This window comes from Heterocephalus glaber, unplaced genomic scaffold (genome assembly GCF_053883595.1).
Source record: "Heterocephalus glaber isolate CG9 unplaced genomic scaffold, H.glaber_assembly_v1.0 deba00000474, whole genome shotgun sequence".
NCBI classification, from domain to species: Eukaryota; Metazoa; Chordata; class Mammalia; order Rodentia; family Bathyergidae; genus Heterocephalus; species Heterocephalus glaber.
Window position 1 is genome coordinate 37811 of NW_028258146.1, and position 131422 is coordinate 169232.

The 131422-nt window shown below is 45.3% G+C and overlaps 3 protein-coding genes and 3 non-coding genes across 14 annotated transcripts; 4 read left to right on the forward strand and 2 right to left on the reverse strand.

Annotated features, from left to right (window-relative positions):
• Nucleotides 1–4555: 4555 nt before the first annotated feature.
• Nucleotides 4556–4841, reverse strand: LOC101702202 (ATP synthase F(0) complex subunit f, mitochondrial). The gene has a single exon (XM_004870762.3). The coding sequence runs from the start codon at nucleotides 4820–4822 to the stop codon at nucleotides 4556–4558; it is 267 nt and encodes an 88-aa protein (XP_004870819.1). The 5' UTR covers nucleotides 4823–4841.
• A 3653-nt stretch (nucleotides 4842–8494) lies between these two features.
• LOC101704733 (transient receptor potential cation channel subfamily V member 2) lies at nucleotides 8495–30648 on the forward strand. Of its 9 annotated transcripts, none has more exons than XM_087204357.1 (16): nucleotides 8495–8804; nucleotides 10278–10576; nucleotides 13437–13570; nucleotides 16534–16824; nucleotides 17817–18115; nucleotides 20536–20709; nucleotides 21158–21313; nucleotides 21881–21976; nucleotides 22922–22992; nucleotides 23513–23678; nucleotides 25693–25759; nucleotides 25864–26192; nucleotides 27455–27582; nucleotides 28348–28427; nucleotides 29683–29779; nucleotides 30461–30648. In XM_087204357.1, exons 2-16 carry the CDS (start codon nucleotides 10389–10391, stop codon nucleotides 30594–30596), a joined length of 2412 nt encoding a protein of 803 aa, XP_087060483.1. In that variant the 5' UTR covers nucleotides 8495–8804; nucleotides 10278–10388; the 3' UTR covers nucleotides 30597–30648. The 9 variants fall into 9 exon arrangements, with proteins under 9 accessions (XP_087060483.1, XP_087060486.1, XP_087060491.1 ...); XM_087204360.1 differs by having other exon boundaries at nucleotides 29683–29764; XM_087204365.1 differs by having other exon boundaries at nucleotides 29688–29779.
• A 2755-nt stretch (nucleotides 30649–33403) lies between these two features.
• Lrrc75a (leucine rich repeat containing 75A) lies at nucleotides 33404–77911 on the reverse strand. Its single transcript, XM_087204380.1, has 4 exons — nucleotides 77474–77911; nucleotides 49706–49834; nucleotides 40390–40505; nucleotides 33404–38222 (listed from the first exon to the last, which is right to left on the reverse strand). The coding sequence occupies exons 1-4, from the start codon at nucleotides 77723–77725 to the stop codon at nucleotides 37694–37696; spliced, it is 1026 nt and encodes a 341-aa protein (XP_087060506.1). The 5' UTR covers nucleotides 77726–77911; the 3' UTR covers nucleotides 33404–37693.
• Nucleotides 33813–33881, forward strand: LOC147829716 (small nucleolar RNA SNORD49). The gene has a single exon (XR_015448603.1). It is a non-coding gene; the product is annotated as a small nucleolar RNA SNORD49 (small nucleolar RNA).
• LOC147829717 (small nucleolar RNA SNORD49) lies at nucleotides 34546–34614 on the forward strand. The gene has a single exon (XR_015448601.1). It is a non-coding gene; the product is annotated as a small nucleolar RNA SNORD49 (small nucleolar RNA).
• On the forward strand, nucleotides 35583–35654 carry LOC147829718 (small nucleolar RNA SNORD65). Its single transcript, XR_015448599.1, has one exon. It is a non-coding gene; the product is annotated as a small nucleolar RNA SNORD65 (small nucleolar RNA).
• Nucleotides 77912–131422: the final 53511 nt, after the last annotated feature.

Here is a 131422-nt window from a genome sequence, read left to right on the forward strand (position 1 = left end):
TCTTCCTCTTCTCATAGTGAAATCCTAAGCTTGGATGAGCCAAACAGTTGCTGTCTCCCTGCCCAGAGACCCAGTGAAAGGCACTTGCGCTGGGGTGCACTTGTTTTAAAAATCCAAAAGCCTATTTTATCTGTGTGCAGTGCTTTTTACTTCCCCGTTGCTCTGGCACCACTTTTCGGTTGATGCCACCCTTTTTGTTTCTGCTGGCATGCACCTTCCCTGCATACATCTTCCCATGATCTTCAGTAAATGGTGCTGCTCTTCATTTACCATTGGATGTATGCTTTGCAGTTCTCTGCTTGTCTACACAAGAGTCTGGAATCTACCTGTGGGATCCACCACGAGGTAACACTTTCTATTTATTTTCTGATAGTGAGAATTGAACACAGGGCCTAGAGCATGCCAAACAAGCATGCTATCACTGAAGCACAGCCCTAGCCGCCTTCAAATTTTATTTAGAGACAGGATCTTGCAAAGTTGCCCAGGCTTTGCCCCTGGTTCCTTAGCCAATGCTCCATTCCCTTCAAACATGAGCCCTGCCCATTCTCCTCTTCCCAAGCCCTCACTACCCTCAGGTGATGGCAAGAATTTTCCTCACAGTCTGTGGGGGTAGGGGAGGCAAACCAGACATTGCCAAGGGGAATTCAGCAAGAACAACAAATATGGAACCCATGAGCCAGTAGTGGTGGCTCACACTTGTATCCTCAGCTACCTGGGACCGAGGCAAGAGGACTGAAGTTCCAGCCAGCCTGGGCAACTTAGCAAGGTCCTATCTCCCCTTCAGTGTTCAATCCCCAGTAGAGGGCAGGGAGAGGGATGGAGGAAGGGGCAGAGGATGAAAGAAGTCAGATACACAAGCTACCTGCTGTATGATTTTACTCACCTGCAAATGACCAAGTAGCAGGGACAGAAATCAGATCAGGAGGTACCAGGGATCAGTGGTGAGAGAGGGGAGAGGAGGGGACCAAACATTTCAGGGTGATGGCAATGCTTTATACTACCTATACTACCTTTATGGTACCTATATACCTTTATACTTCCTGACCGGTGGTGGTCACACAGTTATACACATTTGTGAAATATTTTTGAACTGTACACTTAAAATGGGAGTAAACTTTAAAATTAAAGAGTGTAATATTTAAAAATCCGATAGTATAATGGTGAAAAAAACAAGAGCCAAGATACATCATGTAAAGGTACAAGATCCCAATAAGAAATGTAACTGTTGTTACATTGTATACCTAAAATGTACCAATAAACTAAATGGAAAAAAAATCCAATAGTATAAATCACAGCACAATAAACCTATCTTTCAAAAAAAAAGGGAAGGGCTGAGTGTGTAGTTCAGTGCGTGGTAAAGTGCTTGGCTAGGTTGTTTAAGGTCCCGGATTCAACCCACATCACCGCAAAAATACAATAGAGATGGGAAAGTACAGGGAGAGAAAACAGAGTTTAGTCATAAGAACCAGATTGCCAGGGTTCAAATTTCACCTCCAGCAGTTGGGAGCGGTGCAAGTATCTAGAGTAAATGGGTCACTTTGTTTCTCTGGTCTCTCCCTTGCACCGAGGCAACAAACAGGATTTTGAAAGACCCTGTCCATAAAGCGCTTGGCTCCCTGCTCAAGCGCGCGCTCCCAGGCTTGCCCAGCGCCCTGCGAGGCCACGCACTCTTCCTCCTTTGGATCGGAGGCGGAGGCCACAGTACTGACACCCTCACTGTCGCGCCGCGTGACTCTGGGAGCCCAGTCGGGCAGGCGGAGCGCCGTCCTCCTACACTTCCCCAGGCTGGGGATTCACAGAGCCAACCAGGAAGGGGGAGCCAGGGACGGGGGGCGGGGCGGGACTAAGGCCCAAAGCGAGGAAGGGGAGGGGCTTAGCCGTGGCGGGGGGGGGGGGGCGCGGGAAACCAGGTGGGGGGCGTGTCCGGAGCCGGGTGGGGGTCTGGAGCCTGAGGGTGGGGGTCCGGAGCCTGAGAGTGGGGGCTGGTAGAGGCTCCTAAAACACTTATGGGGAAGTTGGAGGGGGGCAGCTGTGTGTGCGCGCGCGCGTGTGCGTGTGTGTGTGTGTTTGTGTGTGTGTGTGTGTGTGTGTGTGTAGTTGCTGGAATGGGGTGGGAGTTGCAGTGGTGTAGGGGGCACTGGGACCGGCCTTCTGCATGCCCAGCTCGGTCTTCCCTGGGCTCTGGCCTCCAACACAGCCTGCATCATCCTCTGCCTCAGTCCAGGCTCTGATCGATGGATTCCTAGCCTATACTGACCCCGTGTGCCCCTGGTCACTCGCCTTGTCTCTGTGGTTGGTTCTGCCTGCCCAAGGGGTCTCTGGGTCTTTGTCCTCAGTCTGAGTCTTTCTCCTCTGCGCTGTGACTAGAGCCTCCTCTCTCTATTTCCTTCTTTGTCTGACTCAGCTCTCTGATCCTTTCTCTGTTCTGCGTTCCCAAATACTGAACATCTCCTCTTGGTCTTTGGTAAATTTGGGAACCAAAATTCCCCATAGGGTTTGGCCTGTGGCCTGGCTGCAGCTATTCTGGGTCCTGGGAGAGAGGCCGGCCATCAAGCTGGCAAGCAGTGGTCTCTGGGGCCCTGTGGGAAGGGGCAGTCTCCTTTCAGTGAGAGCAGGAATTCTCCCAGGCCCAGCAGACTGTGCTCAGCCACTTGGACTCTGGTCCCTTTCTCTGGTAGGGTCTCTTGGGCCCAGTGACCCTTTAAGGGCCCTTTGACCTCTCTGAGGATGTTAGCATTCCCCTTGCTCCCTCCAGAGCCCCAGATTCCCTTGTTCTTGGAAGCCTGCAAGGCCTGATTACACTTTTCCTCTCTGTCAGGCTCATACACAGGCTGCTCAGGGAAACGCCATCTGGCCAGTAGAGGGGGCCTCAGCCCCAGATTTTTCAAATTTTGGGATTGGTGCAAAGCCAATCACAGCGTGCCGTACAGTGTTAGACTCCAGGACCCCCAGATGTCTCACCATTCCTACCTAAGGCCAGAGCAGTTTCCACCTGGAGATTCTGAAATCCTCTCTCTCCACTATTTTAAGAATTTGTATGAATTCTGTACACGCTTTAGATGACTCTTGTAAATGTGAGTTGGATTGTTTCTATACACCTAGAAGAGATTTGTGGTGTTTGGTTTCTTTGTTTTTGCCTTTTGGCCATAGTGGTGATTGAACCCAAGCCTGTCACCAGACGGGGTCTGAGGAGGTTCCTGAGGCTGAGATAAAGAAGCTAAACTGCCCTTCTTGTTGAATAAGTGTGTAGCTTCGCTGACTCCTGTTACAGAAAAAGAATTTTCAGGACAGGTCAGTAAGAACCTCAGGAAGAGTTGGGCATGGTGGTGTACGCCTGTAATCCCAGCACTTGGGAGGCTGAGGCAGGAGGATCATCACAAGTTCAAGGCCAGCCTGGACTACATAGTGAATCCAGAGCTAGCCTGAACTGCAAGGTGAGACCCTGCCTTAAAGCAAAAGAAAACGCAACAAAAGAAAGAAGCTCAAGGGCCGGGAATTTAGCTCAGTGGTTCTGCTGCCTGCCTCACAAGCACAAGGTCCATGGTTCCATCCCCGGTACCAAAAGGAAGGAAGGAAAGAAAGAAAGAAAGAAAGAAAGAAAGAAAGAAAGAAAGAAAGAAAGAAAGAAAGAAAGAAGGAGGGAGGGAGAGAGGGAGGGAAGAAAGAAAGGAGGGAGGGAGGGAAGAAAGAAAGAAAGAAAAAGAAAAGTTCAGGAAGGCTTTGTTAGGCAGAGATTCTAGTACACACTGTAATAAATACAGAGGAGAGTGTGTGTGTGTGTGTGTGTGTGGTAGTGGTGGTGGTGGTGGTGGTGGTGGTGATGTGATAGAGACCGGACAGGGAGGGACACCACCAGTTGGAACGAGCCCACCTGATATCTTAGAGAAACGTAGGTTTCTTTCTGCTTACGTCACAGGACATATCAGCAGGCCAGAATCGGTTCCCGAAGCACATGTCAACAGGTTACTGTGGGTTCCCTGAGGACATGTCAGCAGGATGTAAAGGACACAGAGGACACATCAGCTGGCTGTTTCCCCTGACCCACCCCCTCAGAAGCCCGCCAGAAAATGCTATTTAAAAAGCCTCTTAGCCTGTAAGGGACACCTGCTCTGTTCTGCTCGCACAGAGTGGTCCTTCTCAGGTTTAGCCACAAACCTGCTTGGGCTGTTGAGTTCGCGTTTCCCACCCCCCTTTCTGCCCAGGAGATACACCTTATTTCTTGGAAATGAAAAATTGTATGCTTCCCTTGGGGGGGGCCCTGGCTCAATCCTCAGTACTGCCAAATAAATAAGGCCAATGGCAGTAATTTTGTTTTTATGCATCTATGAACAGAAATGCAATTACTCCATTTTTTACCTTGTCCCACAGGAATCAGATGACTTCAGCATTATTATTATTATTATTATTATTTTTTTGTACCAGTCACCTTTTATTGAGCATTAATTCTCACTTAGGCTGTGAACAGATTCAGCCATGAGTAAGCTTTTCACAGATGGGAGTAGGATGAGGCAGTCACAGTCTAGAGTGCAGAGTGTGCCCTCCACACTGGCCCTTTTCAGTGGTACTTTTGTCGTTGCTCTTGTTTGAGTTCCTTGTAAGAAAAGCAGTAGCTGAAAATCAGGTAGGCTGCCAGCACCACGTTAAGCCCGGCGATGCTCCCTTTCTTCACATTGATGTACTTGTTGTAATACTGATAGTAACCTCTCTGAAATGCTCCCACAATGCCTGAAGGGGTGAAATCCTGCATCAATATCCAGCTGGGCAGCTCCCCTAGTTTGACATCCATGAGTTTCTTCTCTTCCACTGGTACGACAGAGGCCATCTTGAAGACCTGGTGTCCGCTAAAGTGGGGATTATTATTATTATTATTTTTGCTACTGGGGTTTGAACTCAGGACCTTGTGCTTGTCAGGCAGGTATGGTGCCACTGAGCTAAATCCTCAACCCTTCACAACTATGTTTTGGTGGGTTATTTTTCACTTTTTGGTTTTCTTTTTCTCTTTATTTATTTATCAATTATTTTTGAGGCAGGATCTCGCTACATAGGTCAGGCTGGCCTTGAAGTCACTATGTAGCCCAGGCTGGTCTTGCACTTTTGGCAATCATCTTACCTCAGCTTTCCAAATGCTGGAATTGCAGGCCTGTGCCACCATGTCTAGGTAGTAATTTCAAATAATACAAAATATACATACTAAAAAGAAAGTAGCCCTCTCATCCCTGATCATGATTTTCCTCTCTAGAGGACAGATCTGGTGCACTTCTTGTGTGCTCTCCCTTATTGTTTATTAAAAATCTGTCCAGGGTTGGGGGTTTAGCTCAGTGGTGCCACCACCTGCCTTGCAAGCACAAGGTTCTGAGTTTGATCCCCAGTACCAAAAAAAAAAAAAAAAAAAAAAAATCTGTCTAACATAAATTCAGATAAAAGGAACATTTCCAAAAAGCTTCAAAATGTGAAATGAAACATAGGAAAGTTAGTGTAACTGGCTTCTCCTAGCTCTCTGGTTCTTGTTTTGGGACAAGGAAGATTGAAGCTGACAGAACAGCAAGCAGCAGGGAGTGGAGAATGGCCAAATGCATGTTTATTAGCAAGAATTAAAGAAAAGAGCTCCCTGCTTGTCAGGAAGGGGTTAAAAAAAACTGTAGATGTTTAAGTCCAGTGGCCTTTAATACAGTTTTTGGGACTGATATGTACGTCAGGCAGGGATGTTCCTCATGGCAGATAGGCCTTTGATGTCCTGAAAGCAAGCTGCTGCTTGTGTGTTTTGTTTCCTCCAAGGTCTCTCCCATTTGGTTAAGGACCTGTTTTTTATCCCTCCATTCCATTAGGCCCTGATGGCCTGTTTGGGCTGTCTGGTATGGTAACTTACTTAGGCCCCCACTTTTTAAATTTAATTATTCAGGGCCTTTGCCCTATTTGACTGTCTTCTCTTTTTTTGTTGGTTTTTTTTCTGGTGGGGGGAGGAGTGAAACTCAGGACCTTTCCCTTGTAAGGCAGGCACCGCACCACTGAGCTAAATCCCTGGCCCTAACTTCTCTATTCTGGCTTCAATAGGGCATAAAATTTATTTTTTTCTGTGATTTTTTTGTGTTTCTCTCCCCCCCCCCCCATGTCTCTGTGTGTGTGTGTGTTGTTGGGAATCAAACCAGGGCCTTCAAAATGCCAGGCCAGTACTTTCTGGTACCACTGAGCTATACCTCCAGCCTGAGGAGAATTTCTTTGAATGGAGACTGGACTAAGTGAAGCTTCTTGAAATGTGAGTCCAATAGCAATGGATTCATGAAGTTTTACTTCTCTGCTTGATTATTTTTCTGCTAAAAACACTGGTATTCAGCAGACTGGGTCTCACACGCCTGTAATCCCAGTACTCTGAGAAGCCGAGGTAGGAGGATTGCAAATTTGAGCCCAGAATGGCAATTAATGACTTACTGAGATCCTGCCTCAAAATAAAATATAATATAGGGAGAAAGGAAGAGACAAGAAAAAAAGTGAAAATAGAAGGAAAAAAATGGAAGCAAAGCTTTTGTACATAGGGAGGGGAGGGGACATGAGGGAAGAAATGGGATAAAATAAAATAAAATTTATTAGTAAAAATATATAGATAAAATAAAAGGTTTGGCATGTACTACAGTGAAGGCTCTGGATTCAATCCCAGTACTGCAAATCAAAACAAAAGAAGACAAACCTCAACAGCCAGGGATTTTCTCCTTGCAGTACTGGTTATTGAACTTTGGGAGTATTTTGCTACATCCCCACCCCTTGTGTTTTGTGTTTCTTTTTTGCAATACTGGGGATTGAATCCTGGCCTTTTTCACTGAACTTTATCCCCAGCCTTTTTAATATGTTTGTTTGTTGGTGCAGGGGATAGAACTTATAGCCTCACAGGTTAGGCAGGTGTTCTGCTTCTGCCTTAACCCCCGCCTCCTCCTCCCTTTTAAGACAGGGTCTCATTACTATAGATAGCTAAGTTGGATGGAAATTAATAGGAGCCAAAGAGGGATTGGGCCCTTAAGGGGGTCATTGTAGAAGAGGGGACACACCAAGACAGTGGCCGGAGGGGAATTTGAAGAGTTTTGGTCCTCAAGATGGAAATGCAGTAGGCAGGGTGCAAGCCTGTCCTAAAACAAAAAACCAAAACCTAGAGAGAGCTGGTAATAACATCACTATGTAGTCTAGACTGGCCTAGAACTTGAGATCCTCCTGCCTTGGGCTTTCCAGTACTATATATAGGGATCACTAGTGTGTGCCACCGTGCCCAGTTTTGTATGTATTTATTTGTGTATACATTTATATATTTATTTTTTAATTTTAATTTTTTATTTTTTGGTACTGGGGATCGAACTCAGGACCTTGCGTTTGTGAGGCAGGGGGCAGCACCATTGAGCTAAATCTCCAGCCCTATATATTTATTTTTTGAGACAGGGTCTACCTATGTAGTTCAGACTGGCCTTGAACTTGTGGTGATCCTCTTGCTTCAGCCTCCCAAGTGCTGAGATTACAGGCATGTGCCACCAAGCCCAGCAGGTTTTGTTTTTTGTTTTTTGGTACTGGGGATTGAACCTGGGTCCCTGTGCTTGCACAGCAGGTGGTGAAACCACTGACCTAAATCCCTGGCTCAGCAGGTTTTGTTTTTAATAGAACATTTACAGTCACCATGGAGAGAATGGAGTGTAAGACTGGGGGTGGAGCCAGGCATGGTGATGCACACCTGTAATCCCAAGCAGGAGGATTGTCATGGGTCAGCCTGAAGTACAGTGAGACCTTGTCTCAAAAAAAAAAAAAAAAAAAAGCAAAATAAGACTGAGGATGCACTGAGTGAAACGGGGAGACGAGTTTGAAGGTGGATGCACTTTTTCAGGGGAGAGAAAATAGTGACTTGGAGCAGACAGAAAGACAAAATTTGGAGATACCTGCAACACGAAATGAGTGTGAGGGAGAAAAAGGCCTAGGGCTGCTTGGATGTTGCCTGTGTCCCCACGTCCCAAGACAAGGCTTATACCAGGGCAGTGCAATAAATGTCAGAGGTATATGTTGGCCTCCCGGTCACCACCCTTGGCTGTTGCTGGAAGCGCCTGTACCTAGGGGAACTCTGGCCCTTCAGGATCCCTGGGGTCCGTGGAAGGCACTTGACAGCTGGGAAAGTTCCCCTCTGCTGCTGGGTGGGTGAGGCTGCATCGCCAGGGACAACTGTTGGGCTGAGCCTGTCCTCTCCCTGGAACGGTCCACAAGAGCTTTCTCTCCCTGGACTGGGTTTGGGCCACCTAGGCTGCTGGAAGGCACTGGTGGTGGGCACGGGGAGATGGTAGATGTCAGCTTAGTGAGGCAAGAATTCCCCGCCCCCGGGCCAGCTCCCACCAGAGGCAAGGACCCAGCACCCAAGCGCTGCCTTTAATCTTCCCCAGCCCACCTGGTGCCTGGCAGAAGGGGGTTGGGGGCTCGGAGGTGAGGGCGGGGCGTGCCCCGAGGGTGGGGCGTGCCTGGGGCGGGGCGTGTCTCCCGGAGGGCTGGGTGTGGCCAGTGGTCCAGATGGTCAGTATCTGATGGCCAAAGTGTCTTTGCGGGGAAGAGTTAAAGGCCCACTCTTCTCTGTGCCGGCCAGCCCAGAGGGCTGAGGGTGGAGAACGCCGGGAGACCACAACACAGTCGCCTGAGCTCTGAGCTGGGAGGGAAGGTTCCGGCGGTTCCTCAGCTGTCAGCGCCACCAAGCTCCCAGCTTCACTTCCTCCTGCAGCCCCCTCCGCCCAGAGTCTGGGGATCCCAGCAGCTGGCCTGCCACCGGCCGCCCCGCCTTGCCCTCTGCCTGCAGGGTAAGTCGATAGACGATTCGGAGGGACTCAGCCTCAGGCCTGACAGTGCACAACCCAGGCAGGGAGGCCTGAGTGGGCTTCTTACTTCTCCAGCTTGGAACTAGAGCCTGCGTGGGGCCCCTCTCCCTGGACCTCCAGACTTCTTCCTCCACTGCCAGGGCGGGTGGGTGTTCAGGAGGTGGGACAGGGGCTGGAGAGAAAGCTGTTGCTGCTGGGGCTTGGGAGTGGTGGGGCTTGGGAGTGGTGGGGTTTGGGCTGCCAGGGAGGCAGAATGGGCCAGGGTTTGTTTGGGGACAAAAGCTAGGCTAACAGGGTTCCTTGCAGGGGAAGGGTCTCCACACTCTGGTGTGGGCAGAAAGGTGGTAGGTTGCAACTGCAAATCAAGGCAGCCTGACAGGTGGTGTGGTCCCTCAGCTACTGTGGAGACAAGTTCTCTCCAGGTCCCCAAGACACTGGGAACCCAAAGCAGCTTGGGAGTGGGCCCAGACCCAGCAGACAGCCCGCTGCATCTCACTGCCCTGCTCTTCTTTTCTCCCTACCCTCTGTCCCCGCCATGGCTCCCTCACACGCTGCTGCTGTCTGTTAGCGCAGCTGTGGCTCTTTTGCCTTCTTTGTGCTCCTGCCCACTGGGGATACAAGGGTTCCCGGACCCTGACTAGCACTGAACCCCTCGCCATGTGATGGAGGCTGTGGTTTCAGTTTTCCTGTGAGGGTCAGGTGATGCCATCAGGTGACCTCCCTGAGCCCAGCCTGGGCCTTGAGGGGGCAGCAGAGGAAGCTTGTCAGCCTGCAAGGGCCCTCCCTCCCCACTCTGAAGGCCCCAGAGAGATGGTGTTTGATGCCCTCAGACATGAGTCAGATTGAAAATATACATGGGCCCTGGAAGAATCTGAGAATTGAAGAGAAATGTCATGGTATAGAGCCAGATGGTTTTAGCCCCGACTCTGCCAGCAACTAACGACCTTGAGAAAATCACTTCCCCTTTCTGAGCCTCAGTTGTCCTGGCAGCAGAAGGAAGGGTTGGATGGACCGGGGCTTTCCCAATAGTTTCCCCAGAGATGGCCCATTCCATGGTGAGGGCGTGAGCAGCCTGCCTGCCTGAGCCCAGCAACTGCACTTGGTTGTGAATACTGGCTACTGGGCAAGATGTGAAAGGGTTGCGCTATGAACATAAATGTTTACTGTCCTCGAGCAAGGGCTGTGGTCACTCAGATGTCAGGAAATTGGGGACAGCCATGGCTCTTTGTGTGGGAAAACATCAGAGGCAGCCCCAGTGAGTCCTGCCACTCTCCCTTCCAGCACGCAGGGCAGGGCTGTCCCCATACCACAGACCTCCTCCCTCCCTGCATTCCTCTTCCCTCTGCCCTTCTTCCCCATGGCTCGCTTCCCTTCCTGTGTGGCCCCAAGAGCTCCTGCATGGTGGTGGATGGGTGGATTTATTTGCTCTCCACTTCTAAACATGTCCTCCTGCAGGCCCTAATCAGAACTTTGTGGACGTGGGGCCCGGAGAAAGAGCAGACCCCTGACATCGCCATCTCCACAGAGGTCCCAGGTGGACCGGGCAGCCTCTCTCCTCCCCTTAGGATGACCTCGCCTTCCAGCCCCCCAGCTTTCAGGCTGGAGACATCAGATGGAGGCCAAGAAGGTGGCACTGAGGGGGTCAAAGGAAAGCATGGCCTGCCCCCCATGGAGTCACCATTCCAGGGTGAGGACCGGAACTCCTCCCCTCAGATCAGAGTGAACCTCAACTACTGGAAGAGAGCTGATGCCAGGTGAGGCAGGTGGGGAGAGGATCAAGGGAGCCACCCTACCAACCTCCCACCAAGCAGCAGTGTTCGTTTCCACAGCTTGGCTCCAGCGGCTCCTGCTGTGCTCTCTGGGGTTGCTCCTTCCAGAACCTTCTCCATTCTTGGTCTTCTCCCTTCTGAGGTTGTGTTCTGTATGGGGACACATTCTTCATGCTCCAAAGCACTCAATCTAGCCACAAAATCCCGCTTGCTTGGGCCCTAGCACCTACCCTGTCATTGTCCCTGTAGGGGATGGTAGTAAGATCTAAAATCCATCTGGGACAGAGGAAAGGACATCCCAAGGAGTCTTTGGTTCTGCTCCAAGGCTGACACAGTCACGCAGGGGTGTGGATCCTGGGGATTGAGGACAATGGGCCTCTGGTTGGAGTCATCTGTGCTTGATTTTCCTGTGGTCTCTACCAGTTCAGGCTGTGACTGGGGATCCTGCTTCCAGTGCTGCTGGGGGAAAAGAAGTTATACCTGACATCTCCCTTAGTGTGAGGCTTGCTCCACAAGACTAGAGATTCCTCGCCTGGGATTTAGCTCAGTGGTTCGCCACTGCCTTGAAAGTGCAAGGTCCTGAGTTCAATCCCCGGTACCAAAACGAAAAGATTAACCAGCCTACCCTATGTATGAAGATAAGGAGATAGCAATATCATGGTGTGACCTGTGTATAATGGGTTACATTTAATATGGTGTATTTATAATTTATACTACACACGATCTTAGCCAAAAGGCCAAGATATCATTCTACTTAGGGGCCGGGGATTTAGCTCAGTGATTCCGCTGCCTGCCCTGTAAGTGCAAGGACCCAAGTTCCATCCCCGGTACCAAAGAAAACAAAACAACAAAAACAGACCAGAGATTCCTCATGGGCCAGGATGGCTGTCTGGGCAGCCCCTTCCTCATTCCTCATGCTGAGATGTGGCCCCCACTCTTGGCCTCCCAGGCTAGAATCCCTTGTACTGTTTGTGCCTGAGGACCAAGATCAGCTCTGATGCAGAAGATGATGCATAGGAGCCCTCTGGGAGTAATGTAACTGGGCTGATGGAGCCAGAATGGGGCCTGGTGACAGGAAGTACTTTGTCTCAGTGGCCATGTTTCCCAGCCCAACTGCCTACGGGGCTCCCTAGTCAGCAGTGGAGCCCTCGTGGTCATGTTGTGGCCATGTGGTCTGCTGGGTGGGTGACAGTACCTGTGGCCTGAGAGGTAGACATGAAGCTTCCTGGTATTGAGAATGCAGAGACTGCCTGTAATCACATTATGGCTGTATGTCTTCACATGTGAGTGATTGCATGAGGTGGGTGTGGTGGTGCATGCCTGTAATCCCAGCATTGGGAGGCTGAGACAGGAGGAGTGCCATGAGTGCAAGGCCAACCTGGCCTCACAGTGAGTTCGAGGCCAGTCTGCACTGCAAAGGGAGATCCTGCCTCAAACCCCCACCTCCCAAAGTGACTAATTCCAACAGTCACCCATGCACCAGAGAGTCACAAACCTTACTGGGCCAGCTTATTTCACAGGAGATGTTAAGCTGTGACTTGAGAGTCCCCCAAACCTCAAGTCTCCCCCATCCCTCTTTGTTGCTGCATATCTCTTAGTCATAGTTCCAGGGGCTCCCGAGGGAGCTGGCCCTGTCTGTCAATAGTGGCACAGCCCAGTAGGGAATGGCCCACTCCCGCCCCCTTCCCCATCCCCAGACACTGCTAGACTCTGATAAGCCAAGAGCCCCCTTCTGGGGTCTGTAGGAGAGATTTCCCAGAAGGATGGTTTCTCAGTAAAATTCTGGTCAGCGTCTTATACTTTCTCAGCACTAGGCCCACTTGATACTGTGTCTCTGGGAAACCTTTTCTGCCCAGCCTCAAAGCTCCCTGGGGGTTGAGAGTCAGGGCCTAGCATTAGACAACCCCAGTTCTGCACTGTATGACATGGGCAAGTTACTGTACCTCCTTGTTTGTCTAAAGGAGAAAAGAGTGATTCCTGACCATAGGCCTAGAGTGAGGATTAAAGGTTCAGAATACTCTGTAGTTAGTGAGTAGGTGTTTCTGAGAGAAGGGAGTTTTCTCTATTGTTTCTTCTCCTCCTTCTCCTGTTCCTCTTTCTCCTACTGTGTGTGTGTGTGTGTGTGTGTGTGAGTGTGTGGGTATGTGTTGGGGATTGAACCAGGGCCTTTCACATTTAGGCAAGGTCTACACACTGAGTTACATCCCAACCCCTTCCTGTTTTTTTCTGTGAGCTCAGTGGTACCTGGAGCCTCCTTTAGTTTGCAGCCCCCTCCCACAACCTCATCCAGAGCCATACAAACGTTCAAGGGCATCCAAGTGTAGTGGCATGTGTAATTTTAGCTATCTGGGAGGCTGGGCAGAAGGATTGAAAGTCTGAGGCCAGTCTGGTTAACTTAGCAAGACCCTGTCTCAGAAAATAAAAAGCCCTTTAGGTTTAGCTGAGTGGAAGAACACCTCTGGGTTCAAGCTCCACAAAACCAAAACCAAAACAAAATTCAAGGTCCACCACAGCACATGTGTGTGACATAGACCCTGTGGGGTAAAGAAGCTGAAGGATCAGGACACCTGGTGAATGAAAAGCCCTGGATGTTGAAAATCACCTGGGATGACTGAAGTTGTGAGGCACACAGCAGATTGAATGTCCTGACAAGACCCTCTTCCTCCTCCTGGGGCTCAGAGCACTTGGGGTTTCTTTGATGTGCCTTGGGGGGCAGAAGCCTCAGCTCCTCTGTCATGGGCAGTGTTTACTGGGCTCCCTGGAAGGACTCCTGGGATGGGAGGCTTCTTGGTGAGGGTGGCTGTGGTCCTTGTCCAACGTGAGTCACACACCATATCCCCTACAGCCAGCCGGACCCAGACCGCTTTGACCGTGACCGCCTCTTCAGTGCAGTCTCCCGGGGAGTTCCTGAGGATCTGGCTGGGCTGCCAGAGTATCTGCGCCGGACCAGCAAGTACCTCACCGACTCAGAGTACACAGGTAGCCCCTGCCCTGTGGCATCCTTTGTGCTCTGGCATCCTGCAGTATGAGACCTGGCTGACTGGGTTGGCCAGACCTATGGACAGAACACAGGGTCCAGTGTTCTTGGCAGCCCTCCTGCTGGAATGGCTGCAGGGGCCGGGTGGGGTAGGGTGGTGCCAATGGAATTGATCCAGGATAGCCCCCTGACATTTTGGCTGTGCCTCCTGCTTCCACGTACCCTACGTCTGCCACCCCAGCCCATTTCCTTTGCTACATTGGTACTGAAAGCGCTCTCTCTCTCTCTCTCTTTCTCTCTACGAGTAGCATTATTGAGATATTTAATAGACATGTAGTACACTTCACTGATCTCAGAGTATCTTTGCCCAAAATCTCATTCAGGATTGTTTGTACTAATGAGAAAAATAACATATGCAGACCCTAGCAGATTTGAATAGCAAGGAAATGGATAAAACTGAGGGTGAAACCTGCCCCTGTCTGCTGTTAATGTTTGGGGATACAACTTTTCAGAATTTCTTAGTACATTAGATATATGTTTATACAAATGGTATGTGGTTGACATAAATGAATGTGACATGATGGTTACACAAATTAGTATATTACATAAATTAGTAATGTACTTCCCTTTAGCATCTTATTTTTTTTGTTTGTTTATTTTTGAGACAGGTCTTCCTATGTAGTTCACAGTGGCCTTTGACTCACTGTGGAGCCCAGGCTGGCCTCGAATTTGAGGCAATCCTCCTGCCTCAGCCTTCAGAGTGCAGGAATCACAGGCATGTGCCACCTTGTCCGGCAACATCTCATACATCTTGTAGCACTTCTCATTTCAGTACAGTACAATTCTCTGACTTCAGAGTGAATTTTCCGTTGTGTGGATTTACCGTAAGAGTTAATCAATTCTTTCTCAATAGCCCTATACATTGTTTGTAGTCTTTGACCTCCACTTGCTGTGCCACACCTTCTGTGTGCTAAGCACTTTGTTTCCATTGTTCCCTTGGATCCTTCCAATAAACTTGGAATATTCCCAGTTTTTTTTTTTTGTTTGTTTTTGGTACCAGGGATTGAACTTGGAACCTTCCACTTGCAAGGCAGGCAGCAGCACCACTGAGCTAAATCCCTGGCCCTCCCTTTTTTTTGTAGACAGTCTCACTGTGTAGTCTAGGCTGGCCTTGAACTCACTAAGTCACTATGTAGCCCAGATACATAGACCAGGTTGGGCTGGAACTCATGATGATACTCTTGCCTCAGCCTCCTGAGTGCTGGGATTACAGGCACCACCACACCTGACTAATCTCACTTTTCAAAGAAGAAGATTGAGGTTAAGAGAGGCAAAGTGATACAAATTATATGAATGGTAGATTTCCTGAATTTTGTAATTATATTGTAGAAATATGTAAGAGGATATTCTTGTTCACAGTAATTCCACTCTGAACTAGTAAGAGGTAAAACAGACACGTATACAAAAATGCACGTGAGAGAAAATTAGAGTAAATGGTAAAAATTGGATATTTAGGTAAATGATATACAAGAGTCTTTGTATTATTATTTACTGGAGACCTCTGCAGTGGATTCCAGTTTCCTGCCCAGTGTATGACACAGGGTTGAAGAAAGACTCAAAGACTGAATTAAAGAAAAAAGTGGGAAGCCAGGATGCCAAGTGCTGAGCAACCAGCAAAGGCTCTGGCCAGTCCAAGCCACTGCTATTTATTGATGACATCATGGTCAGATGGTGGTAAAGGGGCTACATGTGAGACATGCAGTTGCTATGGATACGTTACTGATGCAGGTAAGGCTTGTAAAGGAAAAGACAAAGCATTCTTGAGTTAGGAACAGAAAAAATACAGGGCTATAGTTAGCTAATAATCTTGTCATTCTAGTTAAGAATGGTTTTAGGGCAGAATATTTACTTCAGTGGTTGTGCTGTCTGCCTCGAAAGTGCAAGGTCCCAAGTTTGATCCCCGATACCAAAAAAAAAAAAAATGAATGGTTTTAATCGCGGGAATGGAATTTGGGTAAGAGTTACTCTGACTTCGGCATGTAGGCTTTGGCCAGACTCCCTTCTCAAAACAAGCCAATTGAGGGGTTAAGTCCTTAGAGCCTGCACTGCTTACAGCCTGCTTTGGGCATAATCAATAAGGCGGTCCCCCATAAGTATTGTTATTAGTCTTTGTATATGTTTGAAATTATCTACCTCATTTTTTGTTTTTGGGGGTCGGTTTTGAGACAGGAACTCACTATGTAGTTCAGATCAGACTTAAACTCATTATCCCCCCCCCCCGTTGGCCTTGAATTTGCAGTGATCTTCCTGCCTCAGCCTCCTGAGTGAGCCACCACACCCACCCCAATCTCCCCAATTTCTTTCCCCAATTTATAAAATGTTTTGTCAACTGTGTATACAGTATGGTATGAATCTCTGTTTTGATGTGAACTCTATCTACGTTTAGATTATTCTCCAGTGAGACAGAGATAGAGATAGAGACAGAAAGAGACAGAGATGGTAGCGATAGAGAGAGAATGAGAGAAAGAGAGAGAAACCAAGGGACTTACTGAAAGAGACAGAGGTAGTGACTGGATAAGTCCCTTATACATTTTTTCTCAAATGGTCTTTTTTGGAACCGGGGATCGAACTCTGGACCTTGCCCTTTCAAGGCAGATGGCAGAACCACTGAGCTAAATCCCTGGCCCTCAAATGCTCAAGTATAATGAAGTTGCATGTGTGATGATTTATGTCTCAGAAAGTTGGTTTTTAGGAACTGTAGTTGTACCCGTTGGTATTTGAATAGTGTTGCCTAGAGCTTTCATACCTGGATGGTGGCTGTGGTCCCACCAGTTGCATGAAGCAGAAATCTTTTTTTGTACTCCCAAGGGGTACTGGGGCCTGGGCTTGCTGTACAAGCTGACGGGTAGCCCAGCTGCTCCAGGTCTGAGCACTGCAGTGTCCCTTCCCCTCCCTCTTCCCACAGAGGGCTCCACGGGCAAAACGTGCCTGATGAAGGCTGTGCTGAACCTTCAGAACGGGGTCAACACCTGCATCCTGCCACTGCTGCAGATCGACCGAGACTCTGGCAATCCCCAGCCACTGGTCAACGCCCAGTGTACAGATGAGTACTACCGAGGTCACAGCGCCCTGCACATTGCCATTGAGAAGAGGAGCCTGCAATGTGTGAAGCTTCTGGTGGAGAATGGGGCCAACGTGCATGCCCGGGCTTGTGGCCACTTCTTCCAGAAGAGGCAAGGAACTTGCTTCTATTTTGGTGAGTGAGTTCTTCTTGGACACACAGAGGTACAGGTAGGTAAGACTGTCTCAGTTACTTTCTCCTTGCTGAGACACAATACCTGACGCCCACAATTTAAAGGAGGAAAAGTTAATTTTGGCTCAGTCTGTAGAGGTTTCAGTCCATAGTTGGCATGGCAGAGGAGAAACAGCTCATGACATGGCAGTGGGAGCAGAGAGAGAGTGACGTGAAGGGAGGATGGAGAAGGGACAAAGCCAGGCCACACCCCCAGGGACCTGGCTCTTTCGACCAGATCCCACCTGCCAACAGCAAGTCAGCTATAAAAACCCCCTCAATCCAGTCACATTCCAAAAGCCCCACCTCTGAGCCCATGAGGCTTTTTGAGGAGATCTAGGTATAAACCATAATAAAAACCTTGTCCAAAGTCACATGGTTAATGTGTGGCAGGGTTGGCACTTAAAGCCAGGTTAGCTTGACCCTGCCACCCATCTTCTAACTACTAGGCTACCTAAAAAATCAATTTGTTTGACTGTGATTTTTTTTTTTTCGGTAGCAGGGATTGAACTCGGGTCCTTGTGCTTGCGAGGCAGGCGGCGGAACCACTGAGCTAAATCCCCGGCAGAAAAAAAATCAATTTGTCTTAACAGATGTTTCTGCCCTCCTTTGATCAAGAAGGCTTAGCATGACTGGGGGTTGGTGGAACTGACCTATGTGAATAGGGGGGCTGGGGTGCAGCTCAGTGGTAGAGCAGGTGCTTAGTGTAACGAACTGAAGGCCCTGGGTTGCATCGTTGGCAGTGGATAAAGAAAGGTATTCAGTCAGGTAGAGCTTGACTTCAGGGGCAATGTGGCTGAGTTCTGGCAAAGAACAAGAGGCAGGGACTGGTTTTGTACTCCCAGATGGTAAAGAGGCCTGAGTCCTTCACGGAGGCCTGGCTGTCAGGGAAGCAGGCAGAGTAGGCAGATGGAAGCTGGGAAGCCCAAGGCCCAAGCTGCCCCCTTGGCCCATAGGCGAGCTGCCCCTCTCTCTGGCTGCATGCACCAAGCAGTGGGATGTGGTGAGCTACCTCCTGGAGAACCCGTACCAGCCCGCCAGCCTGCAGGCTGCTGACTCCTTGGGCAACACTGTTCTGCATGCCCTGGTGATGATCGCAGACAACTCTGAAGAGAACAGCAAACTGGTGATCCGCATGTACGATGCGGTCCTCAAGGCAGGAGCCCGCCTCTGCCCCACTGTGCAGCTTGAGAACATTCAAAACCTGCAGGGTCTCACGCCCTTGAAGCTGGCTGCCAAGGAGGGCAAAATTGAGGTGAGCCACCGTTCCCCTTCCCTTCCTCACCTCTCCAGACAGCAGTAAGCCTCAGCTCAAAACTTCCACAGACTCTGGGAGGAGGGCAGGTGGCTGGTCCCTCCATTTTTTGAGGTAACACTCGTACTAGCAAGAAAATTTTCAATTTGCGTCTCTGTGTCAGCTTTCTGTTGATGTGACATCATACTCCTGCATACTCTTTTTTTGGTATAAATTTTATTTTGTTCTATCTTTTCTTTGAGGGATTTGCTTTTATTTTGTTTTGTTTTTTGTGGTACCAGGGATCGAACTCAGGACCTTGTGGTTGAGAGGCAGGCACCGGCACCACTGGGCTAAATCATCTGTCCCTGCATACTCTTGCATATTCCTGTAATCCTAGCCATTGGGCCCAAAAATCAACTTAAAAAGAGAGGAGGAAAGATTTATTTTGGCTCTTGGTTTCAGGGGTTTCAGGCCATGGTCACTGCACACTGTGGCTTTGGGCTTGTGGTGAGTCAGAATATCATGGCAGAAAGTTCATGGTGGAGTGGCGCACGCCTGAAATCTCAGCACTGTAATGTCGGGCTGAAGCAGGAGGACCATTGCAAGTTGGAGGCCAGCCTGGGCTACCTAGTGAGTTCAAGGCCAGCCTGAATGACATAGTGAAACCCTGTCTCAAAAAAATGAAAAAAAGGGCCAGAGATTTAGCTCAGTGGTTCCCGCGCCTGCCTTGCAAGTGCAAGGTCCCGAGTTCGATCCCTGGTACCAAAAGAAAAAAAAAAAAAAAAGAGAGAGAGAAAAGAAAGAAGAAAAACAAAGAAAGTTCATGGTGGAGTAAATGGGTTATTTTATGTTTACTGGGAATTACAGAGGGAGAGACAGGCAGAGTTAAGAGTCCCAGTATCTTCTCAAGGGCATGTCCTAGTTACCGAAGTGTTTGTACTACGTCCCTATAGCATGATACCGGTTACTAACCCTTTAACAGTGAGACTTTATGGAATATTTAAGTTCCAACACCATAACAACTCTAACATACCTGCTTATTTATAAGGTGTATATGGCCCACTGAGCCATTATATTGTATTATAAAACACCAGGACTATTTTTAAAGTCATTTGGATTTCTTCATTAGGAGACACTTTGTCTGATTGTGTCTGTGTTTTTCCAGACAGGATCTTGCTATGTAGTTTAAACTGGCTTGAACTCACTATGTAGCCCAGGCTGGTCTCGAACTTGTGGTGGTCATCCTACTTCATCCTCCCAAGTGCTGGAGTTACAGGCATCCACCGCCCAGCCCAGCAAGGCAGTATTTTCATATCCATAAAATAGGCATATTTTGGGCCAGGGATTTAGCTCAGTGGTTTTGCCACCTGCTACACAAGCGCAAGGACTTGAGTTCAATCCCCGGTACCAAAAAAAAAAAAAAAGGCATATTTTGTTATGAGATTTGCTATTAGTTTTTCTTCATATTGATTGGTAACTGTTCTTTACAATGGATTTAATAGTTTGCCTGTTTTGCAAATTTTTTTCCAAGTTTGGTGGTTGGTTTTGAATCTTAAGGTATTTTTTTGCCTAAAAAATTAAAAGTTTTATGTGTGCAGCTGGGCATGTGCCTGTAGTCCCACCTGCCAGGCAACTTGGGGTGGAATGGTCATTGGAGCCCATGAGTTTGAGACCAACCTGAGTAACATAGTAAGATCTTCTCAAAAAACAAATCATAAACAACAAATTTATAATTATCTTTTTTTTATAGGTTTCTTGGTTTTGCTGTGGTTTAATTCTTTGTATAAGATTTTTAAAAAGTGAAGCAGGAGGAGAACTGTGTGTTCAAGGTCAGCCTGAATTTCATACCAAGAGTCTATCTCAAAAAAAAAAAGTTGAAAAAAAAGGAAATTTTATATAGGCTGTAGGTGTAGCTCAGTGGTTGAGCACTTGCCTAGTATGTGAGAGATCCTTGGTTTGATCTTGCAATATATACATTATATATTATGTATGGAATTGTATTATATATTATTTACGTATTGTTATATAATTTTACGTAATGTAATTATATATAATATATATATATATCCATATCTATATTTTTCTCCAGATTCCTCTCCAGAAAGGTTCATTTTAATGTCTAAAAGTTCGATTTATGTGGAAGTTTTTTGGTAGAAAGAGTGGTGTAAATTTGTAATCCTAGCTACTTGGGAGGTTGAGGCAGGAGGATCACCTATGTGGGAGGGTGGGCCAAAGATTCTGCCCTGTGTGTGTGACTGAGCATGTGTGGATGGATGTGTGAATTGAGACTTACAAGGACCCCTATATGGGGCTCAGCACACACGTGCTGCAGCTCTGCAGATGGGTAGCTCTGCAGGGTGCTGGCTGTTTCCCAGGCTTGGCCCAGCATCAGGGCTGGGAGAGGGCCCAGCCAGTAAACTCATGTGGTCACCCTGCAGATTTTCAAGCACATCCTGCAGCGGGAGTTCTCAGGGCCATGCCAGGCCCTTTCCCGAAAGTTTACCGAGTGGTGTTATGGACCTGTCCGGGTATCACTATATGACCTGGCCTCTGTGGACAGCTGGGAGGAGAACTCAGTGCTGGAGATCATCGCCTTTCACTGCAAGAGCCCAGTGAGTCCAAGAGAGCACAGCCATGCCCAGAGGGTCTAGCGGAGCTCCTGGCAAGGTCCACAAGTCATGGCCACTTGCTGGAACACATCTGCTCTGTCCCATTAGGGGTGTGGCTGCATGTCCCTGACCCTGGCCATCAGACCCTTACTTAAGATTCTACACTTTGGCCTGTGCAACATAGGGCTCATGCCACATTCCTGTGGCAATCACTGGGTTCTCTCTGTTGACCATCCTCTGCTGTGGGATGGAGGGGGAGGCCCTTGTAATCTATATAGCTGGGATATGAAGAGCTGGGGTGGAGGCAGGTGAGGAGGGACCATTTGAGGGTCATTTCCCCTTTATTTCCCTTCAACCTTGCACGGAGCCTAGCATGAAGTAGGTGCTCTATCCATACCTGCTGTCTTTATGCTGTCAATGTGTATATTGAAGGCTCTCCTCTTTCCCCCAGCACCGACATCGAATGGTAGTTTTGGAGCCACTGAACAAACTGCTGCAGGCGAAATGGGATCAGTTTATCTCCAAGTTCTTCTTCAACTTCCTGTGTTATCTGATCTACATGCTCATTTTCACTGCTGTTGCCTACCACCAGCCAGCCCTGGACCAGGCAAGGGCAGGGAGAGAAGTCACTAGGGAAACCTGGTTGAAGTAACACTGGAGGGAGCTTGGACAGGGACCACCATCCCCATCCTACAAAGGCAGCCTGAGTGAAGCATCCAGGGTGGGAGTATCAATTATAGAAGCCAGCCCCCTAGTAGTAATGACAGTTTTCATAGTGAATACTTACTGAGTGCTCACCATACATGATTGATATGTGTTAACTCATGAATGCTCACAATAACCCTCTGGAATAACAAACTATTGTCATCCTCAGTTATATACTTGAGAGAAGGGAGGCACCTCTAGAGAGGTTAAGTAACTTACCCAAGGTCACACACCCTGTAAGTGGTGGAGTCAGGATCTGAACCCAGACAGTCTGGCTCCAAAGCGTATGTTTTTAATTGCTACACAATGTGCCTCTCAAGGCACTTGAGTCCAGGGGTTCTTCCCCAGAGACCATGTTCCCTCTGGTGCTCCATAGTGTAGGCTCAGAATGGCCCCTGAGCTACGCTGCGAGCTGATGGGGAGAGGACTTCCGGCACCAGGACTTATCTGAGTCTGTATGTGTCCTCAGCAGGCCTTCTCATGGCTGGATTCATCACCCGGAATGTGGCTTCTGCTGGGCCACATCTTCATCCTTCTTGGGGGGATCTACCTCCTCCTTGTCCAGGTGAGAGCTTCTCTCCTTTCCCTACCTCATGTGGCTCTATTTGACTAAGGGGCAAACCTAAAATTCTGCTACAGGGCAATGAGTTTAGAAACAATCCCTTCATTGATGGGGGAAGGGACTCCCATACCCAGTTCCACCCAGACCAGCCTGCAGGCAATGGAGGGCCACAGGTTCTAGCCATGCCTTCTGTGGGGCTCTGATACTGTCCCTTCTGTGCCTTTTGGGATACCCATAGGGTAGCAGATGACTTCTCTGACTCCTTGCCAGTTTAGTCTCTGCTTCCCTGAAGATCAAGCCGGGAAGCCTCTTGCCCTGAATCCCTCAGCTGACCTTCATCACTTGGGGAGCACAGAAGGCTGATGGCAGGTGGGACTCAGCCCAACTCTTGCAGCAGAGCATTCCCAGGTGGAAAAGTCGCAAGATTGCAAGAGTCAGGCTGCACACCAAAATGTTGGGACCTTCTTAGAGTTGGCAGAATTAGGTACCACACTCAGGTTGTCTGGAGTACAGAGTGCTCCCCAGGAGGCAATGGAGAGGAGGAGGAAAGGAGCACTCTTCTGCACATGCAGTATGTGGGCCCTTCATCTGATTCCATGGGGGCCAGGAGGCCCCTGGCACTGTCTGAGTGCCTGTGTGAGGCTGTTCTCCCCCTCCTCAGAACTGGGGATGGTGCTCAGGGCCTCTTGCACGCTCAGCGCAGCCTCAGCTCACGTGTTCCTTTTCAAAAGAGGATTCGTGGACATCTCAGTTATTAAAAGGATTCATGAGATCCCTAAAGTCAAAGCTGCTGTGTTAACTCCAAAATGGTGCTCACCAGGCCCTGATGCAGGCAGGCCAGCAGGCAGGGAGCATGTGGGTGAGCAGGGGTCCTGGCAATCCCGAGGGACAGCTGGCTTCTTGTGCCTGAAGAACAAATTTCACACCTTCTGTTCTCCTTTTCCACAGCTGTGGTGCTTCTGGCGGCGCCGCCTGTTCATCTGGATCTCATTCATGGACAGCTACTTTGAAATCCTCTTGTATGTGTGCTGTCACTCCTACTGCACGCTGTCTGTGAGGCCTGGGGGAGGTGGGTATGGAAGAGGGCACCAGGCTGGATTTAGAGGCAATCATGCTGGGGCAGCCCAGGGAGTTCCAGAGGGTCGGGACCTGAGCACAGGCCAGACGTGGGAGTCCTGGCTACTGTCCAGCTGGGAGTCCTTCCCACTCCTGTCCTTGTGGATCATGCTTGTGATGGTTAACCTTACTAAGCCCTCATGGCACACCTGTGGTGCCTTGACACTTTCCGTGTAGTGTCTCACTTAGTCCTTGAAAGCACTCTCAGTCAGTGTCAATTATTATGCCTATTTGATAGGAGAGGGAACCGAGGCCCACAAAGGCTAAGTTGTCCAGCCCTGATTTGGTTCAGTCCCAAAGGAAGAATATTTCAAAACACCAGACTACGTTGGGAGCCGCAGTTATGGTCTGGGCTGGCCAGTAGGAATCGGGGGACATTGCCAAGTGTGGCCTGGGAGCTGACTGGAACCCTGCCCCCTACAGCCTGGCCCAGGCCCTGCTCACAGTGCTATCCCAGGTCTTGCGTTTCTCGTCCATTGAGTGGTACCTGCCCCTGCTTGTGTCCTCACTGGTGCTGGGCTGGCTGAACCTGCTTTACTACACACGAGGCTTCCAGTACACGGGCATCTACAGTGTCATGATCCAGAAGGTGAGCGATGGGGCAGGGGTGGACACCACAGCCCAGAGGGACTCCCTTTGGCCTCAAGAAACAGCAGTCTTCCTCCACAGCGAACCTGGGCAGAGGAGGGCATGAGCCTGCCCACCTGAGTGTCATTCACCCAGATGTTCGCCCAATGTTCGTGCAAGTACTTTATGGGCACTCACGGACACACAGACACACGCACATGAGTGTTTGGACACAATCACACCAGAGCACGTGCACCCTTCTTCACAAAGAAGTAGAGGATACGCTCATATGTATGTCTGTGCCCTGGGACAGGAGGGCATGTGCATCCATCCATTTATTCCATAAATGTTTAAGGAGCGCCCACTATAGTCCAGGCGTTGTTGTAAGTGTTGGTAATAACAACAGTGAGCAAAAGAGACAAGTCCTGCTGAGGCTGACGGTTCAGCGGGGGAAAACACTAAGAAAACACCTGACAACACTGCCAACTTCTAAACTGTATAAAGGAACATCATAGGACAATATGATGGAAGACAAATGAGGTGGAGGGTGCTTTAGAGAGCTGATGTCTAAGTGGAGATCTGATAGAATGATTGAGCCACAGTAGAGTCAAGGTCAAGGAAGACGCATCCTCCACAGAGGGAATAACAAAGGTGAAGACAGTGAGTCAGGACAAGCTGAGTGCATGAGACAGAGCCAAGAGGCCAGGTAGATGGGGAGAGTGAGGCAGAGTGGAGAGGAAGTTTGCAGGCAGGTAGGGGTCAGGGGCTTTGCCCTTGGGGAGGAATCCAGAACCTAGCCCAAGGGAGGCTGAGGTGGAAGGATTGCCATGAATTTTAGGCCAGCCTGGGCTCCATTGTGAGTTCAAGGGTAGATTGAACTACATAGACCATGTCTGAAATTTTTTTTTTTTTTACCATATTAAGTGTATGTTTAAGTGGTGTTAAATACATTCCCATTGTTATGCAGCCATCATCATCGTCTATAGAATTGTTTCATCTTCATAAAGAAACTTGATGCCCACTAAGCAACTCCTCATTTTCTCCTTCTCTCAGCCTGGCAATCACCATTTATTTTCTGTCTATATGATTTACTGGTTCTAGAAACTTCATGTAAGTGGAATCACATAGTATTTGTCCAATGACTGGCTTATTTCACTTACCATAATGTCTTCAAGGTTCATCCATCTTGCAGTATGTGACAGATTTACTTCCTTTTAAAGACTGAATGGCATCTTATTGTATGGTACATATTTTGTGTGTCCATTCACCTGTTGATGGACACTTATTTCTTCCATTACTTGGCTATTATGAATAGAATAGTGCTGCTATGAATATGGTGTTCAAATATCTATTTGAAGTTCTGTTTCTTTTTCTTTTTTTGTCTTGCTTTGTAGTTTAGGCTGGAGTTGAACTCCTATTGTAGACCAGGCTGGCCTCAAAATAGTAGCAATCCTCCTGCCCCTCAGCTTTTCGAGTGCTGTGATTAGAGGTGTGCACCACCATGCTTGGCTTCAGTTCTGTTTTCAATGCCCTGCATCAATTTAAAATGTTTACCTTTCATGGTCATTTTGACTTTAGGTAATAGCCAGAAGTGATACAGTGCCAGATCTGGTGAAAAAGGTGGTTGAGGACCCACTGCAATATTTTTACAAGTCTGGATTTCTGTTGGGTGTACTTTAGCAGTAGCATTCACCATATATTTTTTTAATCATACCTTACAAAGACACTCACGAAAGAGGACTTCCAGAACTATTTCAGGAAGTGGCAAGAACAATGTGATAGCATGTTTGAAAAAAGGAGAAGGATTTCAAGGGGATTAAAGGCAATGTGTCATTTACTGTAATAATTTTTTAAAAAGTTTTAAAAAATGTTTTAAAAAATGGAAACATTCACCATGTACACCTTCTATACATACTTGTGTGCATGTGCATGACTGTGTGTAGCAGTACAATGGGAACTATGCTCAGTTCTGGGTCTGGGGAGTCATGTGTGGTGGCCCAGCCACCCAGACCAGCTTATGTGCTTGTGTCTTCCAGGTTATCCTGCGGGACCTACTCCGCTTCCTGCTGGTCTACTTAGTCTTCCTTTTTGGCTTCGCTATTGGTAAAGACCCTCTCTGGCCTCTGCTTATCCCCTCCATGCCATGTACACCCTCAAGGTTGCTTGTTGGTCTCCCCATCTGAGGAGCCCCTCTGTCCTTCCCACAGCCCTGGTGAGCCTGAGCCGGGAGTCCCGGGGCCCCAAAGTCCCTGCAAGCGTCAATGCCACAGAGGTTGCTCAGGCTGGGATAGGACAGGAGGACGAGGTGGCCCCGTACAGGACCATCCTAGATGCCTCATTGGAGCTCTTCAAATTCACCATCGGCATGGGCGAGCTGGCCTTCCAGGACCAGCTGCGCTTCCGCGGGGTGGTGTTGTTGCTGCTGCTGGCCTACGTTATGCTCACCTACGTCCTGCTGCTCAACATGCTTATCGCCCTCATGAGTGAGACAGTCAACAGTGTTGCCACCGACAGCTGGAGCATTTGGAAGCTACAGGTGCCAGAGCAAGCCTTCCCTCCCCTCCTCTACCCTCCTCTGTGTTCTCGGTCTGCTGAGGCATTCTCAGGACTCTACTGAGCTCAGCACACCCCAGGTCTCGGGGCTGGGCCCCGTGTCAGGTCAACTCAGCTCAGGAGAACCCCTCAGACTCCTCAATCTATTCCTTCTTTCATAGGGAGGCTGTGAAAATTGGATGTGCTCCTGGGTGTAATCTGCCTACACAGTGACTATCACATAATAGGTGTGCACTGTGTTAGTTATTTTTATCATTAGCATCACTAATGTCAAGTATTTCTTCTTCTCCTTCTCCTTCTTCTGTTTTTTCTTTCCTTTTTTTGACAGTACTGGGGATTGAACCCAGGGAGTGCTGAGCTGCATCTCAGGTCTTTTTGCTTTTCATTTTGAGACAGGGTCTCACTACATTGCCATAGCTGGCCTTGAACTTGCAATCCTCCTGCCTCAGCCCCTGGAGAAGCTAGGATTACAGGCACCTGTCACCGTGCTTGGCATCACGTTTCTTGAGTGCTTTTTGTGGTTCATCCAGCAACAGTGTTTGGGGCTGCACAAGATAAAGCCTGTCTGTGTCCTCAAGGAGCGCCAAGTCTATCCTCCTCATATTTAACATAGGTCCCATTTGGTGAGGAAGGTAGTCAGGGTGTAAAATCATAGGGCTGGCCCAGCCTGGGGCACCTGGGACACTGATCTGACACCCACCTACAGTGCATGCAATAGCTTGGTCTTGCCCAAAGAAGGATCAGGTGGTTCCTGGGCAGTTGGAGCAGGGGCTGGACTCTGCGGCCAACTCCTTGGTGCCTACAGCCATCCTCTTGTCTTCTTTGAGCCTTGGTTCCCTCATCTGGAAACAGTGTGCTTCCTGTGACTTGTCTGTCTGCGAGTGGCAGGCATATGTGCAGGGTAGAGCCGACGGAGTTCTATACCAGATAGTATGGAATGTGGGGGCCTGAAATGCTGTAAGAGCAAGTCACTGTCCAGCTTCTGTTGCACGCTGACTTGCCAACAACCATTTGAGTTGTAATATCCTAGGTCTACAAAGAGGGAAACTGGAATTTGGAGAGAGTTAGGGCCCCACACCACACAGATAATCAGATGTTGGTGCGGGACTTGAATCCACATCCTTAGCTGACTTTGGATTACACTGTGGACTACTGTTGGGTATTTTCTTGTTGCCCTTGTCCCATGTGCCTCTTCCTTCAGGCAGGGTCCTGGGCTGCTCTGTCTGATGCATCCTTTATCCTCAGAAAGCCATCTGTGTCTTGGAGATGGAAAATGGCTACTGGTGGTGCAGGAGGAAGAAGCAACGGTCAGGGGTTCTCCTGACAGTGGGCACTAGGCCAGACGGAAGGCCTGACGAGCGCTGGTGCTTCAGGTGAGCGAGAGGGCAGGAGAGGGCAGGGGCCTTGCTGACTCAGGAATCCCTGCAGCCTGTCCACAGTGCAGGCCAGCTTTGGTCTCCAGAAAGCTAGGGGATGGCTGCCTGGAGCCAGGTCTGTGGGAGAGGCAAGGTTGAGGAGTGCCAGGGAAATCCACCCAGGCAAGTGAGGGTAGGGATGCTGATTTGCACAGCCCATGGCCGAACTGCCTGTGGGTCTGGCCATCTGCCCATCTGAGTGGCTTGAAGTGAAGGCTCCTCCCTGGTGATCTCTGCCTCCTCCTAGTGGCCTGGCCCTGGATGCACTCCCACTGCCAATTCTCCCAGCCTGATTTTAAAGGTATAACCCCTTCCATGGTCAGGAAAAGCTGGGTGCTAGGAGAGGGATCCTGGTGAGAAACACAGCCAGCAGCAGTGTTATGGGGATGCAGTCGAGCAGGGAGAGAGAATGAGGGTTCTGTGCATGATGAACAGGCACTAAAGGTCCCCCATACCCAGAGCACCAGGGTGGGTCTGATCTCAATCCTTCTCTGGTTGCTCTGGGCAACCCAGGCTACTGTGAAGAGCCCAGAGGCAAGGGGTTCCCGGTAGGAGGCCCAGTGCCCACAGGGCAGGGCAGAGAAATCCCATCTCCCCCGTCCCTGTGTCCACTAGAGCATCTGCATCGTTCACTGACTTGGGAAGAGGCCTGGTCTCTCTCTGGGGCAAGGTAGGCTGGGCTGCTGGCTTCCCAGGGCTTCAGAGCTGCTTCCTTATCCACAGGGTGGAGGAAGTAAACTGGGCTGCATGGGAGCAGATGCTGCCCACAGTGTGTGAGGACCCCACAGGGGAAGGCATTCCTGGTGAGTAGCTGCTGGGTGTCTGCTGGGTCACATGGTCTTGGTCAGTCTGGGGGAGGAGGAGGCCTCTCTTCTGGCCTCTTCATCTCAGTTTCTCCTGTCTGGGCTGAAGTCAACCAACCCAAATGGCCTACTCAGGACCCACCCACTGTCTGATTTGGGCTGAGCCTGGGGACCCAGCAGAGGAGCAAGTTAGGAAAGGCTTCTTACCTGGCCCTCAAACAGGTGGCCGCTCTTTGGGCCCTGAGGGCACTGCCTTATAGGCCAGCCTGGTTGATCCTAAGCTTTCCCCATCACACCAGGCCACAGCCCCTTCACATCCTGCAGAAGCCCCTTCTTATTGGCTCTCCTCCTCTCTGTGTCTTGTGTCTTCTCCATTTTAGCACAGGATGCCCTTCCTGTTCCCAACCAGTGGCCTCCATCAAGACCTACTGCTTCCTTCCACCTCCTGTACCTATTCCAAGGATTAGCCCCCTCTCTGCAGCCTATCCCCTCACCCTTTTTTTTCTTTTTGAGACAGGGTCTCACTCTGCAGTTTAGTCTGGTCTTGAACTCACTATATAGCCCAGGCTGGTCTTGAACTTGCAGCGCTCCTCCTGCCTCAGGCTCCAGAGTGATGGCATCACAGGCGTGTGCCAAAACTCCTGGCAGCCTACACTTTATTTCTGAAACCTCAAGAGCTCTCACTTTGTGTTCCATTGGCTGTCTTCCTCTCCATTCTCCTACTATTTCCTCAGGAATGTCACCTGCTTGTGCCTGTGTCCCCTAAATTTCCCAGCCCAAAAGGGCCTCTTGAGTGGCCTGTGAGCCTTGTGGGAAAGAGGCTCCACTGGCCCACTCCTGCTCACAGCCTGTTGGTTTCCCAGCCCTGGACCCCGCACAATGAAAAGGTCCCTTTGTACCCGCTTTGTATCTCCCTCCCTTCACTTCAACTTCAATACCAAGGCTCTGAAAGTCACCTTGTCCTTCATCCTGCCCAAGGCATTCCATGCCTCAACCCCACACTTCGCTGCCTGCTGTCCATGCCTGGGCTGCCCTCCCAGGTAACCTGTAGTAACCCCACCCCCTGCACTTAATTGGGAGGGCTGGAGGCTCTCTGTAGACCCCTCCATTGGCTTTCTCACCTGGTGTTGTATAGCCTGGATTTAGGAGGCAGCAGCCACTCACCCCTGTGCCACTGACTTTCATTTCTTTTGCTTTTCAATGCAGGGTGCTTGCACCCTGACCTTCAGGTTTTCTTTGCTTTTTTGTTTTTGAGGCAAGGTCTTCTATGTAGTCCAGGCTGGCCTCCAACTTGCAACAATCCTCCTGCTTCAGCCTCCCAAGTGCTGGGATGACAGGTGTGTGCCACCGTGGTGAGCATTTTTTTTTTGTTGTTTGTTTCAGACAGGGTTTTTTGTTATATAGTTCAGGCTGGCCTTGAACTCACTATATAGTCCAGGCTGGCCTCCAATTCCTGGCAATCCTCCTGCCTCAGCCTCCCCAGTGCTGGGATTACAGGCATGTGACACCATGCCAGGCTTTTTTGTGGTGGAGATAGGGTCCATTCTGTAGGTTAGGCTGCCCTTGAAGTCACTATGGAACCAAAGTAGGCCTCAAACTCACAAGGATCCTCTTGCCTCAGCTTCTGGAGGGCTAGAATCACAGGCATGTGCCACCATACACAGCTCCCCCTGACCTTCAGACAAATCTTTCTGCTTTAGGCTTATCCCACTCCATTTCTACTAGTGTAGACAAAAGCTCTTCAAGGCCCAGAGCTCCTGCTGCCTGGAGTTCCACACTCTCAGTACCGAGATAAAGGCCCATGTGCTGTCCTACACCTTCTCTACCTCAGTCCACATGGCTGTAGTGCTTATTTTTCTGCTTCCCTTGGCTCTTGTCTCTGCTGGCATTGCCTGCTCCTCCCTCTGGATGTCCAAGTCTGCCACTTTCCCTACAGGATAGGTCCTTTATCACCTCTGCATTCTCTGAGCATCTAACCCTTGTCTACTGCTTTTCAGCATTCTCAGATTTTCTGTTTCCCATCCCATTTACAGGCACCATGAAGAATCCTGGACTGACCACTCAACCCGAGGAAGAGCCTTTCTCACAGGAAGCCCACCTGCCCCTCCAGGTGCTCCAGTCCCATTGATGGTCAGACACAGCAGGAATCTTTCCAGCCACACCTGCTAGTTCTGAGGCGCTTGTATTTTGGTGGAAATATAAATATTTGTTTCACAACTAATTCTTTTGGAAATTTTATTTCAGCAAACACTATTCGTCGAGACCCATGGTCTAGTAACATCTGTATTCTGTATGTGTACATATCTGGGTTATGGGACTAGGCTATTCTCAATTTCATGTGGACACAAAAACCTCCAGGTAGGGCCAGCGATTTAGCTCAGCGCTGCTGTGCCTGTTTCAGAAGTGCAAGGTCCTGAGTTCATTCCCTGGTACGAAAAACCAAAACAAAACCTCCAGCTGCTGTTCCTCAGTCCTAGGACTATTCTCATCTGGGGGCAGGCTGCTGCCTGAGGTGCTGTGCCTGCTCTCATGGCAGACTTGGCAGTAAACATGGGCAAACACAGCCACTTCTCCTGTTTCTTTTTCTACCATCAGATATCAGGTAAATTTACTTCCAAGCTGGGCAGCTACCTGAGGCAGGAGGATTTAAGTCTGAGAACAGCTTGGGCAATTTAGCAAGACTTTACCTCAAAATCAAATGAAGCCATATGATGTTATTATTGTGTATATCTAAACTGTACCAATAAAATTAATTAATTAGAAAAGAAAAACAAAACCCAAAAACTCAGAAAGGGGGAGGAAGAAGAGCAAATAGAGCAGAAGACAGTGTGCCCCAAGATGCCCGGTAGTCTAGTTTCCTTTGAGGTCTGGTTTTATTCAGGCTCTGGGGGCTGGGGATTTAGCTCAGTGGTTTTGCCGCCTGTTGGACAAGCGCAAGGACCTGAGTTCGATACCCGGTACCAAAAAAAAAAAAATATATATATATATATAAATGGTAACAGACACATATAACAATATTCAACATCAATAAATACAAGCTAAAAATTACAGCAAGATACCATTTGGCTGGGGATTTAGCTCAGTGGTTCCATTGCCTGCCTTGCAAGGAGAAGGACCTGATTTTGATTCCGGTACCAAAAAAAAAAAAAAAATAATTCAGGCTCTGGATTTTTGTAATCCCCCCCCCCCAAGGATTTTATATTCAATTCCTCACTCCTCCATGGTATTCTCTGTAGGAGAGTCAGAGGGGTCTTCCTAAGACACAAGACATGTCACTCCCATGCTCTGAAGGCCTGAGATGTTCCCCAGGAATCTTCAGTAATACTCAACCCTCTAGTCTTCCCCTATATCCCTGCTGCCTGTAGGGTGGAATTTGGTGAAAGGTCCTTAGAACTTTGACCATCCATTCTCTGCTACCCGTTCTGGTCCTGGGGATTGAAAGCAGGCCTTGTATATGTTAGGCAAGTGCTCTATCACTGAGTCACTTCTCCAGTCCTCATCAAATTCATCATGGAAGCTGAGAGTCCCCGTGTTCGACACTTTGACTTGGCTCATTCTAGAAGAGCCATTAAAACCCCTCTTCTCTCTGAGATTAATCATTTTATATCTACTGTTTTATTTTTGGAACGACATATAACTGTGGAACATAATTAAGTTTTGTCTTCAAAATCTTGGTCCTTGAATTTTTTTATGTAACATGAATTTCATACAAAAAATTCAAAAAACTGTAACTTTCAGCATAAGTGTGTTGGCTCAAAGTTTGCTCTTTTCAGTTCTCTCAAGTCACAATGAATTGCTTTCCCTTGGTGTAAGATTTGCCTACAAAATGTGCACCCAGGGAGGATTTCTTCTCCCTCTTCCTCTCTCTGTCCCTTTCCCCACCCTCTTCTTTTTGTTTTGGGTGTTGGAGATGGAACCTAGGGTCTCGGGTGTCCTAGGCAAGTTCAAACTCTACATCAGTGAGGCCTCCTCCAGCACTGCTCTAGGATTGAACCCAGGGGCTCCCCACTTGGCTACATCCCCCAAACCTTTAGTTTCTGACACAGTCTTCCTCAGTTGCTCGATTTGGGCTCGGACTTGTGATTCTCCTGCCTCAGTCTCCCAGAATGCCGGGGTTACAGGCATCGGCCACCACGTCCGGCTAGGATTAAGTATTTTAAAAAATAACAGGAGAAACTCGAACATGTTCAGGTACTGAAAGGTAACAATCAGCACAGGTAGTTTTCAATTGTAAATAAGATAGGGCATGGAGGGAGGAGTCCGGAGAAATCAATTGAGAAAAGAGGGCAGATCGCCAGACCCGAGAGGAAGAGGGGTGGAAGTGGATCCAGAGTTCTGCTAGCTACTTAAAGAACGATGGGGCTGAGGACTTAGCTCAGTGGTTCCGGCGCCTGCCTCGAAAGCCCAAGGTCCTGAGTTCAATCCCCGGTACCAAAAAAAAAAAAAAAAAAAAAGAATGACGGATGTCAGTGTGCAGGGGTCTGAAAGGTTCCCTGGATAGCTTGAAATAGTTGTGGGGAGATAGAGGACTGTCCCCGCTTAGATTTAAGACCTGAAATTATTTCAGAAAGCTTGCTGTGTGCCCAGGCTCCGTATTTTACATGCGTTGTCTCATGTGACTCTCACAACCACTTTGTGGGGCACACGTGTCTACATTTTCCACATCAGCAATCGCAATCGGAACCTCAGAATGGATGAGCCAGAACGCACAATCAGGATCTCAAAATGCAGAACACCTCGCTCTAGCGCTGGTGCAGACGCTGCGGAATTTGCTGCGCGTTTCGTTACCCAGAATCCCCAGGGGCTTGGAAGAGACCACCAGCTCAGTAGGACGGGGGTAGTTTCCGGGCGGTGGGCGTTTTCTATCGTTAAATAGGTCAGAAGTTCCCGTGAGCCTTTGCCAGTCACACCCTCTCTTATGTGGGCTATGGGATATTCTGATTCCTTAAGAGCTCTGGTTAAGGCGGGGACTACCCTTTTACTACTGTGGCAGTGGAGGTAGTATTGTTTTATGTGTACTGCTGCAGACTGGTCGCGAGGGCAGATAAAGAGCAAGAGCTTTTTTGTTTTCTACAGAGTTGATTTTGGAAAAAGCTAAAAGGTCTACTGAGGGTCAGCGAGGCGGTCTGCTGTTGGACATTATGGGAGGGCCAGGTTGTGCAGAATGCTGTTAGCTGAGACTCATGGACCGCTCATTTTTTCGGCAGAGCCACTGGCGCAGGAGTCTAGTGTCTGCAGAAACCAGCATCCTGTTTCCGGAGCCTCCATGAGGAGTCCGCACACCTGAAAAATTGGGTAGGTAGGGATCTCCCTGCCCGTGGCTGGGAATAATTCAAGGGCGTTACACATAGATGGATTGTAATGGGACCACGAGGGAGACGTGACTGTACTGGTGATAACTAGTAATAGGAAGTGCCGTCAGAAGCAATAACTGACGATATACTTGATCTGACTACAGTCACTAGAATTTCTATAGATTAGTTGAACGTTAGTGCCAGACTCCACTCTGAGTTCTTGTTCTTAATCCATGCTTCAGATGGACTCAACGCAGAATATTGGAGACGGGAACTACATCCCAACGTGATGTCGGGTGCGTTTAATATGTGACTTTGACTGGACAGAGATGTAGCTTAGTGTTAAAGCTCGAGGCCTTGGGTTCGATTTCTAGCACTGTCAAAAAAAATGTGACGTAGTTGTAATTTAGTTCCCTGAGATGTAATGATGTTGGTGTTTTAGTGTGTCTTTGCAGTGATGTGGAAACTCAAATAGAAACTGAGATGGGTGCTTCAGCTACAGGCATAACGTAGAACTGCATTCAAAATTAGTCTCTTTGCCCAGATGTAGTTCAGTGGTACAGAGTCCCTGGGTTTCACCCCCAGTACAGCAAAAGTACATATACGTATTTGTATACACATGTTATACACATATTAAGTCATTTGCAGAAATAAGTATAAGTGGTGTCTGGTGGCTGCTTTTTTTTTTTTTCTACACGTGGTACTGAGGATTGAACCCTCCCAGGGTCTTTGCACTGAGCTACATTCTCCGTTTTTAATTTGGTTTCAGACACTGTCCATGTCTCCAGTTGGAAGAGTACTGGAGAAGGATGAGGTCTTTTGACTGCTCTGATGATATCTAATAGGAAGTGCCGTCAGAAGCGATAACTGACGATAACTACTCCTGGCTGACTGCAGTCAAAAGTGTGCACCAGTTGCTGTTGTTTCCCAGGGTTAAGTTGACCTGAACTGTGACAAAGTTTCTATATTCACTCAGGTTGCAAATTGGCAGAGGAAACCAGCAGCTTAGTATTGCAGCCTGGAGCATTGGCCTTGGAACAGGTAAGCTTTGGTCTCTGGCGAGATTGGTGGTTGAGAATGCCTAGCTATTTGGTCAGATATTGGCAGTTCCGTTTGATTAACAGTACGTGGAAGTGCAGCCCTTGACCTTTATTGACAGGATCCTGGAGGAACTGGCTAGTTCATAGGGGCAGTGGAACTAAGAATGTGTACTAGAAAGTGGTTCCCATTCTATTGGGTGTCTAATCTTGAGCAAATTATCTTTTCTGCTCTGAGGTAGTTTCCTCATTTATGAGAGGTAACAGTAGTAGGTTTGTGACTTTTAAAATGCACTACTAAGTACAGATCGTAACACTCAGGAAGTTATTTAGGATTTGTAGATTTAGTAATTTACAAAAATGCCCCTTGTGTAAAGTTATAAGGGCCAGTGTTAATAGGATGGACTTAACAAAGCTTGTGGTCTTGGAGTCTCTCATGCCTTTCCTGTTCTGTAGCCTTATGTTGCTGTGTCTTTGTTTCCCCAGGTTTGGGGAGCAGTGCTGGAGTGCAGTTTTAGAGCTGGCAGAGGTAAGCCTAGATCTGCACAGTGATTCATATTGGCTTTTCTTTTTTTTTGTACCGGGGATCGAACTTGGCTCTTTACGCTTGCACAGCAGGCGGCAAAACCACTGAGCTAAATCCCTGGCCCAATGTTTGAATGTCTAAGCAGCTAGTTGTAAAAATTGATTTTTGAAGGGGCCAGGGATTTAGCTCAGTGGTTCAGGTGCCTGCCTCACAAGCGCAAGGTCCTGAGTTTGATCCTTGGTACCAAAAAAAACCAAACCAAAACAAAACAAAAATTGATTTTGAAGAAAAGGATATCAAGTGATGAAATCACCAAGAGCAGGTGGAATTACCTGCAGATTGGTAGTGGTGAGCCTACGATTTTCTGATGATATCTTTGTTTTTTTTGGTACCGGGGATCAAACTCGGGTCCTTGCACTGCACAGCAGGCGGCGAAACCACTGAGCTAAATCCCTGGCCCCTCTGATGATATCTTTTATGTTTTGAATGACTGTTGGTGAGAGCAGAAAATGAGATTGAAATTTAGTGTCTTCGCAGGCTAAGGACTCAAAGCTGCCATTCATTCAGTTTGAGAACCTAAATGACTTCAACATTTGGTACAGAAGAAACAAGTTGGGCATGGTGGCACACGATGCAATCTCAGCAAAAGTGGAAATCCCAGAAGAAACAAGCTTACCTCCAGCATCAGAGGCCTTCTCAGCAGAACTGATGTATCTGGCAACTTTTTGTAGGACAGGCACATTTAGTGTCATGCACTAACCTGAACAACAAACAGGAGCAGCTTCTATGTCTTTGGATAAATTTATGTTTATAAGTGTTGTTATTAAATAGTATTGTAATAACGGATGGTCTTTGGTATTGATTCTTAGAAATATGTATTTGGAGAAAAAGTTAAATTTGACTGCTGTGAGTGTTAGCATTCAAGTTTGTAAACTTCTGATCAGTCTGGTCATTTTAACTGTAGACCTCAGGGGCAAAAATTCAGAAGCATTTCAGGCATCCATCCTTGATAATAGTCCCTGCTGCCTTTGTCCCTTGAAGCGTGTGATGAATGAGTTGGCTGTACACGATATTTAGCCAGAACCATTAAAGGACATGTCCAGCCTCCATCTTGTTGTCTTCCTAATGGGAAATATTGTGGGGGCTACGGGCCAGTTCTTGATAGTATTACTGCACTCTGTTTTCCTCCATATTCTGTTGCCCATGAGGTTTTGGTTAACCCAGTACTAAATCTGGTTTAAGAATGGTTCCCAGTTGTGCTGGACTAGGGATTATATCTAGAAGGGCTTTAAAGAAGTTGGTAGGGCTTTTTCATCAGGAGGATTGGGTTAAGAATTGGTGTAGGAGTGCTGGGGATTTAATTCAGTGGTTCTGCCGCCTGCCTCGCAAGTGCAGTGTCCCAAGTTCCAAAAAGTAAGTTGTTGTAGGGGGAAAGGCTTTGCTGAGTTGGGCACCAAGGGCACCTCCAGTGAGGCTGCCCAGAGTTTGGGATCATCTTCATGGTTCTGGGCTTTTAAGAGCCTCCTGTAGTGGCTCTTGGGAATATGGTCAAAGTATGGATTATTTAAGGAACTAAATGGAAAAGGAATTTGAAAAACATCTGAAACCCAGCTAGTAGGTCAGTCCTGGCCTACAGAGTGAGGATGAGGATATGGGGCTGTTCCAAGACCCTGGGTTTCCAAGTTGCCTTTTTTCACAATGATGGAAGCTGGCCTGCCCCGGGCACAGCCATGTGGCATGCAGGGTCTTGTAAATAGAGTGGTGGTAACTGGTCTTCATAGGTAGGAGACCTTAAGTGGAGGTTGAGGCTCCACAAGGAGATGTAGGCCTTCCATGCTTAGCCTAGATACAGGACCCAGGCTCATTCAGTGAGAAAGGCCCAACCTCCTGTGAGTGGGAGGCAGAATGAATGTAATGCAAGATTGGAAAAATGTTGGGTGTCCCGAGGGTCACCGAGAGATTAAGGCCAGCCTGGCATACATTTGAGTTAAAGGTCAGCCTGATTATAGCGAGACCTGGTGTCAAAAGGGGAAAAATCCCTGTGGCCCATTAGACTTGTGGAAGAGAGCTCTACATTACCACTGGCCTAAGTTCCCAGCATCTCTAAGCATACAGCCCTCTGCTGTGCCCAAGTCTAGGGGAGGCCCAGGGCTGAGCTGAGAGGAGTTCCTGGAACCTCTTGAGCTGGGAAAGACTTCTTAGAGCCAAAGGCATATGTTGAGATTTACAGTGAGGAGAGGACTAAAGGGAAGTAGTTCACAAATCCTCGTCAGGTCCTGTGGTCTGCCTGTGGTTGGGACTGCCCAGGCTGATTTTTCACCATAGCCTGAGCTCTCCTGGCCGGAGCTCCTGAGCCTGGCTTAGCCATCCTACCTCACAAATTCTCTCCTGAGGTTCCCCACTTCGGTGTCACGTCTGAGTCCCAGCCTCTTTGCCCTTGTCTTTGGCAAGTGATACAGGGCTCCCTCCAGGGTCCTGGGCCACAGTCCCTTCCCAGGCCTCTTCTCCAGTGCCTGGGCCCTCACCAAGCTCCAGGATGGTGGGTAGGTGGCCCTGTTTTGGAGAACGCTTGCGCAGGCTGAGTAGAAAGGGCTGGGGCAAAGAGAAGATGTCCACGTTGTTGCCCAGATCTATCCACGTGACATTGGGGAACTTGCTGGGGTCCTTCAGGGTGTCAGTAAGATCACGCAGCAGGGCCCGGGTCAGCCTGTTGCCATTGAGGGCTAGTGTGGTGAGGCGGGGCAGGGTGCTGAGAGCCGGTAGGAGCTGCAGGACCATGTCGTCCGTGAGGCCTGTGAAGCCCAACTCCACGCTGTCCACCTGCTCCCCACAGCGCTGCAGGTAGCTGGTCACTCGCTCAAGGTCACGGGAAGTCAGTGGGATGCCTGAGAGGTCCACGGTGTTGTCTGGAGGGTTCCCAGTCAGTACAGCCTTGAGGCTGAAGAGGAGATGGGACAAGGACAAACAGGGTTCAGGAAAGTGAGGCAGGCAGCTACCACCATGGGGCCAACCACTGCTCAGCTGAGTGACTCTGGGGATCCTTTTCCTAAGTGTGCAGGGATAGGAGAACAGGACAGTGAACACCTTTCAGCCTGGGTGGATGGGGTGGTCAGGGCCTGAGGGCCAAAGCCGACAGACCTGTGAGACTACCAGGGAAGGCTCCAATGTTTCTTCGTGAGTCCTGTGTTTGCCTGCATCTTACGTCCTTTGCTTCGACTCTGACCTCTACTTAATATCCTCAAAAAAGGAGCTAATGGTGTGGTACAGTTCAGTAGAATAATAAATGCAAAACGTTTAGAGGAGTGTTTTCTATAGGTGAGAGATGGAGAAATAAATACAGGCTGAGCTTCTGCTTTCACTACCCTTGGGTGGCAGCTGAGCTGACCCCAGCAGTGGGACAAAAATCTGAGGCCTTTCCTGGAGCCTGTCTTCCCCACAGATGGGGGATCCTCAGTGCCTGCAAGGGAGGGTGCAGGGGTGGGTTTCGGAGCCTGGTGGGAGCCACTGCCTCCTGGAGGCTCAGCGCTCTCCACCCACTTCCACTCACTGCCATCTGCTGCTCCTGGCTCCTCTCTCTTCCTGTTCCTTTCTCTGGGGTCAGTGGCCCTGCCAGCAGCCCTTTGTTGGCACTGAGGCCCAGGGGCACTATTCATTCTTCACAATTTCAAGCATCCAGGCAAGCCCTGAGTCCAGCGTCCTTGGCAGGAGTGGGAGTAGAGGAGCCTACAGCCTGACCAAGTGCATACCTTAGAACCAGCAGTTCAAGGGGCACAGACTTCCAGAAGAACCAGGTAAGGCTCTATGTGTGGGGTCTCCTGAAGCTGGGAGGCTGTTCATAGTTTGCTGTGTTGCTTCTGACTGGGGTCCAGCCCCAGGAAGTTTAAGGTAAAGCTCTCAAGGCAGGAGATTTAACAGTTTGGAGCACTGCCTGGCATTTGTTCAGCATGACTTAATGTTGGTTTCTATCAGTGTCATTACCAAAGCAGAGGCGTCGCACAAGGGAAATCGTGTGGTGTGGTTAACAGCTTACACTTAGGAGTCACAGACCTTAGTTTGAGTCTAGCTCCAACCCTGGAGCTGACTCAAGAAAAAGTGTGGGCTATCAGAGGAGCTTGGTAGGAGTTCCAGCAGTGACAGTGTAGGTGCCAAGGCTGAAGCTGGAAAGAGCTTGGCATGTTCTTGAACCAGTAGTTAGGGCAGTTCGCCTGGGTGAGGGAGTGAGGGAGTGAGAGGTGAGACCAGAGAGGGAAGAAGGCGTGGTCACATAGCATCCTACTTGGATTTCATTCAAGTGTGATGAGAAGCCCCCTGTAGGGAATGAGGAAGCCTCCCTCACATGGCTCGTGAATGAAGAATGCACCGGACATGCACATGTGTGTGCTGGGGACAGAACAAGAGGCCAGCTGGGCTCCTACTCTGAGCTTTTCAACCCTGAACACTAGGTCCCAAGGCCTCCCTTCCTCTGTCCCTTTTTGGGCCCCTGGCCTCGGCCAGCTCTGTCTGCCTGGGAAGGCTTCCTCAGGGTCCATCTTCTCACATTCTTCCCTCCTCCAAAAGAAAACAGCTCTAGAGCTCATTCTGCACCATGAAGGAAGGGGATATCCTTTCCTGCCTGATCTTCCAGGACCTATAAGGATGACTTAGTAGTAGCACCAAGGCCTTGCCAATGAGTCTTAGAAGGCCTGCCACTCTGCCCCTCGGTCCCTGCAAAGAAGGCGGGGTGCTTCCTCCCCCCCGGGAAGCCTGCCTTCCAGGGTCCCCTCCACTTGCTTCCTATAGGGGTTGCAAAACCTGAGAGGGTTCTCACTGCAGCATGGGCCAGGGATGTGGGTAGGGTCTGGGACACCCTGGGAGGACACTGCAGAGACCTGGGGGTTCCACTGGGGCGCTCACGTTACACGTGGAATTCAAAACATATTCTCTCCTCACCACAATGTGCTCTTGGCTGCTTGTCCCACCCTTAAATTCTTGCTGATCTCACTTTGTTCAGGCAGCTGGCCCAGACCCCTCCTTAGACTCCAGGCCTTCCCTTCACCCCTGCCCTGGGAGGGGTCCAGTTAGTGGGGAGGGGGGCTGGGCAGGCTCCCCTAGGGACTGTCACTCACCAGGCCTGTGGCTTCCTCTTCACCAGCCCGCGGTGCCGCCTCCACTGGGAGTGGGGGCTGAGGTGGTAGGTCAGTTGCCGGCACAGCTTCTCCATGGCGCCCAGAGCATCACCCTCCTGCAGAGGAACCACAGGCCCCAGTGTCTGAGTCATCGGGAGCAACTGGAGGCACACAGTCCCCTAGGCCTCGCTGCCCCTCTCCCTGAAGATGCGCAGCAGCAGGGGTGAGCAGGTGTGCTGCGGTGCTGGCCCAGCGTGGGCGCCCTTGGCAGAGCAATAGGTACAGACTAGCCTGCAGGAGGGCCTTAAGCTTTGTGAACTAGTTGCCACCACTGAAAAGTTGAGATTTGAAAGTCTAGCTTCTAGGGATCTGGAAATAGGTGGCTGGAGCTGAATGCCTGCTATCCTCTTGGGCAGGATTCACCCTGCTCCTGCCACTCCCCACTGTCCAGGCCATTCTGCGGACTCACTTTGTCAACTGATATTTACTGAGCACTTGCTGGGTGCTAGGTGCTAGGCGCTGGTTCTGGGAAGCTGGACTGCAGCCTTGAACAAATGTCAGTGGTCTTGTATTCAACACGGTGAAGAGGAAAATGAAATATGTTTTACCTATGTTTCTCTCCAAAGTGAGAAAATAAAAGAATGAGAGGACCAACTCTTTCCCGGCCCAGTTCATTAGCTATATTACCCGTTTGGCCCATCAGCATTTGACTTGGAGAGCCTGAGTATTATGGGCTGTACTGTGTCCTCACACACACAAAAAAGGGCTGTATGTGTGTGCTGTGGAGACTGAACCTAGGACCTGGTGCATATCACACAAATGCTCTACCACTGAGCTCTCAGCCCTCAGTCCTGTCCAAAACTTACATGCTGACTTTTTTTTGTACCGGGGATCAAACTCGGGACCTTGCGCTTTCCAGGCAGGCCGGGGAACTACTGAGCTAAATCCCTGGCTTTTTTTTTTTTTTGAGACAGAGTCTCATGCTGTAATTAAGGCTTGTCTTGCACTCATGTAGCCCAGGCTGGCCTCAAATTCACAGGGATCCTCCTGTTTGAACCTCTTGAGCGCTGGGATTATAGGCATGCGCCACCATGCCTGGCTATACATTGACTTCTTAACCCCCAATATGTCAGGATGTGATTGATTACATTTGGACATAGGGTCTTTAAAGAGGTAATGTGAGTAATCCAAGATGGCTGCTGGTGTCCATACAAGGAAAGATTAGGATAAAACACATAGGGAGGAAAGACTATGTGAGGACACAGGGAGAGGAGGTTTTCTACCAGAGGCCTCAGAAGAACACAATCCCTCCAATCTTGTACTTGTGGTCTCCAGAATAGTGAGACAAATAAACTTTTGTTGTTTAAGCCATGGTCTGTGGTATTTTATTACGGCGGCTGAGCACATTCTTCCTTGTATTAGGTAAGTAATCTAGAGATGATTTAAAGGATGTGGGAGGATGTGCGTAGGTTTCAGATGCAAAGTAATATGCCATTTTATATAAAAGACTTGCACATCTATGGACTTCATTATGTGCTGGGGTCCTGGAACCAAGCTCCCTCGGATCCTGGGGAAGAATGTGCTGTGTCATCCTGGATTTACAGGTCTGGACACATCCTCAGCACCCAGTTGAACCCCTGGCCAGGGAATGAGCTGAGGGATGCACGGGAGATGGAGAAGGCACAGTCAGAGAAGCAGGAGTGAGGAGGGCTGTGGGCAGCAGGGAGGAGGGTGGCCAGTCAGATACCCACAGAGGCCCCTGGATCTCCAGAGAAAGGCCCTGGCCAGCCTGGGATTCAGGGTGAGGTCATGGCGGGGGCCAGTGCCAAGGCAGACTTGGGAAAAAGTAGAAGGGATGTGGGTATGGGATATGACGAGAGATGGCGCATCGAGAGCCATAGTTCTCACTTTGGAATGCTAGGGGAGCTATTTATTTATTTTTTCGGTACTGGGGATCAAACTCAGGACCTTGCACTTGTCAAGCAGTCAGGGTGCCACTCAGGTAAATCCCTGGCCCCTTCATTTATTTATTTATTTAGGTACCCAGGATCTAACTCGGGACCTTTTGCTTTCGAGGTAGGTGGTGGAACCACTGACCTAAATCCCTGGCCCATTCATTCATTTAGTTTTGAGATAGGGTGACTTTGAACTCTCTGTGAAGCCCATGCTGGCCTTGAACTTGTGGCAATCCTCTTGCCTCAGCCTCCTAAATGGTGGGGAGCACCACCTTGCCCATTTTTGTCAGGAGCTATAAAATACACAGATACTTGGGCTACCTCAGTGATGGGTGGGACACTTTGGCCAAGGATTTTTAACTGCTCTCCAGGTGATTCTCTTGTACAGTCAAAGTGGAGAAGCATCAGATATGATGCTTTAAAGATAATCAGGACCAGTGGGTGGGGTCAGTGGGCTCACTCAAAGGTCGCCCCAGGATAGATAGTTGCAGGCCATCCAAAGCTGAGAACTGAGGTCCTCAGCTCTGACATCTCCAAATCCGGGGGACTTTCCCTCCAAGGTCTAGGCAGGGCCATTGTGCCTGAAAGGAAGAGAACAAAGGAGGAAAAGAGGGCTTCACTACACCACTTGTGCCACAAGGGAGCAGCCGTGAGCGAGGGAAGGATTGATTGGGCTCTGTTACTACTATGGAGATGCAGGGAACCTCAGCCTTCTCAGTGGCTAAACAGGAACAATAGATGTAGTTACACAGGGTAATAGAGTTGAGTAGACTAAACGTGAGTTCATGATTTCACAGAAGTGTGCTCCGTTCTTTTGGTCTGAAGTAAATTAAACCAAAGCTTTTTTTTAGTGCTGTGGCTTGAACTCAGGGCTTCACACGGGCTAGGCCAGCAAGCTCTCTACCACTGAGCTACATGCCCAGCCCTATAGCTTATATTCCTTGGAGCATGTGCGACACATTAGGCGTTTCCTCTCTGCACTGCATGTATGAACTCTCTACAATCCTAGACCTCACAACAATCCTTGCATCCCACTTTACAAGTGAGGGAATTGAGGCATAAAGAAGTTCAAGACATAACTTGCAAGAAGGATTCAGGATCCACACATCATCAACTGGCTCAGAGCTGCCACTCCAAAGCACAAATTCATTCTGCTCTCTGCTCTTGCCTCCTTGTGAGAATCCTGTGTTTTGTAAAGGTTCATTCAAGGTGTTTCTATCATTTGTGTGCAGAAAATCTTCCAGCAAGAGCATCCAAGTTTCTCAACTCCTCTTTTCAGGCCCCCTTCTGGCCTCCTTATCCTGATAGGACAAATTCTCTTCCTCACTTAAGCTGCCTGAGCGGGCTTCTGTGAGTTGCAGCAGGGCCCTAACGCATGCAACTGGCTTAATGGAGGTTTGAAGAATCAACTCTACGGCTCTTCTCCACCCATGGGAAGGGAGGTGAGGAAGGAGGTGGGTATGGTGCAACTGGGGTGACTCTGGGCACCGCAGCCTCTCCAGACCTGCCTAGTGACACTGCCGAGAGGCCCAGGGAAGGATCTGTTTGAGGACTTCTCAGTGACCTGTTGGAAAGGTGCTCCAGGCAGACCTGTAGGCCCATCTGGGACCATACCCGTGATACTGCTCCATCTCTCAGCTGTAAGACAGTGACACCATCTCCTACTGTCACTTCCCTAGGCACCTTTGTAAAGGCACCCAGGATCCCAAGAAGCACAGCCCTTTATTTCCCCCCACTCACTCACTCCATCTTTCATAAATTCATTCAGTCATTTATCAGATACTGACTGCCGTGGATTGGATACTACATGCTGGATACCATCCAGGTACAGAGACTGCTGGGTTCATCAGAACCAGCAGGATGGCAGCAGTGATGGACGTGACTGCTGAGCCTGGGTCATGAAAGGTATCCTGGCTTTTGCCTCCTTCTTGGGCATGAGCTGGCTAGTATGATGTGAAGACACTCAAGCTGTCCTGTGAAGAGGCCCATGTGGCAAGGAACGGAGGCCTCTTGCCAACCCCCTAACATGCCGTCTTGAAAGTGGACCTGCCAGATTTCATCAAGCCTTCTGATCCTTGCAGCCCTGACCAATGTCTTTTTTTTTTTTCAATCTCAGTACAGTGATGGAACCCAGGGCCTCACATATGCTAAGCAAACACTACCACTGAGCTACATCCCTGGCCCCTGACCAATGTTTTGAGATACCCTAAGCTACAACTACCTAGCTAAATTGCCCCTGAATTAATTCCTCATCTGTAGAGACTCTATAATAGTAAATGTCTCTTTTGAGAGATAGAGAAAAGGGTAGGAAGGGAGGCAGAGAGAGGTTGCTATGCTTCTCAGGCTGGCCTCAAACTCCTGGCTACTACGGTCCTTCGGCCTCAGCCTCCTGAGTAGCTGGGACCACAGGTGCAGGCCACTGTGCCATACCTGCTGTTTTGAGCCATCAAGTTTGGGGTAATTTGTTACATAGCAACAGATGAGGGGGTATGGTGTGGAAGCAGCAATCTCATCCTGGCTCCAGCAACACAACTTCCTGCTGCTACCCCTCAGTGCTAACAATTTCCTGTTGCTGTGGTCTCTGGGAGTCTCAAAGTCCCCTGCTGATTTCCTTTATCTTGTTCACAGCCCTTTATTAATCTCTTAAAAATTCACAGTGGTATGTGCTTCCTGCTTCCTGCCCGGTACAGGATGTAACTGAAAAAGACCGACGACCCTTTAGAGCAGCCAACAAATAAATAAGCACTATCATTTGGACCTTAAATGTCCTCCAAAGGCCTATGTGTTAAAGGCTTCCTCTCCAGGTTAGTGCTACTGAGAAGTGGTGGAACCTTTTAAAGGTGGGGCCTAGTAGCAGGTCTTAAGTCATTAACGGAGGGCCCTCAAAGAGAGAAACAAGGCCCCAGTGCTTTCCTTTCCTTTCACACCTGGCCATGAGGTGAACAGGCCTCCTCTGCCCTGTGCTCCTGCCATGATGTGTTGCCTTCACTATGTGAAGCAATGGGGCCAGCCAATTGTTCATTGATTGAGACTTCCAAAACTGTGAGCCAAAGTAAACCTTTCTTCTGTTTAAATTAATTATCTCCAGTGTTTATTATAGCAATGGAAAGCTGACTAACACAATAAGCAAGATAATTTCAGAGAGCAGTAAGTGGGATGGAGACATACATGGGGAAATAAAGAGACAAGGCCTGGATGGGAGGCCTACATTAGGTAGGCTGGTTGAAAAAGGCCTCTGGAAGGACATTACACTCAGTCTGCAGCAGAAGGATGGGCAGCCAGAAGTGGCTGGTGCTGTCCCAGACAGAAGGCTCATTTGGTTTGCTGTTTGTTTGTTTGTTTTTTGTGGAGCTGGGGATGGAACCCAGGGCCTCACGCATGTGAGGCACTTCTCTATCACTGAGTAGAGCTGTACCACTGAGTGCACTATGCCCTCAGCCCTGGAGCTAGGGTTTTATTTAAATTATTATACCACACTGAAGGATTTTCAGTGAGCTATCTGAATAATCCAATTTACCCATGGCACAAATGAGCCCTCTGGAAGTACAGGAAGTAGGAAGGCCAAAGTGGAGGCCCGGAGCCCAGTTAGAGGCTATTTCAGTAGCTCTGGAGACAGGTTTTGGCAGAAGGAAAAGGCAGCAGAGACAGAGAGAAACAGCAGGTCAAAGACCAGGAACTATGGCTCATTTTTAGGGCCATCCTTAGGCCAGCAAGGCTGATTTTGTCTGTAAGCTCAGAGCCACAGACATGCCTGGGGATCTACCTCCCACCTGCAGCCCTTCACCCAGACAAGTGCAGAGGGCATAGATCCAGCCCCTGCCTCACCTGGTGGCTGGGACTTGCCAGGCTTCTTCCAAGGGGCTGCCACCTTAACAGTGGGAAGCATGTCAGTCCTGTGGTGCTTCCCCACGAGATTGGACAGGAAGAGCTATTTTCCTTTCTCCCATCTCACAGCTGGTGGACACCCACCTTGGAGATGATGCCTCTGTCTACAACTTCTAGTCCCACAACCTGAGCTGCTGGGAGCTTCTCAGATGCACAGAGGTAAGAAAGGAAGTCCCAGTCAGTTCTGGGCCAGCACTGGTGGCTGCAGTAGGGCTGCCCATGTCAGCGGTAGGTCTCTGCAGCTGGGACCTCCCACCCCAGCCTCACCCACCACTGGGAAAGTCCTTCAAGAGAGCCTCTCCTGCCACATGGCCTTGGGCAGGGCAGGGGATCTATGGGCCAGGTCCCTGGGCTTTCAGTGGGCACAGTGTACTCTGGCATCTTTGGAATCCCAGTCAGAGACTCACATGTTGTTCTTTAAGACTGAGCAGCAGGGACCATGCCTTACTTGCTGATAACCCCACACCTGACCCACCCACTGGGCCTGAGCACACAACTGTCATCCAGTAGATGTGCACGGGTCAGTCAGTCATCACTTGGCCTCTTAGCACAGGAGGCCATACGTGCCAGGCACATGCAAGTGTCTCTTGTGAGCTTTTCTCTCTCTCTCTGATACTGGGGCTTGAAGCTAGAATCCAGAGCCTTTGCATTGAGCTATATCCCCAATCCTTTTTATTTTTTTAGTTTGAGACAGGGTCTTGCTAAGCTGGGCTTGAACTTGTGATCCTCCTGCCTCAGTCTCCCAGAGTGCTGGGATTATAGGCATTCGTCACCTCACTTGGCTAATCATCTCATTTAACTCTCAAAATAGTTTGGTAGGAGAGATGATTTTTGTGCCCATTTTAGAGTTGAGGAAAACAAAGCTTAGGGAATCGAGTGATCTGAGAAAGGTCAAACTGTGCAATGGACTGAGGCTTTGTGTTCCTCCAAATCCACATGTTGAAATCCTTATCCCCAAGGAGGCAGTTAGGTTGTGAAGGTGGAGCCTGATGATGGCCTTGAAAACAGGAGGCCAGAGAGCTCTCCTGTCCTCTTTCTGGCATGTGAAGATACAAGAAGGTAGAAGTCTGCTACCAAGAAGAGGGCTCTCACCAGCTACCTTGATCTTGGACTTCAGCCTCCAGAATAATGAGAAAATTTTCTTCTTTTTCTATACTGAGGATTGAACCCAGGGCCTGGCACATGCTAGGCAAACACCGTAGCATCGAACTACATTTCCACCCTTTTAAATTATATTTTGAGACAGAGTCTTGCTAAATTGCTCAGGCTGGCCTTCAACTTGTCATCTTCCTGGCCCAGCCTCCCAGGTAGGAAAATTTCTGTTGTTTATAAGCCCCTCTGGTCTATGGCACTTTGCTATAGCAATGTTCCTGAGGCTCCCTTTTATATTTCTGGGGATCACCGGCAGTCAGGAGTCCAACATAGTCTGGCTACCCTTTGCTTTTCTAGCGCTTTCCCCCTCCTCTCCCTCCTGTCCCCAATCCCTCTGTGCAGCTTGGCTACCTCTGATTTCTCAGGGGCCTGCATTTCCAGCACCTCTGGTCTTGCTCAAGTTTGTTAATTAATAAATGTCTTCTTCTTGCATGCATTTTTCTCTTAGGTGAGATCTTATCCATCCTTTTCAAATAATTTTGTCCTCTGAAAAATTTCTCAGGTTGTATTATTCATTTTTCACCCTTCTACTCACCTCTCTCCTCTCTCATCCTGAGGCCCTATGTGTGTGCTCACGTGTGTGGGTGTGAACTGTGCAGGATGTTGTATGCACTACGTGCCATGAACAAAGGGCACTTTTCAGATCACATTATCACAGTTGGCTTACATCAGTTTCCTGGACTAGACTGTGACTTCTGAGAATGCTTAGTTTTTAAAAAAATTTCTGTAGCACTTTATCATGGTGCCTAGTATATAGTAAGCACTCAGTTCACCTATTCAATCCTCTATTAACATTTAGTAATGTTTATTATTCATGTGGCCTATACTAGGGAGACAGTGGTGAGCAAAACCAGACCTGTCTGTCTTTATGAGCTTAATAAAGTTTTTTTTTGTTGTTGTTGCTAAGAAAAAAAAAGCCCAGTTAGTGCCCCTCTTGCCCCAACTCAGACTAAAGGGAAGGATCAGAGGGCATGAGTTGCTTTACCTGCTCCTGTCTCATGGGGTCTGATGAGAGCAGTTAATTACTTCTTGTGTCTTTGCCAGCCCTGAGTTACTGTGTAGGCCCATGTCTCAGATTACTGCATTACCTGAATTTTATTTTCCTCAACTCTCAAATGGGGAAGAAAGAAATCTTGCCTATATATTTTTTTGAGAGCCATATTGCCTGTCATTCCTTTTAACTGTAGGCATTTCAATTCCTGTTCTGGAAAAGAAAGGGGTCTGACCCCTGCAAGGCCTCCTGACAGACCCATCTGTAGTACAGGACCTTTCTGCTTCCAGAGGCTGGACCAGGCGTGAGAGGCCGAGGGTGGCCCAGTATCAGCTGGGTGGCTCCTCATGGCTCTTGGGACCCACAGCTCCTCTTCCCCACACCTCCAGTGGCCCCCCCTGCCAACCTTCACTCTTGGCTTTACTTGAGCCCAGCATTCCTGCCTTCTGCTGACCCCAGCCCCTCATTGCTAGCCCCACCTCAGAGTTTTGGCACCAGCAGCCCCAGAAGCCAGTGAATAGGGCCCAGATGAAGCCACAGATAGGGTCAGCCCAGGAGGCTCCTTTCCTCCGAGCAAGTTGCAGCTCCCTGGGTGACTGTGGTCAGGTCTGCCCATGCAGAAGAGGGAAGGGCTTAGAGATCGTGTCTCCAACTCTTACCCCAGATCCAGCTCAGATGGGATGCTTCCCTCCTTTACCCCTTAGTCCTGCTCTGGCCTCCTGGTCCTAACAGAGAAGAAAGGCTTCTTTTGGAAGCTGCTGGAAATTGAGGGATGGAAGGAACCAAGCAATAGAGAAGAGCTCCTGGGTGGACACCCCTCACCCCCAGGTCCCTGCACAAGCCCTAGATGAGCCAGTCTGATGCCCTGAGGCCACAGCCAAGCCTGGATCCTGGAAGCCAGCAGGATCAGGGCCAGAATCTCTCAGCCAGAGGGGCTGAGTAGCGTCTTAGAGCCTGGAGAGCCCTGGAGTATTTCCTGTTGAGCTGTGGGGGATCAGGCAGGAAGAGTGAAGTGGTGGGGGCGATGTGACACTGTTCCCCAGAGCCCTGTTGGAATGAAGGCCACATGGTGCTGGAGTTTCCACTCTTTTTAAGGTCAGCAGAATATAGGGGTTATATAAAGTATTAATTTTTAAAATGTTGGCAATGAATTTATCCATAGGCCCGACAAAACCTTCCAGGGTTGATGGTACCAGTAGGAGGGTACCTCAAGCCCACCCTCTTGGTGCCTGAAGGAGGGGGCTCATTTTCCTTGGGCCCTGAATGACTTTGTCCAAACAGGCGCCCACCTCACACCCCAGGGCCAGGCTGGCTTAGGCCACAGCTGCCCTACCGGCTTAGGGCAGTGGATATAGCGTGCCAGGCTGATGATGAGGTCATGTGTGATGGGGTCCACCAGGTTCCGAAAGCTGGCATATCGATACAGGACATCGTCCAGGGAGGTCGACTCCATGCCCAGGTCCTGCAAGAGCAGAGGAAGTGCAGAGGTGAGGGGTGGGTGTCCAGGTCAAGTGCCACCCAACTTCTGTGTCCCCCAGAGCAGCTTGTACAGCTCCCTGGAGCCAGCTCAGCCTCCCCCAGATCCCTGGCAAGGAGGTGGCTACAGTACATCCCTCAGGGCACCAGGAAAACCCTGTCTCTTTATTTCCAGCTGAGGGAGAGGAGGGACCCACATCGGCATCTGAAGTCTCTTCGGTTCCTGCAGGTCCTGGTTGATGAACCTCTCCCAAGACAGCCCCCATGCTTCACCTCTCTGTTTTCCCAACCATGAAGCTAAGCATGGCCAGCCTCAGTCCTAGTGGCTGTGCCTCCATGGGGGCAGAATGTGGAAAACTCCCCTCCTGTGATGAGGTCGATTACTGGTTTTCACTTGTGTTTTTGCTGTAGATGACCCAACGTCAGGATCCTTTGCCCTGGAAGTTTTTGAGCTGTGGGATCTTAAGGAGAAGCTGCCAGGTACCCAGGAGGAAGCCCCACTGGGGGCCCATCCGGGTGTACAGTGGGGTCCTTGTAATGGAAGGGAGGCAGATGGAAGTGAGCAGTACCAAGTAAGGTGGTGTTAAGTACGGCTGGAACAGAGGTTCCCCTGGTCTGAGGAGGGACAAGGGTCTGGGGGCGATGAATTTCGGGACATGGTATCTAAAATATGGCACTGTGGTATCTGAGGAAACTACAGAAGCAGAAGGCCTCTCTGACTTTCCTCTTAGCAGGTCATAGCTCAGTTTTGGGAGCCAGCGGTAACCCCCTGTACACTGGAGGAAAAGAATGTCAAAAACACACAGACCTAGAAGGGTCTGAATGAACAAGCCTTGCTAGGTTTATACTGTTATCTCCCAATTAGACTTCTGTCCATAAAAAAATATACAGTTTTCTGTTTTTATTTTCTGTGTGCCTGTGCATGTGTTAGTGGGGATCGAACCCAAGGCCTTCTTACTGAACTTTATGCACAGCCCTTTTTTTGTTTTTTTTTTTACTTTTTATTTTGAGACAGGGTCTCACTAAGTGGCCCAGGCTAGGCTCAAGCTTGTGATCCTCCTGCCTCAGCCTCCCAGATTGCTGGGATTACAGGCCTGTGCTACCATCCCAGGCTTTAATTTTGACTCAGAGTCTTGATAAATTTCCTGGACTGGCCTTGAACTCATAATTCTCTGCCTCAGCCTCCTCACTAGCTGTGATTACAGGCATGTGCCACCATACCTGGAAGATTTCTGTTAATTTAGTCTTTCTTTTCCGTTTATGTGCTAGGCCCTAGGGATAAAACCCAGGATCTCCTGTATGCAGTCTGTTCCCCATCCCTTCATATGAACTTCAAGAAGCGGGGCCAGCTTCGGTCTTTATTTCCTACTTTGAAGAAATGAACCTCAGAGGCGACTGCGGTGGCCCTGCAAGGTTCTCTGGCTGCTGAAATAATGCTGGGGACCAGGAGCCAGGGACATAAGCTGAGGTGTGGGTGAGTGGAGGGGGCTTCTGAAACACCGGCTGCTGAGGGCTGGAGCTGGGTCCTTTGCAGAAGCAAGGACAACACCTGCCTTGACCTCTGTCCCACCTGGCTTGTTCAGCTGTGCTGCACCCTCAGGCGAGCTACCTAACACCACCGAGTCTGAGTTTTCTCATCTGTAAGATGGAAACAGTGACCCAGCATCACAAGTCAGTGAAACAAAACCAAATAACATGGGCAAAGCCTCTGGCAGGGTGACAATGCCCATGAGAGTGGCTCCTCTCCCCCTCCCCTCGCCCTTCTCCCAGGGCCTCGAGGCCGCTCCTCTCCTGCTGCAGCTGTTCTTAACCTCTTTTTACACCACAGACCCACCTGATGTGTCAAAAGCCATGAACTGTCCAGAAAAATGTTGGGAATTTGGGCAGCACAGGGATCTTGGCACAGGAAGTCCATGCTGGCCTCACAGTCCAGGCTGTGTGGTCACATGGGTTCCCAGGACACACACTATTACTCAGTAATGTGCACAAATATGGCCCGGCCTGTGGGCAGAGGGAAGTGGGGCTGGGGACACAAGAAAGCCACAAGGCAGAGGGCTTGTGTTCCAGGGTCTCAGAAGGCTGTGTGGTCAAAGGACTGTGGGCTAGTATCCAGCTTCTCACAGCTTATAGCTCCAGGCTTTCCTGCCTGGGGAAGGGAGGTGGTGATTCCCATGGCCAGAGGTCAGAGGTGTGGTCATTTTTCTTTCCTAGTCTGTTGTAAGCTGGGCTGTTCCTCCGTGGCTGTCAACCCAAAGTCAGCCTCCATCCCTCCTCTGCTTTGCCCCTGTGCACCCCTTCCTGTGTGTGTACCCCTGACATGTAGTGGTCTCAGGCCTTGGTTGGCCCCCAACTCTAAGTCTGTGGGCAAGAGATCACTTCCAATGAAGTGCTCCCCATCTGTGAAATGGGCAGGCAAATTGCAACAGGAGTTACCAAATAGTTCCCAGCTCCTGGGGCAGGAGGTGGGCAGTAGGGTGGACAGGGGGAGGGCAGAGGAGCCAGTGAGATTGTGGGCAGAGCAGCTCTTGGTTTCAAACAAACAAAAACAATCGAACAAATAAATGTAGCTCTGCTGCCAAAGAGAATTTGGGAGGCCCAAGACTAAAAAATGGTGGCTTGGGTTTCCTATGTTCTTACCAGCCTTACCCATCTTTCCAGACCCCTACATTTCTGGGTTGGTTGAGGCCACTCCATTCTGGAAGTTCCAAGAAAACCTCACTGGCTAACCCAGTTTGGCAGGTCTGAGAAGATGCAAAGTGGCCCTCCCCAAAGCCCACTCTCCTGAGTTCCTTCCTCCTGCCCTGGCCCTTCACCCTGGGTGCTCTGGTGCTGTCAGTGGTACCATTTCTCTCTGGAGTGCTGTCTGCTTCCCGTGCTTGTTGCTTGATGAGGGCAGCGGGAAGGAAAGAAGAGGTGGGAGAGAGGAGGAAGGGCATTTCCGGGGAACTGAGTAACAGCCAACGCCCTCCTTCTGAATTCCAGTTGTGGTGGGCAGAACGGCAACAGGTAACACCAGATAGGGACAGAGCAAAGGGTGCTGCATGCTTTATTGCTTTATTTCAACCCCGCCTAAGTCCACAGAATGTTCCTGCTGCTTTAGGGCACCTCACATCCTGAGGACCTGGTGTCCTCTTGTGCTCCTTCCCCTAAGCTAGCTTATTGGAGATGACTGTCATCCCTCACCAGTGGCTACCCCTGGGGCAGGGTAGGAGGGACAGGGGCCAGCCAAACCCTCAGGATCTGTAGCCCCAGAGGCCAGGCTCCTCTCTGACTGCACCCACGGCTGCACCAGTGCTGCCCTGAGGGGCCTCTAGAGTTCCAGCTCTGCTTTGGCTTGGTGCCTGCAGTGTGGATGAGGGAGGTGGAATAATCAAATCCAGATGTAGCCCCTACAGGTGCCAGCCTTGGTGTGGCTGGTTTGCCTTGAAAAGCATGGGAGCACTGAGGACAAGCCCATCTTCCTCATCCTGGGTCTAAACAGCATCATTTCTAGGGACTGTGCACATGGACAGTTCCTTATCAGAAATCTGGGAGCTTATTATTCATCAGAAGGTGCGCTGAGTCATCACTGGTGGGAGTCACTCTTGGAGGGTGTGACCAGACTGGCTCGAGTCACCAGCTGCTCCCTAACTGAGTTGCTGGACCCAGTGGCCACCATTACATATGCTATCTTAAGGAAGTGGGGCTTCCACATGACTGCGCTTGAATAAGCAGCTTTGAAGATTTGTTGCAATGGGATGAGAGATGATGGGCTTGAAGGTCAAGGGATATAGGTTTCAAAAAGTAATCAGAGGGCTGGGGTATAGCTCAAGGTAGAGCAGTTGCCTAGCACGTAGGAAGCCCTGTTTCTATCCCCAGCCCTGAAAAAAAATGAACAGAGCCAGGGATTAGCTCAGTGGTTCCACCACCTGCCTCATAAGCCCAAGGTCCCGAATTTGATCTCCAGTACAAAAAAAAAAAAAAAAGAGAAAAAAAATGAGCAGAGATTCATACAAGAGGTCAGAACAGTATGGTCTAAAGACCTCAGGGAACCTGGGTGTGGTAGCACAACCCTGAAATCCCAAGTACTCTGGGAGCTGGAGGCAGCAGGATTCCAAGTTTGAGCCTAGCCTAGGCCATGTGGTGAGACCTGCGTTAAAAAAAAAAAAGGACCCCCATTTATTTTCTTTTGGAAAATTTTGTTATTTTTGTAAAAATTTATTTCTCCTATATGTATTAATTTTATTTTCAATGAACAAAACAGTTTTATTGAGGTATAATTCACACACACATATCATACAAATCACCCATTAAAATATATAATCCTGGTTTAGCAGTGATAGAGCACATGCTTAGTGTATGTGAAGGACAAGACAAAACAAAAAGCATACAACTTAAAGTTTTTGGAGTATGTTCACAGATTTGTACATTCATCACCACAGTCAAATTTAGAGCATCTTCATCACCCAAGCAACTAATTCCCAATCCTACCCTACTATGGCCCCAGGTAATCACTTACTTATTTTTTGTCTTTATATTTGCCTATTCTGGACTTTTTCTACTTTTATCTCACTGTAATTATATATCCTTTGATCAACAGCTCCATCTTCTTCTTATTAATTTTTTAATTTTTATTTATTTATTTTTATTTTATTTATTTATTTTTTATTTTTTAATCTTCTTATTAATTTAAATAAGTAAATAAATCCTTAAAATCCTCTGGCCTTAATTTCCAATAGTGTAACTAGCATTAGATATGATCCACATTAAGGAAAACTCTTTGAAGTCTTTAATGATTTTCAAGACTATAAAGGGATCCTGATACCAAAAAAACCCAAAAAGTTTTGCAAGGCACTAGGTTAGAATAATGTGTTATTCTAGGAGAAAGGGGCTAACAGAGAGTTAGGGGCCAGGTTAGGACCTAGGGATCCCCCTGGGAAGGGTTTAGCTTCCAAGGTCTTCCCTTTGGACCTTGGAAAAACCCATAGGTCCCATAGACTTCATCCCTCCTATTGCCCATTACCCCAGGCCTCCAAGGAGGCTCCTGTCTATGCAGGCACAGCTTACATGGTGGTGCTAAAGGGACTCAGAAGCTGGTGTCTGGGAGGAGGAACACTGACCCAAGGGAGTAGGCCCTGGACTTTCTACCTGGTAAGCAATGGCAAGCAGCACCCTGAGAACAAGAATCCAGGAAACTGTCTTAGTCAGTTTTCTGCTGCTGTAACAGAATACCTGAGACTGGATAATTTATAAATAAAAGATGCTTACATTTAACTCACAGTTCAGAGACTGGGAAGGTGAAGACTGGGTGGCCACATCTGGCCAGGGCCTCACAGTGAGTCATAACACGGTGGACAATACCTCATGGCAGGAGCACATGTGAGAGCAGCCAGATGGAGCATGTGGGAGAGAGAAGGGGACAAAGGAGCTGACCCGCTTTATAACAGCCTGCACTGGGAAGAACTAATCTAGTCCTACAAGAACTAATTCAGACTCTCAAGAAGAATATTAGTCTCTTGTAAAGGCCTCACTTCTCAACACTGCTTCAGTGGCAACAAACTTCCACATGCGGTGTTTTTTTTTTGAGACAGGGTCTCGCTATGTAGTTCAGGTTGGCTTTGAACTCACTATATAGCACAAGCAGCAACCTTTCTCCCTTAGTCTCCAGAGTGCTGGGATTACAAGCATGTGCCACCACACCTGGCTTCCACATGAGTTTTGGTGGGGACAAACCACAACAATGACCTAGAAAATAGCCAGGGGAGAGGTCACCATAGAATTTCAACATTTGTCTGTGGACTAGGTCCCTTCTTTTCTTGGTCTTTGTTGGTAGTATGCAATTTTTAGACCCAGGTCACTACTACATTTTTTTTTTAATAAGAAAATGACCTACCAATGACCACATGTGGCATTTTACACTTAGGTTTGGACACATGTGTGCATCACTGGCCCTGAGCTTCCACACTCACTGTTGCCCTTGTTCTTTGATACCTGCTAATCGTTAGACCCACACCTCTACTTTGTGTTCCTGCCCTGCTGGGAGCATCAATCGCCAGTCCCTGCTTCCCCCCAGAAGGGACACAGGGATAGCTTCTTTTCTGAGCTCCAGACTATGTGAACAGTCCTTTATGTGGAAGTCACACCTGAAGACAATATGCTTGATACAAACTCTCTTCAAAATGCTGCATATGTTACTCAGCTGCCCTCCAGAATTTAGTATTGCAAATGGCTCTGAGGCTGTTGGATTTTTGTTTCTTTAGCTGCTTTTTCAAGCCCAGGCTCTTGTAGGGCTGTTTTTGCCACTAAAACCCAGCTGTGTCTACTGGAAGGTGCCAGCACACTGTTGGCTTCCTATAACATCAGTTCAACACACAGCCTAAAATGCAAGTGATAGCTTTACAACAGTCTCTGAAGGTCATCAAATGGACACCCCATTCATGATGTCTCCAGGTTGCTAAAACCCCTTCCCTATGTCTCTTCTGTAACCCAAACTGTACCTCAGTTCTTATTGCTACCTCATAAACCTTCTTAGCACTTGATTCTTCTCTTCCAGATACAAATCAACTTTTCAGTTGTTGCAGTTCTCAGATCAAAAAAGCACCTTTCCTCCCTGCTCCGCCAAATAACAAGTGTCGGCCAACAGGTAGAGAAACTGGAAACTTTCTTATCGCTGGGAGGAATGTGAAATGGCACAGCCACCATGGAAAACAGGCAGTTTCTCAAAATACTGAACATATACTTACTACAAGATCTAGTAATTTCACCTCTGGGCATACATCTCAAAGAACTGAAAGCAGTGTGTTATGGTTTAGATCTAAAATGCCCCCCTCCAAACCTCATTTGTTCAGAGGTGGTGCTTTTGGAAGTGATTGGGCTATGGGGCACTATATAGCCACTGATGTTTGTGGCAGATGTGCCATTAGGATGTGGGACACTGGGGGAGTACCTCTCTGCTTCTGGCTGCCCTGGGGTGAGTAACTTTCTTCTGTCATGAACCTTCAACATGATGTTTCTGCCTCAGAGCCTGTCAAGCATGGACTGAAACCTCCGAAGCTGAAGTCAAACCTCTCCTCCTTGAAGGATGTTGAGTATCTGGTCTCAGTGACAGGAAAACTGATCGAACATAGGGTCTCAAAAAGGGCTATCTTACCCTCCTGTTTATGGCAGCATTACTCTCAATAGCCAAGAGGTGGAAGCTACCTGAGTGTCTACGACAGATGACTGGATGAACAAAATGTGGTATAAACATACAATACAATTAGGAAGGAAGGAAATCCTGAAAAACCAACATGGATGAACTCTGAGGACATTATGCTGAGTAAAGCAAGCTAGTCAGAGTAGTCAAAAGGCAAAGTACAGTGGTGGTTTCTAGGTGCTGGAGAAGGAGCGTGGGGAGTTTGTGCTTAGCAGCTACTGAGTTTCAGCTTTGTAAGACAAAAAAAGTTCCAGAGACGGTTGTACAATGTGATGTACTTAACGCTACTGAACTGTACACTTAAAAATGGTTAAAATGGTAAAATTACGAAGAAAGGAAGGAAAGCTTGAGACCCAGGCAGGCAAATACAGATCCTTTTTTTTTTTTTGGTACTGGGGATCGAACTTGGGACCTTACACACGAGAGGCAGGTGGTGGAACCACTGAGCTAAATCCCCAGCCCAAACACAGACCCTTCTTGAGACAAGAGGGTACAGAGAAGGGTACATATACACCTGGCTATTTTTTTTTCATGCTCATCATGGTTGGTTCTTAAAAAATTTTTTCCCCTTAAGAACAGGGTCTCACAGGGCCAGGGATTTAGCTCAGTGGTTCCGCTGCCTGCCTTGCAAGTGCAAGGTCCTGAGTTCGATCTCTGGTACCCACCTCCCCAAAAAAAACCCCAACCAAACAAAAAAACAGGGTCTCAATATGTTTCCTAGGCTAGCCTAAGCTCCTGGGCTCATGCAATACTCTTGCCTTGGCCTCTTGATTAGCTGGGAATATAGGCGTGCATCACACTGCCAGGCTGGTTCTTAAACATTTTTGCTTCCCTGTCCCCAGAGGTAATGTTTTCTCTGGATTTACCTTCAGTCTTGGAGTCTTTCTATCTACACAGTCATTTTTCAGCTTGAGTCTTTTAGCCTTTTCAGCATGATTTGCCAGTGGAAAATCGGTATCAGCTCTCAGTATCTCTATCTTTTATCTTTTCTTGTGTTTTTTCAAGAACGAACTCTTGTTGGGGTCTCAAGTTCATCTTTCACACCATAGATTTGACATTCCATGGCATCATCACTACTTCCACTGCCAACAATAGGGCTGCAAGTCAGCTAGCATTTGTTTCCTTGCAGTTCTTATTTTGCTTATTAATCTCCTCTTTCATCTCATTCTGTTGGTTTTCTTCTCCATCTTGGCTTGGCCTGTTTTTTGTGGCCTTTTGTTCTTTTCCTACTAAGTTCATTTCTTCAGCATCTTGCTGTAGATCAATCTGAGGTGAGGGTTCAGTTCTATGGTACTTATACAACATCCAGGTTTTGTAGCTTACCCTCAAAGAAGGCGAGATCAAAGGAGACCCATGCCTATCAGCATGTCCTTGTTATTACTGTCTCTCTGGGTATGAGCTGAATTCAGCTCTATAGGCTCTGGCTTGCTGTGGAGCCCAGCCCCAGGCTGCATCTTGGGCATTAGTTAATGTGATTCTGAATCCCTTACATGTGCAACAGTGTAGTCTGTGGAAATCGACAATAGTGCCCCCAGGCACTATTTCCTGCCTTAGCAGACCCCACTAGCCATGAAGGACATGGGACATTTGTGGATAGTGTCACATCTCTTGGGTCACCCTTTCCCCACTTCCTATATGGTGGTTTCTGAAAGCTGCTCTCTGAATGGATGTAGATGTAGGCAGAGGTGTGAGAGAGGGTGCAGTGAGGGGAGGGTGAGCCGCAATCTTTCTATGCCCAAACCACCACTTGTATGGTACCTTCCAAAGGCCTGATATTCTTTTTTTGCAGTGCTGGAACTCAGGACTCCTACACATACTAGGCAAGTGCTCTACCACTGGGGCACACTCAGCACAATTGCTGACTTCCTGCTCAGGGAAGTCCTGAGACTGAAAGAGAACTTGGCTTCCTTCTTACTGTAGGTCTCGGATTCCTTAGGGGAATCCTGGGCCAGTTCTTTCTTGGATCAGTTCCCTGTCTAACAGCGAGAAGTTCCTCTCAGACTGTCCACCTGTCTCTGTTTTCAGTGTTCCCAGAAAGTTCATCTTTTTTGGGGGGGTGGTGGTGGTCTCCTGAGGTGTGTGAGGGGATGCTGGGAAAAGCCAGAGTGGGTTGCCAGGCATATTCTATTTTAAGCCTCAACTCCCTGCTTCCCTTTGAAAGGACAGGCTTCAAGCCCATTCCCCACCGGCCACAAGCAGGCATTAGTCTCTCTCCTCCAGGCATGACTCCACATTTTCTGCAACGACACAGCCGGGGGAGGGAGGCACCGAGCTCTGAATACTAACCGGGAAAGGTAGACAGATGCAATGTTGAAGCTACCATAGCTGAGTGTGCAGAGCTCCTTAATGAGGGTGTAATCAAACAGCCCACCAGAAGGAAACTAATTAGAGTCCAGAGGGCAAGCAGGAAATGGAATGGAGCGGGCTCCAGTATATCCTAGGCAGCTTTTCCCAAGGGAGAGGTCAAGCCTGGGGAGTACTGGTGGCAGCTGGATGTCTGAACTGCCATCCCTTCCTTGTGACATTCTGGCTTGCCTTCCAAGGGAATCCCAGGGGAAGGAAGGGAAATGTCAGGTGCTGTTAGGGAAACACAGCCTGAGGAACCCACCAGGGAGAAGTGAGGGCATCTCAGAATTAAAGAGGCTACAGCAGACAAGGCTCACTTCTCTAGGAAGACAATGGTGTCTTAGGAACAAGGGTAGAATCCTAAAAGTGTCCCTGGAAGGGGAAGAGGTGCCGGCAGTATATGTATATACCAAATGCAACAAACATCCAGGTGTGGTTGTGCACGCCTGTGATCCCAGCACTCAGGAGGCAGAGGCAGGATGATCACTGAGCATTCGAGGCCAGCCTGGGCTACATAGTGAGTTCAGGGCCAGCCTGAACTACAAAGTGAGACCCTGTCTCAAAAAACCAACCCCCTTAAAAACAAAATATTAACCCTCAATTTAACCCCAGTACAGGGGGTTAAATGGTGGTCCCCGAAAGATGCACCCATGTTCTCATTCCGGGAAACTGTGAAGGTGACCTCTTCTGGCAAAAGGGTCTTTACAGATGAGATTGATTTAACAACCTCTGCATGAACACATCCTTTGTTTATTCAGATGGCCCTCAACCCAGTACAGGTGTCTCAATCAGACACAGAGAAGGCAGCAGTGTGAGGGGACAGCCAGAGCCGAGGCTGCCAAAGCTGAAAGGGGGAATGAACAAAATCTCCCTAGCACCTCTAGATAGGGATCAGCCCTGCTGACTTCTAGACTTCTAGCCTCCAGAACTGTGAGAGAATATATTTCTGTTGTTCTAAGTCACCCACTTGGTGGCGATTCGCTACAGTAGCCACAGGGAATGAATATACCAGGTTAAGACTGAGGTGGCGCTTTTTCCAGGGTGCAGAGGAGGTGAAAAGGAGACAAGGCCACAGCAAGGGGGCCAAGAGCCCCACCTCTTCCACTGCTGCTGACCCCAGCCAGGAGCACAGTGTGAGCAACCAGGGACCACATGGCCAGACATCTGCTCTACATGGCCACCAGCCCTGGGCTTCTGTGGGCACATGTGTCCCTGACACACTCCCCTTGGCCGTCTGCTCCCACCGTAGAGCTGGGCTGGTCAGAAATGTTTCCTGAAGGACTTCTTGCCCCAAGGTGGTTCTCAGCTCAGTATAAGAATATTTAAAAACAAGTGGGGAAGGAAGTACTGATGCATGCTCCAATGTGGATGAACCTTGGGGATACTATGCTAAATAAAATAAACCAGCCACAGAAGGACAGCTACGGGATGATTCCTTCTATATGAGGTCCCTAGAGAGGTACATGGCATAGAGGCAGAAAGTAGAATGGTGGCTTCCAGGGGGTGGGGTATAGGAACGGGGGAATAGAGACTTATAGTTTAATGGATATGGAGTTTCACCCTGGGAAGACAAAAAAGGTCTGGAGATGACTACACAATAGTGTCAATGCATGTAATACCACTCAACTGTGCACTTAGAAATGGTTAAGATGGTAGATTTATGTGGTGTGCTGTGATGTGAGTAAGTATCCCCCACAGGCTCACATGCTGAAGGCTTGGTCTGCAGCCCATGGTGCCACTGGGGCCTAGTGAGAAGTCTTTCAGTCATCTGGGGTGAGTCCTTGGAGAGGACAGTGAGACCTCAGCCCCTTTCTCTTTCTCTCTTCCACTTCCTGGCTATGAGATAAGTGATTCTGCTTCACCCTACGCTTCCACCATGATGGGCTACCACAGGCCAACTGATCATGGACTGAAACCTTCAAGACTTTTTCTCCTTATAAGTTGGTAATCTCAGATGTCTGTTACAGTAATAGAAAGCGGACTAACATATTATTTGTATTTTACCACAATAAAAAAGGCGAGCTCCCATCTTTGGAAGTAATGTAAGCAGAGGTGAGATCATAAGGCAGCATGGCTTCCTGTGATTCCTGTCATTAGCATGGCCTAGGACACAAGAGGAAGCTGTGAAATGACTGCAGTAGGTGGGGCTGACAGATGGGAAGAATTGGGGAAGGGAGATGAAGGAATCAAGCAATAAACAGAATTTAATCCATCCATGAAGCCTTGTGGATGGGGAGGGGGGGAGAAGCTTGGGGGTGGTGGGGGGTGAAGATGAAAAGAGGAAACAAGCCTGGGTTCCAGAAGCTGTGGGATGAAACCACTCCCTGAAGGAAGGCACTTGGAGAATGAGGGACTTGTTTGCTCTGGAGTCCTCAGCATCAACATGTTCTCAACCCAGAAATGGTCAGAATTAGGCAGAGGGATATAGACAGACATCAAGGTCAAATAAGCTCAGGAATGTATAAATCTGGTATTTCACACACCTGTAAAGTTCATGCGAGGCATCTCAGTATCTAACAGATTGGTCTCCCAATTTCTATTTAGAACAGGTAATTGAGAAATTGATTATAGGCTTATGGTTTTAAGCAGAATACTGAAGGAGCATTTGGTCAAGGTTTTTTTTTTTTGTACCGGGGCTCGAACTGCGGTCCTTGGGCTTGTGAGGCAGGCAGTGGAACCACTGAGCTAAATCCCTGGCTCTTGGTTAAGTTTTTACCAGTTTTGAAATATGTAAGAGAACTTCATAGTCACAATATCTATAAGCTGAATTTATTAAATTTTAACAACTATTTAGAAACCTGGGAATGGCCTGCTTTTTAGCAAGAGTGCTTATAATCTTAAGAAAATTGGATATGTTAAATTTGGAAAATTATTTCAAATCTTTAAGGATGGCTAGGGTATAGCTCAGTCGTAGAATGTTTGCCTAGCATGCACAGGGACCTGGGTTCAATCCCCAGCACTGGAATTAAAAAAAAAATCTTTAAGGAAATCTAACTACCTAAGTTAAAAACCCCTTAGCAGACTCATTAACAGAATAATAAAATTGATGTTAAATGCTTAAGTGAAATAAACCGGACACACATGTTTAAATATTGCAGTTTCTCTTGTATGAGACACTCAAAGGGTAAATAAAGATCAAGATGGATACTGGATATTGGGAAGTAGGAAGAAAATGTCCAATGGGAAGGGGAACAAGGGAGGGAGAAGGGGGAAGAGAAGGGAAGGGAAGGGGAAAGGAAGGCTAAAAAAAGAAAAAAGAATGTAAGGAAAACAATAGAAACAAAGTTTTGTAGAGGGAGGGGGAAGGATTGAAGGGAAGGGAGGAGCATGGGGGCGCAAAAGAAGATATATTATGTAAAGGTACAAATTGCCTGTGATGAATGTGATCATTATGTATATCAAAAGTATACCAATAAAATTAATCAAAAAACCCCAAGTATAGTTCTAAATAAAGATGTTTCAGTCAACAACAGACCACATACCTGATGGTGGTCTTGTAGGATTATAATGGAGCTAAGAAATTCCTATTGCCTGGTGACATCACAGCTAATGTGACATCCTACTGCCCAATATTACTTTTTTTGAGAAAGGGTTTCACATGTAGTTCAGGATATCCTTGAACTCACTGTGTAGCCCAGGCTGACCCTGAACTCATGACGATCCTCCTGCCTCAGCCTCCTGGGTGCTGGGATTACAGGCAGGCACCACCACACCTGGCAATCCCATATTACTCATGTGTTGGGAAGCTAGTAGTGTAGACACATGCATACAGGACATGGAGTTATGTAAAGTACATAATGCTCTATGGCTTATCCATACTATGCTTTTTATCTTTACAGAGAACTCCTTCTATTTATAAAAACAAAACAGTTCACTGTAAGACAGTGTGCCATGTAATGCCAGCAGTAACCATTGTGTTTATGTGTGTCTATACTGCAATTGCCCATACTGAGTGATTGGTCTAGATCAGTGATGGCGAACCTTTTAGAGACTGAGTGCCCAAACTGCAAACTAAAACATACTTTTTTATCACAAAGTGCCAACACTGCAATTAAACCTGAATACTGAGGCTTTGGTTTAGAAAAAACAACTGATACATTAATATCTTTTGTCTTAAAAGAAAAACAAATAACACAAGGGGCATAGGTTCACTGACATTGGCTATACCATCCAGGTTTGTATAAGTGCACTTTGGGATATTTGTGCGACAAAAATCACCTCAGAATGTGTTTCTGAGAATGCAGAGTTGTAGGTGTCCTGGGTGTGTGTATGTATGTATGCACATGTACGTGTGTGCATGTTAAGCACAGACATGCCCCTAAGAACACCAACAGCAGGGTCATGAAGGGCCTGCCCCTCAGAGGTGGAAGGGGCAGCTCTTGGAAGGCAGGTAGGGAAGAATCAGAACTTCTGGAGACGGAGGAATGTTTAGGGAGGAGAGGCTCACTTCTCAGGCTTGGGAAACACCAAAGAGTAGCAAACCAGCAAAAGTAATAAAAGCAACCACCACATTGTTCTATCCCCCAAGCAACACCCAACTTGTGGGAACCCTTCCTTATGTCCAAAGAGGACATCCCCTGCCCATGGTTCCAGACTCAAAGGTCACCTTGTGAGGGCAGCCTGCCTCAGTGTCTGTTGGATGCCTACTAATGCCCAAATGACTGATGTCAGCCAGATGTGTAGGGGAGGGCTGCCCTGTGGGGGTACAAATTGCCAACACAGGCCACCTTGTCCCCTGCTGGACTTGGCCAGGGTGGCTGACTTGAGGCAAGACTGGGATTCTCTGGTCCCCCCTCAGGGGTGCTATTTTCCCAGGGGTGGGTCACAACTTTCCTTCTCCTCCAGGGTCAGGTCACCCCAGCCAGAGGGATGGAGCAGGGTGGGCAGCAAGGTTCAACAGCTTTGCTCAGAGGGGGCTTCACGATAAGTGTTGTGTTTTAACTTTGAAGTCTTTAAAATTAATGATACCCTCTGCATGAAACAGGGCTGCAGAACCAGATGCCTGGCCATTGCGAAGTATAATTGAATCAAAATTCAGGAAACGGCAGTAGTAACAAATAAATACAAAAGGATGCTTTCTCTTTAGTAGAATCTATGAAGCCACATAGAGGATTTGGTTTATTCTTCCATGATCATGGCTCCCCAACGTGTGGCTCAGGGTGGGGATAGGAGATGTGGTTCGTGCCCTGGGTTAGTCCCTAAGTCACCATGTAGACCCCCTCCCCTGTGGCTTCCCTACCTACAAATGAGTGTTGCAACAGCTCATGTGTCCCAAGAGTGGCAAAAAGCAGGAGGGAGAAGACATTTGTACCAAATTAGGCTGGAAAGCAAAACATGTAGCAGATAACCACTTTCTCCTGCTGGATATTCTGGCTCCTGTGCTTATATGTGTGTGTGTCCTGGGGATGGAATTCTGAATGTTAATGTGCTTTATTGCTCTGTGGAGTTACAAGAGCTATATCCCAGTACTCCTGTGCTTTCTGCTGGAAGGGTGGTAGCATTTGCAGTATTTCCCAAACTTACATAGCAAGCCCCCCCTTGCTTTCTCAGAGCCTCTTATAAGATTGGGATTCTGCAGAAAGTCTGGGGCCAGATGGTCCCTGAGGTCCACACACTCCTACATTCCATGGATTCTCAGGAGTTTGTCATCCAGCGCCCTTCTAACCTCTGCTTGGGAAATAATTAAATCAGTTGTTTATATCTTCTGGCAAATGCATTTAAGTCCATTTGTCCCTTTCCATGGTAAATTTTGTCCAATTTAAATGAAAGGTTTGGTCCATCATAAAAAAATTATTAGATAATGGTAAAGAGGCAGAGACATGACTTACAGGATCCTTCTGGCTCCCTTATAACCTGCTTTCCAAGCAGGAGACATTTCACAGGGGCAGAGTGAGAAACTGAGGGCTGGAGGGTTATCTCCCACAGTGAGATGGTGGGAAGGGACAGGAGGACCCGAGGGCCCCCAGCAGTCTTGAACTCTACCTCTCCTGGCCACGAGCCACTGGGAGTCAAGTATATTAACTGTTAAGTCAGGGTTCTCCAGAGAGATACATGTGTGTGAGTGAGTGCGTGTGTGTGTGTGTGTGTGTGTGTGTGTGTGTGTGAGAGAGAGAGAGAGAGAGAGAGAGAGAGAGAGAGAGAGAGAGAGAGAGAGAGTGTGTGCGCATGCACACAAGTGGGAGGAGAGAGAAATCGATTTTAAGGAACTGGCTCATGTGACTGTGGGGCCAGCAAGACAGACCTGCAGAGAAGGCCTGCAGGCTGGAGACCCAGGGGAGAGTTTACATCGAAGTCTTGTGTCTAAAGGATGTCTCAAGGCAGAGTCCCTTCTTTTTACCCCGTCCTTTCTCTTAGGACCTTTTGACTCACTAGACAAGGCCCACACGTATTATGGAAGATAATTTGTTTTTTTTCACTTTAAGTCTACTGATTTACATCTAAAAAATACCTTCACAGCAACATCTAGAAGAGTATTTGACCAAAAACTAGGCAACACAATCTTGCCAAATTGACACACAGAATAAGCCATCACAGTAAGCTAAGGGTCTTTATCACTTCAAGTCTCTAGGTCAGAGGCAAGGCTAAGGCCAAGGCTGAGGAGAAACCTCCAAGAATCTGGACTCAGATCTCTTGCTGTTCACTCTCTGGGTGAGCACATGAGTCACACTGGATGAGGAATCCAGCTCAAACCTAGCTCTCTCCCAACTCTGGGCATGAAGGGAGGGAGGGAGAGAGGAAGGCGCAGTGAGGCTCCAGGATGCAGGGCCAAGGGTGAGGCTGCCTGAACTGGGAAGCTCAGCAGTGAGTCACCTAGGAGCTGCCTATAGCTCTGGGCATGCGGAGAGCAGGACTGGCCCAGAGAAGGTGCAGGACTATGGGGATCCCAAAGGGTCAACTGGATCCTCAGCCTGTTGGAGTCCTCTCCACCAGCACCCTGCTGTTCAGCACCTGAGTCTCCTTGTTAGGTGAAGGTAATGGGCCAGCAGCACAGCAAGGTAGAATCAGCAAGCATTCAGGGCTGTGAAGGAGGGAACAGCTGATGACTCCACGGTAGCAAGGAGGTTTCTGCCTGGTTACTGGGAGGCCAGAGTGTGTCCCCAGCTCCCAAGGACACTGGGAGGGAGGGTGTGGAGGGAAGGGGGAGCTGAGGTGGGTGGGGTGAAAGGGCCATACCTCAGGGCCAGCAAAGGCTCACTGCTTTCCACCAGTGTTCCTGGATCCTGCCACAGCATTTCCCACAGTGCACATCTTCCTCAGAGCCTGGCCCGGGCAGAACATGCTAGAAGTGCACGGCTCAACAACAGTTCTCGAGCTCCCAGAGGGCTGCCCTAGCTCCTCTGGATTTCCTGACAACTTCTTGCCTGTTTTCTCTAACAATTTCTTGGAGCTGGGGATATAGCTCAATGATAGCCCAGCATGCATGAGGCCCTGGGTTCCATCCCCAGTGCTAAAATAAAAACACCCCAATTTTGAAATTTTTTCTAATTCCAAGTCTAATTCCCTGTCTCCTTTTCAAGCTGCTCATCCTCCTAATGCCCTGAGAGTACTCTATTCTGGGCCCCTGCCCACAGACCAGTTTCTTTTCACCTGCATGCCCTAAACAAAAGCCGTTTGTTTCTTTTTCCTTTTTATTTTTTTATTTTTGGTGGTCCTGGGGACTGAACCTAGGGCCTTTGCACTGAGCTATATCTCAGCTCCCTTTTTTCTTTTTTTTTCTTTCATTTTGAGACAGGGTTTTCCTAAGTTTCTAAATTGCCCAGGCTGGGCTCTAATGTGATCCTCCTGCCTCAGGCTCCCAGAATGCTGAAATTGCAGGTATGTGTCACCATGCCTGGTTTCACCAAGACCATTTCCATTATTCTCACCTTGCTTGATTTTCAAGCAGGCAGGGATTTTCAGAAGAGTGGGAATTCTTGGAACAGGTAGCCTGTCTGAGTTTCCAAAGCCAAAATCAACCCCTCTGTGTTCCCAGCAGTCGCTAGGCCTGTGACTGGAAACTCATGGGCCAGCATGCTGCCCATCACTTTTTACTCTGAAAACTTAAGTCTGTAGCTGAGAATAATAAAAGATGCAAAGACTGGCACGTCCTAGAAAAGCTAAAATGGCTGGATTAGTCTGGGTAGTGGAGATTACTGACAGGGATGGGGAGCATCCGACCTTATTACCTGGGAATCCGGTGCCCCCAACTGGGCTTGAATCTGGATGCACTCAGGGTATCTGTGATTGTGTCTGATGCTCTTTGAGAGGTGGGAATGCTGAGCTGGAAGCTTCTAAAAGATACCCAGTTGCTTCAGCTTCCTAACTCAAGAGGAAGACAGCAATGATTAGCTGAGAGGCAGAAGCCAAGTTCTGGCTGGCATTTCACTGTTCCCTGCCTTAGTGATCTGAGAAGGCTGTGTTCAAGGAGATCCATGTGAGAAGGGGCAGGGCTCCTACCAGGCCTCAGCTGATAAAGACCTTAGCTTTTTGGTCTCACCTGAGAAAGACTTTGAACTTCTATACTCTCACCAAGGCTGCCCAGTACAGCTGTGCAGGGTGTGAGCTGCACAAGGGCATCTGAGTGGGGTTGAACTCATCAAGCCTCAACTCTGGCTGCACCCAACCAGAACCTTCCGCTTCTTACAAACACACTGTACAAAGGAGCTGCCCTATATCTCACTGAAAGAAATCAAGGATGGGCCGGGGATGTAGCTCAGTGGCACCAAGCCTGCCTTGCAAGAGCAAGGTCCTGAGTTCAATCCCCAATACCAAAAAAAAAAAAAGAAAGAAATCAAGGAGATGGTATCCTTGTGTGACCTGGACTCACTCCCTGAATGGCCTCTACACCCCTAAGTTCTTAGTTTTCTGGGGCTGTCAGGGGAGAGGTATAGCTAAGCTCTAGTGTGGAGGCAGTGAAGTTGTGAAACTCTGCTTTTCCCAAAGTTAGTCACCATCTCAGCCAGGACCACACCTTAGCGTTATACTTCAAAATATAAACTGGTGGGCTGGGGATGCAGCTCAGTGCAAAGGTCCTGGGTCCAACTCCCAGTACTGAAAAAAAATCATTGAAGAAGCATCACTCAGAAAATGTACTCAGGGTAATGATGCATCCCATTTCCCTTCCCCCAAGGTCTGCCTCTGTCCCCTGTTTTTGCCAGCTCTTGCAACAGTAAAGAGGCAGCAAGGGTCCTGTGTGACCTGGAGCCCTTCCTCTGCCCAGGCTTCCAGCATGTCTTGGGCATCATTGGGTAGGACAGCATCTCAGGAGAATGCGCTCCAGCCATTCTGGGAGAGGACACCCTGTGGACCTCCCAAGGCAGCCTGTAGCTGTGTGTAGTGGCTCCATAGGGACAGGCTCAGAGAGCTAGCAGCTCCCTGCAGGACCCTGGTATACTCTGGGAGGGGCCTGGGCTGAAGGCAGTAGGAAGGCCCAGCAGGTAGGGAGGGATGAGCCTGAAAACCAGGGCAGCAGAGGGCCTGTGGAAGGCAGGTGAGGCGAAACCCCAACTAGGAAGTAGGTAGGGGCTTGACTCCCTGGAGCTCCTGGTCCTAGCACCAAAGTCCTCTTATGAGTCCCATGGAGGGGGTGTTGTGCGGCAGTCAGCGTGTGCCATGTGCCCTGCATCTACGTACACCCATGGCCACTCTGAAGCAGCAGCCAGAGTCAAGAGCTGGAATCTGATTGTCTGGCCAGCTTAATGAGCACTCGCCAACTGCTCTTCGGACCCCTTCTAGAATGAGCACCTTGGCCCATAACCATTGCTGGCAAAGGCAGCCAAGCCATGGAGCTCTCACTTCGGTGCTGGGATGAGCCAGCATGCTCAACCTGATCTCGTGGGTCTCTGCTATCCCTCCATAAAGGAAAGTCACAATTGTTGCTGACATCTTTCCCACTGGGTGACTTGCTCCATCTCCAGTACCTAGAACTGCACCTGGAAGAAAAGGCACTCAACTCCCGAATGCATGAATTAATTCATATTATTTTTTTTCCTTTTTTGCTCATTTGCATTCTCTCTCTCACCCCACCCGCATCCCCTGTGGTACTTGGGCAAGAACCCAGGGCCTTCTGTGTGCTAGGCAAGTGTCTACCACTGAGCTATATTACTACTTTTTTTTACATTTTTATTTTGAGGCAGGGTCTCACTAAGACTGGTGTTGAATTTGTGATCCTCTTGCCTCAGCCTCCTGAGTAGCTGGTTAAAGGTACACACTACCAATCTTGGCTTATTTTCTCATTTTCTACAATGCTTGTACACTGCCTTTGTAATATTTTTAAAATCCACTACTTGCTCTTTAAATAATATATCCACCTTACAATATTACTTAGAGAGCAGAATAAACATGAAAAAATGCTTTATGGCTAGAGAGTCATGCACAGATTCCTGCCCTCCTGCCCAGTGCACCCAGCCAACACCCAGACAACAGGAATGAGCTGGTAGCCTCTTTGATTGCCACATCCTTCCAGTTCTCCTAGGATCTGTTCCCTGTATTCCTGGTTGGGAGGTGGGGTGGAGGAGTACAGAGAGAAGCTGACCGAGCTATGGCAGACTACTGAGACATTTTAAAAAGTCTGCTTCTCGCCCAGGGGAGAGAGAGACACACAGCAGGGGAGAGATGCTGAGAGAAACACAAGAGAGAAAAAGAGAAGTCACAGGAGGTAGAGGGAGAGAGGCAGAAAGCTACACATGGGCACTGAGGACAAAGCAAGGCAAGGGATAGGTCCGGAGCTGGGTATAGTGTTTGTCTGTTTATTTACTGCTCTAACAAAATGTCTGGGACTGGTTTTTTTTTTTTTTTTGAGTCAGGGTCTCGCTCTGCAATTCAGGCTGGCCTTGAACTCAGCAGTCCTCCTGCCTCAGCCTCCAGAGTGCTGGGATTACAGGCATGTACCACCCTACCTTCCAGGTGTTTGTGATAAATAGGAGTTTATTTAGCTCATGCTTCTTGGAGCTGGGAAGTCTAAGAGCACAGTGCTGGCATCTGGTGAAGGCCTTACTATATCATAATATGGCAGAAGACGTCACACCCTGGGGGAGACGAAGCAAGCAGGTGTCAGCTTGATTGGGGGCCCCTTTGATGATCTTATCTAATTCTAATGACCTCCCAAAGGCTGTATCTTCTTGTATCATCAACATATGAATTTAGGGATTATGTTCCAACATGTGAACTTTTAGGGACATATTTAAACCATAGGACATGGGCTTCAGCCCCAAAGTGACCCCCCTTGCAAGCAAATACTTGGGTACTCCTTACTCTTAGCTGGACTCCTGTGTCTACCCTGGTTAAGATAAAGTTAGAAACATCAAAATGCCACATCCCTTTGAGCAGCAGCTGTTGGCAGAACTCCATATGGCTGCAGCAGCCAGGAGTCTGAGCTAATAAAAGTTAAAAAAAAAAGAAAGAAAGGAAGAAAGAAAGGAAGAAAGAAAGAAAGAAAGAAAGAAAGAAAGAAAGAAGCTGGGAAATGTTCCCAGAGAGCCATGTGGCACTGCTCAGGGCCAAGCTGGGAGGGTGGGGAGGAGAGCAGGAACCGTAAGAAGGGGTTCTCATCCCTGCTGGGTGTGCCAAGGTCTCCGTTCTCATTTCAAATATCCAACTCTTTTAGCAAAGGTAAGCTAAAGACACCGTACAGTAATTTAATCTGCTGCTTTAGACAACTGGGCTCCTCCCCACTCCAGTTTCTCGTAACAAGAGAGGATGTTAAGAGTGCAAGCATACAAGTGGCTTGTGTCCCTTTCCCTCTTCACATTTGTATGTTGAAGTCCTAATCTCTCTACTGAGAATCTGGGAGGTGGGGGCCTCCAGAGGTGATGAGGTCATGAGCTCTCAAGAATGGGATCAGTGGGGCCTGGGGATTTAGCTCAGTGGTTCTGCCTCCTGCCTCGAAAGTGCAAGATCCCAAGTTCGATCCCTGGTACCAAAAAAAAAAAAAGAAAAAAAAGAATGGGATCAGCGTCCTTGTAAAAGGAGCCCCAGAGAGACCTTTTACTTCTTCCCATGTAAGGACACTCAAGAAGCATGGTCTATGAACCAGAATGCAGCCCCTCACCAGATGCCAAATATGCTGGCGCTTTGATCTTGGACTTCCAGCTTCCAGACTGAGAAACATTTCTGTTGTTGATAAACCATCCAGTCTTTGGTATTTTGTTATAGCTGCTTGAAGGGACTAAAACAGCTGGCAGGAACATAGCTAGGAAGTGCCAGGGCATGGAATTCATCTGTGTATACATAGGCACATGCATATATGTATATAAGTATGTGTGCATGCATGTTAGTGTGTACATGTGTGTGTGTGATTTTCTCATGACAGCTACAGTGTTGCTCTTGGTGTGGGAGAGGAGCCAGATGACTGTCTAATCAATGATTCCCCACTTGGGGGAGGGGATCTCCTCCAGTGTTGACCCCACCCTTTGGGCATCCTGATGTGGGAGCTGGACAAAGACAGTGGTCACCTGGGTAACCCTTGGGCATGGGGCATCTTACCTGCAAGAGGTGTGAGATGCAGGGAACAGACTAGAACTTTAGCATGGAAAAGGGTAACAGCACTGACCCTGTACCTGTACCTGAAGGTACAGGAGGGCTACCCTTGTCTGTGCTTGGAGTGGAGACACTTGAGTAGTCTGAGTCAAACTGAGCTGGCTCCTGAGAGAGAAACCAGGAGCAGAGGCCAGGGTGAAGTATGCCCAACAAGGCATTTAAAATCCTGTGTGTAAGGATTTCCTGCAAACCAACTACGTGCCAAGTATCTGATCTGGGCCTCTGCACCAGGGAAGCACACACAGAAATGAACCAACACAGGGGAAGGGGGAGGGAAGGCTGCATCTACCTGGATGTCCATGGGTAGAAGGGGGCCAGGGCACTTTAGGGGCTTTGAAGAGAGACAGCAAAACAGTTTCCAGTCATCGCTGAGGAGGTGGCATCTGTTCCAGAAAGAAGGATCCCTCTCCCTGCACCCAAGGCCCTGAAGTCAGGATAACTGGCTCAGTCACAGGCCATGTGGTCATACTTGGCCACTACAGAGGCTGTTGTGTTCCTGGCTGGTGTCTCTGAAGCCCTAGAAATCAACAGAGCAGGCCCTGACATCAGAATCCTTTTGCATCTCTACCATTGGAAACCCCTGGATCCAGTCCAGGGAGAGAGCGGTGGATTTTAAAAAGCAAGGTTTCTTTGTGGAGAGAACACTCATAGGGCAGATCAGGACTATAGATAGATGCCTGGCTCTCCCAGCAGGCCCTGTCCCCCTCCTGCCACCTCGGCATAGGCCCCAGACTGCACCTGCTGGATGGAATCCCGCAGTGCCACTGAGGTTAGACACCTTGCTGCTCTTCTCTCCAAGAACACCACCACCTGGCAGGCTTCCAGGAATAGTCAAACCCCAAGGACATCACTCTCAGGAATCCACCCACTTGGAAAGCAAATGCACAGGATCTCATGACCATACTGACAGCTTGGTAAATCAGCATTCAGATACATAGCCGCAGCTGGGCATCCAAGTGCTTTCTGAAGATACACCACGGCCACAGCAGCGTAGACACACACACACACACACACACCCCTTCACAACACACAGACTTACTAAGCAAGGTCACATGAGCCTTCGGGGTTTTCAGTACTATACTGCAGATAATGGTGGCAGTAGGTCTCCATCCTCAAGAAGCACATGACTTTATCTGATAAACAAAATGGTCATCAGGAGAAAAACTGTATATAGATGATTAAATGCCACTCAGTACAGTGGGACTAATGGCTCCTGGATCTCAGGGCGTGGGCTGATAAGCCAAAGGAGTTGGCCTTGCAAAGGTACAGTGCCTTTGGTAGAAATAAGGAAATGCATTCCAGATAGAGGAAGAGTAACAGCAAGGCCAACAGTGGGACTTCCCTGCTTGATGTCCGGTCGCCTTCCAATCAGCTTGCCTATAGAGATTTTCTCAGGTGGGATGTTTGAGGAAAACAGTGGTTCTTTTTTGCTCCTGATCCCAGGCATAGAGTGAAGCCAGCCCTGCCATCCTGACAGCAGACAGAACCACAAGTCCAGGCCCATGCCACACTGCTGGGTGAGGCAGGGTAGGCTAACACTGGAACAGCACTGCACAGCAGGGTGTGCTATATTGCAGTAAACCAACCCAATCAGACCCTCTTTAAGAGAGGTAGGGGCCATGGTTTGGTCTCCAGCCTATGGCACTATTGGGAGGTAGTGGAACTGTTAAGAGGGGGGCCTAGTGGGAGGGTCTTCTGGTTACTGAGGCATGTCCTTGAAGGGGATAGTGGGACTCCAGCTTCTTCCTGTCTCTATGTTTCTACCATGAGGTGAGCAGTTTCTACACATTCCCTGCCATGACTGCGTTACTACAGGCCCAAAGAAACCTGCGCAAGCAACCATGGACTGTAACCTCTGAAACAGTGAGCCCAAGTAAACTTTCCTCCTTATAAATTGGTTATTTCAGGTATGTTGTTATAGTAACAAAAAAGCTGACTAACAGAGTAGGGATGCTGATGAACACAAAGAATGGCTCACCCCTGGGAAACAGACCTCTTATTCTGAGGTTCTATGACAGTGATGGAGAACCTTTTAGAGCTTTCAATGATACGAACAGATCACTGCAGCATGAGTGCCATAGATGCACTATCATTGTTCTATGAAATGGGTCAATGACCTGGTCTGGAACTTTTGAGATTCAAGTGAAGTCATTTGGCTACAGAGATGATACCCCACTTCCACGTAGCCCAGCACTTGTCATCTTTCCATGATGGAAGATCACTTCTTCCCCAGGATTCCTTAAAGATGGCAATCTGAACCCAGGACTTCAGATACTCTGAGGGAAGGGGAAGGCCTGGGGGGAAGTATGTAGAAAAGGGGAGAAGAATGACTTCTATCCAAATCTCTTTTAGCTCCATGAGCACCTGTTCCAGACTACTTCTGAACTTCTGATATACACTAAGCTCTGGCCAGATAGAATCCAGACATTCCTTGGACCAGACCTGAATGGAAAGGATGCCATGACCTCAACCTCTAGTCCAGTTAAACCCAAAGTAGGGCAAATTCTCCTGTTTCTTGTCATGGTTGGCATGAGAAGGTCTTGATTGGCAGTGCCAACACAATTTCATACACTTCATAGGATTTGCTCTGCTCTTTGGGAAATGAAGAAATACAACCCAGAGAAGTTATGAAGGTCCAAGGTCACAGCAGACTGAGGACTAAATGCAAGCCACTCTGACTTGCTCCTGAGCCCTAGGTGCTTCTCAAATTATACTGCTCCTAAGGGGAAGGGGCTCGATCTCTGTTCCTTCTTGGCTGCTGTCTGGGATCCTGCCTATACCCCTGAAATGTAAGTGAGGCTTCCTGAAACTTCTCAAGCAAGTGACAAGCTAGAGAGTATACAAGCAAGGAAATACTCCCCAAATCCTAGATATGAAAGAGGAGCATTCAGAAGAAGCAGCAGCAACAGCCAAAATCCATCAGACCACCATGAACTGACACATGTGGTTCTGGGTTTCTGGAAATCCCAGCCCGAAGCAAGTTACATAACAGGATGAGGGGAACTATCAGATTAGAGCAGTGATTCTGAACACAGGTTCTGTAGATCAGGTTCAGAGGCTCTATGTACCCTCTGAAATTCCTTGCAAGGCCGGGGGAGGGGGGACCACAGTGTGCATACCTGTAATCCCAGCACCTGGGAGGCTGAGATAGGAGCATCACGGCGAGTTTGAGGCCAGCCTGGGCTATACAGTGAGTTCAAGGCCAGCCTGAACTACATAGAGAGACTCCATCTCAAAAAAAAAAAAAAAAAAAAAAAAAAGACTGTGTGTTATGGTACATTTGTCTAGGAAGAGTGTGTATAGCTCTTTTAGGGCCTTAGAAAGATCATGGACTCAAAGACATTGAAAACTACAGGAATTAAGGGTCCCAAGTTCCCTATAGCCCTGTATATGCGGAGTGTATACAAATCTGGGTGCTGAAAACATGCTATCTAACGTAGGAGAATGTGCTATGTGAAGAGGGTGGTGGTCACTGTCCTGGCTACTGCTACTTCCTGGCCCTGTTTTTCCCACGTTCACCATGGGGGTCCCAGGCATTCCAGCACTACTGAACACCCTGCACTCTGCACACCCCTCATCATGGTCAAGCCCTGGTGTTTTCATGTCTCTCACTGTCTGCTAATTTTCTTTCTGAACATCGCTACCTCGAGACTAGAAAAATAGAAAGGAAAATATGATTTAGAAGAAAGAGTACAAATTCAGCTGGACATTCCCCAAGTCAGTCTCCGGGTCCTGGGAAATCCTCCTCTGTCATGGGCATTTGGACACACCTGCACTTTCCTCCCATAATGCCCCAGGGCGGGTGATCAGCTCCTGGAGGGGTGCTGATCTCTGCATTCCAGGAAATGTGGGGCACCCTCACCCTTCAGACAGAGGTCAAGGGAGCCCTGGAAAGGGGGAAGTTCAGTTAACCCCTTCTTCTCACATCAGGCCTCCCAGTTCTCAGGCTGAGGAAGATGCCAGCAGACCCAGCTGCAGAGGAAATACTCCTGGTCTCAAGACCCTGCAGGGAAAGGCTCAATTTTCCTATGGTATGGAATCACACTGGGGAGTCTGAAATATCCGTGGTCTCCGGATCCTGACTCCTCCTGTGGGTCTCTAACTGGCGCTCAAGAATTGTGGCTTCATCTTGTTCTCTTATCCTCCAAGAAAGGCTTGTCAGCTCCTTCTATATGTCTGAATCCCTACAAAGCTCCCCTCCCAGGACCCAGGGACAAGCACATGACTGGTAAAACCTTACTGTCTAGTGTGCAAATGGGATCTGATGTTCTGGAAAATCCATTACTTTGCTTGAAAGTGAAAGAGTTACCATAGAGGTGGTACATCAGTTTTCAATTTTCAAAAGACAAAGAGAAATACACGCAGGCTAAGTTATTAGGTTTGGAATGCCATCTTTCTTTGATGATTCAATTCAGGAAAGGCACCTGGGGATCCAGTAGTCTGAAAAAGCACAGGCAAGGGTGGACCTCCCATACCTTCCTAAGTCCCCAAGGCTCTGTTTCCCTCTTGAGTACTGCATGGCTTGGGAACACATACTCCAGAATAACAATGCACCAGATACAAAGGTGGAGGGCGGTGCTGTAGCATCCAGGAGAGCCGTGGATATGATTAGATTTTGGGAGCTCCTCCCAGGAAGGCTCTCCTACAGCCTCTTTCATCAGTGATGGGAAAACCTCAAAAGGTCGCCTGAGGTTGCCCCTCCCCCACCCACCACAGACCGCATCTCCACTGGGGACATCCCAGCAGGAATATAGGTCCTGGACATGTATACTGCACAAAGCCAGGCCAAGAAAACCAAGGGAGCTTTGCATCCTCCTACCTCTCTCCCACTCAAAATCCATGGCACAGGCCATCCTCTTCCCACAAAACCGAGGAAAGAAAACAAGCCAAAGAGAGGTAGGTGGGTGAAGCAACAATCCTAGGGCAGCTCCCAAACAGGGGGAACTGGCCAGATCTACAGTCTGTCCCTAACCAGTGGGACAGGATATGCTGAGAGCAGCGTGTGGCAGCCTCCTGGAGTTCCTGCTGCCCAGGAAATCAGCCTAACTCGCTTCTCTCCACGCCTTTCTTCTCAGGGGCTCATGCCCGAGGGCCCGCCAAAGTTAGGCGAGGTGAAACTGCTTCCTGAAGCACAACCCAGGATGCCTCTCCGGTGGGCAAATGACCTAGGGACTGGCACCTCACCAACCCTAAGGACATGCCCTTGAATTCCCGTCGGGAAGCCGGGTTCAGTAGATAATTGCGCATTTCTTGAGGACCCCTGGTTGAGAGTGCCAGCCGTTGAGAAGAGAGGAAGAAAAGATCCTTGGTCCAGTCCTGGCGCGCATCCCTGCTCCCCTCCCACCGACCATCCCTGGAGACGTGCGGAGGAGAGATGCAGGGACCTTAGTCCAACAGGTCCCTTGCCAAGGGCCTCACCCGGCCAGCCTTCCTCCGCCCTGCCCTGAGGCCCCAAATTCAGCTGGAGTGCTGAGGCACCTGCTACCAGACAGGGCTCCATCCCCGCCGAAGGGGGCCTGGGCGGTGTCCCTCGCCTCTCCGGCTTTCCCGGGAAGGGGCGGGGCGCTCGCGAGGCCTCCCCTCACTCACCTGGCGCAGGTGCTGCAGCAGCGTCCCCGCCTCCTCCCTCCGGCCCTGGCGCACCATCCGCAGCAGCTCCTGGACCATGCAGACACGCCGGTGGTAGGGGGGAAGCGCCGCGCCGGCGCCCGCGCGCCCCGCCTTGTCCCCGGCGCGCAGCAGCAGCGACGCCCAGAAGTCTGGCCGTTCGCGGCGGGGGCCGGACGCTGCGCCGGGGCTGGCTTTCTCCGCCAGGCTGCCCTTGGTCTGCCGGGTACCCATGCTGCCGCCCGCCGGGACGGTCTGCGCTGGGCCGCGAGGCCGCGTCCCCAACCGGCCACCCGCCCCTCAGCCGCCTGGGCGTGCCCGCCTCCTGGGCTGCAACTTTGGGGGAAACTGTTGCGCGCGGGCGGCACGGAGGCGGGGGCAGACGCTGCCCGCGCTCCCCTCGCTCCTCCCTCCTGGCTCCCAGGGCCCGCTCCCCCCTCCTGGCTCCCAGGGCCCGCTCCCCCGGCGCTCGCCGCCCGCTCGCCGGCCCCGCCCCGGCCCGGCTGCCCCGCCCCCGGCTCTCGCCCGCGCTCCTCCCTCCCGCTCTGCAGAACTCCCGCTCCTTTCTCGCCGCTGGGCGCGGGGCTGCGAGTAGTCAGGCGCCCCCTCCCTGCGTTTCCTTCCCGCACTGCGCCCCCTGTCGGCCACCACACTGCGCTTCCCGGGACCATGGCACGGTCGTGAAGGCGGCTTGCAGTCCCCGGGGGCTATCGCACTGGGTCCCCTTCAGGTTACTCAGATGCGTCCAAGACCGAGCCCACAGGAGGGGATGGGAAGATGTCAGTGCAGCGCGCCCGGCCAGTTGGTGAAAGTTTGGAGCGGGGCGGGGAGGGGGTATCCTCTTAGTCCCAGGATCGGGTTTCTGAAAGTGAGCGCTGTTGAGGATCTGAGACCAAATCTTCGAAGGCCTCCTGGGCCTCACACCATCCTACAGACCTCCGTGGAACCTGGGCATGCATTTTTAGCAAGCCTCGCTGGTGTTTCCTATGCTTGCTCCTTGGAGATCTGCCTGACTTGGAGGCATGGATGGGAATGGCAGTTGGTGTGCGAGGATGTGGGTTGTGTGTCTGCCCTCTTATGGTTCAGTTGCTTCCATCAGTTACTCAAAGGATCTGGACCAGAAAGGTGTGAGGAACTCCTGCCTTCTCACCTCTCACCCCCACACTCTGGAGAGGGGACCTCGGGGAGTCCTGGTACAACAGCTCCAAGTAGGAGCTGCTGGCACTCCTGGTGCTTTCGTCCTTGATCACCTCTGCCAGGACCAGCCTGTATGGGACCAGAACCCTGGGACCTGATGGTGCTTGGAAAGCCTACCAGGGCCCTACCAGAGAGAAGGTTAATGCACTGGAGCCGCTGCCCTGGCTCTAGCTGCAGGGTGCAGGACTGGCAGCAACTGTGTGAGCTCTGCTCTCATTCGTGGTGGTGCTGCTTTAGGGCTTAGGAACATGTGGACTGTAGAGGCAGGAGAGCTGGATCTCATATCCCAGAGAGTTGGACTCCACCACTTAGTCCTGAGTATCAGGCAAGCTCTCAACTTCTTGAGTCCACTTCCTTATTCTGTCATATTGGAATAATGACACTTTGTCAAGCATTAGGAGAATAAAATAGGTGGATACTTTTAAAGAAAATTGTTTAGTGATGCTTGTTGAAGCATGGTAAGACATTTTATTCAGGATTATAATCAGTGGGATTTTGCAGTAGGGGAGAGAGACTGGGTTCAGGTCTGAACACAGTATGGACAAGTGGGAATTTGTAGGGTGGAAAATGCCTAAGAGGTAAGGGGTAAAGGGAGATTCTCGGTAAACAAACCTTGCAGGATTCTGCCTGAAGATAGGCCAGGGTGACTAGACAGCACCTGGGGGATGGTGGAGGATGAGGAAACTGGTCAGATATTGAAGGTGATCAGATATCCAGAGTTCTGGCTAAACTGACTTAGGTTTTGTTTTGTTTTTTTTCTTTCCAAAACTGTATTTTACAAGGAAGTGCACAGGTAGCCTAGAAGATTTAGGAGCCTGGCTAAACTAACTTTGGCCAAACAGAGCATCTTGTAAATATATAAACTCCAAGTAGAGGTATTCTGCCAATGAGTTACTTTTCCTACTTGTGGACAATAGGATCTTTCTGTAGGTGTCTTTTCCATTAACCCCGAGTACCTTGAGCATGTGTCTCTTCCAGCAGGCTTCTCTTCCCTTTGGACAACCTGCTTCCAAATGCCCATTTCTGCTGGAAGAGAATACTGAATCTTCTTATAATCTGGCTTACTGGAGCTTAGAGCAGCTCTTTCCAAAGTTACCTGTATGCTTTGTGTACAGGACCCACCTTTTGGCATTTGAGGTACCCAGTTTAGGACATACTTCTGTGTCTCTCATCTGTAGCTTATAGGACCCCCCAGCAAGGTGGCCATCAAGGAACTCTTCTCACCATGCCCCTTCCTATGGATAGTGGGCACCATCTACCTGGAGACGGACCACATAATCTGAGTTTGCAAGTGGGCTTGCTTAAAGTATGTGACTATGACAAATACCAGTTCCTCACCTGGGGATCTGAATGTCATTCCTCTCCTCTTCTTTGGAGACCTGAAATCATCCTCATCCCTGGGCTCTAAATTTCCCCTCCAACCTTTCCCTTTTCTGGCTTGTGCTCCGTGTATGACATACTCAATAGTCTTCTATCCAAGAGACAAATTTCAGGGCTGGGGATGTAGCTCAGTGGTAGAGCACTTGCCTAGTATGTGGTTAGGCACTGGGTTCTGTCCCTGGCACGGGGGGAGGGGGAGGGGGAGGGGGAGAGAGAGAGAGAGAGAGAGAGAGAGAGAGAGAGAGAGAGAGAGAGAGAGAGAAAAGAAATTTAATTTCATTTGTGCCTACCTGTTGTGGTTGCCTGTGTCCCACAACTCTCCTTTCCTTTCAGCTAAGATTTCTAGAAATATATTTGTTGTCACACTTCTTTACTTCCATTCATTCCTCTTCCACTTTGTTTTGGCTTCTGGCCACATTACATCATCGAAATGCCTCTTGCCAGTGACCTAGTTGCTAAATTCAGTGGTCACTTTCAGTCTCATCTTGGTTGACTTTTAAGCAGCATCTGATCCTATTGCCTATACTGTTTTTTTTTTTTTTGGTACCGGGGATCGAACTCAGGTCCTTGTGCTTTCGAGGCAGGCAGTGCCTATACTATTTTGATTGAAACCCCACTCCCTTGGCTTGTGGGGAGCTATTCTCCTCTAGATTTCCTTCTTTATTTACTTATTTTTGCGGTGAGGGTATTGAACCCAGGGTCTTGCACATGCGAGGCAAGTGCTCTACTACTGAGCTAAAGCTCTCGCCCAGTTCTCTTCTTGAGTTCCTCTAGAGCATCTTTTCTTATCCCCATTCTTTACTGGTTGATATTATCCAGGGTACTGCCTCAGATCTCTTTCTAAGCAATGTTATTTTTATTCATGGCTTTATTTGCCACCACACACTGACTGGCTCCAAGCCTGTCTTTCTAGCCTATAAGCTAATAAGCTAACCTGTTATTGATTCATGGTTATTGGTGGAAGACACAAGACTTTGGGCCTAGAGAACTAGGACTTCATCACTGAGGGCACAGCATGTAGCATGAGCATCAGCGTATTTGTATCAGTTCTCCTTGTCTCCAGGTCCCACAGGGGCAATGTGATGGGCTCAGATGGATGCTCCACATGCAGCTGGTTTTCGTCATAGCTGGGAAACACTGAGCTTGGGGAATCTACTGCTTATATGGAATGCACTAAACAAGCCTGCTCTTTGTTCTAGAGGGACAAGGGTTGCTTGCTGCAGACAAGTGCAGGTAAAAAGAAGCCAGGGGTCTTACATTCTTGGCACACACAACAAAATGTACAAGAGTACCAGAGACCCATGAAAGATCATCTCTTCCAACAGCGGGCACTTCACACTCATGAAATGAGCACATCCTCTTCTAGGCCTCCCTCCAAACCCACCTGCTTCCTGTTAGGAACAGCAGGCCAGAAACCCTGGAGTCATTGGGTGCTCATTGGTCTTTTTTAGTACCTGCACCTGGTTAACCAAGTCTAGTTGATGATGCCACAGACGATAGCTCTCAATGGCCACCTGTTCCCTGTGTGCTTGATCTTGGGCTGTTTCATTTGCATATGTTATGCTGTTTCATCTTTTTTTTTTTTTAAACAAGGTCTGGCTTTGTAGTTCAGGCTGGCCCTGAACTCACTTAGTAGCCTAGGCCGGCCTTGAAATCTCGTCAGTCCTCCTACCTCTGCCTCCTGAATGCTGGGATTACAGGTGTGCACCACCATGCCTGGCCCTATTTCATCCTTTTAACAACTGTAAGATAGTCTTTGCTAGTGTCCTGATCTCTCAGGTGAGGAAATTGAATCTTAGTGGGGTTAAATGACCTAGCCAAGTTCACATAGATAGTAAAGGAAAGAGCTGGTATTCACACTTAGGTCTGTCTGACCTGAAGACATGCCATGTTTAGTAGTTTGGAGTGAAAGTGATAGAAGTCATGGATAAAAGGAGAGAGTAGGTTGAATGGTAAATGTCCTCCATATTTCCATGTGTTCCTCAGAATGGCACTATATACTAGAAGATGGTAGAAGCTTTAAGAGGTAGGGACTAGTGAGAGATCTTTAGATCATTGGGGGCACTCCTTTTTTCTTTTTACTTTTTTTGGTACAGGGGATCAAACTCGGGTCCCTGCACTTGTGGGGCAGGGGGAGGAACCACTGAGCTAAATCCCCAGCCCTTTTTACTTTTATTTCAGAATTTATTCTCTTGATCATTTGCTTTTAAACAAGTAACTTTTGTACCATGGAAGCATTGGATTTTTCTCACCATCAAACCTGGAATTAAGGAGTTCTTGTTGTGTTTTTTGTTGGGATATTCACTATAGTTTCTAATCATGTTGTAAGGATTTGAAGTACAAAATGTCTAATGAAATTTAAAGAGCACTAAGATTATATAAATTTTTAAATGAAAACCTTGGATATATGCATATCTAATATATTGGTCAAACAAAACATTTCATCTAGTATATCAAGCTCTTATTACAATATTTTTCATTTATAGTATTAAGCTCTTTATAATCATGCAGAAGTTGTTTGAATATCCCTTTTATGCAGAAGAGGCTGAAGTTTAGGAAAAGTAAAGCATTTTCCTAACACCTCCTTGATAGTAATTAGAAAGCTAGGGCTGGGGATTTAGCTCAGTGGTTCTGCCGCCTGCCTCACAAGCACAAGGTCTGAGTTCGATCCTAGGTACCAAAAAAAAAGAAAGCAGGAATTCAAAACCATCTTTGCACCATATTAAAGAACATAGATGCTCCATATATATTTTAAATTTTTTTCCTTGAAAATGTTACACAATTGTTTTGGAACCAGGGGAAAGACCTTGGATAGGATGGAAGAACAGAAGCCACAGGCCTGGCTGATGGCCAGATGCCCCAGGGCAGGTGGCAGGGAGATAACTAGGACAGCTGGAGGGATGAGCCCCGAGTAAGCCTCAGGGAGACTCTGGCACTGATTCAGAAAAGGAGGAGAGATGCCAGTAAGTTTGCAGATAGAAGAGAAATTGGAGAAGTCTTGGTCTTATTCTTTTACCAATGACTTAGAAAGCTACCTGCTATAATGTCAGGGGAGAAGGCAGGGCCCAGGCTTGTGGAGAGAGGTGGCAATGGAACTGCAGCAACAGCAGCAGCAGCAGCAGCAGCAGCAGCAGCAGCAGCAGCAGCAGCAGCAGAGGAGCTGAGGGAGGTAGCTGTCTGGGATAGAAAGAGGGGAGGCTGACAGTGTGGGCAGTGTCCAGCCCTTCTGTGGAGTCAGGCATCCTATGGCTATGAGATTGGCTTCACCAGATCCCAGCAGCTGAAGAATCAGCATTAGCAAGTGAAGTATTAGGTTGATCCAGTGCTGAGGTTTCTCAGGGCATTTGTGACAGAGGGGTGAGGCCATCTGGGTGGTGTAGGTCCTGGAAATGGTGAATATATTGAGGAATATTGTCTGGGACGGAGGTCAAGCCAAGAGGAGTACAGGGATGGGGTAAGATATACTTAAACCAGCGATTCTCAAACTTGAGGGTGCATCTGAATCCCTTGGAGTTTCTCATTCACTAGGTCAAAGGTGTTTGCATTGCTAAGGAATTTCCAGAGATGCTAAAGGCTGCTGGTCAGGGACCATGCTTTGAAAAGAGCCAGAAGAGGTGGGTTATGAGGAAGAAGCCAGTGAGAGTTTTCCCTCTTGAGGTCTTATTATAATTTTTTTTTTTGGTACCAGGAATTGAACTCAGGATCTTGTACTTGCTAGGCAGGCATGGTGCCACTGAGCTACATCCTGGCCTTAGGTCTTATGATTTTTACCATTTCTGGACTCAGAGGAATTCAGTGTGCCATTGAAAACACTGACCCCAAGGAACCGCTGAACCCAGTCCCTTCACATGCTATGAAGGAGTTCTTATTTCTCAGTTGACAAAGATTTTCTGCTTGATGAAACTTTCCCAGGTCCATCTGTACATTTCCTCATGAAATCAGCTTTAGCAAAGACCCCTACTAAGTCAGTATAGCAAGAACTTCCCCCAATATCTGATTATTCTCAATATCTGACAAGTTCATTTTCTCCTCACAGGGAGACCCACCCCCTTTTAGGGTGCTCAGGCTAGTCACTTCACTCTGAGCAGCTTTTCTGACCCCTGGTGCCTTCTTTCAGTAACCAGGTAAAATGCTTCAGAGTCCTTAAATGATGACACATGTTATAGATGAATGTAAGTCCTTGTGGGTTGGTCTGAAAATTGGACAGTTCAAGCAAACCACTGGTGTGACATTCCAAACTTCTGGTCTAGCTCTTTTAAAAACATTTTATTGATACATTTTAGATATACATAACAATAACATTCATCATAGGGAATTTGCACTTGTTCTTTATTGGTACCAGGGATTGAACTCAGGACCTTGCGCTTGTGAGGCAGGCGGCAGAACCACTGAGCTAAATCCCTGGCCTGGGAATTTGTACTTGTATATGATACATCTTGATTCTTCTTTTTTTTCAAATTCCCCTCCTCTCCCTTCAACTCTTTTTCCCCTCCTTATTTACAAAAGCTTTGTTTCTGTTTTTTCCTTCTATTCTTTTTTCTTGTCCCTTCCTTCCTTTCCCCCTCCCCCCTCCCTGTTCCCCTTTTCATTTGAACATTTTCTTCCTATTTCACAATATCTAATATACATTTTGGTCCTTATTTACTTGATCTAGCTTTAATCAGGAAACTAGAAGCCTAAGGATACCTCCTTGGGCCTTTGCCAGAGAGCACAGCATATTGTCAGATGGTCAGAGATACTAATGAGAGAAACGACCTCAGGGAGAGAGAGCTAGTGGAGGGCAGGATAGCTAGCATCAAGGTGTCCATGAAATCTGAGCTCTGTCCTAGAAAATAGCATCAGGAACTATGGAGAGGCTGACTTTGTGCGTTTCTATCTACTTCTCTAATTATTTCTTCATTGCACCATGAATGAGTTGCTTTAATGTATTTAGTTTGTTATGTAATAGGTGCCCATAAACTCACCATCCAAAACAAAATGAAGCCAAGCTAGATCTGTGATGCTGGTTTTTATCTGGCGTTTCCCCCAAAGACTCATGTGTTAAAGGCTCGGGCCCCAGATTGGTGTTCTTGGGAAGTGGTGGGCCTACTGGGAGGCCTTAGTTCACTGGAGGTATACCCTTAGAGGGGGATGTGGGAATCCAGCCCCTTTCTATCACTTTCTTTCATTTCCCAGCTGTCATGAGGCAGGCAGCTTCTTCTGTTCTTGCTGTGATGTGCTACCTCATCACCTCAAAAGCAACAGGGCCAACTGGTTATGGACCCAAATCTCTGAAACTGTGATCAGAACAGAACTTTCCTCTTTATAAGTTTTATTATCTCAGGCATTTTGTTACAGTAACAAAAAGCTGACTAACATACTTGACATGAATTGACATGGAATTATAGAGTTCCCCTCTATCCTATGGCCTGCCTCACATTTCTTGAGTAGCCTGCCATCCTGAATTTTGTGTTTGTCATTCCTTGCTTTCCTCTTTATGTTATTTAAAATTTTTCTTTTTACAATGGAAAATTTCCCACACACAAAGTTAGAGAGAATAGCCAATGAGCATACATGTACCTATGGTTTAGATTTTAACTTTTTCAAATTATGTCCAACTTTGCTTTATCCTATCCTTACTCTTCTTCTATCTCCACGTCCTGTAGGCAGTCATAGTGCATTTGTGTGTGTTTATAAAGCATATCTATTTTTACTTTTGGTTGTTTTAAACTTTACAGAAATACACCTTGCTATATGAATGTTTTGTGGAGTGACTTTTAAACTTAGTATTGAATTGGTAAGAACCATGCTTATTGCTGGGTGGCACGATAGTTCATTGACTTTGACTGTGTATAATGGCCCATACTTTGTATGTATCTTGGCTTATTTTTCCATTCTCCAACGGATGGCCTTTCAGTATGCTTGTAGGTTTTTGAAATTATGAAGAGTGCTGCTATGAACATTCTTTTTTTTTGTGGGGGTATTTTGAAACAGGGTCTCCCTATGTAGTTCAGGCTGGTCTTGAACTCACCATATATTCCAGGCTGGCCTCGAACTTGCAACGATCGTCTACCTCAGCCTCCTGAGCACTGTGATTACAAGTGTGCACCACCATACTTGGCTTATGAATATTTTTATACATTTTTGTTGTACACCTAGAATACACCTAGGGGTGGACTTTTTTAACTTTAGGATTAATGCTGACTTTTTTTCCCCCATTGTGTCTATACCAAATTCTTGTCCTCTCTTCTCAGAACTCTATTAGCAAGCTCTCCTCCACCTAAAACCTCTTCTCCTCTCCAGACTTGTTAATGAGAGGCTTATTATTTTTTCCAATTACTTGGTCAATTAAAATGGAATTTCATTAGGTCTTCACTTGTATTTCCTCAATAACTGATGGCTTCATTAGCTCAGGCTACCATAACAAATTATCATAGACGAGGCTTTTGCTCACTTGGGACCTGACACTCCTTCATTCTTTCCTATTTCTCTCCCTTTAGGAATGTGAATGTCTGTCCTATGCCTGCTCCACCATTGCATTTTGTAAGCACATAGCTTTTCTGGTTTTAAAAGGTTCACAACTGGAGAGGAATTCTGCTGGAGGTTGAATCAGACCTCCACTGTCACCTATATTTGGTTTGGATGATACTTTAGATTTTAGAGTTTAGAATTGATGGAAGAATGAGTCAAAACTTTTGGTGTGTTGGATAGAACAAATGTATTTCACATGTAGTAAGAACATGAATTTTGTAGAGCTGAGGTAGAATGCTATAGACTAAATTGTGTGCGTTCTGTATTCATATTTCAAAGCCTTACTCTCCAGTGTGATGGTATTTAGAGATAGTCCTTTGGAAAGTGATTAGGTTTAGATAAAGTCTTGCGGGTAGAACCCTGGACAGGATTAGAGCCCTTATATGGAGACCATAGAGAGCTTACTGTCCCTCCAACCACTACCAAGGAAAGGCCATTTATAGGCAGTTATTTATAAGCCAGGAAGACAGTCACCAGAACTCAACCTGGCATACTCCAACTTGCAACCTGTAGAACTGTGAGAAATAAAAACATACATTTTTGTTATTTGAACCACTCACCCTTTGGGTGTTTTGTGAATGCAGTCCAAGCTGACTAAGATAACTGGTGATGTTGACTATATCTTCATATTGGCCTATTTATTTTCTTTTCTGTTAAATACCTGTTCATGTATTTCATCTATTTTTCTAATGGATTATTGTATTAATTTCTTATTGCTATTGTAATAAATTACCACAAACTTCATACTTTAACACAATTTTACTTCAATAGCAAGAGGGTGGAAGCAACCCAAGTGTCTATTGGTAGATGGATAGATGCATAAAATTCAGCATAACCATACAATAAAATAAAATTCATTCTAAAAAGGAAGGATATTTGGCCACGTGCTACAACATGAGTGAACATTATGCTGTGTGAAATAAACCACTCACAAGAAGGTAAAATTTACATGTTTCCACTTATATGTGATAGCTAGAGTTGGTCAAATTCAAAGGGAAAGTAAAATGTTGATTTCCAGTGGTTGGAGTGAGAGAGAGAATGGGGAATTATTGTATAATGGGAACAGAATATGAGTTTTGAAAAATGGATGGTGGTGGTTGCACAACAATGTAAATGTACTTCATGCCACTGAATCAAACAGTTAAAAATGATTGAGCTTGTAAATTTTGTTATGTTGCATTTTACCACAAAAGATAAAAAGAATAGTCCTCTGCATGTGCAATAAAATTACTGTTTAGTTTTTTGGTTTACTATACTTTTGTTGAATGAGCATTCTGCAGACCCTGAGTTAGGAATTGAGACAGCCAAGAAGAGTAAGACAGGCCTATTATTCTTAGCACTCACAGTCTGGGAGGCACTCTAGGGTAAGAAAGTACCACAGAGTCTTCAGAGTCATGAATGCCAACTGGTGACAGGAGGGGAGTGACCAGTTCTTTCTAGGAGGCCTCAGTGAAAGTCAGGAAGCTTTTCTAGAAAGTGATACATGTGACCTAGAACCAGAAACTTGGAAACGCTGTCAATAATTTTATAGGTTAAAGAAGGAGAAATGTGAGCAATGCCTGATCCTGATACTTCCTGGTTCATTCTTGGCTCTTCACTTGGTTCTTCAGGACTTTAGGTGATGGAAGAGGCATGACCAGCAGCAGACAAGCTAGAGAAGGCAGCAAAGGTGAGACTCCTGAGGGCTACAAGGCCCTGGAGAGTGTCTGGACATTTCCTGTGGGCAATGGGAAGCTACTGGAAGGTTCTGAGCAGGAAGGTGACTGGATTACCTTGAGGTTAGAACCATCACTGGACAAACTAAAGAAACACAAGATCATTTATCCTATTTGTTCCTTGTTTACAGACTAAATAGCAAGTGATAAAAAGGCACAAAGGTTAGTGCTGTCAGGTCTGTTTGGAGAGAATGATGCACAGGAGTTTGTGAACATTAAATATTTTTTCAGACCCAAAATGCTCCAAATCAGAAGAAACACTTAGGTATTTGCACACAAATTCCAATCTAATATACATGTGTTAATTTGGGCAACCCCAGCAGCAGACAAATTTTCACTATTTTTTTTTCTCAGCAGTGTTTCAAATTGAGCTTTAATTTTTTTTTTTTTGCAGTATCAGGGATCAAACTCAGGATCTTGCACTTGCCAAGCAGGCATGGTACCACTGAGCTACATCCCTGGCCCTGAGCTTTATTATGATTTTGTTTTTCATATTATTTTACTTTTTTTTTGATACTGGGGATTGAACTTGGGTCCTTGCGCTTGTGCAGCAGGCGGCGAAACCACTGAGCTAAATCCCCAGCCTTGTTTTTCATTCTAATTCATTAGCTTCAAATAAAAGTGACTTATGTAGCCACCTTTACTTAATGTTCAAGAGCCTTGCATATTCTCAGTGAATCAGGAAACTAATACTTTATCCTGGCAGCCACATGCAAAGCTAGAGCTCATTATCTGAGATTACAACCAAACCCTGAAGTTCATCCCAAAGATCTCTATGGAGTGTGAATGAATTCCCTTCAGCTATAGCCAAAAAACCCCTATTTCTCATGGAGTCAAAACAATATTGTTAGGTTTCTAGGAGATAAAACAAACTATTGGCATCCTAAGAGAAGGGCAAAATAATTCTTTCCAAGCTTGCCATCGGAGGTCCCTTGCTTTGCATACTATGGTCTCAACTCTAGGAGTAAGATGTGCTATGATCCCTGCTCTGTGTGATTCCAGTTACATTATCGTGATTCGGGTATTTTGGTCAACTTGTCTCAGCCATGCAGTGCTCCGATATTTGGTCAAATGCCATTCTGGGTATGCATGGGCTATAGTTTGGATCTGAAGTATCCTCCAAAGGATCATTTTGAAGGCTTAGTTGCCAGCCTCTGGCACTACTGGGAGGTGGTGGAACCTTCAGGAGGTGTGGCCTAGTGGAAAGAAATTAGGTCACTTTGGGTGTGTGTCCTTGAAGGGGATTGTGGGACCCTCACCCCTCCTATTTCTCTGCTACCTGGCTACTGTGAGGTAAACAGTCTTACTTTGCCACACACTCCTGCGACAATTACTGTGCTGCCACAGGCCCAAAGGAACCAGGCCAAGTGACCATGGACTGATCCTTCTGAAACTGAGCCAAATTAAATCATTCCCCCACCCTCTCTCCAGAGTCATGCTATGTAGCCCAGGCTGGCCTCATGGGAATCCTCGTACCTCAGCTTCCTGAGTGCTGAGATTACAGGCATGTGCCATCACACCTGGCTCAAACCTTTTCTTATCAATTGATTTATCTCAGATATTTTATCACAGTGACAGAAATCTGACTAGCCCAGTCTTCTGTGAAGGTGTTTTGGTTGAGGCATACATTTGAATCTATAGCCTAAGTAAAGTAGATTGCCCTCCCTAATATGAGGGTGGTCTCATCCCATCAACTGAAGATCTGGATGAACAAAAATGCTGAGTGAGGGGGAGCGCCTCCTGCATGACTAGTTGATCTGGGACATTGATCTTTTCTTGCCTTTGGACTCAAATAGAAGCATCAACTCTTCTTCTTGTAACTGGAATCTGCCTGTGCTCAGACTGAAACTTACATCATCAGCTTTCCTAGGTCCCTGGCTTACTGACTGCAGATCTTGGGATTTCTCAGTCTCCGAAATTGCATGAACCAGTTCTTTATAATAAACCTCTCACCCTAAGTGCCTCATTGTTTTCCAATTGGACACACAGACAACTTCCTGTAGGGCCCAGCAACTGTAAGGCTATGAGTTCAGAGATGATGATTTTTCCCACCTGTGTGAAGGACAGAAAGTAGCCAACACAGTGGAGATAAGAGGTAGACAAAGAGAATCCTGCTGTTCCAGCTTCCCCTGTAGGCCGTTCCACCTTACCACTTTTTATGGTTTGGTTATTGGAGCCTCTTGTCTTTTGGCTCTGAGCTGGTTCTGGCATTTGCTACTGTATTAGAATCCTTCAGAAAGAAAGAACCAACAAGGTAGGGGTGTGTGTGTGTGTGTGTGTGTGTGTGTGTGTGTGTACCTTTGTCCCTTGGGATCCATGGAGGCTAGGTTATAGGTTACCCACAGTTACCAAAAATCTTGGGTGCCTAAGTTCTTTTTATAAAATGGCATAGTAGTGGCATATTATATATCCTATATACTTTGTTTATGTAGTGCTGGGAGTCAAACCCAGGGCCTTGTGTACACTAGGCAAGTGCTCTACTACTAAGCTACCTTCCCAGCCTTCTCCCGTATACTTTAAATCACCTCTAGATTATTTATAATAACTAATGTGATGCAAATGCTATGTAAAGAGTTGTTATGTTGCATTGTTTAGAGAATAATTACAAGAAAAAATGTCTGAGATCTTCCTAGAAGATGGCAGAGTGGTAGGGAGCAATAAATCAGACTCTCTAAGATTTGGAATCCAGACAATGGAAAATAACAACTTGGGGAAGAAAAGGAAGGAGGTGATTCCCTGGGACCCAGGAAGGATCTAAAGGGAAAATTGGAGGTTACAGAGAAATTGAAGAGACAGACCACAATGCAGAAAAAAGGAAGGGGCAATTGCACTCTGCGGCTCCGGGCTCATGGAATGAGAAAGCAAGAGGAAATCTAAGAGACACAGTGAAAGTAGGTGACCCAGAGGCCTCCAGGGAGAAACACCAATGGAATGGAGCAGTGGATGCAGTGCACTACAACAGCTGACTCATAACTAAAAGCATAGAAGATAACATTTTCTTTACGTGTTGTGATAGCTGATCATGTCAACTTGAGTAAGAAACACCCAACTGATTGGATCAACATAGTTCTGGGTGTAGCTGAATGAATTTAGTGAACAGAAGACCCACCCTGGGTGTGACTGGCACCAACAAATAGGCTTGTAGCCTGAATGGAATAAAAGGGAAACCAGAAGGAAGGCTCACTTATGTTTTTTTGGAGGAGCTCCAGATTTCACCTTCACCTGGACATCGTCTCCTGGCTTCCAGTTCAGACTCTTTAGCCTTCTAGCACAGACTCGTCAGCATTTTAGTGCAAACCTTTCAGCCTCCTGGTACAAACTTTCATGGACACTACAGTGAGCTCCAACTTTTGGCTGAATTCTTCAGATCTCCAGCACGAAGACAGCCTTTCTGCATTATTCTCCACCTGTCTCTGTAGGCAGCCATTGTAACCTTACCTTGTAAGTCCTTATGTATTTATATATCTTAGATTAAATCTGTTTCTCTAGTGAAAAAGTTGTTCAATACAATGCACTTTTTTCTTTAAATATTTTTGTTTAGTGGTTGGTTGAATGTGCAGATGTGGAGCCATGAATATGGAGGGCTGATCATACTTAGCTTTTTTTTCTTTTTTTTCAGTTTTATTTTCCCTCTCCTCTCCTCCCTTCCCCTTCCTTTCCTTACCCTCCATTTTTCCTTCCTTTTCCCTTCTCTTTCTCCTTCCTCCTCCCTTCTCTTTCTCCTTCCTCCTCCCCTCCCCTCCCTTTCCCCTCCCTTCTCTCCCTCCCTTACTCTTCCCCTCTTTCCTCCCCCTCCCTCACTTCTTTCTGTGGGGCTCATTATGTTGCCCAGACTGGCCTCAAACTCCTGGGCTCAAGCAATCCTCTTATCTCAGCCTCTCAAGTACCTGGGACTGTGGCCAACTGTTTACTTGTTCTTATCATCTAAGTCTCCTTGTAGAATGTGTCTTCCTGAGGGTCAGCTCCTGACTGTCACGATTCCTTGCAATGTCCCTTATGCGTGCATAGCACCTGGCATGCCCCTCATGTGACCTGTGAGAGAGAGTGTGCCTTTTGCTGAAGCTCCTAATGTTGCAGGGGTTTTGCCGAGGTTTTTGGATTTTCTCTGCTTATGGTGAATTAATGGTCTGCAGGCACTTTGAATCTACTCTTACATGTACCACAACTTACAAAAGTTCCTTGAAGTCTGAGACCTGAGAGACAGTTTCCCACAATGTCTAGTGTATTTTCCCACTAGTTTCATACCCTTTTAGTCATTGCAAGGATAACTTGGCCTTTTTTTTTTTTTTTGGTACTGGGGATCGAATTCAGGACCTTGCACTTGCAAGGCAGGTGGTAGAACTACTGAGCTAAATCCCCAGCCTGTTGCAAGGATAACTTGGAAGATGAGGATTCCTGGTACAGAGAAGTCAAGAAAAGAGGGAGCCATACCCTAATGTGACACTTAGTTCTTTGGAGATGGTGCTCATAACCTTACTCTCACGGGCTTTCCATTTATTTCATAAACATTTATTTATTGACAGGGGCAAAATTCACTTTTGAACCCCGACTTCTAAGACCTCATGTTGATCAGTCTATACTACCTGCCACTGGTGTCTGCTCTTTCTTGTCTGGAATTTTCTTCACCCTTACCTTCTACAGTGCAGTAGCAGAAAACCAGCACTGTGTGCCATGTTCTTCTTTGACATCACCTCAAGATCTTCTTCAGCATTCTAGTATGCTGAAGTTCCATATGCCTGCTCCAGTATGTTAAATGACATACTGCCTTGCTGATCTGTCTTTGCCTATCTTCTCGTTCCAGGCGACCTCACCCACTCCTTTGGGTTTAATTATGTGGGGTGGTTATCAACTACTTGTGTGTAGTTGGGGCACATTTGAGTTTTTTAGTGACATGCATCTACCTGAAACTACACATGTGCAGAACAGAAGTAATTTTTCCTTACATGCTTGTTCCTCTAGCTTCTTTCCTTTTTCTTGGCATTTTCTGGCCCCTCTTTGTCCATTTTCAGCATTTCTATATGGCCCTGCTTTTCCACCCTGGGTACTCTTGCTTTAGTTTCAGCCCGCATCATTTTTAGGTCTAGGAAACATGACATATCTTTTATCACTAAAATGATCCTCATTTCCCTACCTGTAGTTCCATACTCCTTGTAGCTACTACATTGCCTGTTCTAGAATGATCTCCACATAGCACAGTGCTGTCATATAACTCTTTGGCTTCAACCTTTCAATACCTCAGTAGTGCAGGATAAAGTTCAAAGACAGATCCTTGTTATCAAAGCCGTTTGTGGCCCAGCCCCTGTCCACCTCTCTAGCTTCCTCTCCATCCTTTGCACACTGTACTCCAGGTCTGCTGAGCCACTTTCATGTATCTAATGTGCCAAGCTATCCCATGCTGTTTCTCCTCCAGAATACCTTTGTGTAAGTTTACTAGGGCAATCCTCAAAAAGTACCCCAGACTGAGTAGCTTAGCAACAGCAATTAATTTTCCACTATTATGAAGGCTAGGAGTCCAAGATCAAAGGGTTGGCAGGGTTTCTTCTAAGGCCTCTCTCCATGTAGATGGCTGTCTTCTCTTGTGTCTTCACATGGTCTTCCATCCTCATTTATAAGCACACCAGTCACACTGGATCAAGGCCCACCCTGATGACCTCATTCTAACTTAATCACTCCTTCACAGACCCTATCTCCAAATACAATCATATTTGAAGGCCCTGGGGGTTGAACTTCAACATATAACTTTTGGGAAACCACAATTTATCCCTTATCATTTCTCCCCATGACTCAATTGTACACCATTCTTATATGCAAAATATATTCAACCCATCCCTACAGTACCAAAAATATGAACTCTTTTTAGCATCAACCCTAAATACAAACATCTCATCTAAACATAATCTAAATCAAGTATTGGTTGAGGTTTCAAGTATGATTCTTCCTGAAGCAAAATTTCTCTTTAACTGTGAACCTGTGAAACCAGACTGCAAGTCATACAATGGGATGCACATAGGATAGACATTCACATTCCAACCGAGAGAAAGGGGAAAAGAGAATGGGGTCACATGTTAGGACACCTCAACCTGCAACTTTTTGGGATTAATTCAACCTATAACAGCCTCCCTTTAATGAATCTGGAAAATAGCACCACTATAAGATATCTAATTATTAGCATGGCTATTTGGGACCATCTTCCTCCTTTGTGTCTCACTGTACCCTACCTCATATATACCTCCACCACAGTTCCTATTAGAGTTAATTTAATTTATTAAATCCATGACTATCTCACCTGTCAAATTATACATCATTACACAAGTAGACTTATAGAATACAGTGGTCCCCCTTTATCTGTTATGGATGTCTGAAAATGTAGAAAATACTGAATTCTATAGATATTATATATTATTTTCCTCTTCAATCTAATGACCAGAATAGCTACTAAATGACTAATGGGCAAGTAACATATACTCTGTGGATACTCTGGACTCATGCTACTCAGAATAGCATGCAATTTAAAACTTATAGACTGTTTACTCTGGAATTTTCCATTGAATATTTTTGGGCTGTGGTTGACTGTAGGTAATTGAAACTGTAGAAAACTGCAGAAAGCAAAACCACAGATAAGGAATGACTATTGTATGTTCTGTGAATGACTATTACACACACACAATCTCCATGAAAGGGGGAGGTTCTTTTTTTTTTTTTTTTCTGGTATTGAGCCTAGGACTTTCACATTGAGTTATAGCCCCTCCTTTTAAAGACAGGGTCTTTTTTTAAGACAGGGTATTACCAAGCTGCCCAGGTGGGCTCAAACTTGTGATCCTCCACCTCAGTCTCCCATAGTGCTGGGATTATAGGCATGGACGATGCGTGGCTTATAAGTATCTATTGATTGAGATTGCTCTGTGGTTTTGTATACTTCTGTATCCTTAGAGCCCAAAACAATGGTATGTAATAGCTATTCCAGAATTATTTATTAAATCTGAGTAAATACAAATAAACATATACACACCAAATGTATATGACACACACATTCTAGATTCTGAGTTTCTAGGAGTCTCTGAACACAGAATTTTATTTCAAAGTAGCCCAAGGGGACTGCAATACTCATCCTTCCCCTCAATGGCCAGATACCAGCTGAGCAACCATCAGATGCCTCTGGGTCTCCCGGATGACTCATAGGAGAGCTTTCTTTGGGAGGAGTGGGAGGAAAAGATGGTTGACAAAAATAACCATGGGCACTTGAAGCAGCATCAAGCCTCTCTTGGTGGGAGAACAATGGGGGTGAAAGTGAAGATTTCTCCTAGGCAGGGCAAAGTAACTACCCATCCTTCCACCATTGTTGCTGTCAACTGCTGATGTGTTCAGAGAGTTGGATGAATTTAGGATAAATGAAATAAAATAGTTATTGCTCTTAAACAGTTAGCTGTGAGTGTTAGATGTGAACTGCAAAGGAAACACAGAGGGATGCTTAGTAAACCTCATTAAGGGGGCAATTCTGTGCATTTGTGCTTTTGCTCATTACAAAATGCTTTGCTTTCCCACACTTTATCTCATTTGGTAACCACATCAACCAGGACAGAAGGTCAATTTTACAAAAGAAAAAGGCTCTGAAAGAATCACTGACTTGTTTAGAGCATGATTCTCAAAGTGTAGTTCAAGGACCAGCAATATTGGCATTGTTTGGAGTGAGTTAGATGTGCAAATTCTAGGCTCTACAGATCTACTGAATCAGACTTGGGTGAGTCTATCTTACAAGACTCCCGGTGATACAAATGCATGCTCAACTTTGAGAACCCTGGGATCAGAGAGTCACATAGGTGGTAAATTACAGACCCTGGCTGAGAACCCAAGGATGTCTTTAGGTATTATCCTTTACTGGGTTATTTGCATGTTAATAACTGACAATTTCTTGCAGAACAGCCTATTGTGATTTTAATTTACATTTTACTTTTGCTCTCATTGCAGCTCATGAGGCCCTGCACAGTCTACTTCTGGCTATTATCTCCAACTTTTCTTAACTCTTGCACTCCTTCCCACACTGGCTTTCTCTTTGTTCCTTAAACAATGCATGCTCTTTTCTGTCCCAGGACATTTACACATGCTGTTTCCTTTATCTGGAATGCCATATCCCCTGCTTAGATTCTTTTCACTTCGTCTTTTTTTTTATGAGACAGGGCCTTGCTGTGTGGCCCAGGCTGGCCTCAAACTCACAGCTATCCTCCAGCCTCTTGAAAGTGCTGGGATTACAGGCGTGTACTGCTACATCCAGTTCCCCACTTTAAGTCTTAAAGCAAGCATCCTTCTCTTTATTGTTGGTTTCTTTTTTTTTTTTTTTTTTGGTACCTGGGATCAAACTCAGGTCCTTGTGCTTGCACAGCAGGTGGCGAAACCACCAAGCTAAATCCCTGGCCCTCCTTCTCTTTAGAGAGAACAGTTTCTGACCCTCTCTTAATTCTTATGGATCCCTCTATTTATTCCCATCATAACATCAACATCTTCTGAAGCTACTTTGTTTGCTAGAAGCTAACTTGAGGGCAAGGTTCTGTCTTTCTTACCCACTATAGTGTTTCCAGAGCCTACCACAGAGGTTGGCTCATAGTAGATGCTCAAAAAACATTTATTGAATAACTGTGAACTAGAGGCAATTTGATAGAAGGAAAAGATAATTTACTTCATTCCTGTCAGGCTTGACCTGGTCATGAAATGGTTAACTAATGTGCTCTTTAATTCCAACTTACAGTTTGACAAGATACAAAAAAACCACAACAAAACAGGCAGCTGATGTAGGTGCTGTCTCTGCCCCACAAAAGCTGTGCTATCTGGAACACAGAACACCGGATGCAATGCTCCCAACAGAGAGACAACAACTACAAAGGACAACAACTACAAAGGTCAATGATAAGTCACCTGAAAATATCCACACACCTGCCTTGATCGCTGCATGGACCCCAACCACAAATATTTGTTCTGACCCCTACACGTGATAGACATGCCAGACCTCTTCCACTGCCCTGTAAAGCTTTCTGCCTTTTCTTTGTTCGGGGCTGGCTGTCTCTTGCCTGCCGTCAGTCCACCTCTGCCAAGTGAATAAAGTCTGTACCTCTTTGCTTGTATTAGCCTGCTTGGGTGGTCTCATCCCTCCACGCCATTTGTTACAATTCCCAATTCCTATAAGAATGGCCCATCTAGGTTCTTCTTTGGGGAAGGGGATGGGGCAGATAATTCTATTTCTGTGCACCAGACTATCTTAGGTATTTCATATCAGTGCAATCATGCAATATTTGATTGGCTTACTTCCCTGGGCTTAATGTCCTCAAAGTTCATCCATGTTGTTGCATATGAAAGGATTTCCTTTTTTAAGGCTGCAAATATTTTATTGTGTCTATATACTACATTTTTATGCATGCACTCATCTGCCAATGGACACTTGCGTTGCATTCTCCTTTTGGCTATTGTGAATAATACTGCAATGAACATGGTCTTGCAAATACCTTTTCTGTATCCTATTTCAATTCTTTTGGACAAATACCCAGAACTCAGTTTGCTAGATCATATCTGTTTTTAATTTTTTGAGGAATTCTGTACTGTTTCCCATAGTAGCTCTGCAATTTTACAATCTTATAATCCCACAATGATGCATAAGGATTTTGATTTTTCAACACCCTTGCAAATATTTGTTATTTTCCTTCTTTTGATGGTAGACATTCTAATGAGTATAAAGTGATATCTCATCATGGTTTTGGTTTGCATTTCTCTTATGATTAATGATTGTGAGGCTTTTTTCTTTTTTTTTTAGGTGGTGTTTATACATGCTAAGCAAGTGCTCTACCACTGAGCTGCATCATCAGCTCTTAAAATTTTTGTTTTAAAATTTGAGACTAGGTCTTGCTAAGTTGTCAAACTGGCCTCAAACTGGTGATCCTCATGCCTCAGCCTCCCCAGTAGATGGGATTACAGGTGTGCACCACCACGCCAACCCCTGAACTTCTTTTCATGCGTTCATTTGCCACTTGTATACCCTCTCTGGACAAAGGTTTATTCAAGTCATTTGATAATCTTTGATAATCTTTAAAATAAGTTGTTTGTTTTTGTGGCTAACCTATTAAATTTCTATCTGGTTTTAGATTCCATCACTTACAAAGTACTATATATCATGTATTATAGAAAGCCCTCACACATGTGATTTCATTTTATCTTTACAACAATAAAAGTTGAACTAGACTTGAAATACAGGTACAACCAGAGTTTGCATTGCACAGATGAAGCATCAAGGCCCAGACAGGCTAAATCTGTTCCCAAGGTCACAAGGCTGGTAAGTGATAGGGTTAGACAGGCCTATCTGATTTCTAGCCTTAGCTCATAACTTTGGGGCTCACAGTGGCTCTCATCACCAGACAGGCAATGGGGGAGGGGCAAAACAAATCACACAGGCCTCTCCTCTAAAGCCCAGGGTGCTGGGAAGAGACCAGTCAGAGAGTAAGAGCTTGGGTCTACTTGTTCTCATCCCTGCTTCAAGTAGCTGGGGAGCTGCTTCTTTAAGTTTTATGTTTTTTCTAAGCAGAGGATATTTAATGTGAGGGATTGTTTTTACACAGAAGGTGAGTAGCCAGAGATTAGCTACAGGGAGAAGCTGTCACTTTTAGGGCTGTGAGAACATAAGGGAGAATTCAAGTTGCTGGAGGTGAGGAGTTTCAAGGGGAGGTCCTGTAGGGCTGAGCTGAAACTTCTGAGGGGCTGTGCTGTGCTTGGGTCTCAGAGGAGCGCACATCCCATATGTGGTGAAGATTCTTCTAGAAGATGAAGGCAGGGCAGGCAGCTTCTGGCATGCCCAGCTTATTGTGCTTGGCCTCATCACATGCTGACGATTGAGTGATCAAATGCAAGGCAAAGAGCTTTGAAAGCTCCTATGTCATAAAGAAGTGTGGAATTGTTAGAATTCACTAGGCTGATGCATAAATCACCCCACCTCAGAAGAGGGCCTTGTCTCTGGGCCTGTGGCTCATAGAGGGTCTTGTTTTCTGCAGTGTCTGGCCACTAATGTCCCCAGTGGCCCAGCCTGGGGCAGGGCCTCTCTACTGTCTTCAGGAGATAGAGTGAGAGGGGTGTGCTGGGGGAGGGAATAGAGGGGTGTCACCACCTCTCTGCCAGGATGACCTCGGAGACCTCAGGAAATTCAGCCCCAGGAGCCTGCTCCGCATGAGTCCTTTCCCTGCCCCATATCCCTCTCCACTCTGTCCCATCACCCTCCACACCAATGTGTGGTGCCAGACAGCATATGGAGGGTTGGTGATGCAGGGAGTAAAAGAATTTACCAATAGACAAGGATATAGGAAAGAGGAGAGTTTAGATCAATGAGAGCATTGTCAAGAAGGACAGCCAGAGAGTTTCCAAGAGAGGAATTGTGTAGTCAGGGTGAGAGACTGGAGTTTACATAAAAGAATGAAGACATGGAAAGGGTCTGAGTTGATGAATGCATTTCCAGAGCATGCTGCTCTTTGTTACTTTTTCAGGAGCACCCGTATTGTAACTAAAGTGGTACATTAGAGTTGCAAATTGTCAAGGCCTCTCTCCCTTAGGCCTCAAAAAAAGGCTGTTTAGATTTAGATAAAGGTATCTTATCTTTTAACTTCAAGGGAAAAGAGGACGGTTTTTGTATTTACTTTTATCTTGTGCTGCTTTTAGTCCTGATTAGTGCAGTGCTTCTTGATTGTCCAATAGGTGCTGGGCATAATGTGCTATCAAGGAAGTTTGGGTGCTGAGAATTTTAACTCTTTTGTCACCACACAGTGCTGCCCTAACTGTACCTCAAGAAACAAGTTGATCCCTTTGAAGAAGGCTCACTCTGCCTGAACCTGAGTCTATCTTTTCTCCAGGAGTCCAAACTACAGTTCAAATGTTTTGGTTAGAATACACACTGAAAATGTGGACATGAGGCTCAGGGAGGGTTAAGGATTTGGAGATGTCACTGTCCTGCCATCTAGTGGATGGATAAGAGGATTATGAAGCAGCTGGGAGAGAATGAAACAGGAGAGAATAACATGCACCTTCATTATTCCATGGTAAGGCATCACCCAGGGCACCACACTAAATGGCCAAATCAGTTGTTGGATAGAAATCTGTAGAAGTCTTGGCACTTGAAAAAAATGATACCAACTTTCTTAAGTGATCAGCTCCAGATACCATTTGAAGATGGACTTTGGAAATGTCAAAATTTAGAACTCATAGACAGCAATACCCTCCCACCCCTTATCTATGCTCAACTGTGGTCCAAAAGTATTAAAGGAAAAATTCCAGAAATAAATCAACTATGGATGGTTCTGAATATCTTGATGGAACCCAATGACACCCTTCTTTCTCCTACCCAGGACATGAACTGTCTTGTCCCTTTGTCCTGCTTGTCCATACTGTGTACACTAGTAGCTCAGTTATCAGACTGTCATGACATTTCACTTAATAGCCCCAAGGGACAAGAATAGTGATGTTGGCAATTTTTTTTTACAGTATATTGATACAATTGTTCTGTTTTATTGATAGTTATGTTATTAATCTTTTACTATGCCTGATTTATAAATTAACCTTTGTCATAGGTATATATGTATGAAAACAATACATACAGGGTTTGGTACTGTCTTCCATTTCAAACATCCACTGGGGGTCTTGGAACTCATCACCCTCAGCTAAGGAGAAATAATTGTACTCAGAAATATCATCAGTTCTGCTCATTTATGGTGATGTACCACAGATGAGGTAGGCTGTAAAGATTCACTCAGGAGATGTACTTTTTCCTGATTCTACTTAGCTTGGGAAATGTGTAGCTATGAAACCACTAAAGGTCATGGTGAGACCTGTGGATATTCTAAGGATGGTTACTGAATTGCCCCACTGGTTCCACTTATTGGGAACTATATTCCTGGAATTGAAGCAATCAGAGGGCTATTATAGAGACACGGTAGCAAGAAATGGGGGAAGGCAAAAGAGCTCAGGCTTCCTCAGAAAGCAGCTCCCACGGTAATTAATCATGATAGTATAGTAATAAGGACAGCTAACCATCAGTCAGGAGAGGTTCAGGGTTTGCAAAACTGGACACTCATCAAACTGATAAGCACAGGTTTTATTCAACAATGCTATTGTACTAAGGCCGAGAATCCAGCAGCAACTGAGCTCAACTCTCTGAAACAAAAGGTTGAAAATGATTTAAAGGTAGGGTGTGCTACAGGAAGGGCATTGAAGGTGTAAGAGGGTTGATCCCTGTGACCTGGCCTCTGGGATTAGTTGACTGGTGCTTATCTGCAGGAGAAACAGACTTCTGTCTTTATGATAGGGGAGTGGTACAGCTTGGAGTAAGATGCCCACACTTAGACCCTCAGCTTCCTGTGGAGACTGGAAGAGAGAGGAGAGTTGTCTCTGAATAAGCTTGGACTGTAAAGAGATGATTCTCTGGTCTTCAGGAAACAGTTTTGGGTGGTAATTTTGTGTCTTGAGGGCAAAGAAAGGGTTTTATAAATGCAAGCTTTCTAAAGCAACTGCTGTACAGTTGCTAGAGTAGTGGGTGTCCAGGGGTCTATCTGCCTCTCACTAGATTGTGGCTGGAATAAATGGTACATCCTCCTGGAAGCCTAGAACTTTATCAGGAAGACCCTGTCTCTCTTTTCCTTCCTCTGTCTCTGCCCTCCCCACCCCGCCCCGGTCCCGTGGTATTGAGGCTTGAACCCAGGGCCTTTGTACTGGTTATCTCCAACACTTAAAAATATTTTTACTTCAAGATGGTTACTAAGTTACTAAATTATTAGGGTGGGCTCAAATTTGCAAGTCTCCCAGAGTGCTGCAATTATGGGTGTGTACTACTATACCTGGCTAGGGAGACTTTTTTTTTTTGCACTTTATTAAATTCTTTTATTGGTACGTTGTAAGTATACAACATAATTACATTTCTCATTGGGAATTGTACCTTTACATAATGCATCTTAGTTCTTATTTTTTCCCCATTCCTAGCCCTCCCTTCACCCCCTCCACCCTTCCCTATTTACAAAGACTTTATTTCCATTTTTTCCATTTCTCATTATTTTTCCTTTCCCTTCTTTCCTTTCCTCTGCCCCTCCCACTACCCCTACCCCTTGGGACCTTTTCTTCCTATTTTGCATTATCGATTATTCATTCTAATCATTGGTACATTTTTAGGTATACAATATAATGACATTCATCATTGGAAATTTGCACCTTTACATAGTCTAGGGAGACTTTTTAATGGGGGGCTGGTTCATCCTAAAGTCAGGGCTGAATCCTGCCAGAAGCCACACTAGATTTTGGTCTCACTGAGTGCAGAGTTATGCACTACATAGAATTATGCTGTGTCAAGAATTCTGTACTTCTCAAAACTGGACACTAGGAAATCTCAGCAGTGAGGTCAGCTTGGGCTCATCTTTTGGGTTTATATCCAGAAGTAGAATTCCTGGATCATATGGAAATTCTAATTTTAATTTTTTGAGGAACTGCTGTACTATTCCAGAGATGGGGGCCTGTGCAGGCTCTATTGGTACTGAAACTAAAAAAGGGCAGGGGAGCCCTGCAGGCTTTTACAGCTTCTTCCTAGATCACAGGGGCATGCCTGAGTTGAGGAGGGTGGGGGCACATAAACCTGCAAAGAGAGGCAACTAATATTTGTGAGTTGTGAGAGTCAATCCCACTAACATTTATTAAGCACACCCACACTGTTGTGCGACTATCACCATCATCCACCTCCAGAATGTTTTTATATTTTCTAAGTTTGTCAGCTTTCTATTGTTGTGACAAAGCCCCAGAGGAAATAAACTTATAAGGAGCAAAGATTTATTTTGGCTCATTGTTTCAGAAGTGTCAGCCTATGGTTGGTTGGCTCTGTTGGTTTTGTTTCTGTGCTGAGGGTATCATGGTGGGGTGGTTGTGGTAAAGCAAATCTGGTCACCTCATGGCAGCTGAGAAATAAAGAGAAAAAGGAAGGGGCAGTGGTTCCAATTTCTCTTTCAAGGGCACTCCTCCAGTGACCTAAATTCCTCCCACTGAGCTTCGCTTCACTTTTTTTTTTTTGTACTGGGGATCGAACTCAGGAACTTGAGCTTGTGAGGCAGGCGTGGTGCCACTGAGCTAAATCCCCAGCCCTGAGCTTCACTTCTTAAAGACTTCACCACCTCTCAATAGTGCCACAAGTTAGCTATGAAGCCTTGAACATATGAGCCCTTGGGGGGACACTTCAGATCCCAAATATAGCATGAACTGATACTCTACTGATCAAACCACAATTCTGCATTCCTCTTTCTTCAGCTCCTTGTAACAAACATTCTACTTTCTGTTTCTATGAATTTGACTCCTCTATGTATCTTGTATGAATGGAATTGCACAATATTTGTCCTTTTGTGGCTAGCTTATATCAATCAGCATAATGTCATCAAGGTTCATCCAAGTTGGAGTATGTGTCAGAATGCACTTTCTTTCTTTCTTTTTTGGGAGTACTGGGGATCAAACTCAGGTTCTTGTGCTTGCAAGGCAGGTGCCAGAACCACTGAGCTAAATCCCAAGCCCCAGAATGCACTTTCTTTATACTGTTGAATAATGTTCCATTGTGTATATGCTACACATCTTGTTTACCTATTCAACCTTTGATGGATCCTTGTGTTGTTTCCTCTTTTGAGGTATTGTAAATGTTTCTGTGAAATGAGTGTGCTAATATCTATTTGACTAGTTTCAGTTGTTTTGGGAATATACCCAGAATCTAAATTGCTGGACCATATGGTAATTCTATTTTTAATTTTTTGAGGATCTGCCATACTATTCCAGACTAGTATTCTACACATTCTATTTCATTTAATGCTCATGATAGTTCTAGGATAGTCAGTTTTCCACTGCTGGAACAAAATAATTTAAAGGAGTAAAGGGTTTATTTGGGCTCATCATTTCAGAGAATTCAGTTTGTGGTTAGTTGGCTCCAAGGTAGAAATATCATGGTGGGAGAGCATGTCTGAAGAAAGTGGCTCAACTTATGGCATCCGAGCACCAGAGAGCAGGGAACAACCCAGAGAGGAAGGGTCCAGGGACCAGGTATAGTATCCAAGGTCTTGCCCCACGATCCATCCAGATACATCCAGAAATGAGTTTTACTAATCTAGGAATCTCTCAAGCCAATCAAGCTGAGAATCAAGATTAATCATTACAGACAACAATTATTACTCCTTTCTCAATGGATGAGGAAATTAAGTCCAAGGGAATTAATTTGCCCACAGTCAGAAAACCAACCAGTGACAGAACAAAAACAAAATCAAAACCACAAGAGTTTAGATATATGTCTATTCTCAAAATAGTATTTACTTGCTGGAAATTGAAGTTCTTTGCATTTAGAAAAATTTGGAGAAGAAGGAATGAGAAAGAGGAGGAAATATATTAATGGCGAATCAGTTCTTTCTACAATAGATTGATTATTCAAGTATCATTATCCCATAGGCAGGTGAGAAAGAGAAAAGTAGAGTTTGGAAGAGGCCACAGATCTTAGAACCCAAAACTGGGAGTTGTCAGCCGAGAATTGAGAACTGAAGTGGCCATAAATGCTATGCTCTGGAAGGAAAGGACTGAAGATGGAAAAGAGCTGAGGGTGGACAAGAAAATTCTCAGGAGGCCTTCTGAGAAAGGGGATGGGGAAGAACACATGTGCAGACATGATAAGGAAGATGAGGACCAGACCTGGGTAGAGTCTCCAAAGTGACTGGAAGCAGGATGTCAAAAGAGAAGTCCACACTACAGGCCACACTACATTCAAACAAGAGGCGAGGAGACAGAGACCTTAACATGCAACGGATTCACGTGTGAAGTCAGTGGTGATTAGAGGAGAGCTCTTTGGTGGAATAAAGCAATTAGTGTTAAAAATTTATAATTTGGGGCTGGGGATTTAGCTCAGTGGTTTCGCTGCCTGCTGCGCAAGTGCAAGGACCCGAGTTGGATCCCTGGTACAAAAAAAAAAATTATAATAGGGCCAAACTTTAGTCAGACTCCTGAAAACTTCTAGGCTCATCTGTGTACTTTCTTGTAAAATTGTTTTGTTAATGTGCTGTTTAGCAAGATCCTCTTGATGTTGTATCTTTTTTTTTTTTCTTTTGGTACTGGGGATCGAACTCCAGATCTTGCGCTTGCAAGGCAGGTGCCAGAACCACTGAGCTAAATCCCCGGCCCAGTATCATTCTTGATACCTGACCAGATTCATCACTTTCCACCATCCCCCAGGCAATAACTGGCCACCCTGTTAGGTCAGCCTAGGCAGATGTAACCTTATCTTTGATGTCTTCTCTCAGTGATTCAAATTCAAATTCATTTTTTTTGATACAGGGATTGAACTCAGGACCTTGCGCTTGCAAAGCAGGCGCTGGAACCACTGAACTAAATCCCCGGCCCTCAAATTCATTATTAAATGACTCAAAACACCTTGTCTGGGAATGCTCCCATTACTCCTCCAAACATCATCCCTTTCCACTCTCAGACTTGGCTTTCTAAGATTTATATTTTCAAATAATAATAGCTGGTAAGGGTTCTAGTTAGAATGTCAAGGTTGCAACCAACCATTGTTTCCATTGGAGCAAGTAGAAAAGTGCAATAAACTGGAAAAATGACATTTTAAAATACTGGGGCCAGGGATTTAGCTCAGTTGTTCTGGCACCTGCCTTGCAAGTGCAAGGTCCTGAGTTCGAACCCTGGTGCCAAAAAAACCCCCCAACAAACAAACTCAAAAAACAAAACAAAACAAATAAAACACATTCAGGTGAGATATGGTTGCAGAGAAATCCACAGAATTGAATTCCAGAATGATGAGCCCTTTCTAAGTAAGCAGAGGCTGACAGCTACTGTCCCTGTAGGGACATCCCTGAGTCTGGCTTCAGGTAGATGAAGGATCAGGCTTGTCATATGGATAGAATGTTTCTACTCATGTGAGGAAGCATAAGTGGAAGTTTTTTTTCTTGCATTTTTAAAGTAAGGATGGCTGGCATGTTGGACTGAAATCTGTAGAAACCACTACTTGCAAATCAGCCCTACCTTTGCTAAAAGTGTGTCAGTAGCACAGTAGCTGGATGCTGGCAATGCTATGGTGGCTAAGAATAACAAGAGGGACCTGTGATCATCCTGGCCACATTCCAGATGTAGGGAAAGTTGGGGGACAGGCGGGGAAAGGTAAGGGCCTTAATGAAGTGTCTGGCACATCCTGCCTAGAAAGAGTTAAAACCTTGCTAGAGAGAGCAATTAACTGAAGCAGGGAGAACTGATAAGCAGCCTGGCCCCAGGGCGCCAGGGCCCCATGGCCCCATTTGCTCCTCTCCACCTCCAGTTAAATACAAAAGCGAGACTGGGGATTTAGCTCAGTGGTTTCTCTGCCTGCTACACAAGCACAAAAAAAAAAAAAAAAAAAAAAAAAAAAATTCTGAAAGGACTTAAAATTTGGGTCGGGGATTTAGCTCAGTGGTTCTGGTGCCTGCCTTGCAAGCGCAAGGTCCTGAGTTTGAGTTTGATCCCTGGTACAAAAAGAAAATGACAAAATTGAGAAAGTGGGGAGGGGTATGTTATTGAAAACTCACTTGGTATATAAAATATATACTCACAGCTGCACATGCACACATACATAATATATACATTACATACATATATAAAAATATATTCTCTCTCCATGTTACCACACTAAAATGTATGCGTATCCCTTTATTAGTTGCTAACTTGGCCTTGTATGTAAGGCTAATCATAAATTTTAGAGATGGCATCTTGGTAGGACAAGGAAGGGCTAAATGAGCTTACCCAAGAGTTTGCAGGTAAACAATGGAGATGGTCAGTGGCCAAATCAGAGGTCTCAAAGTCTGAAATAGCCAAGCAAGTTGTAACAAATTTCAGGTGGGAGAGTCTTTTTGTTTGCCATATAATAAAAGGGGGTAAGAACAAAGACCTTTGAGGACCGGCTTGAGGCTCCCTACTTTACTCTAACAAGGTCGCTATTTATCTCCTTATTTCTTTCTTCTTTCCAATAAAGTGATTTTGTTTCTCCTTCTCAACTTATATCTCTAATTTTTTATTTATATAAGTTTACGATTCTGGATAAATACAATTTATCCTCATGAGATGCAACACGGAGAAAGGTGCTTGATATGGTTTGGGTGTTTCCTAAGGGACCATTGTGATTGAAGTCTTGGCCCACAGGGTGGCACTACTGAGAGGTGGTGGAACTATTGGAAGGGAGGGCCTCTTGGGAGGTCTGTGGGGGATGTTCTCTCAGAAGGCAGTTCTTATGGAACCCCGAGTTCTTGAGAAAGTTCCTATAAAAGGAGCAAACCCAGCCCCTCCCATGCTCTTTTCCCCCCCAGCTTCAGATGTGACCATTTGCCCTAACAACAGGTCCTTTCACCATTGCCATCCAACATCTGCCATCCATCATGGGATCCTGATCACAACTGAGCCTGTGCAGATGCCAAGCCCTTGAACCTCCAAAACTGTGAGCCAGACAAACCTCTTCTTTTTATGAAGTGGCTTGTCTCAGGTATTTCATTATGGTAACAAAAGGTTGACTAGCATAGCACCTTTGGCCACCTGACTTCTTCAATCTTATTATCAAATGAATATTGCTTGGGAATTTTTTTTTTGAGACAGGGTCTTGCTATGCAGTTTAGGTTGGGACTGCATAGTATGAACTCATTTGTAGCCAAGGCTGGCCTCAAACTTGTAGCCATCCTTCTGCCTTAATTTCCCAAGTTCTGGGATTACAGGTGTGCACTACCACACCCAGCTGGGAACTTTTAAAAACCATCATTAAAGAATGAGTGCTTATTTCTCTTCTAATTTTTTGTTGTTCTTTTTTTTGAGACAGGGTCTTGCTATGTAGTTCAGGCTGGCCTTGAACTCCTAGTGATCCTCCTGCCTCAGTCTCCTGAGTACTGGGACTACAGACATGCACCACTATGCCGGGCTCTTCTGACTCTTCTTTGACATAAGATGTTTCCTGTGTCTCCCAAAAGGTAGTTGGTTCTAGCTGATTGGTTCTGGATGATTTTTGGAACTCTTAAGTGAGTGAGAAATAGTAGTGGCCCAAGGCCTTGGACCACCCCTTAGATTTGCTCATAGCCAGCATATTGCTTAGAAGTTTGTTACTATCATTAAAGGGAAAACTCTTTCTGATCTCTCTGTTCTTGGTTCAAAGGGATGCATTCTTCACAGGGAAAAGAGGGCAGTCATCTTCAAGATCACAACAATCCTGTGGCCTTTGTCTTCTCTGTCTTGGGCTTTGCTGGTGCACAAAAGCATCAAGAAGAGTAAAAATGCTACCAGATGAAAATCAGTGGGAAAAGGGAATCTACTTCTAGTGATTTTTTTTTTTTTTACACCAGCATATGAAGCAAATTGGGCAGGATGAAGAATGGACAAGAAAAAATGGTGAGTACATTGATGTTTGTCATGCTCTTCACTTTACTTTTCTGTAGACTTGAGATATGTAACTTAAAAAAATGGAAAAATGAATACAGCTTTACAAGATGATGAAGACAAGCTTAGGTTTTCTCCCTCAGATTGAGGAAAAAATTTTTTTGGTGTTACTGGGTACTGAACCCAGGAATGCTCTACTACTGAGCTATATCCTCAGTCCTTTGTATTTTTTATTTTGATATAAGGTCTTGCTACATTGCACAGACTGGCCTTGAATTTGCAATCTGAGGGAGACTTGGATTTTTTTAAACTTTTTTTTGTTTCACATTTTTTATTAATGCATATTGGTTATACAGATTAATGGGGTTCATTTTGGCAGAGTTATAATGCACATAACACACCTTGATCATTTTCACCCCCCACCCCAGCACTCTTTGCTCTGCTCTCCTCTTAGTTTTACATTTTTGAGAGAGTTCTAATGCATATACTCATTTTGGTCCTATCTGCCTCCTCTATTATTTCCTGAGGGAGATGTTTTTTACTGAATAGTGAAGAGTAGATAGCTGAATGGTAGCAAGAGGTTGTGAGGCTGGGTGAAAACTGAACTCCTTGCTTTACCAAAAGGAGAGTGAAAAGTTAATAACTATACTTTCAATAATACAATATTCCTCTTACCAGAAGTTTCATTTTCCATGGTTTCAATTACTTAAGGTCATTTAAATGGAAAGTTCTAGAAACAAAACATTCATATTTTAAATTGTAAACTGAGTAGTGTGATGAAATCTTGCACTGTCTTGTTGTGTCCTGCTTAGGACATGAATCATCCTTTTGTCTAGGGTATCCACATTGCATATGCTACCTGCCACCTTGGCTATCAGATCCACTGTCATGATTTTTCAGTGGTTGTAACTCTTATTTTACTTAATAATGGCCCCACAGCCCAGAAGTAGAGACACTGACAATTTAGATATGGCAAAGAGGAGTTGTAAACTGGGCGTGGTGCATGCCTGTAATCCCAGCACTTGGGAGGCTAAGGTGGGAGGATTGCTGTGAGTTTGAGGTCAGCCTGGGCTCCACAGTAAGTTTAAGGGCAGCCTGAACTGCATAGTGAGACCCTGTCTCAAAAAAAAAAACAAAACCCAAAAAACCCACTGAACCAGTTGGAACAGAGGTTAGGAAAAGATTTTATGAACAAAACCTCAGTTGCCCATGAACTAGCACAAACAATCAACAAGTGGGATCTCTTCTTATCAAAAAAGCTTCTGCACAGCAAGAGAAACCACCAGCTGTGTGAAGAGAACCCACAATGTGGGAAAAAAAATCTTCACCTGCTTTTCCTCAGACAAAGGTCTACTATCTGGAATCTATAAAGAACTTAAAAAGATCAGACCTCCCAAATTTAAAGACCCAATTCAAAAACGGGCATCTGAAATGAACAGACATTTCTCAGACAAAGAAGTAGAAATAGCAAATAAATACATGAAAAAATGTTCAATATCACTGGTCATTCGAGAGATGCAAATGAAAACAACACTGAGATTCCACCTTGCTCCAGAAAGAATGGCTGCTATCATGAAATCAACCAATAAGAAATGCTGGCGGGGCTGTGGGGAAAGAGGAACCCTGCTCCATTGCTGGTGGGAGTGTAGACTGGTGCAACCACTGTGGAAATCAGTATGGAGATACCTCAAAGAACTAGGACTGGAAGTCCCATTTGACCCCGCTATTCCACTGCTGGGGATCTTCCCCAAAGAATTAAAAGACTCATACCACAGTGATATATGTGTGCCCATGTTCATAGCAGCACAGTTTGTGATAGCTTAAACTTGGAAACAGCCCAAATGCCCATCAACTGGAGACTGGATAAAGAAAATGTGGTTTTTAAAATAAAATGGAGTACTACTCAGCCATCAAAAATGAGAAATTAGAGACATTTATAGCTAAGTGGATGCACATTGAGGCGATACTCTTAAGTGAAATAAATAGGACACACATGTATAAATATCGAATAGTTTCTCTGATGTGAGAAACTGAAAGTGTAGATAAGGATGAAATGTATAATAGGTAATGTGAAATAGGAAGAAAAGGGGCAAAGGGGAAGGAAGTGGGAGGGCTAGGGGAAAGGATAGAAGGGAATGGGATTAATATGAGAAAATGGAAAAGTAGAAACAAAATCTTTGTAAATAGGGAGGAATGGAGGGGTTGACGGGAGGGCTGGGCAAGGGTGAAAAATAAGAACCAAGAGAGACTATGTAAAGGTGCAAATTTCCAATGATGAATGTCATTATATTGTATACCTAAAATGTACCAATGATTAGAATGAATAATTGATAATGGGAAATAGGAAGAAAAGGTCCAAAGGGGTAGGGGTAGTGGGAGGGGCAGGGGAAAGGAAAGAAGGGAAAGGAAAAATAATGAGAAATGGAAAAAATGGAAGTAAAGTCTTTGTAAATAAGGAAAGGTGGAGGGGGTGATGGAAGGGCTAGGAATGGGGAAAAAATAAGAACCAAGATGCATTATGTAAAGGTATAATTCCCAATGAGAAATGTAATTGTGGTGTATACCTAAAATGTACCAATAAAAGAATTTAACAACAACAACAAAAAGAGAAGTTTCAAAGTGCTTCCTTTAAGTGAAAAGGGGAAAGTACAATAAGATATTTGAGAGAGGGAAGAAAAAGGGAGAGAGAGAGCAAAAGAGAAAATTAACATCATTTTTATTATATCATATTGTGATAATTCTTCTACTTTATTACTAGTTGTTGTTAATCTCTCTTTGTGCCTTATGAATGAAACTTTATCATAAGCATGTATATATAGGAAAAAGTAGAGTATATGTAGGGTTTAGTACTACTCCTGTGTTTTCAGGCATCTAGTGGGCATCTTGAAATATATCCTCTGTGGATAGAAGGAGATTATGGTAGGAAATTTACATACATTTGCTCACAGCTTTTTGTGTGTTTTTTTTGGTATCAGGGATCGAACTCAGGACCTTGCGCTTTTGAGGCAGGTGTGGTGCCACTGAGCTAAATGCCTGACCCAGACCTTTTTGTTTTTATAAAATAAATTCATTTCCATGGAAGGAAAAACTCAAACAGTTCAAAGGGTTTTAAATGAAAGCAACTTATGCAGTTGTTGGTGTAATACAATCATATGTATATTGTCACTTCTTAGGGTTATAAAGGGTTAATTTTAAGTGGACACTTAAAATATAGCAGTCATCACTGCCCCTACTTCCCTTCCTGATAAAAGTTATCAGCAAATATAAAGGCAACAAAAACATGCAAAATTCCATATTGAGATGCTCATGTATTAACTTTAGTTTCCACATTGCATCCTTTTATTCATGTGAATGAGGTACAAAATAAAATTTGAATGGAAAATCATGTCTATTTGCAACACAATATAGATAGGTTCAGAAGCCAGAACCTAGAATCAAACCTATGTAAGTCAACTCTTGTCTTTGCCACTTTTTTTTTTTTTTTGGTTCCGGGGATCAAACTTGGGTCCTTGTGCTTGTGAGGCAGGCGACAGAACCACTGAGCTAAATCCCTGGGCCCATCTTTGCCACTTTTTAGCAGTACTTTGGGCAACACTTGTATAATGATTCTTTTTTTTTTTTTTTTGGTACCGGGGATTATTGAACTTGGGACCTTGCACTTGCAAGGCAGGTGCCAGAACCACTGAGCTAAATCCCCAGCCCTACTTGTATAATGATTCTTATCTCACAGAGCCATTGTGACAACTAAATGAACATAAAGTATTCAGAATAGTGCTGGTATATGGCAGGCACTTAATTGTTAGTATGGTTTAACACTTTTAATTATTTCTCCTCTTGGAACTAGAAATGATTTATAATTTTGCTAACTTGAAATGTTTTAATATTATTATCAATACTTATTTGTACTTATTTGACTTTGTACCATATAATGTATATAATAAACTATGATTGATATGTAATAGCTTTCTTTCTAACATTGACACAACCTGAGACTTGGATATAGCATATAACATAAAAGTTGATTATCAAGTTACAGTAGACAGACAAGGATAAAATCCTCTTAATACCAGTCATTCACTCCAAGGAAATGTTCAAAACTGTAAACAAAGCAGCATTATATGGACTTAACATATTCTTTTTCAAACTGAGGAACTAAATGATATTTTAGAATTCTGAGATGATGCCAGTATACATGTCTTCTGGAGATGTAAGCATATTGTTCAGATCATTGATTTTTACCTCAAATTGCTACCTAACATACTTGGTGCACAGAACATGAACAGTGGCTCACTATGATAAAGATTCTTACCAAGCAGGCCTATCAGTATTTTGGGGGTGGGGAGTGGGACACACCCATGTTTATAATGCCATAGTCATATAGGTGACTCTAGTATATCTTTTAAAGAAGCATTCATGAACTAAAAGAACACTAAGATTTCATCTTACACTAGAAAGAATGGCAAATAATAACAAATTATGATGTGGCATGGTGAAAAAGGAACTCTTCTAAAATGCTGATGGGAATGTAAACTAGTACAACCATTATGGAAATCAGTATGGAGATTTCTCAAAGAACTAAAATTAGAAATTCCATTGAGCCAGCTATTCCCCCTCTAGATATCTCCCTAAAAGAGCTAAAGACATGATGTTACAGCAATATATGCATGCCAATGTTTATAGCTGCATAATTACAATAGCGAAATCCTGGAAGCAGCCTGTATGTCCATCAATGATGAATGGATAGAAATGTGGTATCTATAATAATAGAATACTACTCAACTATAAAGAAGGATAAATTTGAGACATTTGTAGGAAAATGGATACTCCTGGAAAATATAAAGTGAAATAAATCAGATACGTAAGCTTAAATACCATATGGTACCTGTCATTTGAGTAAGGCAAAGTGTAAATAAAGAACAAAAGAAAGGACTGATATAATAAGGAAACAAGGTGATATATCTTTTGCAAACAGGAAGAGGTCCAAGAGATCGAGGGCAAGGGGAGGAGGGGAGAGGAAGGCTAAGTAAAAAGATTTAGAATGTGTCACATACATGTAACAAACACTCACAATGAATGTAAACATTATATGTCATAAACATGAACTAAAAATAATAATAATGAAGATGCGGAAAAGGGAATGTAGAGATGGAGGTAAGAAGATGGAAGGGAAGGGGAGGGGGAATAAAAAAGAATTAAGATGTATTATCCATCTATACCTACTCCTAAGATGAATGTAAACTTCACGTACTACAAACATGTACTAATAAAATTAAACAAAGAAGCATACATCACTTCCCTCGTTTCCTTTTCAAATTCATTGACATAAAAAGTTCTTGCTGCCTCAGTCATTATCAGTTGTGTGAGACTGTGTGTTCCCAAATTACAATGAAATTGCAATTGTAAAATTTCATTTTTTAAAAAAGTCATCTATATTTTCACCTGCATATTTCACCGTTTACTGAGGGAGTTATGCTAAATTATCATATTATGATTGAGGACTTACTGACTTCTCTTTTCAATCCTGACAGTTTTTGCTTTATATATTTTGAGATTATGTTACTGGGTGGATTTCAAATTTAGAATTGCTATATATTTCTGGTGGACAAACCTTTATATCATTATAAAATATTACTCTTCCTTTCTAGTAATGCTTCCTGCCATAAAATCTCTTTTGTGTGATATTAATGTACTGACATCAACTTTCCTTGATTAGTGCTTGCATTAACTTCCATACTTTTACTTTCTATTTGTTTGTGCCCTTCTATGTAAAGTCCATCCTTTTTCTGCTCTCATGTTTCTTGAAACACTGTTCATAATAGCAAAGATAGGGAGCCAACCTAGGTGTTCACAGAAGAAGGAATGTTTAATGAAAATGGGTACATATACATAATAAATATTGTTCAGCCATGAAAAATGAAAATCTCTGTTGGATTAATACGGATGGAACTGGAGGACATTATGTTAAGCAAAATAAGTCAGGTACAGAAAGACAAATACTGTACCATGTGCCGTCACTTATACATGAAAGCTAAAAAGTTGATCCTAAAGAAGCAGAGAGAATATTAATTACCAGAGCCTTGGAAGGAGGTGGGGTAGGAAATGATGGAGAGAGGATGGACGATGAGTACAGGGGTGATGGTGGAGAGGAAGAATTACTTCTGATGTTTTATACCACAGAAGGATAACTATTGTTCATAACAATTAATTGAACATTTTGAAATGGCCAGTAAAGAAGATTTTGAATGTTCCCAATACAAAGAAATCATATGTTTGAGTTGGCAAATTACCCAGATCAGATCATTACTTACTGTATATTATTGAACTGTCACACTGTAAGTGTTCACTTAAATATAAAAATGAATAGAGGTGGAGATGTAGTTCAATGGCGCCGTGCTTGCCTGGCAAGTGCAAGGTCCTGACTTCGATCCCAGCACCCCCCCTCCCCCCCACCAAGAATTAAGAAATAAAGTGTATCTCTTGTAAAAATAGTCTGATAGTCTTTGATTTTAATTTGAAGATTATTTTATTTGTAGCTAGTTATAAATTTCTTCAGATTTAAATCTACCTTCTTGCTATTTGTTTTCTGCTTATGCCATCTAATCTTTCTTTTTTTTCTCCTTTCTTGCTTCCTTTTAGAAACCCTGCAAATATCTATAATTAAAAGATTAACTGGGCCAGAGATTTAGCTCAGTGGTGCCACCACCTTCCTCGCAAGCACAAAGTCCTGAGTTTGATCCCTGGTACCAAAAAAAAAAAAAAAAAAAAGGAATGAGACACGTTTCTGTGATCTTTAGGATACATTTTGATGTGACAAAACCAAGGTAGAGAGATACGCTACACTTTAAGAAAGAGCAGAGAGGATGTGAATATATGTTTATTTTTTTGTTTAGAAAATGGGGTAATAAACTACAAAACTGAAAAATAGATAAATAATATAGGAAGGAATTGGGTATAGGATGTAGAAGTAGAAGTTGGATTTCTTTTTTCCCATTAAGTTTATTGGTACATTTTAGGTATAAAATACAGTTGCATTCATCATTGGGATCTTGTACCTTTACATGATGTATCTTGGTTCTTATTTTTTTCCTCTTCCCCTGCTCTCCCTTCACCCCCTCCACCCTTCCCTATTTGCAAAGATTTTGTTTCCATTTTTTTCCTTTTCTCATATTTTTTCTTTTCCCTTCTTTCCTTTCCCCTACCCCTCCCACTTCCCCTGCTCCTTCAGACCTTTTCTTCCTATTACACAATATCAATTATACATTTTTAAAATTACGATATCAAGATCTAGGAGACATTACCACAGATTTTACAGAATTTAAAGGGATTAGCAAGCATATTACAAAAATCTGTTTTGAAATAAATTTGACAACTTCTAAGAAGTACTTTGGAAGACAAATTAATGAAACTAACTCTGGAGGAAATATAAAATTTGAATAGCACCTATTAAAGAAAGTATATTCCTAGCTTGAAAACCTACCTATATGACAACAATAGGCTTGTATATATTTTAACTGATAAATTATATCAAACATTTAAAGCAGAAAAAAAAGGAATACTTTCCCCCTCATTTTAGGAAATCAACATTGTGCTAATCCTAAAACTGGATAAAGATAATAGAAGAAAAAGTATGAACATAGATAGAAATTTGTTTAACAAAACAAACTATTAGAAGTCAGATATGGCAGTATGCAGAAAGTGGTTTTTTCTTTTTCTTTTTTTTAGAAAGTGGTTTTCTTACAGGGATGGCAGTGTTAGTTCAGCATTGGAAGAACCACCCCCAAAAGTCATCATTTTAACAGAGGAAAGGAAAGAGCCATATGATCCTGTCAGTATTTGGAGAAAAAGTATTGGACTAAATTCTACAGCTGTTCATGGTAAAAGCTTTCAGGAGACTAGAAGTAGAACAGAACCTTCTCAACAGATCAAAGACATGTACTCCATACTTCCAGCAAAAATGCCTTATATGAATGGAGAAGATACAATGCTTTCTCCCTAAAGTGGGGAACAAGGGCAGATATGCTTACTCTTCATCTGTTCATTAAACTTTGAAATATAGGCCCAAACCAAAATAGTCTGGCAATAAAAATAAACAAATAGCATAGGGTTGGCAAGGTAGAAGCAAAATCTTTATATGTAGATGAAATGATCATCTACAGAGAAAATACTAAGAAATCTCTAGGAGCCCCTAGAACTTGTATTTGAATTAGAAAACACAAGGAATATATAAAAATTCAGGTCTATGTATACTTGCTATAAATGAAGAATTGGATATTGAAAATTTTTTTTTTTTTGTACCGGGGATCAAACTCGGGTCCTTGTGCTTGCGAGGCAGGCGGCAGAACTACTGAGGTAAATCCCCTGTCCAGGATATTGAAATTTTAAAGTTATGTAGGAGTACAAAGGACCTAGAAAAGGAAAAAGAAAACAAAAAAACAGTGTTGGAAGACATTTAGTACCTAATTTTAAGGCTTCCTCTAAAGCTACAGTAATCAAGGCAGTGTTGGTGTAAGGAAAGACATATAGATCACTGGAATAAAACAGAGAACCTAGAAATAGAACCACATATATGGTCCACTGAGTTTTGAAAGATTATTTAACATTAACATTTTACAGAACATAAACTCTCTTCAAGAGCAGAGGAAAAGATAGTGTTTTCAACAAATGGCACTAGAACACCTGGTATCCATATATAAAAAATTAACCTCAACCTTTTATTTCCATACATAAAAATAACTTGAAAGGATATATGAACCTAAATATGAAAGCCTAAAAGTATAAAACTTTAAGAAGAAATTATAAGGGAAAATGTTTATGAATTTAGAGTAGGCAAGAATTTCCTAGGATATAAAAAACATGATGTATAAAAGAAAAAAATTGATAAATGAGATTCCATCAAAATTTAGAACTTTAAATGACATCGTTAAGAAAATGAAAAGTAGTCCTTAAACAGATCATATTTATAATGCCTATAACCTATGACCAGAATATATAAAGAACCTTTACAGCTCATTAATAGACCACCCAATTAAAAAGTAGACGCAAGAAGATGATAAAGAGCCAGCCAGTACAGCACAAGGAAAGGTGTGCAACACTCGAATCAGAAAAATACTGATCAGTACGATAACAAGATTGAATTATACACTCATTAGGGAGATGAAGTTAAAAGTTTTAAAAGAACAAATGTCAGCTTAGGTATGAACCAGTTAGAACTTTCTAATACTGCTAATGTGAATGTAAAATGACAAAACCATTTTGGAAAACAATATAGAAATTTCTTGTATTACTGTTTTTGTTTTGTTTTTTGGTACCGGGGATCGAACTCGGGACCTTGCGCTTGCGAGGCAGGCAGCAGAACCACTGAGCTAAATCCCCAGCCCTCTTGTATTATTGTTAAGAACCAACAGTCCTGTTCTTAAGTTTTTACTTGAGAGGAATGAAAACACATGTTCACAATAGATTTGTGCATACAAGTTGAGTATCCCTTATCTGAAATTCTTGGGACCAGAGTGTGTCAGATTTTCATTTGAAATCCACTTGATCTGCAAAGAGGATAGGTACTCCTGCTTTTTTTTTTGGTTCCTGTCACATGAAGAATTGTTTTCCACCCTTTAACTTTCAGACTGAGTTTCTTTTTGAATGAAATGTGTTTCTTGTATGCAACATATTGTTGGATCTTGCGTCTTGACCCATTCTTTCTATTTCTTTTGATTGGTGAATTGAGACCGTTAACATTGATGATTATAACTTATACATATTGACTTATCATTGTTATGACTTTTTCTGTTTGTTGGATTCTCCCCCTTTGTGTTTAATTTCTTGTCACACCTGACGGATTCATTCTGCTGGCCCTCCTGGGGTTGTGATCCTCATTGTCTTTTCCTAGGATATTGTCTAAAATTTTTTGGAGTGCTGGTTTGGCATTCATGAAGTTCCTAAGGTGCTCTTTGTCATGAAAGTAATTTTTCCATCAATTTTGAAAGATAATTTTGTAGGGTACATCAGTCTGCATTGGAGGCTGTTTTCTTTCAGGGCTTGAAATACATCACTCCAACATCTTCTTGCCTTGAGGGTTTGTGTTGGGAAGTCTCTGGTGATTCTGATGGGCTTTCCTTTGCTTGTAATTTGTTTCTTTTCTCTCACTCCGTGTAGAACTTTGTTTTCTGTTGGGTTTCTGGAATCTTAACAATTATATGCCTATGAGTAGATTTTTTTTGATCAAGGCTATTTGGAGTCCTATATGCCTCACTTATCTGTATGTCAAGTTCTTTTTCCCTGCTTGGGAAGTTTACTGCCATTGCTTCTGTGAACAGTTTTTTTATGTCATCTGCACTCTCTCCTCTTTCTTCATTGACCCCAATCAGTCTCATGTTATTCTTCTTTGCATCATCTAGCAGTTGCTGGATTGACTTCTCATGGTCCCTGACAATTTTGAAGCAATTTTTCTTTTCTTGTTCACTAATTGCAATCTTATCTTCTATATCTGAAATCCTGTCCTCACATTGGCTCATTCTGCTGTGTAGACTTTCAATGGAGTTTTTAATCTCCTGGAAATCTGTTTGCATTTGTTTTATGGATTCCATTTGTTTCCTATGTTGGGATTCCATCGTGTTCCTGAGTGCTTCTCTAGATTTATTAATCATGTCTTGTACTATGGGCACAATCTCTGCTCTTATGTGAGAAATTATTTCTGATTTCATTTTTTCCAGATCCTCTTTTGTTGCCGGTTCAGGGAGTCCAGGTTGTTGAGTATCAGATTGTTTCATCTCATTTCCCTTTGGGGTTGCTGTAGGTGATCTGGAAGTCTGATTTAGAGACTTGTTTATGTGTCTTCTCATTTCAACCAGGTTGTTGTTGTTGTTGGTGGTGGTGGTGCTGGCGCCTGTGTGGCTCACCTCCTGTGTGCTGGTGGGGTGGTACGGAGGCCTGGAAGCCTCCTCTTGTCAGAAGTTGGATTTCTGCGAATGCATTTTATAGATTTTATTTTGATAGCATAAAAATGTCACCTAATTATGAAACAAAAATAAAGAAAAATAATCCTTCAAATTTGAAATTAAAATGAAACGAACTTGTATGTATTCATGGCTATTATAAAACAAGTCACAAATTTGATGGAACTTATTTAGGAATTTATTCCCTCACAGTTCTGCGGGCCAGAAGTAAAAAATCACTTTCAGTGGGTCATGGCCTCAGTTGTCAGGCCATGGTTCCCACTACTGACTCCAGAGTAAAACCTGTTCCTTGCCTCTTCCAGTTTCTGGTGGCTGGCATTCCCTGGTTTGTAACTGTATCACTTCAACCTTGGCCCCAGTGGTCATATATGTTCTCTTCTGTTAATTTCCTTTCTCTCCCTTTTAAGGCATTTGTGAATTTATTTAGTGCCCCCCAACATAATCTGGGACAATCTCCCCATCTCAAACCCCAAATTATTCATGCCCTCCCAAATCCATTTTGCCACATAAAATAACATCCACAAGTTCCAGGAATTAGAACTTGAATATCTTTGGAGGCCATAGTCTACCACATTGTGTATTGAGTTGGTGTATACCATCCAGAAAGGGATTATTCCAAAGAACTTTGAAACATATTAATTTGTCTGGACATCACTAGAAGGGTATATGCTAAGGACATAAATAATTTTTAAAAAATTTTAACCACCTTGAAAAAATGTTGGTGGTGCTACTATTGTTCTGAGACTTTAAGAAACTATTGCTTGATAGTGTACATCATTAATTATATTGGTACAGTTGAGAACTTGGGTTTCCAACCTGGCAGAATAGAGATATAGATGTAAAATTGATGAGGTTAATTAGTATTAATCAATGTTGTCCTGAATTTGAATTGGAAGTATCAGCTTGAACTCTAGCTCTATTTGGAAAAGGCCTCAAAGCACAACTACTTAGTATAAGTGTTTCAATTATGTTCTCTAAATATAGTACCAGCTCCCACTAAAAGGAAACAGGGCCTCTGAAGATATGGTTAAATCTAGGTCTAGGTAGGAAATGTGCAAGATGAACCCAGTACATCTGATCACTTTAGAAAAAAAAGGAATGTAGTTCAGTGGTTGAATGCCCCTGGGTTCAATCCCCAGGAACTGCAAAACAAACACAAAAGCAAAAAGCCCCAACCAATCAAACAAAAAAACAAAAACTCCACAGAAAGTATCAAAGACAACCAGGATTACGCTAAAGGACTCAGGAACTGACAGGGAAAAGTTTTAAATAACTTAGTAGATTGACTATTAAGGTAGTTGTAGAAACAAAATAAGTAATATGTTCCTTTAAGATTTGCTTTTCCTGTAACTCGTTGGTTAAGGTGACAGTAATCTGACCCTTTAACCAGTAACTTCATTAACCTAACAAAGTTGCAATGGCTGGGTGAATTTACAATGTATATGCGCCTATCTTGTGTCTGTGCCTTGTAAATAGGAACTGGAATTGTATTTACACATCAAAGACCACTAGGGATGAGATAATGGCTAAAAAGGGTATAAAAAGGGAAATGCTGAACAAAGGGGCACAGGGATATTAACCAGACCGGTTACTAGTGGTCCCATCTGCTTGCAGGAAGTAGAAATTTTATTATTTTACCCGAATTCTGTGTCTCCATGTTTTTCTTTCCGGGATTTCTGGAACAGAACCAACTTTAAAAATACCAGAAAACAATTTGAGCGTAGGCAAGAACAATGACTACAGTGAACTGGAAAGACATGTCCATGAGCTAATAATGATACTTAAAAAACAAACAGCTTGGGGCTGGGTATTTAGCTCAGTGGTTCCACCGCTTATCTGGCAAGCATAAGGACCCGAGTTTAATCCCCGGTACCAAAACCAAAACAAAACAACCCCCCCCCCCCAAACAGCTAAATAAACAAAAGCCTCACTGGTCAGTTTTGAAATATCCTAGGAAACACATTTTTTGGAGAGCTGTTAAATAAAGGAACAAATTGACAAATCAAGCATTTGTCATTTTCCTCTATCAACTGTACCCTAGGTAGACAGTTAATTGATGAGGGAAAGTTTCTCTTTGTAGAAATAATCCTATTTATAAATCAAGGAATGATTAAGTACTATAGGGTTAGGTAGTATTTTTGCAACACCTAATTAATGATTTAATGGATCTAAGTAATGATAATCAATAGTTGATTGAGTCACAAGAGAGAAATCTAGATACAGTATTTTGTGCCTTCTGAGAAGGAACAAACCTCCTGTGAACTATTTTTGCCAAAATAATTGAATCTGAACTGAATCAAGCCTCTCTTGGTAACAATCAGTTAATAGCAAACACATGGGGGCAAAAGAATATGTAAAGTGACACCCCAGCTAATCAGTAGTGTCTGGCTTATCAGTAATGTCTGGGAAATACTACATGACAACAGACAGACAAAAACCAACCTTTGTCCTCCAAAAAATATTTAAAGAAATAGAGAAAAGTCAGGAGAATTTGTGGATTGAAAAAAGACAAATGATCTATCAGTTATAAATGTGAAACTTTGGATCCTAGTTCAAATAGACTTTGGGGGGAAAAAAAGCAAAAATCTTACATAAAACAGGAACATCTACACTTGGTATTTAATAATATTAAGTAATTAACTTTAAAAATGCAGTACAAAAGTCATATTTAGTCTCCATCTTTAGAAATTTATACTGAAATGTTTATAGATGAAATCATATGATGGTGATATGTGCTTCAAAATAAAGGGGTAGGTTAAGCTCCAGGATTGCTTGGGCTCAGGAGTTCAAGACCAGCCTGGACAACATAGCAAGACTTCCGTCTCAAAAATTAAATAATAAATAATAATCAGGGCAAGGGTGTGGCAGTCATGGAGTTGTGGCAGGTAGAGGTTGGAAAGGAGATAAAACTTTGAAGCACATGAGGGTTTACTTAGATACCAACCAGAAATCTCCTGCCATCTTCTGGGCTGGGGAGCATGGGCAAAGATGATGGCAGCTACCAGGCAGGCCAGTGTGGTTATGTAGAGAAACTCCAACAACAAGTTCCTCAGTCTTTTGAGAGCAAAAGTAGCTCATCTGATGCCTCAGTGTGCACTTAGGGTGGGCTTCGGACCTTCCTTCCACTCCCATTAGCTCCTAATTTCCCCCTTACAGTGAGATGATTGTTGCATCTGAGAATGTGCGCTGCGCTGCTGCTCTGTTGCTATGGGCAGCCAACCAGGATCATAAACTCAGCATCAGTAATGAAGTAATGGAATGAGGTTTAAAAGGCAAGACACTATATTTCTAAAAAGGGAAAAAAACCCACTCAAAATACATGGATACTCCTGGGCATTTGTCTTCAGCTTTCTTTTATTAGGTGAAAAAGACCCTCCTTCCCAGGTTGATACCTGGAACTTGTCATGACTTGATTTGCTCTCTGGACTGTCATAGGTAGATTCCACTGCACAGGACACTAACCCTGGTGCCATCACCTACATGCACATCCCTAAGTGGGTTTTTGTTTTTTCCTTGCCCACTTGTCCTTGTCAGGGCCTCATCTTTGGGATTTGGTTAGGAGGGGCCTTACATACACAGTTGCTTGGAGCTGGTGATTAAGGGTTGTGTATCTAGTGCAGTACAATATTTAAGATAGATAGCCCACTCCTCCTTTTGTCTCCATTGCATTTCATTGGAGCGGGGAGGGGTTGCTAGGTTGGTTAGTGCACCTGGCTACCTCTGTGCTCTGCTTATCAACTCTCCCTCTTGTCTTGTTAATTGCTCCCTCCAGTAAAGTTTTTTAAAAAATTCTTTTATTGAGGGGCTGGGGATTTAGCTCAGTGGTTCCGGTGCTTGCCTTGCAGTACCAAAAAAAAAAATTCTTTTATCAGTACATTTTAGGTATACAACACATTTACATTTCTCACTGGGAGTTTGTACCTGTACATGATGCATCTTGGTTATTTTTTCCCCATTTCTAGCCCTCCTTTCACCCCCTCCACCCTTCCCTATTTACAAAGACTCAGTTCCCATTTTTTCCATTTCTCAGCATTTTTCCTTTCCCTTCTTTCCTTTCCCCTGCCCCTCCCACTACCCCTACCCCTTTGGACCTTTTCTTCCTATTTCCCATTATCAATTATTCATTCTAATCATTGGTACATTTTAGGTATACAATATAATGACATTCATCATTGGAAATTTGCACCTTTACATAATCTCTCTTGGTTCTTATTTTTCACCCTTGCCCAGCCCTCCCTTCAACCCCTCCATTACCTCCCTATTTACAAAGGCTTTGTTTCCATTTTTCCATTTTCTCATAGTAATTCCATTCCCTTCTTTCCTTTCACTTCCCCTTCCCCTTTGCCTCTTTTCTTCCTATTTCACATTATCTATTATACCTTTTAGTCCTTAGTTACACTTTCAGTTCCTCACATCAGAGAAACTATTCGGTATTTATACATGTGTGTCCTACTTATTTCACTTAAGAGTATCGCCTCAATGTGCATCCATTTAGCTATAAAATGTCTTTAATTTCTCATTTTTTATGACTGAGTAGTACTCCATTTTATTAAAAAACCACATTTTCTTTATCCAGTCTCCCTGGGCTGTTTCCAAGTTTTAGATATTACAAATTGTGCTGCTATGAACATGGGTCTACATATATTACTGTGGTATGATTCTTTTAATTCTTTGGGGAAGATACCCAGCAGGGGAATAGCTGGGTCAAATGGGACTTCCAGTCCTAGTTCTTTGAGGTATCTCCATACTGATTTCCACAGTGGTTGCACCAGTCTACACTTCCACCAGCAGTGGAGCAGTGTTCCTCTTTCCCCACAGCTGTGCCAGCATTTGTTATTGGTTGATTTCATGACAGCAGCCATTCTTTGTGGAGTGAGGTGGAATCTCAGCGTTGTTTTCATTTGCATCTCTCAAATGACCATTGATGTTGAACATTTTTTCATATGCTTATTTGCTATTTCTACTTCTTTGTCTGAGAAATGTCTGTTCATTTCAGATGCCCATTTTTGGATTGGGTCTTTAAATTTGGGAGGTCTGATCTTTTAAGTTCTTTATAGATTTGAGATAGTAGACCTTTGTCTGAGGAAAAGCAGGTGAAGATTTTTTCCCACTCCAGTAAAGTTTTAACTCTTCCTAGTCAAGATTTGCCAGAAAGCCTAATGAGGCCCTTATTCTATACTTCCCCTGACTACAGACCCTTTTCCCCTACATGGTCATACAAAAACGTGTCTCATTTACATTTGTAGTCAGCATAAAGTAAACCCAACCACCTCTACCATACGCTGCTCACCAGGGTCAGGATCCTCCTTCCTAGCCCTCCTTCCCCTAGAGAACCTTGCCCGAGAGAACCTGCGGATGCAGGCACAGAGGGTGCAGTGCAACATGCGGCCACGATGGAAGGACAGTGCATCTGCTCCATGGAGAGTGCAGACCACTTTTCCTGGGAATGCTTACACAGCTCACCCTGGCTTGCCTGGGTCAGTCTTTGGGCCTAGGAGCTGTAGCACACAGAGGTGGCTGCAGAACCTAGTTCAGGGAGGGTGCAGGTTTTGTATCAGGGATGCTTTTATTTTTATTTATTTATTTTTAATTGTTTTGTATCAGGGGCCTTTTGAATGAGGTTTAGGGCTGAGCTCTTACCTTCAGGCAGTGAGATTGGTCCATTAGCTGTCACTTATTTTTTTTTCCCCCATTAAGTTTATTGGTACATTTTAGGTATAAAATACAGTTACATTCATCATTAGGATCCTGTACCATTACATGAGTGTCTTGGATCTTATTTTTTCCCCTTCCCCTGCCCTCCCTTCACCCCCTCCACCCTTCCCTATTTGCAAAGATTTTGTTTCCATTTTTTCCCTTTTCTCATATTTTTTCTTTTCCCTTCTTTCCTTTCCCCTACCCCTCCCACTTCCCCTGCTCCTTCAGACCTTTTCTTCCTATTACACAATATCAATTATACATTTTTAAAATTACAATATCAAGATCTAGGAGACATTACCACAGATTTTACAGAATTTAAAGGGATTAGCAAGCATATTACAAAAATCTGTTTTGAAATAAATTTGACAACTTCTAAGAAGTACTTTGGAAGACAAATTAATGAAACTAACTCTGGAGGAAATATAAAATTTGAATAGCACCTATTAAAGAAAGTATATTCCTAGCTTGAAAACCTACCTATATGACAACAACAGGCTCGTATACATTTTAACTGATAAATTATGTCAAACATTTAAAGCAGAAAAAAAAAGGAATACTTCTCCCCTCATTTTAGGAAATCAACATTGTGCTAATCCTAAAACTGGATAAAGAAAATAGAAGAAAAAAGTATGAACATAGATAGAAATTTGTTTAACAAAACAAACTATTAGAAGTCAGATCTGGCAGGATGTAGAAAGTGGTTTTCTTACAGGGATGGCAGTGTTGGTTCAGCAGTGGAAGATCCACCCCCAAAAGTCATCATTTTAACAGAGGAAAGGAAAAAGCCATATGATCCTGTCAGTGTTTGGAGAAAAAGTATTGGACTAAATTCTACAGCTGTTCATGGTAAAAGCTTTCAGGAGACTAGAAGTAAAACAGAACCTTCTCAACAAAAGACAAAGACATGTACTCCACACTTTCAGCAAAAATGCCTTATATTAATGGAGAAGATACAATGCTTTCTCCCTAAGGTGGGGAACAAGGGCAGATATGCTTACTCTTCATCTGTCCATTAAACTTTGAAACATAGGCCCAAACCAAAATAGTCTGGCAATAAAAATAAACAAATAGCATAGGATTGGCAAGGTAGAAGCAAAATCATTATATGTAGATGAAATGATCATCTACAGAGAAAATACTAAGAAATCTCTAGGAGCCCCTAGAACTTGTATTTGAATTAGAAAACACAAGGAATATATACAAATTCAGGTCTATGTATACTTGCTATAAATGAAAAATTGGATATTGAAATTTTAAAGTTATGTAGGAGTACAAAGGACCTAGAAAAGGAAAAAGAAAAAGAAAAAAAATGTTGGAAGACATTTAGTACCTAATTTTAAGGCTTCCTCTAAAGCTACAGTAATCAAGTGTTGGTGTAAGGAAAGACATATAGATTACTGGAATAAAACAGAATCTAGAAATAGAACCACACATATATGGTCCACTGAGTTTTGAAAGATTGTTTAACATTAACATGTTATAGAACATAAACTCAATTCAAGAGCAGAGGAAAAGATAGTGTTTTCAACAAATGGCACTGGAACACCTGCTATCCGTATATAAAAAAATAACCTCAACCCTTTATTTCCATACATAAAAATAACTTGAAAGGATCTATGAACCTAAGTATGAAAGCCTAAAAATATAAAACTTTAAGAAGAAATTATAAGGGAAAATGTTTATGAATTTAGAGTAGGCAAGAATTTCCTAGGATATAAAAAACATGATGTATAAAAGAAAAAAATTGATAAATGAGATTCCATCAAAATTTAGAACTTTAAATGACATCATTAAGAAAATGAAAAGTAGTCCTTAAATAGACCATATTTATAATGCTTATAACCTATGACCAGAATATATAAAGAACCTTTACAGCTCATTAATAGACAACCCAATTAAAAAGTAGACACAAGAAGATGATAAAGAGCCAGTACAGCACAAGAAAAGGTGTACGACACTAGAATCAGAAAAATACTGATCAGTACAATAACAAGATTGAGTTATACACTCATTAGGGAGATGAAATTAAAAGTTTTAAAAGCCTCATCATGACTTTTTCTTTTTGTTGGATTCTTCTCCTTTGTGTTTAATTTGTCATGCCCAATGAATTAATTTTGCTGGGCCTCCTGGAGTTGTGATCCTTATTGTCTTTTCCTAGGATATTGTCTAAAATTTTTTGGAGTGTTGGTTTGGTATTCATGAAGTTCCTAAGGTTCTCTTTATCATTAAAGTATCTTATTTCTCCATCAATTTTGAAAGATAGTTTTGCAGGGTATATCAATCTGGGTTGGAGGCTGTTTTCCTTTAGGACTTGAAATATGTCACTCCAAGCTCTTCTTGGCTTGAGGGTTTATATTGAGAAATCTGCTGTGATTCTGATGGACTTCCCTTTGTATGTCATTTGTTTCTTTTCTCTCACTGCTTGTTAAATTTTGTTCTTCTGTTGGATTTCTGGAATCCTAACAATTATATGCCTATGTGTAGATTTTTTTTTTGATCAAGGCTAGTTGGAGTCCTATATGCCTCACTTATCTGTATGTCAAGTTCTTTTCCCTGCTTGGGAAGTTTTCTGCCATCACTTCTGTGAACAGTTTTTTTAATGTCATCTGCACTCTCTCCTGTTTCTTCATTGACTCCAATCAGTCTTATGTTATTCTTCTTTGCATCATCTAGCAGCTGCTGGATTGATTTCTCGTGGTCCCTTACAATTTTGAAGCAATTTTTCTTTTCCTGTTCACTAATTGCAATCTTATCTTCTATATCTGAAATTCTGTCCTCACATTGGCTCATTCTGCTGCGTAGACTTTCAATGGAGTTTTTAATCTCCTGGAAATCTGTTTGTATCTGTTTTATGGATTCCATTTGTTTCCTATGTTGGGATTCCATCATGTTCCTCAGCTCCTCTATTTTTTTATCTGTGTCCTCTCTGCATTTATTAATCATGTCTTGCACTATGGGCACAATCTCTGCTGTTATCTGAGAAATTATTTCTGCTTTTATTTTTTCCAGATCCTCCTTTGTTACCAGTTCAGGGTGTCCAGGTGGTTGAGTATCAGATTGTTCCATCTTGTTTCCCTTTGGGGTACTGTAGGTGATCTGCAAGTCTGTTTTTGAGGCTTGTTTATGTGTCTTCTCATTTCCACTGGGGGGGGGGAGGGGATGGTGGTGGTGGTGGTGGGGCTCACCTCCTCTGCCCTGGGAGCAGTGGAATGGCAGCTGGGGAGCCTCCTCCTGAGCACTGGGATTGGCTCACCTCCTCTGTCCTGGGAGCAATGGAATTGTGGCTGGGGATCCTCCTCCTGGGTGCTGGGATTGGCTTGCCTTCTCTGCCCTGTGAGTGGTGGACTGTCACTTCTTAGTTTGATGGTGAGCTATCTCCAGGTGAGCAAATGTTACCTCACCATGTGGGTGGATTTGGAGCCTTGGGGGTGAGAGGAATTTAGGCATCCATAGGGAGTGGGCAGTGGGGTATACATATAGGAGATTCATAGTTAAGAATGAACAGTGTCTCACATGCAAGGAGCTACACTTCTTGTGGACTTGAGTGGAGGACTGAAGATAGAGGAAAGGGATGCTAAGTTACGTGCCATATCAGGAACAATATACTAACTTGCAACCATATTTCCAAGATTTTGGCAAAACAATAGTGGGAAAGTGTATAAAGACCACTCCCCTTGAACCCAATCCCTACATGTAGCTTTTCTTCAATCTAATTGAAGACAGATGTATATAGGTATACGGTCAAGGAAAGGGTAGCATTGTCCACCTGCTTTCTGAACTGAGATTAACCATTCTAACCTGGACTTCTGGCAATATGCTCCTGTATCCTTCACTTCCATTCATCAAAACTGTTTGGTTAACTTCTATTTCCTGACATGTTCCCCACACAGTAAATACTTTGGACTTTGTGGTCTCTTATTGTTGTTGGTTCTGTTGTAGCACAGAGACAGCAAGAAATGAATGGATGTGACTATGTTCCAACAAAACTTTATTGACACTGAAATTTGAATTTCACACAACTTTCACGTGTCATGAGATATTTTGTAGTTTTTTTTTTGGTACTGGGGATCGAACTCGGTCCTTGCACTTGCACAGCAGGTGGTGAAACAACTGAGCTAAATCCTTGACCCTCTTTTGTGTTTTTCCAATCATTTGAAAATGTAAAAATCATTTTTAGCTTGGACTTACAGCCAGCAGTAGTTTGCCAAATTGTGGTAAAAAATTGGAACAGTGTTCACCCAGATCTGGGAATTCAGGGGGAGAAGTGCTGGCCAAAATAACAAAATTTGTAGCCTGCTTTTTTAGACCTGGGAGAGAGTAGAACAATTTCCAGGCTTTCATTTGACCTCTCACTCTGGTGTATAATCTCCATTGGCTTGTCAAAATTGTGTTAAGGTAGGTCTGAGAGTCTTTGGCTTCTTTCCCTCTCTAGCTTTTCATAGTCTTGTTTCTGAGGCAGGAGGAAAATGGCCATTATAGTCCTTGCTCAGGCAGGTTTGAGCTATTTCTTTTCTTGTTTGTAGTTTTTGGATGTTCCTTTCTTCACTATAGAATCATTTAAAAGTCAAGTTTCATCCACGACCAATGTTCTGTGTACCAGAAGTGAAGGTACTTGGATCAGTCCTTTTCCATTCTGGGATCCAACACATTGAGAGGACGTGAACATGAAAAAAATATTTTGTATGTGTGCATAAGTGCTTTATAACTATAAAGCACCCTACAAATGTTAAAAAAAAAGTATGGCTGATGTCTTTCTATATTCTAGAAAGTGGGAAGCTATTTTTTTAATGGGACACTTTATGGGATAATTTGAAGGATCCCCAAAGTACCTACCTACCCAGTACCTTGCACAGAGCATGTTTATTAAAGTGAATGAATTTATTCTTTCAATTAATACTTATTTTTTTTTTTACCGTGTATTTCTTTGTGCACTTCTGGTTCTCAAGTGAATCTTCTCCACAACTTTTAGGTTCCAGAAAGGGCAAGAATGTTTCCTCCTAGCATCCTTGATCATGTTCATATTAGTGGTACTAGAGTACCTTTAGTAGCTGGGGCTTCCTAGGACCCTATTGTAATGTATAATGCTCCAGGTATAGCTTTCAATCAATGTCCAGTGGAGGTGTTATCATTACTTTTCAACTTCTGGACACAGAATCTGCCTCTATTCTTTAGGCCCCAAACAGGCAACTTCCTTGTAAAATCAATAGGATTAACAATTATCAAAGATGATAACTTCTAGCTTCCTTATCAAAGTTATGATGAAGTAAAAAAGAGGTTGAGGGGTTGAAAAAAATTCAACTTTTAACCATATCAGTTAAAGTACTTGAGCGATAGTTCCAGGTGATCATTGACTATACAGTTATGAAATTTGGGAGACATCTGGATGGGAGACCAAAAACTGATGGGGGAGGTGCATCCTGAGCATGGGTACCCTTAAAGATTTGAAGAAACTATATGGGAGCGAAGATAAAAACAGGTAAAAGACTTTTTCAATGCTCTAATCTAAAAAATACCTAATTTTATAAAACTTCAGGTACATATTGTCTGTACTCAATATTTCCATTTACCACTATTTTACAGTAAGAACACAATTATAAGTTGGGACTATGGGTTCTAATTCTTATTCTGTTACTCTGGCATAAGATCTCATGCAAAACAGTACCACATCATAGCTTTCACTTTCCCCATCAATACAGGGAAGACCAAATATAGAGTCTTATACATAAATTTGTAGGGATCACCATGGTTTACATGCTTACCATTTTTAATGGTTACAGTGTCAAAGGGACTAATAAAGTATAGAGCCATTGGGAACACAACAGGACAAAGAATATATTTACAGGCACATGCACGTGAACTGACACAAGAAGATAAAGAATGAAATATAAGTGCCTTAAAGTTTTAAAGACTGAATAATAGTAAAAACAAAAAAACCCCAAAACTAGTACTTTAGATTTGTATGAAACCAATCATCAGAATTAGCATGTACTAGAAACCTGCTTTAAGAAATGTGATGGGAGGGGTTTGGGTATGGAGCTCATAGAGTACTTGTGCCCAAGGCCCTGGGTTCA

Excerpts from the sequence above, each read along its gene's own strand:
- LOC101702202 (XM_004870762.3), bottom strand. The coding sequence starts at position 4,822 with ATGGCCTCTGTCGTACCAGTGGAAGAGAAGAAACTCATGGATGTCAAA.
- Lrrc75a (XM_087204380.1), bottom strand. The coding sequence starts at position 77,725 with ATGGGTACCCGGCAGACCAAGGGCAGCCTGGCGGAGAAAGCCAGCCCC. Across the intron at positions 49,835-77,473 it reads TGCTGCAGCACCTGCGCCAG|GACCTGGGCATGGAGTCGAC; the intron begins GTGAGTGAGGGG and ends CTGCTCTTGCAG. Across the intron at positions 38,223-40,389 it reads AAGAGGAAGCCACAGGCCTG|CCTCAAGGCTGTACTGACTG; the intron begins GTGAGTGACAGT and ends TCTCCTCTTCAG.
- LOC101704733 (XM_087204357.1), top strand. The coding sequence starts at position 10,389 with ATGACCTCGCCTTCCAGCCCCCCAGCTTTCAGGCTGGAGACATCAGAT. Across the intron at positions 13,571-16,533 it reads CACCGACTCAGAGTACACAG|AGGGCTCCACGGGCAAAACG; the intron begins GTAGCCCCTGCC and ends CTCTTCCCACAG. Across the intron at positions 28,428-29,682 it reads CACAGGGGAAGGCATTCCTG|GCAAGGTCTTCTATGTAGTC; the intron begins GTGAGTAGCTGC and ends TTTGTTTTTGAG.